The 119,931-nt window shown below is 38.1% G+C and overlaps 5 protein-coding genes, 3 long non-coding RNA genes and 2 pseudogenes across 17 annotated transcripts; 8 read left to right on the forward strand and 2 right to left on the reverse strand.

Moving 5' to 3' along the window:
- The first annotated feature begins 780 nt into the window (after nt 1–780).
- On the forward strand, nt 781–3,408 carry LOC125200311 (putative late blight resistance protein homolog R1B-12). The gene is made up of 2 exons (XM_089063502.1): nt 781–2,135; nt 2,187–3,408. The coding sequence occupies exons 1-2, from the start codon at nt 781–783 to the stop codon at nt 3,406–3,408; spliced, it is 2,577 nt and encodes an 858-aa protein (XP_088919628.1).
- Nucleotides 3,409–5,139: 1,731 nt separating this feature from the next.
- Nucleotides 5,140–9,554, forward strand: LOC125211866 (disease resistance protein RPP13-like). Of its 3 annotated transcripts, none has more exons than XM_048111828.2 (3): nt 5,140–6,395; nt 8,153–8,185; nt 9,125–9,554. In XM_048111828.2, exons 1-3 carry the CDS (start codon nt 5,229–5,231, stop codon nt 9,128–9,130), a joined length of 1,206 nt encoding a protein of 401 aa, XP_047967785.1. In that variant the 5' UTR covers nt 5,140–5,228; the 3' UTR covers nt 9,131–9,554. The 3 variants fall into 3 exon arrangements, 2 of the variants coding, with proteins under 2 accessions (XP_047967785.1, XP_088922070.1); XR_007174576.2 differs by having other exon boundaries at nt 5,141–7,889; XM_089065944.1 differs by having other exon boundaries at nt 5,141–7,889; nt 8,153–9,554.
- Nucleotides 9,555–12,511: 2,957 nt separating this feature from the next.
- LOC125200322 (nuclear pore complex protein NUP85-like) lies at nt 12,512–25,657 on the forward strand (annotated as a pseudogene). The gene is made up of 6 exons (XR_016135607.1): nt 12,512–12,526; nt 14,088–14,215; nt 14,487–14,598; nt 14,670–14,870; nt 15,009–15,140; nt 25,507–25,657. The product of XR_016135607.1 is annotated as a nuclear pore complex protein NUP85-like (transcript).
- A 23,684-nt stretch (nt 25,658–49,341) lies between these two features.
- LOC125217857 (uncharacterized) lies at nt 49,342–52,510 on the forward strand. Of its 3 annotated transcripts, none has more exons than XM_048119425.2 (8): nt 49,342–50,475; nt 50,557–50,664; nt 50,763–51,214; nt 51,292–51,418; nt 51,517–51,721; nt 51,795–51,903; nt 51,995–52,069; nt 52,144–52,510. In XM_048119425.2, the coding sequence occupies exons 1-8, from the start codon at nt 49,473–49,475 to the stop codon at nt 52,237–52,239; spliced, it is 2,175 nt and encodes a 724-aa protein (XP_047975382.1). In that variant the 5' UTR covers nt 49,342–49,472; the 3' UTR covers nt 52,240–52,510. The 3 variants fall into 3 exon arrangements, with proteins under 3 accessions (XP_047975382.1, XP_047975378.1, XP_047975391.1); XM_048119421.2 differs by having other exon boundaries at nt 49,343–50,475; nt 51,514–51,721; XM_048119434.2 differs by having other exon boundaries at nt 49,343–50,475; nt 50,557–50,658; nt 51,514–51,721.
- Nucleotides 52,511–53,810: 1,300 nt separating this feature from the next.
- On the reverse strand, nt 53,811–55,152 carry LOC148932918 (uncharacterized). The gene is made up of 3 exons (XR_016135677.1): nt 54,992–55,152; nt 54,569–54,633; nt 53,811–54,048 (listed from the first exon to the last, which is right to left on the reverse strand). It is a non-coding gene; the product is annotated as an uncharacterized LOC148932918 (long non-coding RNA).
- A 6,076-nt stretch (nt 55,153–61,228) lies between these two features.
- Nucleotides 61,229–64,890, forward strand: LOC125207334 (putative late blight resistance protein homolog R1C-3). 2 transcript variants are annotated; one of them, XR_007173952.2, is made up of 2 exons: nt 61,229–64,009; nt 64,550–64,890. XR_007173952.2 is itself a non-coding variant. In XM_048106633.2 (2 exons), the coding sequence occupies exons 1-2, from the start codon at nt 61,382–61,384 to the stop codon at nt 64,658–64,660; spliced, it is 1,245 nt and encodes a 414-aa protein (XP_047962590.1). In that variant the 5' UTR covers nt 61,229–61,381; the 3' UTR covers nt 64,661–64,890. The 2 variants fall into 2 exon arrangements, 1 of the variants encoding a protein (XP_047962590.1); XM_048106633.2 differs by having other exon boundaries at nt 61,229–62,515.
- Nucleotides 64,891–74,166: 9,276 nt separating this feature from the next.
- On the forward strand, nt 74,167–76,051 carry LOC125203766 (uncharacterized). The gene is made up of 3 exons (XR_007173436.2): nt 74,167–74,249; nt 75,246–75,335; nt 75,765–76,051. It is a non-coding gene; the product is annotated as an uncharacterized LOC125203766 (long non-coding RNA).
- Nucleotides 76,052–76,371: 320 nt separating this feature from the next.
- LOC125201746 (uncharacterized) lies at nt 76,372–78,179 on the reverse strand. Its single transcript, XR_007172964.2, has 2 exons — nt 76,705–78,179; nt 76,372–76,631 (listed from the first exon to the last, which is right to left on the reverse strand). It is a non-coding gene; the product is annotated as an uncharacterized LOC125201746 (long non-coding RNA).
- Nucleotides 78,180–86,671: 8,492 nt separating this feature from the next.
- Nucleotides 86,672–91,892, forward strand: LOC125197511 (putative late blight resistance protein homolog R1A-4). Of its 3 annotated transcripts, none has more exons than XM_089064510.1 (3): nt 86,672–86,815; nt 87,830–90,645; nt 91,558–91,892. In XM_089064510.1, the coding sequence occupies exon 2, from the start codon at nt 87,985–87,987 to the stop codon at nt 90,604–90,606; it is 2,622 nt and encodes an 873-aa protein (XP_088920636.1). In that variant the 5' UTR covers nt 86,672–86,815; nt 87,830–87,984; the 3' UTR covers nt 90,607–90,645; nt 91,558–91,892. The 3 variants fall into 3 exon arrangements, with proteins under 3 accessions (XP_088920636.1, XP_047952238.1, XP_088920635.1); XM_048096281.2 differs by having other exon boundaries at nt 91,573–91,892; XM_089064509.1 differs by having other exon boundaries at nt 87,830–91,892.
- An 828-nt stretch (nt 91,893–92,720) lies between these two features.
- Nucleotides 92,721–95,252, forward strand: LOC125197545 (putative late blight resistance protein homolog R1A-3; annotated as a pseudogene). The gene is made up of 2 exons (XR_007172094.2): nt 92,721–94,415; nt 94,864–95,252. The product of XR_007172094.2 is annotated as a putative late blight resistance protein homolog R1A-3 (transcript).
- The last annotated feature ends 24,679 nt before the right edge of the window (nt 95,253–119,931 follow it).

Here is a 119,931-nt window from a genome sequence, read left to right on the forward strand (position 1 = left end):
AAACATTATCTGTGAAACATTTTGTTCTTTCAATTTAAAATTTTTATTTCCGCAACTGCTTAAATTAGTTTTCTATTAATGCTGATGTCGACTTTAATAATTTATCAGGTATGATAATTTAATATTTAAATTGCACTATTAGACAATTGATCCACCAAATGTCTCATTTGCTATTGTATTAATGTTGGTAATATATCTAATATTTTCACTATCTTTATTTCATTTATATTATATTATAAAATTAGGACTTATTTTACACTCCCTTCGTCCCGCTTTAGCAGTCCCATTGACTTTTCTGCACTCGTTTTGTAAAAATGATAATAAATAGTTAAAGTGGAGAAATAATAAAATAAAAAAGAGAATAATGTAGATAAGACGTTTCTCTATATTATTCTCTTTTTTACTTTAGTATTTCTCCACTTTAACTATTTATTATCATTTTTACAAAACGAGTGCAGAAAAGTCAATGGGACTGCTAAAGCGGGACGGAGGGAGTATTAATCTTTTTTCATCCACTTTTTATTATACTCCTAATTTTTAAAATTTGTCAATCCAATCAAATTTAGCCTGTATTGATTGATGGAGGGAGTTTTATACTTCTTACTGTGTCATTGATAGCCGGCAAAAATTAGTCCTATGTCCAATTTCACCTCCACTTAATGACAAAGAATTCCGGCACAAATTGTTAAAATTTCAAGAAAGTTCAAATATTGAATTCACTTTTACATAAATCCTACCGCCGTTGCCAACTCCTCCATTCCTTCGGTACTCAATCAAGTCATGGCGGCTTACGGTGCTGCGATTTCTCTCAAGAATACCATTCGGTGTCTTCTACAATCATCGCGCATTTCACTAGTTCCTCCCTCTCCACAAGTCATACAACCCACCTACGATGCCATGGTTCGCTTGCAGAAAGTTCTGCTAAAATTGGAGGACACCGGCTACACCAAGATCAGGACGAAGGTGAATTATTTGGATGAGCGAATCAAAGAGGTCGTATGGGAATTCGAAGATTTACTAGAATCTCATGTGTACGAACAGATTCTTCCACGAGTCGAAACTGGGAGAGATCACTTTTCTTTCCCGGTTGATCTGCAGAGTCTTAGAAAGAGCGTTGATTGCTTTGTGGAGAAGGTGGCTGTGATGGAGGCGGAGTTCGATATTGAACTACTCTCTATGCCTGAAGAAGAAGGTGAACCTCTTTCCTCCAGAATTGATTTTGGTGGAATCGACTCAAACATGGTTGGATTATCCGGTGAATTTGAAGAAGTAAGGGCTTATCTTTGTGCAGAAGATGACATGAGTTGGTGGTTGCCGGTTATTGGGATGGCAGGAGTTGGAAAAACAACATTTGCTAAGAAATTATTTGACGATCCATTAGTTAAGAGTCATTTTGAGCTTCGAGCATGGGTCAAAGTGGGAAGAAAATGTGAATTCCATGAAATGGTGCAATGCATTCTAGCTCAAGTGGATCCCAACGCTCACATCCAAATGCTTACCCAAGGAGACGATGGCGACGATGAGAAATTAGTTGGACTCTTGCAAGAGAGTTTGAAGGATAAGAAATGTCTAATTGTGTTGGATGATGTATGGAAATGGGACACACGAGTAATGGATACCTTGCTAGAAGAGAATGTCCGAATCTTGCTAACAAGCAGGCAAAATATTAAAGAATGTCCAACTAAGGGTACACTACGCTTGTTGACTAATAAAGAAAGTAAGAAATTACTTGGCGAGAAGATGTTTGGTAAAGAGGGTTTCCCTCCTCACCTTGATGAACTTGGAGAGAAGATTGCTAAAAAATGTGAAGGTCTTCCACTTATGATAGTTACAGTTGCGGAGCTCCTATCTAAAGAGGAAACAACCACAGAAAATTGGACTGAGGTAGCTGAAAAACAACATAATTCAGTATTCGTGGATGCATATGATCAAATTGCAGAGGTACTTTACCCAAGCTATAACTACTTACCTCAAAATTTGAAGATGTTATTTCTGTATTTGGGAGCTTTCCCTCCATATACTGATATTCGACCACACATCGTCTTTAACATGTTGAGTTCTGAGGGGTTTCTTGAATCTTTTGGTAGTCAAATTTTGGATGATTTTATGAATGGAGAAACTTCTAATTTTCATTTGTACGAATGGGTGGTACACCTTGCTTTCCGGTACTTCCTCGTTCTCTTCAGTGTCACTCTTGATTATTGGTTTTCTAAGAAAATGTTTCGTGTGCATTCTTGCTGGCAGCACTTTTGTAAGAAAGAAGCAACTAGGATTAAGTTTTTGCATGTTTTACAAAGCTACGATGATGTTGTGAAAGATCAACGCCGGTTGTGTGCCCAACACATGTCTTTATTTTCCTTGAAAGAAGTGTGTGAAAAAATAAAAAATGATTGTGCATCCAATGTACGTTCTCTCCTTTGTCTTGGTCAATACCACGAATATGCGATGCCAATACATGCAATGGATTTCAGGTTGCTCAAAGTACTGGAAGCTGGAAGTGTTCGATTTTATCGTTTTCCACTAGAAATTTTCAAACTAATTTGTCTAAAGTACCTTTGCCTAACCTACAACAAAGAGATCCCAGTTTCTATATCCAACCTTTTTCACCTTCAATTCTTGACTATCTATAAACATATGAACATTATAAAACTTGGAGCTTTGTCATGTATGCCGGTGGAAGTATGGGACATGAAAGAACTACAACATATTGAGGTATGGGGAAAAGACCTACCGACCCCTGATTCTGTTGCTGCATTGGATAGACTTTACGCTCTTATTGGTGTGAGTGAAAAGAGTTGCACAAGAGAAATTCTCCAGAGAATCCCTAATTTAAAGAAATTAGGAATTGTGGTACAATTGCAGCCTTATGATGAAGATGATGATAGAAACCTGTTGAGTAACTTGGGTTTTATATCAGAGGAACTTCAGAAATTGGATACACTTCAATTTACAGTGAAGTATCCCGATATTAAGCGTGAGTGTATGGTTCCTCTATCAATGTTCTCATCAAGTTTGACAATGTTGAATTTGAGTGGCTTAGGGTGTCCATGGAAGTACATGAATGACATTGGTACGTTGCTACCAAATCTTAGTAACCTCAAGTTACAAAACTATGCCTTTCGAGGCCCAGAGTGGGATATAGGATCTGCTTGTTTTTTGAAACTTGAGACAGTTATAATTATGGACACCAATTTGGTGCGATTGAGAACTATGCACGGAAGTCTCCCAAGGCTCAAACTCCTAAGCCTACACCATTGCTACAAATTACAACAACTCGATTGGACTCGTGGTCCCTCAATGTTCACCACTACAATTGAATTAGTTGAGTGCAATCCCTTAGCCATCGCTTCTGCCTATCAATTAAGACCTGAATCTGTCTTTAAGATTCATTGGTACTCGTCTTTCTGAATTCCTACCTCGATCGACTCTCAACTTGGTTATCGGGTTAGTCTTCCTACTCCCTTTAATTTGCATAAAACCACATGAATTCACTTCTTTCTTAACTAAATGCTTGTGCTTGTAAGTGGTATGGTTATATTGTATTGCAGATTTGTGTTTTAGTTTGTTGGCTACTTTTTCTTCTTAATTACTAGTCTTTCTATGAATGGGAGTTTGATCTCTAGAATGGGGGAGGTTTAAATCACGTAACATGTTTTGAACATATTTATGGCTCACATGTTATATTAATTAACTCTAATTTTTTAGGAAATGAGAGGGCAAAAGGGGTCATATAGCAAGGTATGCTTCATTTCAATTGTATTAGTATTACCATGTTGTTTCATAAGTATAAGCATATATAGTGATTTGTTGGATTTGTTGAGGTTTATGAAAGCTATGAGTTAATTTGTGTGAAAAATAATAAAGGCAACAGTGATAAAGCTTCATAGAAATTAGGAAACAATGAATATAGGTGAAGGTCTTAAATTTGCTCCAACATGATGCTTCACCTTGGGAAGCTCTCTACAAATGTAAATTTGCTTTTGTGTTTACATTAGTTATATGTAGGAGTTTATTCACTTCTAGTTCACAAACTAGTTGACATATTAGAGATAGAATGATAGACTGATTTATGTCACGTGTTTACGATTAAGTTGTATTGATTAAATGGAACTTATCTTCACGACAAGATGCTTTTGTGGCAGGGATCTGTGGTGATTTTGGATATGCACGAGTGGGAGTACATTACTTAACGAAGAGCACGCTACCTGCTCACATGTGCCGCGCTCGTGAGTACTGTTCTGCAGTTGGGAGTAAGTGTTTGATAAGAAAATGTATCACAAACAAAGATATCGGAGTTTGCTACTTTTGCTTTTGTTGAACTTGTTTGGTCTTTTCTTTTTCAGTTTTTTTGGAATTTATGATGTTCTGTTGATTGCGTATAGTGTGTGCATTTGTTTGTAACTTAATATCTGCATATTACTTATGATGTTTTTATTTAGTTGATGTGTTTAACATAGTACAATAAAGTTGTGGTGGGCTATCATATTTAATGCTATTGTTGGGCAATCCATATTTACAAATGTTGGGCTCACTTGATCAAACCCAAGGTTGGGAGAGATATAGAAAGTCTCTCTCTTTTATATTTGGGGGCTTAGAAATGTAAAACAAAATTAATTGAAAATGTTAGTAAAATATGAGTCTTATTACTGATATCAAAAACACAAGTCATATTACTAATACAATTAAAAAAAAAAGTATTGGAATTGATTATTTCAGCGAACCTCTATTGTCGGAAAAATATTGAAAAATCTCAGAGGAGAAAATTCTAGAAAAATAAAAACATCAAGGGAAAACAAACATCATGAAACCGAAATATTGTCTTGTTTTAATGATTGTCGTTTTTGCCTCATTGACACCTCCGACGATTACGTGAGCCTCAATTTGGAGAAGAATAAATTTTGAAGGTGAATCATGAACAATTAAAATTCAAGTATTTAGATTTAAAAAGAAATTTAAAATAAAAATAAAATTCTAAAGTTAGCCTATAGTATAATAAAACGGACACTGATAGTTGAAAATATCTTCAACAGATTACCATAAAACAAACATTATCCATGAAAAATTATTATTTCCGACAATTGTGACAGTCGACTTTAATAATTGCGCAGGTACTTTCATTATCAATGCTGACCGCTTTCATCAATAATTGAGCAGCTGTGATTACCAATTTCTGTTTAACAAACCAAAATTCCTCCATCTTATACTTGATACTTCAATCAAGCTAAGTCATGGCGGCTTATGGTGCTGCAATTTCTCTCAAGAATACCATTCAGACTATTCTACAATCATCTCGCATTTCACTAGTTCCTCCCTCTCCACAAATCTTACAACCCGCCTACGATGCCATGGCTCGTTTGCAGAAAGCTCTGCTAAAATTGGAGGAGACTAGCTACAGCAAGATCCGGACGAAGGTGAATGATGTCGACGACCGAATCAAAGAGGCCGTGTGGGAATTCGAAGATTTACTCGAATCTCATGTGTATGAACAAATTCTTCCACGAGTCGAAAGTGAGAGAGATCATTTGTCTTTCTCGGTAGATCTGCAGAGTCTCCGACAGAGCGTTGATTGCTTTGTGGAGAAGGTGGCTGTCATGGAGGCGGAGTTCGATATCGAACTATATAATATGCCTGAAGAAGAAGGTGAACCTCTTTCCTTAAGAATTGATTTTGGTGGAATCGATTCAAACATGGTTGGAAATGGAATATCCGAAGAATTTGTAGCTGTCAGGAATGGTCTTTGTGCACAAGATGGCAGTAGTTGGTTGCTACCAGTTATTGGGATGGCAGGAATTGGAAAAACAGCATTTGCTAAGAAATTATTTGATGATCCATTAATTAAGAGTCATTACGAACTTCGAGCATGGGTCAAAGTGGGCAGAAAATGTGAATCCAATGAAATATTGCGATGCATTTTAGCTCAAGTGGATCCCAGCACTAGTGACCAAATGCTTACCCAAGGAGACAACGATGACCATGAGGAACTAGTTCGATTGTTGGAAGAGAGGTTGAAGGATAAGAAATGTCTCATTGTGTTGGATGATGTGTGGAAATGGGATACACAGTTAGTGGATAAATTGCCAAAAGAGAATGTTGGAATCTTGCTTACAAGCCGACAACAAATTAAAGAATGTAGAATTGAGTGCCGACTGTGCTTGTTGAATGATGAAGAAAGTAAGAAATTACTTGGCGAGAGGGTGTTTGGTCCAAAGGGTTTCCCTCCTAACCTTGATAAACTAGGAGAGAAGATTGCAAAAAAATGTGAAGGTCTTCCACTTATGATAGTCACAATTGCGGAGCTCCTATCTAAAGAGGAAACAACCACAGAAAATTGGACTGAGGTAGCTGAAAAACAACATAATTCAGTATTCGTGGATGCATATGATAAGATCGCAGAGGTACTTTCCCCAAGCTATGACTACTTACCTCAAAAATTGAAAATGTTATTTCTTTATTTGGGAGCTTACCCTCCATATACTGATATTCCACCAAGCGTCATCTTAAACCGGTTGATAACTGAGGGGTTTCTTGAATCTTTTGGTAAACAAATTCTGGATGGAGTAACTTTTGATCATCTTTTGCATGAATGGGTGACACACCTTGCTTCCGGGTACCATGTTGTTCTATTCAATCTCACTCTAAATTCTTGGTTTTCAAAGCTAATTTTTCGTGTGCATTCTTGCTGGCAGCACTTTTGTAAGAAAGAAGCAACTAGGATTAAGTTTTTGCATGTTTTACAAAGCAACGATGATGTTGTGAAAGATCAACGTCGGTTGTGTGCCCATCACATCTCTTTATTTTGCTTCAAAGAAGTGTGTGAAAATATAAAAAAAGATTGTGCATCCAATGTACGTTCTCTCCTTTGTCTTGGTCCTAGCCACGCTTATGCGATGCCAATACATGCAATGGATTTCAAGTTGCTCAAGGTACTGGAAGCTGGAATGGTCCGATTTTATCATTTCCCACTTGAAATTTTCAAATTAATTTGTCTAAAGTACCTTTGCATAACCTGCAACAAAGAGATCCCAGTTTCTATATCCAACCTTTTCCACCTTCAAATCTTGATTATCAATCAACATATGAACATTAAGACACGCGGAGCTTTGTCATGTATGCCGGTGGAAGTATGGGACATGCAAGAACTACAACATATTGAGGTATGGGGAAAAGACCTACCGACTCCTAATTCTTCTGTTGCTGCATTGGATAGACTTTCCAGTCTTAAGGGTGTGAGTGTAAAGAGTTGCACAAGAGAAATTCTCAAGAGAATCCCGAACTTAAAGGGATTAGGAATTGTGGTAGAATTGCGGCCTTATGATGAAGATGATGATAGAAACCCATTGAGTAACCTGGGTAATATATCAGAGGTACTCAAGTATTTGAAAATGCTTACATATACTGTGAAGTATCCTGATATTAAGCGTGAGTGTATGGTTCCTCTATCAATGTTCCCGTCAAGTTTGACAGCGTTATATTTGAGTGGCTTAGGGTGTCTATGGGAGCACATGAATGTCATAGGTTCGATGCTACCAAATCTTGTGTATCTCAATTTAGAAAGCTATGCCTTTCGAAGCCCCGAGTGGAATATAGAAGCAGGGAGTTTTTTGAAACTTGAGACCGTTAAAATTGAGGACACTGATTTGGTGCGATTGATAGCTCAACAAGGAAGTCTCCCAAGGCTCAAACTCCTAAGCATACGCCATTGCTACAAATTAAAACAATTCGATTGGACGCGTGATCCCTCAATGGTCACCACTACAATTGAGTTAGTTGAGTGCCATCCCTTAGCCGCCGATTCTGCCATGCAATTAAGACCTGAATCTGTCTTTACAATTCGTTGTTACTCTTCTTTTTGAATTCCTAGCTCGATCGACTCTCAACTTGGTTAACGGGTTAGTCTTCCTTCTCCCTTTAATTTGCACAAAACCACATGAATTCACTTATTTCTTAACTAAAATGCTTGTGCTTGTAAGTGGTTTGGTTATATTGCATTGCAGATTTGTGTTTTAGGTTGTTGGCTGCTTTTTCTTCTTACTAGTTATTCTTGAATGAAAGTTTGATCTCTAAGATGGGGGGTGGTTTAAAGAACGTAACATATTTTGAATATTTATAACGCTCACATGTTATATTTATTTACTAGAGTATCACTTTTCAGGAAATGAGAGGGCAAAAGGGGTCAGATTGCAAGGTATGATTTATTTCAATTGTATTAGTTAGCATTATAAGCATATTGATTTGTTGGGTTTTGTTGAGGTTTATAAAACACAAATAAAATTACTGTAACCGAACACTGCTGTGGGTTAATTTGTGTGAAAAATACTAAAGAAAACCGTGATAAACCTTCATAGAAATTAGGAAACAATTTGATAAATGTGTAGGAAAATATATTTATGTTTTAATACGTTGGTTTGCATGTTGTAGAAAGCTCATTACAAGGGCAATGTACTCCCTGCGTCCACAATTATGTGTCTCACGTTCCTTTTTTCGTCCATCTACAAATAAGCGTCTCATCTGCTTTATACTACTACTTTTGGTAATAGACCCCACATTTCATTAACTCGTCTCACTCACATTTCATTAACTCGTCTCACTCACATTTCATTAACGCGTCTCATCTGCTAGGTCCTACATTGCACAATATTTTTCTACCAACTTTTTATTACTTTCTTATATCACTTAAAATGGTCGGATGGAGCATGAATATCGGTGAAGTTCTTTAATTTGCTCTAACTTGATGCTTCACGTTGGCATGCTCTATACAAATGAACTTGCTGTTGTGTATGCATTAGTTATATGTAGGAGTATATTCACTTCTAATTCACAAAACTGGTTGATATAGAAGAGAAAGTGTGTGATATGATCCTATCTGCTAATTATTTAGTTATATTTTGATTTACCATATCTTTTCCATATTCGTTTAGATATTTGTTTCTTGTTCAATAAGGTAGGATAGTAGTATTAGAGTATTATAAATAGGATAGATTGTTATCATTTTATTCAATCAATTAATGAAATGATTATCGTTTGCTCACTTGTGGTTGATAAGGCTAATTTCATGCATCGGTTATGTAGTGAAAAACACTTTATTTTACTGGGTCTAACGCAATTTTTAAGTCGGAATCGCTAGATCTAGGAAGAGCTGGAGGCAATGGACTAGCGAAGGAAAACAAAGGGAAGTGAGCAGAGTTGAAGAGAAAAGAAATGGTTGGACGAAGGGAGTCAATAGCTGAGGGAAACAAAGACTATTCATACCTCGCTGGACCCACTTCTACGCCTATAAATAAAGGAGCATGCAGCACACGCCAGAGAGAGGATTTTGCTCTCAGCTCACACACTCACACACACACTAGGGAAAAATGGGAATTCTGGGATAGTTAAGGGTTTCTAGGGGTTTCATCTTCGGAAAAAGCTAGTGGTAACACCGTCCTCACGGAGGGCGAAGAAACAATCAGTTTACACTCAGTTTTTTGCATTTTTATTCCGTCGAACTTTATCGTTTTGGAAGTCGATTTGGTTGCTGGCTACTTATCGGTTATCTATGCATTTAGTTTATGTCATGTTGGTGTTTATCTTGTGTTGATTTACGTTGATTCATTATTTTTGAGGTTTAATTTCGGAAGTTGAATGTTATTCTCTGTTTTGGATAATTATGTGCTTGATCTGGGAAAGAGGTTGTGGATCTGTGTTGTTGTTGTTGATCGGTGGTTGTTTGGCGAATCTGTAGCTATGGATATACTTTTGGTTGGAGTTTGTTTCGGATGCTTGGATCCGAAGTGGATTTAGCATCCGAGGTTGGATCTGAACAGGGGAATCAAGTTGTGCATGGATTTCGAACACTTTTGCTCTCTTCTCATTTTACTTCGTCTAGTAGTCGCAGATCTGCTGTAGTTTTAATTGTTCTTCGTTTAATTGCTTTAAATTTCACTCTGCTTCGTTTTCGATCCACTTTCCATCTATGTTTCTACTAAAATTTTATGCAAATTATTGGAGAAGATGATATCGATGTTAGTTAGTACTTTAGTTAGTTGTGTTCCAGCTTTTCATCCGTACTTTACCTTTTCAGCAAATGGTCCACACCGTCAGTTCATTTCCCAAGTCTAGGTAATTTAGGAAATAGTTTCTTAGATCTAGTGATTGTCTCGTTTTCCAGTTATATGCATGATTTCTGTTCTGCCTAGATCTAGTTGTTAGCGTAGCAGATTTCACTCCAAGTTTAGTTTAATTTCCTCAACCCAAAAATGCGTGGCAGCAGCCAACCCAAAAAATAGTCCTGAATCCTTGAGCATGTTTAATTGCGCATTCATCTACGTGGGATCGATCCCTACTTTCCTGTGCTAATTTTAGTATACGTGGTTGAGGGTTTTGAAGCGATATTCTATGTGTCCGACGACCGAGATCTTCCAACGATCCGTGAGTTCCTAGACCCTGTGATCTAGTGGATTCGTTGGACCTAGGGGGCTTGTTATTCCTTTCTAAGCACGCAGTCTAAATACAAAAGCAGTTAGTAGCAGATTCAGCTTCAGTGGTGTATCAAGAAATTTAATTTATCGCTACAGACGAGATCGCATCTTGCGCTCAGCTCTATCACCAGAGATCACCGCCGCCACCCAAGCACCGGATTAATCGACACGCTTAGGTGGCGGCGGTGATAGAGCTGAGCGCGAGATGCGATCTCGTCTACAGTGATGAATAATTAAAATTTCTTGATACACCACAAGTGGGCAAACAATAATCATTTCATTAATTGATTGAATAAAATGATAACAATCTCTCCTATTTATAATATTCTAATACTACTGCCCTAATTTATTGAACAAGAAACAAATATCTAAACAAATATTGAAAAGATATGGTAAATCAAAAGATAACTAAATAATTTGGAGATAGGATCGTATCAGAGTGATAAGCTTATTTGTGTCACGTGTTTTCGATCAAATTCAGTAGATAAAATGGAACTTATCTACATGAAAAGATGCTTTTGTGGCAGGGATTTCCAGTTGTGTGATTGAGAGAAAGTTACTTATCTTAGAGCGCGCTACCTGCTCACATGAGCCGCGCGCGTGGTTACTGTCTGCGTTTGGGAGGAAGGATTTAATAAGAAAATGTATCACAAACAAAAGACACTACAACAAATATACTATATAACGACACAAAATCAAGGACGCAATACTTGCGTTTGGGATTTTTCTAAAATAGTCAAAAACTAAGGACGCTTATAAAAGCGTCTTAAATTAAGCTTAAGTTGGGGACGCATAAGTATTGCGTCTCTAGGTATATCTTTAATCTCTATTAATACTTCCTCCGTCCCTAAAAATTTGTCACCTTTCACTTTCTCCATTTTTGGTAGTGGACCTCATATTCCACTAACTCATTCACACTCACATTTTATGATAAAATTAATATATAAAAGTAGAACTCACATGACACCAACTTCTTCAACCCACTTTCTATTACATTTCTTAAAACCCGTGTCGGGTCAAATTGTGACAAATTATGAGGAACGAAGGGAGTATAATAGTATATCTTTATTGAAACAAAAAAAAGTAAATTTACAAATCTCCGCCTCTCTCTCTTTTACATTCTGATCGCTGCTCCGATTTCCTGCCGCGGAGATCGTCGTCTCCCCTATCGTCGGTCTCATTGGAGTATCTCCGGTCGAAGAAATCCAATTGAATCACCGCAGTTCAATTTCTTCACTCATTGTTTCACCGTTCTCATCAGAGACATTCCAGTCAAAAAAATTCAATCAATTCATTGAGGTTTGATTTCTTCACTCATTGTTTCTCCATGTGGATTGAGTTTAGAGGTCTAGGGATTCACAATTTAGGATATTTATATTACAATCAGAGCTAGAAATTGCAAATCGTAGGAATTGTGCTCTGCTTGTTCTTCCTTTTATTTTTAATTAAGTGCATGTCTGCTAGTTGAAGAGTTGTGCATTTTTAAAATCATGTAGTAATTCTCAATTTTACATCTGCAATTATGACTGGAAAACCAAGCGGAAATACTTGAATTGTCTTCTCTATATGCCTGGATTGATAAACATAGATTAAGAAGCTTATCTGGAATTCAAACTCGATCTGTAATCTATTCGACTGCTGCTTATGCTTGGTTTGATCAATGTTTAAGATTGACTCCTAAATTATCTAGAATTTGAGTATTTTTTTTTATGATATGAGTTTTCTCTCTGATTGTTAGGTTTCATTTTGGACTCAATAAACTGTTGCAGTGGCAGCTTGGTTGTAAGTTAAATAGGCATTATATCATATTAAATGCATGAAACTATTACCACTATACATATATCCAAAGTAGATAATCTTGTGGCAATCATTTGATTTTAGGATTAAGAGTAGTCTTGGATGGTCTAGTATGACACCTGAGTTGAGTTTTCCTATCCAAATTGCACTGAAAAGGTGGTTCAAAACTTCATATATCAGATGCAGATGTTATTTCTGAATTAGTGGTTCAAAACTTCATATAATAGATGCAGATGTTATTTCTGAATTAGTTTAAGATGGTCTGGAATCTTGTCAGTATGTTGTTTAGGTAACTCTGTTTTCAATGCATACAACTCACCACCATTGTATATTACTCTTGTCAGTAAGATGCTTTTCACTTGAAATTTGAATTACGATTGCTCACCTCAGTTAGATTTCAGGTGGAAGGCTGATAAGGCTGAAATCATGCATCGGTATGCGCAAAAAAATGTTATAATTTGTTGGGTCTAACACGTTTCCTAAGCCAGGTGTGTGAAGAAAAGCGCTAGATCAAGGAAGTAAGGGAGGAGACGGTCTAGCGAGAGAAAGGAGTAAAAATGAGCAGAATTTACAAGAAAAGTGGCGTGACAGAGGAGTCTACGGCTGAGGGCGACAAAGTCATTATCTATACCTCGCTGGGCCCACCTAAAACGCCTATATATAGAGAAGAGCATGCAACGCAGAACATATAGTTTTTTTCCACTCTTCTTAGCTCATACATTTTCACACACACTTGGGAATGGTTCTGGGGTAATCGTGATAGGGGGGGTATTTTCTAAGATTTCGTGCTTGGCAACACCGTCCTAGTGAGGGCGACGATACAATTACTTTTAATTTCAGCTGTTTTTGCTAGTTTCCACCGTCGAACTTCACTTTTGGGAGTCGACTTTGATGTTGAATATGTTTAACTGCTTATCGCTCATGGATCTTGTTTATCTGTTTAATTTCAAGTTATTTTGCTTAGATCTCTCTGCTGTTAGCGTAATTCTTAAATTGCTATGTCAATCTCTGTTTATTTCGTTATTGAGGTGTTTGATGTGGAGTTTGGTGATAGATCTGTGGTTGATTGAGTATTCGGAGTTTTAATCTGTAAAATCTGACGTGATGGGGAATTTCTTCTGTTTGGAGTTTGTGTCGGACGCTTGGATACGGAGTGGATTTAGCGTCTGAAGTTGTTTGGCGTGTGAAAGAAACAGTAGTTGATAGAATTGTTTTATTTCTTCTTGGTTTCTATTTCACTTCGTCTAGGTATGCAGATCTGTTAAGTTCTTCGTTATTTATGCATAGATTTGATTTCAAGTTAGTAGCCCCTGTTTTTGATTTGCTTATGTGTTTTCTTAAGAAGTTTTATGCGAATTTGGTTGTAGAAGACGATGTCACTGTCAGTTAGTACGAGAGTTAGTTATTCTGCCACTTTTCAGTCGTACCTTGCTTTTTTTTAGACATGGTCCCCACCGTAGAAATATCTCCTAGGTCTAGCTGTTAGGTTAAGTTTCTTTCTAAGGTTCCCAAGTCAAGTTAATTTTAATTTTCCTCAACCCAAGAAAATGTGTGGCAACAGCCAACACCAAAAATACTCCCAAATCCTTGATTACGAGTCTTACGCATCTTTCTCTGTGGGATCGATCCCTACTTCCCTATACTAGGTTTAGTAAAGTGGTTGAGGGTTTTTTTTTTTGAAGAAGGGGTAGTACTTGTGTGTCCGACGACCGGGATTCCGCATGACCACGAGTTCCTAGACCAAGTGATCTTGAGGACTTGCTGGATCTAGGGAACCTGCTATTTCCTTGTTTGAATATTACAACACACACTACACTTGTACCATACCTGCAGCTTCAAAGGCCACTTGATATCGTGGAGTATTGGGAAGTTGAGAATGATCCAGAGTATTGGGAAATTATGTCGTCTTCTTTAAGCATTGGCTGGCTAGACATTGTTGTGAGTTTATATAAATCGAACAAGTCCCTTCCATGTAAAAGTTGAATACTTTATAGGTGCGTGCTGCTTCTCATGCTAAACATTTGCAGGTAAAAATGTTGCGGTTGCATGGATCTTACCAGTTGGACCAGCTTGGAACTCGAGAGGTAAGTCTGACTAAAATCTCTATTCTGTATAAGAAACTAATCTGGAAATTCAAAGTAATAAGTTTTGCGCAGATGTGTTGATTTATTCACCAACCTTATACACGAATAACATCTGGATCTTTTGCGCAATGCTGAAACAAATTGAAAGTGGACTCGTTGAAGCAGTTGTTGTTCTTATATCACAGATGCCACAATTGTGTCCTCATATATCAGATGAAAAATTAGGAGAATGCTACAACACCAAACCTGAGTTTATGAAAGTAATATATATACTTGAGAATTAGTACCTGAACATCAAATTGTACTATTCTTTATACATCTCATTTGTCAGGCATGGGAGAAGTGGAGAACTCAAATCACTAAACTGGACTGCCATCCTTACTGGCTTCAGTGTGATCATAAACAGACCAGAGATGGACTTAAAAACATGATTCAGATAATGCTGGGAAATGCTAATGTTATCTCCAACGCAACATTTCACTGGATAGAGCTTTACATTTCTCACCTTTTGTACATTAGGCCTTTCACTGTTGTAAGTTTGATGAGCTTAATGTTTCTTATTTGCTCGGTGTAGTTGCCTATCTAGATTGTGGAAAATGAAGTTGAAGTGTAATTTTGATCTCCATTAATCCATTTAACATCCGTATTATAAATAATTGTTCTGTTGCAGGGTGTAGAAAGTATGGATACCCTAGCCCAGAAATGCATGCATTTAAAACCAATTACCAATCGACATAAGTTGATGGGACTCTGACATAAGTTGATGGGACTCGTAATTAGGATTCTTGAAGAAAATACAGAGGTAATGTCTTAATTTTTGGTCCTAGAATAGCCTATATTTTTTTGCCTCATTCAGCCAGCCTTTGAGTGATCATTGATGTTTCAGGTTGTTCTCACCGAATGCTCAAGATCATTTGGCCCCTGGTAAGAGATGCTGTTCTATTCTTCATTTCTTGGTTTGTGCACAGAGCTGTAGTTCAGCTATTTTTATGTGATACTGATACCCCCAAGTCTTCCGAGGCAAGAACTTGGAGTATCGAGGGATGTTGAGGATTTGTAAAATTGCGAGAGAACTTAAGCGAAAGAAGAAGAATTCAATTATTCCAATTATTTCTTATTGCATAATGAATGAAGTAGGACTATTTATAGGACTAAGCGGTCCTACTCAAAAGGAAAGAAAATATCTCAAAAGGAATTAAATAATGTAAGCTAATAAACTAAACTTGGAAACAATAATTAAAGAAAATTTCCATATCTCTTGGGCGGTCCACAATTCCTTGTCCGTCTTCCTTCGATCGCCGCTGGCTGGTGAAGCTGAGGCAGAGCCTCCGCTTCTTGGGCTGATGGTTGTTCTTCGCACTGCTTTGACTCCGTATCAACTCCCCCCTGTTAGCAGCAGCCTTGTCCTCAAGGCGGACGTCAGGAAAATGTTGTTGAACATGATCCCTCGGCTCCCACGTCCCTTCATCGTTTTCATCATTTGTCCAACGTAGTTTCCATTGTTCTTGCGGAGTGTTGTTGACCAGAACAGTGCGACTTTCGGTCGCTGTAACAGGTATCACCACTTTCGATTCCCCATTGCGTCTCGCGGCAACGTCGCACTCGTAGGTGGGGAGGTTCCTGCGACAAACGGCCTAAGGAGGCTCACATGGAACACATTGTGAATCCGAGTGTCAGGCGGCAGGTCGAGCATATACGCGACTTTTCCTATCTTTTTGGCAACGCGGAACGGACCATAGTATCTTTGAGCTAATTTCGCCGACGTTGGACGTGCTATTGAGTGTTGGCGATATGGTTGAAGTTAGAGTAACACCATATCGCCTTCCTGAAACTCCACGTCGCGTCGATGCTTGTTTGCCTGAGAGCTCATTCGTCGCTGCATCTTCAGAAGATTTTCCTTTAGTTCCTGTAAGACAGCTGCTCTTTCCTCCAACGTAGCTATTACATCCGGATGCTTGGCTTGGACCGAAAGGGTGGGAAACAACAAAGGTGGTTCCCGACCGTATAAAGCCTGAAAAGGGGAAACTCGGAGCCCCTCATGTACACTGCAATTAATGGCTAATTCAGCCCAAGGGAGGAGTGTCGCCCACCGATTAGGCCGGTCAAATGTAAAGGAGTGCAGGTATTGCTCCAATGTTCGGTTCATCACTTCAGTTTGCCCGTCCGTCTGCGGGTGATAGGTTGTTGTATGTTGAAGAGTAGTACCACTTAGGTGCATAAAGTCGATCCAGAATTGGCTCATAAAGATCGGATCCCGATCAGTGAGTAGAAACTTCGGGAACCCATGGTGTTTGGCCACAATTTCCGTGAATAACTTGGCTGCACGCATAGCATCAAATCCGGTGGGTAGCGGTCCAAAGTGGGCATATTTTGATAAACGGTCAACCACAACCATAATGACGGTGATCCCTTGGGACTGCGGCAAACCCGTAATGAAGTCTAACGTGCGGCATCCCATACTTGGCTCGGTAAGGGCAGTAGTTGGATCAAGCCACCCGGTTTCTGGGTTGAGTACTTTGTTACTTGACATGCAAGACAGGCACCCACAAAGGCGCGTACATCTCGTCGCATATTTGGCCAGTAAAAAACTGCAACAAGCTTATGAAATGTACGATCAATGCCTTGATGTCCTGCCAGTGGGGAACCGTGAAATTCCTCCAATAATCTAGCACGGAGCGGAGAAATCGGGCTGATGTATATTCTCCGTTTATAGTATAGGAGGCCATCATGTACTGAAATATGGCACGAATCCTGTTTTGACTGCGGAGTGCAGAAGACGGAGGTGATCATCTTCCCTATTTTCCGTCTGAATATCGGCCAAGATGTTCGCAATTGGCTGAGAAACGACGGTGAACAGAGTCGCCAATATTGCTCCTGGTTCCGCCTCCCTCCGTGACAATGCATCTGCGGCTTTATTTGACGCTCCCGTTTTATATTCGATGCAAAATTTGTAACCCATCAATTTCCGAATGTAGAATTGTTGGTCCGGGGTTTGAATGACTTGGAGCAAGAGCTCCTTGAGGGCTGCGTTGATCAGTTTTTATTACAAATTCACGGCCAAGTAAATATTGCCTCCACTTTTGAACTGCCTCCACGATTGCATAGAGTTCCTTGTGGTATGTTGACGCGATGCGAAGCCGGGATCGAGTTTCTTACTAAAGAAGGCTATTGGGTGCCCCTCTTGTAACAAGATTGCTCCGATACCTAAGTCGGAGGCGTCTGTTTCCACGATGAATTCTTTGTTGAAGTTTGGAAGGCGAAGGACCGGTGCAGAAGTCATTGCTTTCTTCAAAGCCTCAAAGCTTGCGGAAGCGGACTCGCCCCAGATGAAACTGTCTTTCTTGAGCAGGTCGGTGAGTGGGGCTGCAATCATTGCATATTGACTTACAAACCGACGGTAGTACCCGGTGAGGCCTAGAAATCCTCGCAATTGTTTAACCGTTGTGGGCACTGGCCAGTCGGTCATGGCTTGGATTTTAGCGTCGTCCGCTTGTAAATTCCCATCGCCGATGATGTGGCCAAGGTACTATGGTCGGTTTGCAGAACGAACATTTTCCCAATTTCACGAAGAACGAATGCGAGGAAAGTATAGTGAGTACTTCATTCAAGTGTTGAACATGCTCGACGATAGTGTTACTATAGACTAATATATCAAAGAACACAATTACGAAATTTTGGAGGAATGGTCGAAAAATTGCATTCATTGCAGCTGGAAAGGTGGATGGAGCATTCGTCAATCCAAATGGCATCATCAAGAACTCGTAGTGTCCTGAGTGCGTGCGGAACGCGGTTTTGAAAATGTCTTCCTCGTGCATTCATATTTGGTGGTACCCCGACCGGAGATCCAGCTTTGAAAAGCATCGCGCTGCACCTAGTTCTTCGAACAGCTCGTCAGCCGTCGGAATTGGAAAATGGCCAGGCTCTTTGGCCGCATTTAATGCCCTATAGTCAATGCAGAAGCGGAAAGTGCCATCCTTTTTGCGAACGAGCAAAACAGGGGATGAGAAAGGGCTGACACTTGGTCGAATTATTCCTTGGTTCGGCATTTCTTGAATCTGTTTTTCGATTTCAGTTTTCTGGAAATATGGATATCGATACGGGCGTACATTGATAGGCTTTGTTGACTGTGGAAGCCTGATCCTATGATCCCATGGGCGAGACAGGGCCAGAGCCTCCGGCAGTCGAAACACCTGTGTGTGCGCGTGCAGCACTTCTTGAATTGAAGGGGGAAGATCCATTGGGAGTTCGGCGATCAAGTTATTGTCGGGGATCGGGTCCTTATACTGCACGAGCTCGAATAATTCAACGTCGTTATCTTCTGCTATTAGCGCCGTCAAGGCGTTGAACGAAATTGGTCGCGGACGTGCATCCGCGGCTGTGAGTCGGACCAACTGATCTCTCCAATAAAATGTGACAGTAAGATTTGCATAATCATGAGTCACTTCACCCAAGGTTTGCAGCCACTGAACGCCGAGGACAATATCTGGGCCGTGGATGGCTAAAACATATAGATCGATCTCGAAGTTATGGCCTTGGAGTACTATTGGTGTCTTCGGGCAGAAGGCCGTGTAGGTGAGGGAATCACCGTTTCCGACATAAACACGGAACGGGTTGACCATTGTTAAAGGTAAGCATAGCTTCTCCACAATAGATGGGTGAATAAAGTTATGAGTACTCCCTCCGTCAAGTAAGACCTGGAACGGAGTGTCACCGATAAGCCCCACTATCCGAAGCGAGCGCGGGTTCTGCGTGCCGGACAAGGAGTGTATGCTAGATACGTCCGTGGTGATGACCGTAGGTTCCATTGTAGTAGCCTCGATCAAGTCTGGTGGCAGCGGTAGCATTGGAATCTCCGGGCAGGCTATACCGTCGTCATCACCCATAAAGGCAAGGAATGTGCGGCTGCACCCTGGGATCCACTTTTCCTCACAGAAATAAAACAGACCCCATCGCTGGCGATCCGCTTTCTCAGCTGGTGATACGCAAACAACTGGTATTGTATGCGGCGATGGAAAAGTAGTCGCCCGATTGACTGGTGTTGCGGCTGGAATGACCGGCTTATTACCTGACATTGTGTAGTTGTTTTCCCATTGTCTTCTAGATTGGTGTGAAACTGACGGAGCAGCTGCTTGGTGACACGCCTCCAGTTCCCGAGCTAGAGCGAAGACTGCCGAGAGAGTAGTTGGGCGGCGAATATTCAACTCGCGCTGAACCGGTTGCTTGAGCCCCGCGATGAATAGCGAGATCAAAGTCGACTCCGCCGTTCCAGAAATCTTCTCTAAGTTGCCTTCAAACGCAGCTTGATAGTCTTGCACAGAGGTTGTTTGCTTGAGGTTTGAAAGGACACCCACATAATCCACATAGTAATCCGGGTCGAAACGATGGCGGATCGCTTGAAGGAAGTCCTCCCACGATGAGTCGCAATTGTTCGCACGGTAATAGCGAAACCAAGCTGAAGCCGGAGGGTCCATGAGCATTCTGTTGGCTAACAATCAAATAAAACTATGGATTGAGAAAGGAATTCACGAAGAAAAATGTAGAACTTTTATTGAAATCAGATTCTTGATGAACAAACACAATCCCTAAATTTTGGGGTTCTCAGCTCGATTCTAAAACTCTCTCTCTCTTTCTGTAAAACAACTAACACCTTTTAAACCAGCTGACTAGTCCAAGTGAATGGACGGTTGGGATTACATCATCTAATTACTCTACATCATACGGCTATTATTAATTCAGCCAAAAGTTGAATTAATATTTCCTGTTTGCTGAATCAGTAGGCACACTTCAACAATCCTCCACCTTGCCTGCTTGATTCACCTCATGTATTCCTTCTGCATAAGCCCACAAGTCTGCAGCAGAGGTCGAACTTCTCCTTAGGCAATGCCTTCGTTAGCATATCTGCAGGGTTCACTGCAGTATCAACTTTGAACACAATTACCTTCCCTTTCTCCACCTCTTCTCTCACAAAATGAAGCCGCACATCGATGTGCTTGCTTCTCTCATGAAATACCTGGTGTTTAGCTAGATGAATGGCGCTGTTATTATCACATCCAATGGGTACAGCCTCCTGCATAACACCAAAATCAGCCACCATACCTCTCTACCAAAAACTTTCCTTAACCGCAGCTGTTAGAGCCATATACTCGCCTCGGTTGTGGACAAAGCTACCACATCTTGCAGACTCGATTTCCAACTGACTGCTGCTCCATACATTGTGAATACGTATCCAGATTGTGACCTTCTACTATCCACATTTCCAGCATAGTCACTATCACAAAAACCCATCAATGCTTCCCCACTGCATTCCTTGCCTCCATCAAACAATATGCCATAATCTCCACTTCCCTTTAGGTACCTGAGAATCCATTTCAATGCTGCCCAGTGTTCCTTGCCAAAGTCTGTCATGAATCGGCTTGTTGCACTCATGGCCTGAGCCACATCTGGCCTTGTACTAATCATTGAGTACATTATGCTCCCCACAATGTTTGCATAAGGTATTGACTGCATTTCCATCCTTTCTGCCTCAGTGCTAGGCCTTTGTGTTACAGAAAGTTTAAAGTGTTGGGCTAGAGGGGTTGATGTCACCTTTGAGTCCTGCATCTTAAACCTCTTAATAACTCTGGAGATGTAATCAGTTTGGTTCAACCATATCTGCTTCCTTTCTCTATTCCTGACTATATTCATCCCCAATATTCTTGTTGCTCTTCCCAAATCCTTCATGTCAAAAACTGATCTCAAATCATCCTTGACTATCTGTACTTCCCTCTTGCAAGCTACTGCCAACAAAATATCATCGACATATAGCAGTAAGTAGGCAACAGTAGCTCCATTTCTCCTCTTTATATACACACATTCATCATATTTCGACCTTTTGAACCCACTGCTCAATATGTGATCATCAAATTTCTTATGCCATTGCCTGCTTGCTTGCTTGAGTCCATACAAACTCTTTTTCAGTAAACACACTTTGCCTTCCTGCCCAACCTTGACAAAACCTTCGGGCTGTTGCATATATATCGTTTCCTCCAAGTCTCCATGTAAGAAAGCGGTTTTTACATCTAGTTGATCCAGCTCCCAATCCATTCTAGCAACCACTGCTAACAGTATTCTTATTGAAGTATGTTTGACCACTGGGGAAAAAACTTCATTGAAATCCACTCCCTGTTCTTGAGTGAACCCCCTTGCCACCAACCTAGCTTTATATCTTATTTTCTCTCCATCTGCAGATTCTATCTTTCTCTTGAACAACCATTTACAACTGATCACTTTTCTGCCTTCAACTTTGTCAACCAAAATCCAAGTTCCATTCTTGATGAGGGACTCAATCTCATCAATCATGGCCTTCATCCAGTAATCTCTTTCACTACACTCCATTGCTGCTTTATATGAACTAGGCTCAGTGTAGAAAATTTGCTCAGCCACACACAGAGCAAAATACAACATTTCTGAATCCATGTACCTGGCTGGGGTCTGACATCTTTCCTTCTGACTCTATCCCGAGCCAGCTTGTAATCTCTGAGATCATTGTGGTTGTTAGTATCACCTCCAGGGGTATCACTACTCTCAGCTCCACCTTGAACTTCATCATTACTGATCAAGTCATCATCAGTTTCAGCACCATCCCCACTCTGGATTTCTGGTCCCAGCTCCACCTCAACTTCTGGACCAGAGTTGCCACCAGCATTGAAGCTTGTATCCAGCTCCTTTTCAGATTTCTTAAAAGGCATCTCATTCTCAATGAACACAACATCTCGGGTTAACATCACCTTTTGTCTCCCTTGCTCTATACACCAGAGCCTATACCCTTTAACACCTGATTGATAGCCTAACATCACACATCTCACAGCTCTAGCATCAAGCTTGCTTTGCTTCAAATGAGCAAAAGCTTTACATCCAAAGGTTCTTAAATGAGAATAATCCCCATATCTGCCATACCACCTGTAGTTTGGAGTATCCCCATTTATGCTAGAAGATGGACACATATTGATCAACTTCACAGCAGTTGCAGCAGCTTCTGCCCAGAATTTTTTCTCCATTCCAGAGGCCAACAACATGCACCTAACTCTTTCAAGTATAGTTCTATTTGCTTGCTACCCCATTTTGCTGTGGGTTGAGGGAAACTGTCCTATGCCTTTTTATGCCTCTCTCCGCACAAAAATTTTCAAATTCCTTGGACAAGAACTCAAGTCCATTGTCTGTTGTTCTCAGACACTTTAACACACATCCCTTCTCCATTTCAGTCAACTTACACCATTCTCTAAATTTAGCAAATGCTTCAGACTTTTCCCTCAAAACATACAACCAAATCTTTCTAGAAAAATCATCTATAATAGTCATGTAGTATCTCCCACCCCCAACAGAGTTCACTGGGGCAGGACCCCATAAGTCACTATGTGCGTAATCTAAAGGGGCTGTGGATGTGTGTTTACCTCGTGGATAAGGCAATTTCTTTGATTTTGCCAATATGCACTCTTCACATGGCTCAAGACTTCCATCCTCTGACTTTGGAATTACTTCCTTTCTGATTAATTCTTTCACACTGCCATCTGCTGGGTGTGCCAGCCTCATATGCCATACTCTGAGGGAATTATCTCTGACATTATGTAGTTCACCTTTGCTTCTTAGAACCGAAGCACGTAGGTAGTACAAACTGCCCTTCCTCTCTGCTGTCAACATCACATTCGCACCCCTTCTCACCTTCATACTTCCCCCAGATGATTCGAACGAGCACCCTTTCTGTTCTAGCAGACCCAGTGATATAAGGTTCCTCTTCACTTCAGGAATAAGCCTCACATCATTAAGGACTTTTACTACCCATCAGATAAACGCAGCCTCACACTTCCAATTCCTTGAATATTGCAGACCTTGTTGTTTCCAAGAACCACGGACCCTGCTGACTCGGTTAAGGATTCAAACCATTCCACATTCGGACACATGTGGAAGCTACATCCCGAGTCTAGAATCCAGGAAACTGACTCGATTACTTCCATCACATTCAAAGCTTCAGCAACCTCATTTTCTTGCACACAATCTGAGTTGTTCTTTCCCTGTGCAGCACCTTCAGCTTGCTTCCTTTTCCAAGCGAAGCAGTCCCGTTTCAAATGACCGGGCTTCTTGCACCAATGGCACGATCGAGTCTCCTTCTGATCGGTTGTTGAATTCTTTGAATAATCAGCCTTCTTGAAATTCTTCTTTCCTTTGAATTTCTTGATATTCAAGCTCTCGGGCGCTTGATCTTGGACCTTAATCACACCCTTCTGCAACTCTTTCGCCCTAAGAGCTGACTGCACCTCCAGCAGTGTGATTGTGCCCTCTCTGCCATAGATAATCGCATCCTTCAGATGATCATAAGATCTTGGTAAAGCATTCAAAAGAAGTATGGCTTTATCTTCGTCCTCCATTGTGACGTCGATGTTTTCGAGATCATCGACCACCTTATTGAAGTCCTCAAGTTGTTCAATGATCCCCTTTTCTTCCAAGAACCTGTACGAATCTGCTTCATCCACAGCCTATTTGCAAGCGATTTGGCCATATACAGACCTTCAAGTTTTTCAAGAATCCCCGCTGCCGTTGTTTCCTTCGCTACCTCTCTGAGTACCTTATCTCCAAGGCATAGAACAACAACGCTGTGCACTTTAGCCATAACGTCGGCCTTCTTTGCTGCAGCCTTCTCATCAAGAGCTTCTTTCTGAGTTTCATCCTTCTTCCCAGTAGTTAGCGCGTCCGCCAACCCCTGTTGAATCAGCATCGCACGAATCTTCATGCGCCAAAGTCCGAAATCGTTCTTACCTGTGAATTTCTCCGCCTCTAACCTGGCCGCCATAGATCTGCCCTGAATCAGCTCCTCGATTGCTCCCAACGATTGACAAATTGATTCCCACGCGACGGCGCCACTTGTTGGCTAACAATCAAATAAAACTATGGATTGAGAAAGGAATTCACGAAGAAAAATGTAGAACTTTTATTGAAATCAGATTCTTGATGAACAAACACAATCCCTAAATTTTGGGGTTCTCAGCTCGATTCTAAAACTCTCTCTCTCTTTCTGTAAAACAACTAACACCTTTTAAACCAGCTGACTAGTCCAAGTCAATGGACGGTTGGGATTACATCATCTAATTACTCTACATCATACGGCTATTATTAATTCAGCCAAAAGTTGAATTAATATTTCCTGTTTGCTGAATCAGTAGGCACACTTCAACACATTCTAACCAAAAAAAGGCGTTTTGTAGTGGTGTCTCGTTGTAATCGAAATATGTCTCGACATGGTCGATCCAATCCTCCGTATTAGCACCATTGAAGCGTGGAGGATCGAGGCGAATTCTCGGGCCGGCATCTGGTGGCTTGTCCTGACGGTTCCGGTTGCGGAAATTGTTGTTGCCGTTGTTATGATTGTTGTTATTGTTGTTGTTGTTGTTGTTGTTGTTCCCGGCAGTCCCGGTGAAGTCACGGACAGCCGCACGGAGGTTCACCTGATCAGCTCGTGTGTCGGCGAGGACCTTGTTAGTTGTACCCAGCTCCGATGTCAAGTGCGTGATGGCTTCAAAGAGCTCGTCCAGACGGCTGGCGATGCCGTCCCCTGAGGACGTTGATGGTTCCATGATCGCAGGTATGGCGGTGGTGGTCAGGGTACAATGATAGAGAGTTCGGGATGAAAGCACCAATTGATACCCCCAAGTCTTCCAAGGCAAGAACTTGGAGTATCGAGGGATGATGAGGATTTGTAAAATTGCGAGAGAACTTAAGCGAAAGAAGAAGAATTCAATTATTCCAATTCTTTCTTATTGCATAATGAATGAAGTAGGACTATTTATAGGACTAAGCGGTCCTACTCAAAAGGAAAGAAAATATCTCAAAAGGAATTAAATAATGTAAGCTAATAAACTAAACTTGGAAACAATAATTAAAGAAAATTTCCATATCTCTTGGGCGGTCCACAATTCCTTTTCCGTCTTCCTTCGATCGCCGCTGGCTGGTGAAGCTGAGGCAGAGCCTCCGCTTCTTGGGCTGATGGTTGTTCTTCGCACTGCTTTGACTCCGTATCTGATACAGTTGTAAAATTGTGCAAATAATTGTTGGTGCTCTTTGATAACTGTTCACAATTGACAAAGCAGTAGTGTTTTTCCATTAAAACATGCTGGTGGTTTATCTCTATCTTTGAACAGGATGATAACCCATGCTGCAGAGCTGCTGACAGCTGGAAGTGCTCAAGCAGAAATGCTTTTGCATGAGGAGCAGTCTAAGATTGGAGGAATCTGCATAGAAGAGCTTCATCGACTGATTTATGCTCAAGTTCTATCATCTCATGCCTTGACATGGAATGTAAGTAGTGAACCAGCAGTTGTTTTTTGGCATTGCTCTTGATGCCTCCTATCCTTTTGACATTGAGGACCTCACATATTTGATATAGGTTCAGTTTTTTACTTGTAAAATTCTTCCACTACTCCCTATTTCTGATATAATTTTTATTCTGGTCCTTTAGATCGCTCCTATATATTTGACTTCACGCATGAAGCAAGGTTTGGGTTTATTGGAGAATTTACTGTACAAGCAGCCCGTACAGCATGATCAAGTGTTATCGGAGGTGCTTAAGGACTGCAACATTCTATTGCCTGTTTCTGTCAAAATCCCTGAATTCACATTAACATTCACCATCGATTACTGGAGTTCTTAGACAGTGTACCTTTTCTCTTTATGCAGAGCATAGAGATCTGTCGTCTCAATGGAATAGATTATGTTAGTCGCCATATGATGAAGGTATGTTTCAAGCAATGATTACCCATCTTACCACAAGGATCTCATCCCTTACTGATGAAACTATTTTTTATGTGCTTCTCATTTTGAATACATGCCTGTGAAGTTTACTTATACCAATATGTCGTCTATGAAAACAGATAGCTGGAGTTCATTACTGGAAGCATGGAGAGAAAGGTTCCGCTGTGCACTGGCTGCAGCAAGCTCAGGATGAAGTTCGTTTAAACCGAATTGCGAAGCATTTATTTGATTTTGTTGGAAAATCAGTTTCTGATGAAAGTTTCAAGGTAATGTTACTCAGAAATTGTATTTTACCTCAGGAAATTTAACAATGATTAGTTTTGGCAGGTACCAAAAGCTTAATGATTTCTGATTTCTAATATTGGCATGTTTTTGTATTGTCTGTTTGTAGAGACAATATTTATAAACTTGATTTGTGGATATAACGTCTCTGATCTCATTGAAAGTATGCTGATTATTTACATATCCCACTGCAGTGAATTCTATACCTGCTCAACTAAGAGCAGAAGCTATAGTGGTGCTTAAAGATATTCTTGTGCATGGCAAGCTGAATACAACTTGCATTCAGTAAATTTTCACATTAGTTTTTGGTGAGATAGAGGTGGATAAAAAATTCCCCGAGGAAAGTTGTTATTACCATGTAATAATGATCCCACATAGCTGCATAAACTGTTAATTATGGAGCCTAATCTCCAACCATATTTAGGATTTGTTTCCTAGAAGTATATTTCCTTGTGATAGATTTATTCCATAGAAGATATTTCCTTATGGAATATGTTTCCTAGTTGACTAGAATTAGGGCTCTCTATTTTGCTTATAAATAGAGGTGTCCCCTCATTGTAAAATCATCCTGAAATTATATAGTGAAATCCCTGGCTTGGCATCGCCCCCAGACGTAGATACACTTTGTATCAAACTGGGTAAACAATTCGTTGTGTTCATTCTCCTTTTATATTCGTGATTGCTTGTGTTTATTTCCCAACAACTGGTATCTAGAGCCTAGGGTTTAAGAGGAATAAATCACGATGGGATCGACGGGAAGATTGCTGTAGAGAAGTTCGACGGATCTAATTTCGGATTTTGGAAGATGCAGATTGAGGATTACCTGTACGGTAAAGATCTGTGGAAACCTTTAAAAGCCAAACCCGAAAAGATGGAACCGGAGGAGTGGGAGCTGCTGGATAGAAAAGCGATGAGCGCGATTAGGCTATCGTTGTCCAAGGAGGTGGCTTATCACACGACTGCAGCAAAGTCGACGAAGGAGATGATGAAGATCTTGGAGGATATGTATCAGAAACCATCAACGGCAAACAAGGTACATCTGATTAGACGATTGTTTAATTTTAGAATGCAAGAGGGAAAGGAGGTGCAACAACATCTCAACGAGTTCAACATGATTACTTCGCAACTGAACTCTGTTGATATTAAATTCGCTGATGAAATTCGTGCCCTAATTTTGCTATCGTCCCTGCCTGAGAGTTGGGCTGGCACAGTGACAGCAGTTACTGCTGCAGAGACAAACCTGACAGTTGACAGAGTAAGAGATCTGATGATTGGTGAGGAAGTTCGCCGGAAAGAATCGGGATCTTCTACTTCTGGTTCAGTATTGAGTACAGAACAGAGAGGCAGATCGAAGGGAAGGAAAAATTGTGGAAGATCAAAATCCACAGGAAGGAGCCAATCCAAGAAGGATTTGGATCGAGTTAAATGCTGGAATTGTGATGAGTTTGGGCACTTTAGAAATCAGTGTGAGGCACCGAAGAAATATAAGAATAAGGATCAGAAAGAGAAGAATACAACAAACGCTACCATGTCAGATGACGATGGCGAGGCGTTGGTCCTAAGTGTGAGTAGTCCGATGGAATCGTGGGTATTGGATTCTGGAGCTTCGTTCCATTCATGCAGCAATGTGGAGGTAATGGAAAACTATGTTCCTGGCGATTTAGGGAAAGTATATCTGGCTGATGACGAGCCCTTAGATATCGCGGGAAAGGGAAACGTGAAGGTAGTGACATCCAATGGATCCGTAATAAAACTGAATGGATTCAGACACATTCCTGGATTACAGAGAAACTTGATTTCGATTGAGAAGCTTGATGCAAAAGGGTACACGGTAACATTTGGCTGCAGCAATTGGAAGATTACCAAGGGAGCTATGATAGTAGCTCGAGGTAAGAAGGAGGGTACGTTGTATACCACAACTAACTCCAAAGAATTCATTGATCTTGCAAGTGAAGCAAATAATGCAGATTTGTGGCATTGTCGTCTTGGCCACATGAGCGAGAAAGGGATGAAGATAATGTGCTCAAAAGGTTTACTGCCGGGCCTGAAAACAGTTGAAGTTGGCCTATGCGAGGATTGCGTGTTTGGGAAACAGAAAAGGGTAAGTTTCTCAAGAGGAGGCAGAAAATTGAAGACGCAGAAGTTGGAGTTGGTACATAGCGATCTATGGGGACCAGCACCTGTGAAGTCCCTAGGAGGCTCTGAATATTATATATATGACATTCATCGACTACTCCACTCGAAAGGTATGGGTTTATTTTCTGAAGAGTAAATCTGATGCGTTTGATACTTTCAGGAAGTGGAAAGCCCTTGTTGAAACTGAAACCGGGCTGAAGGTGAAGTGTCTAAGATCCGATAATGGAGGAGAATATGAACTTGCAGAGTTCAAGGAGTTTTGCGCAGAGAATAGAATTCGCATGGAGAAGACTGTGAAAGGAACTCCACAGCAGAATGGAATCGCGAAGCGCATGAACAGAACATTGAATGAGCGAGCAAGATGCATGAGGTTGAAAAGTGGATTGCCAAAGAATTTTTGGGCAGATGCAGTCAACACAGCTGCGTTCCTAATCAACAGAGGTCCATCAGTTCCATTGGAGTTTCGGATACCCGAGGAGGTTTGGACAGGAAAAGAGGTGAATCTATCTTACCTACGTATCTTTGGTTGTGTTGCTTATGCTCATGTTAGTTCTGTTGAGAGAAGTAAGTTGGATGCAAAATCTATTAAGTGTACGTTCATTGGTTATGGAGGCGATGAGTTCGGTTATAGACTCTGGGATGAGCAGAACCATAAGGTTATTCGCAGTAGAGATGTCGTTTTCAATGAACAGGTATTATACAAGGATAGATTGGAGGCATCGAGTTCCAGCAGTTCTCATCCCCAAGTAGTCGAGCTAGACATCTCAAACTCGAGTAGGAGCAAGGAGAGTCAGAATGCTGAAGAGTTGCTTGAAGAAGAACCAAGCACTCCACCACCGATTATTCCGCTGCCTAAACAGACTAGAGAGCGACGTGCACCTGATAGGTACTCGCCCTCTAATTTCTATTTGTTACTTACTGATGGTGGTGAACCTGAGGGTTATGAAGAGGCAGGAGAAGGCCCTGATAAACGAAGGTGGAAAATTGCCATGGATGATGAGTTTGCCTCTCTTCTCCTGAATGGCACATGGGAGCTTGTGGAACTTCCAAAAGGGAAAAAGGCATTGCATTGCAAGTGGGTCTATCGAATCAAAGGTGAAGCTGATGGTAGCAAGCGCTACAAGGCTAGGCTGGTTGTCAAGGGATTTGAGCAACGATACGGTATTGATTATACAGATGTCTTCACTCCTGTTGTGAAACTGACTACTATTCCTTTAGTGTTGAGTATGGTAGTTGCAGAAAATCTATTGTTACATCAGATGGATGTAAAGACGGCATTCCTTCATGGTGATTTGGAGGATGAGTTGTACATGACACAGCCCGAGGGATTCGTAGTAAAAGGAAAGGAAAATCTTGTGTGCAAGTTGAAGAAGAGCTTGTATGGCTTAAAGCAAGCTCCCAAGCAGTGGTACAAGAAGTTTGATGGATTCATGATGGAGATTGGCTAGATGTTACGCTGACCATTGTTGTTACTACAAGAGGTTTGACAAGAGCTATCTTATCCTGTTATTATATGTTGATGATATGTTGATCGCAGGAGGTGATCCAAAGGAGATGGATAAGTTGAAAAGGCAATTGTCTGAACGATTCTCCATGAAAGATCTTGGAGAGGCTAATCAAATTTTGGGCATGAGAATCGAACGTGACAAGGCGGCAGGAAAATTGTATCTTTCGCAAGCTGCTTACATTGGTAAGGTTTTGGAAAGATTCAACATGGATAATTCGAAGACAGTAAGTGTGCCTTTGGGCAGTCACTTCAAGCTGTCGAAGAATGAGTCGCCGAGTACAAAAGAAGAACGTGCTGAAATGAAGAAAGTTCCTTATGCTTCAGCAATTGGCAAGTGTGCCTTTGGGCAGTCACTTCAAGCTGTCGAAGAAGGAGTCGCCGAGTACAAAAGAAGAACGTGCTGAAATGAAGAAACTTCCTTATGCTTCAGCAATTGGCAGTATTATGTATGCAATGGTGTGTACGAGGCCTGATATTGCACAAGTAGTGGGAGTAGTGAGTCGGTTCATGGGTGATCCGGGCAAGCAACATTGGAAAGCGGTTAAATGGATCCTTAGATACTTGAGAGGTACTACAGAAAGAGTCTTATGTTTCAATGGCAAGAAAGTCGAGCTGGCAGGTTATGTGGATACAGACTTGGCGTCCAATGATCTTGATGGGAGAAGAAGCACAACCGGGTATGTATTTACTTATGGTGGTACTGCTATTTCATGGACTTCTAAGTTGCAGAAGACCGTTGCTTTGTCTACTACGGAGGCTGAATATGTAGCCGCAACGGAGGCAAGCAAGGAGATGGTGTGGTTGCAGAGTTTCTTAGATGAACTTGGGAAGGAGAACAAGAGTAGCAGACTCTACAGTGATAGTCAGAGTGCTATTTTCTTGGCAAAGAATCCAGCGTTTCATTCTAGGACAAAGCATATGGAGTTGAAGTATCATTACATTCGACACCTAGTGGAGATGAAAATCTTGCAACTTGAGAAGATACTTGGAAGTGAGAATCCAGCAGACATGTTTACTAAGGTGGTGACCTTAGAGAAATTGAAGCTATGCATAGCTTCAATTGGCCTTGAAACTTGAAGAGAAGGTTAGGCGATGCTAAGCGGATGCAGGGATGAGATCACGAGGATATGGTGGCGTAGGAGTTGTTAGTCTCCAAGTGGGAGATTGTTAATTATGGAGCCTAATCTCCTACCATATTTAGGATTTGTTTCCTAGAAGTATATTTCCTTGTGATAGATTTATTCCATAGAAGATATTTCCTTATGGAATATGTTTCCTAGTTGACTAGAATTAGGGCTCTCTATTTTGCTTATAAATAGAGGTGTCCCCTCATTGTAAAATCATCCTGAAATTATATAGTGAAATCCCTGGCTTGGCATCGCCCCCAGACGTAGATACACTTTGTATCGAACTGGGTAAACAATTCGTTGTGTTCATTCTCCTTTTATATTCGTGATTGCTTATGTTTATTTCCCAACATAAACATCTATTGGAATCAATCAAGCTTCTAATCGATTGCTTTGTACATTTTCATTAGCTATTTAACTGTATTCGTGCAAATGTTGTGTATTGTTTCAGGCTAAATTGCCTATGTCAGAGATAGTTACCACAATCAATGAGTAACGCCACCTCTCAGAGTTTACAAAGGTATGCAAAGTCCAGAAATGTATATTTTATACATCTCGTCACTTAGATCTTGTAAACATGGCACAACCCTTCTCCCCATGCAGCTCTCAAAAACCAGTGGAAGCTCTCTTGGGTACGGATTTTCTAAGACTATGAGCAAACCTAAACTCCAGGCAGATGCTCCAAATGAAAACCAACTGGCCAAAGGATCACTGGCGATATGAAAAATTAGGTACGTTAAATAGGAAGAAAGAGTAGAAAGAAGAGGTTTTTGTTCTCCCATAGAATACAAAGAAAGAGGTCTAGTTTCTAATATTGGCATGTTTTTATGTTGCCATTATAGTTGGGATGCTGGACACTTGTTTTCTTCCACAGCATGTTTCACAACTTGAGGTCCTTTGGACTATCTTCATATTTTACAGGCTAGAATTTTGGCTGTAAATGCATCCTATTTTCTAAAAGCTGGAGGCCATTTTGTAATATCAATCAAGGTTCGTATAATTGATTCCTTTTAGTACCTTTTAGGTTACAGTTTATAATCACTTAAGCTCTCCATGGTTACCTGTGTTCATCACTTACATTTAACTGCATAGATTCGACAGTCCCTGTTGAGGTTTAGGGTTTAGGCTGTCTTTGCCCAAGAAATAAAGAAATTACAGGCTGAACAAGTTACTCTTGACCCATTTGAACGGGATCATGCTTGTGTGGTCCTAGTTTCTAATTTCTAATTTTGTGGTATCCTAGTTTCAGTAGGCTATTCAACACCTATCAAACTTGTTATGTGAGAGTGTACATGGTTTGCTTAAATTTGGTCCTTATGATCTTTGGTCAGTTTTGGTAAGAAATGAGTAAAATTCGGTTGGAGTAAATTTGATATTTTCGCAATCCAATTTTACCGGTACTCTTCTACTCTTATTGATTTTCAAGCTAAGTTTGGTTTTCAGTTTAAGCTTTTAAATATTAAAACGTCAAAAATATAATCTGAACAGTATAATTTTATCTTATTTGTCCCAAATGTATTTGGAGACGCTATTTTAAAGCGTCCCAAATGTATTTATATGCGCTATTTTAAAAGTGCCCCCAATAAATTGGAGACGCTATTTAAAAGCGTCCCAAATGTATTTGGAGACGCTATTTTAAAAGCGTCCCAAATAAATTGGAGACGCAATTTTAGTAGCATCCCTAATGAATTAACTTCCTTGATTATATTTGGCACACTCCCACTAAGGACATTTTTTAAAGCGTCGGTAAATTATTTAGAAACACAAAAAAACGTCCTTAATTGAATTAAAAAGTTTCCTTAGAATTTTTTTTTTTTAAAGTGAGATATCTGAATTTTAAGTTTTATTTGAACTTAAAACTCTGTAGCTTAGTTTAACAATTATTGTATTTCCATTTCTAGTTAATTGCTACTTTTGCTTTTATGGTATTTATGATGTTCGGTATGGTGTGTGCATTTATGGGCATGCAAATGATTTGTTGTTAGAGCAACTCCAAGGGGAGAAGGTAAATGAAAAGGGTATATCATATTTATACCTTATCAAAAAATGCAATATACCTTTCTAAATATCAATCAACTCCAAGGATAAAAGTTATATAGAAAGGTATATCATTTAAAAAAAAATAGTAAAAAAGCATTAAAAAAACCTAAAGTGTAATACCTTCTCAAATACCTTCCCCTTTGGAGAATGATTTTTTATGAAAAGAAGGTAAATATGGTGCTTATATGATTATACCTCTCCATTGATGAAGAGGTAAAGATACCTCTTCAAAATGGGAAAAAGTATAATACCTTCTCAAATTTCTTTGTTAAATTGTAGATGTAATTGGTTGTTTTTGTTGTTTGTAACTTAATTTCTGCTTGTTTTAGTTTATTGTTATTTCATCATCATGTTTGAACTTGTTGTACAAGGTGTGTGTATCAATTATTAATTTGTTTATGTGTTTAACATTGGAGTATAATAAAGTTGTGGGTTATCATGCATATTTAATATTAATGGGCAATTTATTTTTAAAACTGTTGGGCTCACTTTAAACCAAGGTTGGGAGAGATATAAAAAGCCTCTCACACATACATTAAGCTAGACTAGAGATCTGTTATGATATTGAAGAAATTCCCCTTGGTTGGTATGTATGTATGCGTATCTACTATAGTGAGATTCGAGCCAAGGGGTGTAATAATTTATAAATTGCCTAGCGCTAAAAATTGGCTGAATCATTTATTCGATTAAGGGTGTTTATTTGAATTTCTAAATACTACTCCCTTCGTCTCATGTTACTTGCACTTTTTACTTTGACCGTGTAAATTTGAACATGAGTAATTAGTGTAATTAAATTTGAATTTTAAGTGAAATAGGACAACACTTAATAGAAAACACACTAACTAACTCTTATATCTTAATTAGATACCATAATTTTATATTAGAATAAAATTAGTGCAAATAGTTTGAGACGGTCCGAAACTGAAAAATTCAAGTGACATGGGACGGAGAGAGTATAACAAAAAGTGTCCACATTCTTTATGTCTCTGCTAAAATTAAAGGATACAGATGAAAATATTCCACAAAAATAGTAGGTAAACGATTATGGATATAGTGTGCAATTGTATCCTCAATTTAAAGACATTTTTCTTTATGTTCTAAATTTTGGCCATTTTCAAAATTTTCTAACACTTAATATTTACTCCTTAAATTCCGTCTGCTTATTAGATGGATTTGTTGTGGGCTCTCATTAAATATTTGACAAAATTTGGTAGAGAAAAAGTTATGGACTCTCATTAAATATTGTTGGAAGTGATTAGACTTAGTTACATAATTTAATGAGCCCAATTGCAGCCTAAGGTAGGGAGAAATATACAAAGGCCATGTTTAGTTGTTAGGATCTTGTCTGGGAAAGTAAATAGATTCCTTAAATTTTAAATTCATGTATTTGTTTCAGTTTTAAATTAAATTGGGAAAATAATAAGAATTCGAGAATAAGGAAAGTTAGTACACTTTTCCAGGATTCTGAATCCTAGTTTTTTCTTAGTTATTCTTTTTCCCAGTTTTAGGATTCTTATATATATAATGCAATATAGTATATTATTATTATTATTATTATTATTATTATTATTATTTAGAATGTTTTAAAAATAATTTAAAAATATAAATCATACTACTTAATTTCAGAAAATAAATAACTATGATTAAAATTATCATAATTATAACTTATTTTATAATAATTCATAATAATAATAATAATTAATAATTTATTAAATAATTAAAATTTAATTATATAATATAAATCGTATGATAAATAATTATTATTATTTTTATAAATTAATAATTAATCAATAAAGTTATAGTGTAATTTTCATTTATTAAATATTATAATTATAACACAATTATTATTATTATTATTATTATTATTATTATAATAAATGAGTATAATATTTCAAACTATAATTATATGTATTATTTTATATTATGATCGATAATCCATATTTAAACTACCCATTGTAATAATAAATATAATAAATTAATTATTATTATTTGTAAATAATAGTTCATTAAAAAAAATTTTATATTATTATTCTTTTTTATAAATAAAAATAATAAGTATATTTTTAGTTTGGTGTTTAAATTAAATATAAATTTAAAATCTTGATATCTTTCAAACATAGGAAAGTAAAGTTACTAGGAATTATATTCCTGGGATTCATTTTCCCAGGAATCATTTTTCTTGCCAACTTTACTTTCTCGTCAACCAAACGTGGCCAAAGTGTATTTTCTCTCTCTTTCAGTTTTTTTCCTCCACCACGGCAACCACCCCTGCCGCCACCGTCATGCCATCCGACGCCCTTTTTTAATGTTTAGGGGATTTTCCATTTCAATCTCCAAACTTTGAGCTCCAATCAACGTTATCACATATATTAAGGTAGAGCTCTCACCCCATTTTATCATTTAGCTTGAAACTGAAAAAAATCCTATCTTGATATGTATGTATTAATGTATGTATTGACTATGGTGAGTCTTGAGGCTATAAGTGTAATTATTTAATCGCTTCCAATAATTAATAGGAATGGTAGTAGCTTGAAGACTGGAAAGTTAGGTGTTCTTCTTTAGATGCTTGAATTTAGCTCATATTGGTGAAATTGGATACATTTAAAAATGATTTGAACAGGAAACTGAAATGAATTTGAATCCTAGGTGAAGAACTTAGAAGGGTCGAAGACTTGACCGATTTTGATTTTGATTTTAATTATATTGTTTGGCTATGAAATCGAGTTCTAGAACATGGATAAAGTATGGATCGAATTAATTGGATTTTTACGAACATAAGTGTAAGAGTTGAGTTCGATTAGTTAGGCCGGATTCTCGAAAAGTATGGTTGATGTAAGAAAGGTTATTTTGTAACAGAATCATAATGTGTTTCGATATGTATCTTTTATATGTAATGGTGTTGCATTATGTCGATGAATCTTGATCGTATAAGGTAAAGAAGTTTTGAAGGTAGCAACAAAGAATGGATAAAAGGGGCCGAGAATGAAAAGAATGTCAATTTGAGATGTTAAAATAAAAAGCTCTTATTCTAGTAGTATTTTCTCATCTTATTTTCTCATTACTGGGTGAATGTGCAGGCTGACTTTACTAAGTGGAGGCACAAAACAACCATTTTCAGTTGAATAATTGCAGCCCGCAATTTTATACACTTGATTTGCAACACCTTTAGAATCCAGCGTTGCCAACTCCTCACGTTTCACCACCACTACCTAACCCCAGTCTTACACCTTATATCACCTATTCTGCTTTCATAATTCATATTTCAACTCAGTTATGGCAGCATATGGTGCAGCCACTTCTCTTAAGAGTACAATTCAATGTATTCTACAATCGTCTCGCATTTCTTTGCTTCCCTTTTTACAATTGACTTTGTAAACTTTGATTTGTTTTTATAATATTATATAGTAATACTTTGTCTGTTTTAGGCTGTTGAGTGATCTTTTTGTTACTAGTTAGTCTATAAATGAGATTTTGATATGTAACATGAGGTAGCTTCACATGTTTGGTGGTATATAAGCTTATGTGTGATAAATGTTTATATAATTATGTACGATTCATTAAATATTCATGTGCGCGCATATCCTATATTCTATTTATGTTATGTTGAATCAGTTGATGGTTTCACACTTTCACTAGATTGTAAATATATATGAAAGAGATCCCTTAGTGAAAGTTCATCAATATGTTGATTGTTGAATTTCTTGAGCTAGGATGAACATTTTCTTTTCTTGTGCCAAGTAGCTGTTTTTTCTGATCCAACCACCATGAACTATTGCAGTTGTGGCTATAGGAAGACGTTTGCAGCGATGTTATTCAAAAGTTGTGCAACTGAAGTTTTCTACAGTTTCCGAAGTTAAGACTTAGCAGAACAAAGATGCAGATTTTTGCCTTTATGACACTGATTTGGTGCACTGGAGTCCTCAACTTGGAACTCTCCCAAGCCTTGGCCTTCTAAGTCTACGGCATTGCTACAAATTAAAGGAGCTCAATTGGTCACCTGCAATGGTCACATTGTGTACAATTGAATTAGTTGAGTGCAATCCGCTAGCTGTTGCTTCTTCCAGGCAATTAAGACCAGAATCTCTCTTTGTAATTCGTTGCTACTCTTCTTTTTAAGATGGGAAATTCAAGTCATACTCTCAATTGGTGAACAGGTTAGTCTTCCTACTTCTTCCAATTTGTACAAACCATCTCAATTCATTTTTTTCTTAAGTAAAATGGGTGTGATTAAGATTTAAGCTGTAGGTGTTTCTCTTATACTTTGGAGAATATCTTTAGTCTTATTGTAGAATGTGTTTTTATGTGTCTGACTACTCTTTTGCTTAGTAATTAGTCTATTAATCAGAATTTTGCAGGTTTTGTTGAGTATTTCTAAGACTTGGAATCGAACACAAGGCCAAAGATCTAAGTCATATGATTATATGTGATAGTTGCACTTGTTTGAAGATTGTGAAACCTTAATCCTATACTCATTTATCGTTTCCAAGGTAAAAATGAAAGAACATGTTACGGTGTTCGATGCAAGGAAACTTGTCCCGCCTCGATTATATTAGGCAATAGATATGGGGTTTATAAACCAAATAATATCTCATGATATGATAGTTTTGGGATTAATTCTCATGTTTGGTCTGTTGAGAGCATAGAGTATTTGCAAGGATGCATACAAAAAAACATGCTTATGCTTATAGTCGCTTGGATTGCAAATTCCTTATTTCTCCAATTTATAAGATGAAATTATTTATTTTATATGGTTTTCCTTTTGTTACTCCCTCCGAATCCGACTTTGTAAAATAGAAACTTTTGAAACGGCATGGGTTTAATTCATAATTAGTAAAGAGAGAGACTAAAAATGATTGAAGAATTGCTAGTGGAGAATGGATCAAATAAAAATGGAAATAATTTCTATCTTTGAAGGACGTAGAGAGTATTATTTATTTATTATTTATTTATTTAGTTAATTGCAGATAATAAAGAAATTGAACAAAAAGTCCTAATGATGATATTTTGCTCACCCTACCTACATGTAACGAATCATGCTTATGAGCAAGGGACTGCCAAAATTCTAATTCCTTAAATATTTATTTATTTGATGTTTTAACAAACAGCTAGAAAAGTGATAAATAAATGAACACAAAAAAAAAACTCTTTGTATTTATAGTATATATGCATAGGGACGTGTTAAAATGACATATGCATATGTGTAATACATAATTTTAAGCATAAGAAAATATAATCTAAATTTTATTTAAAAACAAGATATGAAAATATACACATGAAATACTGGGTCATAGTTAATACTCCTGCAATATCACATCGTCACAACTCATATCCATAAGGAAACAAGCAAAATGGACATATTGAATTATGGACATATGGGTCACATCTAGATTTGTCAAATGGGCTGGCCCGGCCCAGAAAGGTCCACTGCCTATATTTTGGCCCAGTTCGGCCCATGCCCGTGTCTGAGCCGGGTTGAGCCAGGCCTTAATTAATTTTGCTAAGTCCGGCCCAATCCATACCCACATGGCAAGTGGATTTCTAACGTGATATTACACCGTCAAGGCCAAACTTTTTTTTATTTGTTAGCAAATAAAACAAAGTTAAGCATAACAATATAACCGATGTTGGAATCTATGCCGGTCAATAGACTTTGACCAATTATAATTTCAACAGGATATTTAATTTTGTGAAATTAAATGATATAGCGTCGATCTACGTTCGGAGTAGATGAACGTGGTATATTCATTTTCTCAAATTTGATTCCCGGTGAGTGAGAAATAATGGATTAAAGTTGTGCAAAATTGCAAATTTAATGAGCTATGAGAGAAGCTTAGGGATTAATTAAGAGAGTTAATTATCTCACATTGGAAGTTACAACCTTATTAAACTAGTATTTAATAAGAAGGATTATTACATGGAATAATTATAGTGGACTAAGATGGGCTGTAGAGCCCACACGCGCGCACACGCGCGCGCCGCCGCGAGCCCGTGCCCTTGGATCTTGGCAATTGGTCTTTGGGTGGTCTTTGGGCTGTTCTTTGGGCCTAGTTGTGGGCTTGGCCCAAGGCTAGTGGGTCTAGTTTTTTTAGACCACCACCGTTTCCACGTCAGCAAGCCAAGCGGGATGACACCTCATCAATATGACACGTGAAAGTCCACGTCATGATCGAATCTAGAAGCTTCTAGAATCAGACTCTCAGCTCTGTAACGCCTTGTAACCGACGACCGTTACAGTCTGGCATTGATGACAGCCATCAAGACCCCACAGTGGACTGAGCCTATAAATAGGCTAGTCATTCTAGCATTCTATAGACTGAAAACTAGAATCTGCATCATACACTCTCTTCTTTCTCTGCATTGTTTTTCTGTCGAAACCCTCTCCTCCATCCAGTTCGCCGGAGCTCTGTTGATAGCGGTGCTGCTTCACCAGAGACGCAGTCGTTTTATCTTTGGGGACGAAACGCCAATCCGAAGAGCACTACAGGGGCGTATCTCGTCTTGCAAAAAAAGGCCTCCTCGACTCGGCTATTTCTTTTTCCTACAATTTATAGTTTCGATCTCCTTGTAATTCAGTTTCAGTTATTTCTTTTGTATTCCTTCTTTTGGGTTGTATTACGCCCGACTTATATCTTGTAAATCCAGAAACCAACAATCGCAAGACGAGATAGCTTGCCTTTGAAGGAATTTGGACATAACTGAACCTAAAATTTTCGAAACTTAACACCTTTGCTTGTAGATGTCGACCGAATCAAACATTGCCGCTTCCACCACTCCGGCCACCATCGCCGCCATCATTTCCTCCACCATGGCATCCACCACGATGATGCCAACTCCCGGGCTCTATCCATCTTTTTCAACAACCCCTTGGGTGTATACTAATACCTAGGGGCTCACTGGTGGATCCACCTCTAGTGGGTCAGTTTGTTCCACTTTTAGTGGTTCCTTCGGATCCTTTAATGGATCGAGTGTTGGGGCCTTCGGGTCTCACATGAGTGTTGGGGCCTTCGGGTCCAGCACGGGTATTGGCTCCTTCGGGACCAGTACGAACATGACGGGCTCTATGCCTAACATTACCATGGCGGGCTCTATGCCCAACATGATTGGTGGGGGTTCTATGCCCAACCAAGTTGTTGGCTCCTTCGAGGGCAACGTGAATGGTTCCTTCAATGGACCAAGTGCGGCACCATTGGCACCTAGATTGATGCCACCCGCCGAGAAGCCACCTAAATTTGGAGGAGTTGACTTCAAGAGGTGGTACCAAAAGATGTTGTTCTACTTGACAACATTGGGCATCGCCAACTTCCTCACGGAGAACAAGCCGCCCACGCCAAGTGATCAAGAGACAAGCGTTGAGGTCATGGCGGACTATGAAGCATGACGCAAAGGAGATTATCTTTGTAAAAATTTCATTCTAAGTGCATTAGATGATAGCTTGTACAATGTATACTCCCTTGTAATCACATCCAAAGAAATGTGGGAAAGCCTAGAAAATAAGTATAGTACCGACAATGCTGCCGGTACGGAACATGTTGTAGTATCCAAATTCATGGACTACAAAATGGTCGACTCTAGACCAGTCATGGAACAAATTCAAGAGTTCCAAATGATCATCCACGGACTCGTGGCTGAAGGGATGAATTTGCCCGACAAATTTGTGCGGTGCATACTCATTGAGAAACTTCCTTCTAGCTGGAAGGACTTCAAGCACTATCTCAAGCACAAGCGAAAGAAGATGTGTCTTGAAGACTTGATCGTGAAGCTGCGCATTGAAGCGGATGTGCGCAAGATCGACCAAAAGGCTAAAGGCTTTAGCCCACTTGATGCCAAAGCCAACTTGTTGGAGCGGGGCCGACCCTCCAACAAACGCCCTCGCCCAAATAAGAAGGACAAGGGGAGGGAAAGCAGCCTACGAAGAAGTTTGAAGGTGAATGCTACAAGTGTGGCAAAATTGGCCACTTTGCCAAAGACTGCCGCAGCAAGAAGAAGAAGCCGGTAGCCCATGTCGTTGAGAAAGAGTTCAAGGACTGGAATGAAGATGACCTCGTTGCCGTGGTCACTAAAGAAGTCAACATTGTTGACAACAAGGGCGACTGGTACATCGACACCGGCGCTACTGCTCATGTCTGCTAAGATAGGAGCAAGTTTGCCTCCTACACTGCTGTTGAAGGGAGGAAGATCAACATGGGAATCAAGCATCGTCCGAGGTCCTCGGCATTGGCAACGTGATTCTCATGATGACGTTTGGCGTCACTAACACTTTGAAGGATGTGCTGCATGTTCCGGACATCCGCAAGAACCTAGTGTCAGGATCAATACTAGTTAATAAGGGGTTTAAACTTGTATTCGAGTCTGATATGTTTGTTTTGTACAAGTTTGGGAAGTCCCTCGGAAAAGGTTATGCAACCGACGGACTTTTCAAGCTTAGTGTGGCTACGCACCTTGTTCCAAAGCCTTTGGCTAACAATAATAATAAAGCATCTACTTCCTCTTATTTGATTGAGTCTTCAAATTTGTGGCATTGTAGATTGGGACATGTAAATTCAAAAGCCGTTAAAAAATTAGTAAACTTAGATTTACTAAAGGCAATTGAAGTGGATAGCCAATACAAATGTGAAATATGTCTTGAGGCTAAAATGACTAAGTTACCGTTTCACTCAGTTGAACGCAAAACAAAACCCCTTGAATTAATTCACATGGATGTATGTGATTTAAAGATGGTGCAAACTAGAGGTGGTAAAAAGTACTATATCACTTTTATAGATGATTGCACAAAATATTGCTACATTTATCTTTTAAGAAGTAAACATGAAGCAATTGAAGCGTTCAAAAATTATAAGAACGAAGTTGAGAATCAACTTGGTTGTAAAATCAAAGCGATTCGAAGTGATATAGGCGAGTATGTAGCCCCGTTTGAGGAGTTATGCAACGCAAGTGGTATAATTCATCAAACAAAAGCTCCATACTCACCACAATCTAATGGTGTAGCAGAACGCAAATATCGAACTCTAAAAGAGACGATGAATGCGTTGCTACTAAGTTCAGGATTACCACATAACATGTGGGGGGAGGCTATTTTGACAGCCAACTATATCCTAAACAAAATTCCACTCAAAGGAAAAGACGTCACTCCTTATGAGTTGTGGAAAGGTAGGAAACCATCCTACAAATACCTCAAAGTGTGGGGGTGTTTGGCAAAGGTGATGGTTCCCCCGCCCAAAGAAGTTACAATTGGCCCTAAATCAGTCGATTGTATCTTCATTGGATATGCACTTAACAGTAGTGCATATAGATTTGTTGTTCACAAGTTTGAAATATCGACAATCACAGTAGGAACAACAATCGAGTCAAGGAATGCAATATTTCTCGAAAATACATTTCCTTGCAAGGACAAAGAAGAAGTCTCAATCAATTCTGAGACAAGAATTGAAGATAAGGCCACTAGTTCTAAGACAGTGGATGAAGCCACTAGTTCTAAATCCGTGGATGAAGAGCCTAAATCGCGCAAGCGAGTGAGGCCTTATCCAAGTGATGCAGTACTAAGACGTGGTAGTAGAGTCAGAACACCAAAAACGTTTGGCCCTGACTATATTGCTTTTATGTTGGATGAAGAGCCAACGTCAATAAAAGTAGCCTTCGATGGCCCAGACGGGCTACATTGGAGAGAAGCTGTTCAAAGCGAAATTGATTCAATTTTGCTAAACCACACTTGGGTGTTGGTTGATTGCCCGAAGGTGCGAAACCTTTAGGGTGCAAATGGGTGCTTAAAAGAAAATTTAAGGCCGATGGAACAGTGGATAAGTATAAAGCCCGACTAGTTGTAAAGGGTTTTAAACAAAAGGAAGGACATGACTTCTTCGATACCTATTCACCTGTAATAAGGATTACATCTATCCGAGTGCTTCTCGCGATTGCTGCGTTGCACAATCTTGAGATTCATCAAATGGATGTTAAGACTGCATTTCTACTTGGTGAACTAGATGATGAAATCTATATGGAACAACCCGAAGGGTTTGTAGTACCTGGACAAGAGAAGAAGGTATGCAAACTGGTTAAGTCCCTCTATGGATTAAAACAAGCGCCGTTGCAATGGCACTTGAAGTTTGATAATGTGATGTTATCAAATGGGTTTAAAATCAACGAGTGTGACAAATGTGTCTACATTAAGAGCACTGATAACGGGTACGTTATAGTGTGTCTTTACGTTGATAACATGTTAATCATGGGTAGTAACACTCAAGTGATTAACAAGACAAAGGCCATGTTAAAGAGAAACTTTGACATGAAAGACATGGGTCTAGCCGATGTAATTCTTGGAATGAAAATTCTAAGAACATCCGATGGAATCATCTTAACCCAATCTCATTATGTTGGGAAGATATTGAAGAAATTCAATGCCTACGATGGCGCGCCGGTTAAGACTCCAATTGAACTCGATGTTCACTTGAGCAAAAACAAGGGCGAACCCGTTGCACAAGAAGAATATGCACGGGTCATTGGGTGCATTATGTACTTAACTAATTGCACTCGGCCGGACATTGCTTGTGCCGTGAACAAATTTAGTCGTTACACAAGTAATCCAAGCAAAGAGCATTGGAGAGCTCTTGTAAGGGTTTTGAGATATCTAAAACATACTCAAAATCATGGGCTACATTTTTCGAGATACCCCCGGTACTTGAAGGGTACTGTGATGCGAATTGGATATCCGACAATAAGGACTCACTTTCAACAAGTGGATACGTCTTTACTATTGGAGGTGGTGCTGTCTCGTGGAAATCCACGAAACAGACATGTATAGCCCGTTCAACCATGGAATTAGAATTCATAGCTTTAGATAAAGCCGGGGAATAAGCCGAGTGGCTTAAGAACTTCCTTGAGGATATTCCAGATTAGTCTAGGCCAGTGCCTCCAGTGTTGATTCGCTGTGATAGCCAAGCCGCTATCGGGAGGGCAAATAATGGCTTCTACAACGGTAAGTCTCGACATATTCGTCGAAGACATAATACCGTGAGACATTTGATCACAACAGGGGTGATTACAATAGACTATGTGAAGTCAGTAGATAATCTAGCGGATCCGCTAACCAAAGGGTTAAACCGTGATCAAATGAATTAGTTGCTAGAGGGAATGAGTTTGAAATCCACAAACTAAAGAATTGTCATAGTGGTAACCCAACCATGATGACTGGAGATCCCAAGAACTTGGTTCAATGGGAAAACTAAGCTATGAGAGTTTGTATGAAACACTCATCTACATCTATTCCCTAAGGAGCAGTAGAGTGTTGAAAACTTTTCTTGTGGTGAGGATAAGTCTATGACTATTAATGATTCCTAAGGATCTCAAGGAGATTGAGTTCTCAAAGAGACCGAGTAGGGCAAGATACTCGAATAGGAATCACCTATGTAAGTGTGAAGTGTGGCCACTTCAAATTACACACTTATGAATCCAAAGTGGTGTCCAAGGCCGCAAAGGACACAAAACGTAAGAACGGATGAGGTTTAGGTGTTTAAGTGTTAATACCATTGTCTCGGTGCACGGCGTGGGGGACTAGTTCAAAGCATCGCGCTACTAGGCCGCCTGTGTATCCGATGGCGTTGACTATGGAATGTTCAAAGATAAAAGCTATCTATCCTTATGCTTATATACCTCTCGAGGGTTGAGCTTGTGTCTGCATGCATTTGCATTTGGCTATTTCCACTCATGTGGGGGATTGTTGGAATCTATGCCCGGTCAATGGACTTTGACCAATTATAATTTCAACGAGACATTTAATTTTGTGAAATTAAATGATATAGTGTCGATCTACGTTCGGAGTAGATGGACGTGGTATATTCATTTTCTCAAATCCGATTCCCGGTGAGTGAGAAATAATGAATTAAAGTTGTGCAAAATTGCACACTTAATGAGCTATGAGAAAAGCTTAGGGAATAATTAAGAGAGTTAATTATCCCACATTGGAAGTTACAACCTTATTAAACTAGTATTTAATAAGAATGATTATTACATGGAATAATTATAGTGGACTAAGATGGGTTGTAGAGCCCACACGCGCGCGCCGCCGCCGCCGCCCGCCCCGCCGCGAGCCCGTGCCCGTGCCCTTGTCCTTGGATCTTGGCAATTGGTCTTTGGGTGGTCTTTGGGCCTAGTTGTGGGCTTGGCCTAAGGCTAGTCGGTCTAGTTCTTTTTAGACCACGTTCCACGTCAGCAAGCCATGTGGGATGACACCTCGTCAGTATGACACGTGAAAGTCCACGTCATGATCGAATCTAGAAGCTTCTAAAATCAGACTCTCAGCTCTGTAACGCCTTGTAACCGACGACCGTTACGGTCTGGCATTGATGACAGCCATCAAGGCTGCGTTGACCCCACAGTGGACTGAGCCTATAAATAGGCTAGTCATTCTAGCATTCTATAGACTGAAAACTAGAATCTGCATCATACACTCTCTTCTTTCTCTGCATTGTTTTTCTGTCGAAACCCTCTCCTCCATCCAGTTTGCCGGAGCTCTGTTGATAGCGGTGCTGCTTCACCAGAAACGCAGCCGTTTTATCTTTGGGGACGAAACGCCAATCCGAAGAGCACTACCGGGGCGTATCTCGTCTTGCGAAAAGAGGCCTCCTCAACTCGGCTATTTCTTTTTCTACAATTTATAGTTTCGATCTCCTTGTAAATCAGTTTCAGTTATTTCTTTTGTATTCCTTCTTTTGGGTTGTATTACGCCCGGCTTATATCTTGTAAATCCAGAAACCAACAACCGAATGGATAATTATGTAAATGTATCGATCAATATTATAAGCTCATTTCCTTTCTGAGTTTTCTATTTTTCCCCAAGTAGTGAAATACTCCTTTTGTTCATAAAATATTGTCCATTTTTATTATTTCAGTTTGTGAGTGAAATATTGTCCACTTTATTTTTTCCACTTTTGATTAATAGAGCACACTTTTAGGAGGGAGTAATTTATAAGTGTGGAACCCACATTTCACTAAAATTTTCTACTCATTTTTCTTTATATTTTTTAAACCCGTTGCACGTCAAATGTGGACAATATTTCACTGATAAAAGACTCCCAAACATTATTTTCTCTCTAATTTACCGTTTCTCCACTTTAACTATTTATTATCACTTTTATAAAACGAGTGTAGAAAAGTGACTGAGTCTCCTAAAGTGGGACGGAGGGAGTATGCTATAACAGATTGGCTATTTTATCCTTTTGTTGATATTTTATCTATTATTTATTGAAGTCTATGAGCTTTAATCTCATCTATTCAATTTTAAAAGGGATATTGACATCAAATATCATGAAACTTTCAGAAAGTTAGGTTTTTCCCACGAACTTTAAAATTGGCAAATAATATCACGAACTTTATCCCGGGTTTGTTTTTTCTCATGAATGAAAAAATTCATGTTATTTTAATAGATTGAAGAACAATTTTGGAGGCGTGCTTCAAGAAAAACTATCTTCAAAAATTGAAAAACTTGAAGTTCTCAAAATTGTTGTCGAGAAATTACGAAAAAAAATAAGTATCATAATATTATTTGTAGGAATTTTTTCAATCGTGGAAAAAAATAAACTCGTGGTAAAGTTCGTAATATTATTTGCTAATTATAAAGTTCGTAGAAAAAATCCAACTTTTTTAAATTTTCATGATATTATATGCTAATATCCCATTTAAAAACTAATAATATAAGATTAGTCTTAGTTGTGCAATTGGATGCTACATACATTTTAACACCTGTAATGAATATACTCATTACCGAAATCTTGTTCACCAAAAAATCAGTAAGATAATGGGATATTATATACTCATTCTGTTATTTTTGCTATGGTATATGATATTAAACTTTCGATATGATATGTACATTCCTACCTGGCTACCCCTAGCAACAACTAATAAAATAATACTCCCTCCCTTTGGAAAATAGGAACTGCTCAATATTTTCTTATTAATCCATTCCTGAAAAGTATAAATTTTGTAATTTTGGGATAGTTAAATATTATCACCATCTCATTTAAGAGGTTCATCTTTTCCTTTTAGTTTGTTACAGATATCTACTTTCTATATTTGGAAATAAATCTTTCTCTCATTTCTCCTTATTAAAATGTTCAAATACCTTTTCTACTTAGTCCACCCTAACAACTTCCTTAAAATCTCGTGTCACTCAAGAATGTGGACATGTTGGGTGGGACGGAAGGAGAAATACATTACAATTACACATCATTTTATTTATAACTTATATCATTTCACTATACTACTAATAATAATATAGAGTCTACTCTCCATTAATATTATTTACACTATCATTTATATCTTTATCTTACTTTATTAATTATATTAAAACCTATGTTAAATAAAAATGTTTGTGCTTTTCAAGAAGGGACGGATGAAATAGAATATAGTTCATATATATCGCCATAAAGTGTGTCCAGCCATTAGTAATTGAAGAAATATTCTCTCTCCTATTTTTATATTCTGTGCAATTGTAATTTACTTGACGCACCACGTGTCAATGTTCTTAGACGGCTAAATTCATAGTGGAATATTATTTGGGTTTCTTAAAAATGTGAGACCTGGCTCTAATAATAGAAACACCAATTTGGGGGAGTAAATTCAATTTTGGTAGGGAGACTGAGATTAGATTTAAACTATGTGGTATGGGAAGCTTGACTATGATGTTGTCAATAATATTCATCTAGATTTTTGTTAGAGAAACAAATAAAGTCGTACCGACAGCATCACAATCGCATTCATAATTCATAAAAATCATTTAAAATTGTACCGATTAAACAAAGCGCTATGACTATAATTTGGAACCAAAAATTACAATAAACATATCATACAAAATTTCTTTTGAAATTTCAACAAAATGTTTGGCACCACTTATTGGGAAGGGTTATTAGAAAAATCACGACAATAATTATCTTTTTATCAATGGATTGAGTGATATCCATTTTAATTTCAATATTAATGATGTATTAAATATATTCAAAGCACCATCTAATTCATTGAAATGTATTCTTGGAAAATGTGGAGAGGACCACCAATCAGCTACATGTATAAATGCAGCAATCACAATTGCTCCAAATTCCAAAAGAATAATAGTCAGATATAATAGCAGTAAAAAACTAAGCAAACTAACACAGAACACTTAGACCTTAACTTTTTCATACGGTTTTTTCTTCTTAAGATAGAGCTTATGTAAAGTAGATGAAAGGTTTTGGACTAAAGCTCCACTTCTTGATAAGCTACCATTTGTTGCAAATGAAACAAAAATAATTATAACAAATATGTCACATTAGTGTAAAGAGATATTGAACCCACTATATAAGTCATATACGCTAATTTTCAAATCACTAAAGTGTTTTAGGATCGAACCCAATAGTATCAAAGCGGGTTGTTAACCATGGAAAATTTAAATTAACTAACTGTAGTATATATGGGCTAAAACTTAAATATTACTGAACCATTGGTATATCTTAGCATTAAAATTTGGGTCAAGTTCGATAAAGGGTTGGTCTAATCCAAATAGGAAAAAAAAGACCAACTCTTACAAGGTTTCATCTTGAGGGATCTGAGGGAAGGGTATAAACCGAGAAGTGAAATCATATGGGCTATTCTTTCAATCATTAATTGAGTTTGATGAACCCCATGAATTTCTAACAATATCGATAATTATATAAATGCGTCGAGCAATATGACAAGCTCATTTTTGTGTTTTCTATGGTTCTTTCCTGGATCATAGGAAGAAAATCGAACCAAATACAAAGAAGTAATGTTGTTAGAAATCATATTCCCATAATTTGTTTTCCTACAAATCATTTTATCTTGTCAAATAAACATGGCCTAAGCTCATTTTTGGATTTGTTTTAGAAAGAAAATCAAACTGAATAGGTTTCTAGATAACTTAAACATGCATGGCGCGTGGGCTAAGTCAATCTTTCTAGTCAATGAAGAATTAGTCGAGGGGCGTAGCCAGGATTTAACGTGAGGAGGGGCAAAAATATATTTATAAACAAATTATATAGTAAGGAGAAGGGAAATTTAAATGAGAATTTAAAATAAATTTTTAAACTTTGAAAGAAAATGTCATTGATATAAACTTTTGATAAACTTTTGAGGAGGGGCTACAAGCCTACAGCCATCCTTTTTGACTAGTCCTTATCATTTTCTCTTAGCCGAAAAATCCATTACTATCATCTTTTAACACCATTGACATAATTCGTAACATCGTTGCAAATTGAAACCAACTTTATCCTTAGCTTAAAAGATGACATCCTCAACGGCTGAGAAACTCTGCCGTCGATTCTCACTTGCCGAAATCAACTTAGCAACCAAAGATTTCAGTCGTGAGCATGTGATCGGAAAGGGTGGTTTTGGTGAAGTTTACAGGGGCTTCATTGATAATGGGTCATCTGTTGTGGCCATAAAGCGGTGTGCAGGATCAGATTCGAGTCAAGGGCAGACAGAGTTTGCTGCGGAGATTGAAACACTAAGTAAATTCCGACACCGTAATCTAGTATCTCTTATTGGGTACTGCGATGAGGATGGAGAGATGATTCTTGTCTATGACTACATGTTGAATGGAACGCTGGCAGATCGCCTCCACAAGAATAGCGAGGGCGGCTCAACTCTCTCATGGATTGAACGACTTAAGATATGTATTGGAGCTGGACGAGGTTTGGACTATCTTCACTCTGGATGCTCCATCATACACCGTGATGTCAAGCCTACTAACATCCTTTTAGATGAAAATTTCGTTGCTAAGGTTTCAGATTTTGGGTTAGCCAAAAATTTAGGGAATGATATCTTACAGAGCCATGTCTTCACAAATGTTAAGGGCTCATTTGGGTATTTCGATCCAAGTTATTATAACTCTGGCAGACTTACAAGGGCAAGTGACACATATTCTTTCGGAGTAGTGTTGTTGGAGGTGTTGACTGGGAGACCAGCAGTTGGCAAGAGGCTTGCGGAAAATGAGCTATGTATGAGCATGTGGGCTCAAGAAAAGATTCAGAGTGGGAAAGCTGACCAGATTGTAGCTTCAAATTTGAAGGGAGTTATCACACAAGATTGCCTCAAGACATTTATTGAGGTTGTGAGAAGATGTTTGCATCCTGAACCTAAGAAACGACTCACGATGACTAGAGTTGTGGCACAGCTTGAGCTAGCCCTTGAAAAACAGGAGATGAAAGGGACGACGACACCAAAATTACCATTTTGGCCTCATTGGAACAGAGGTCCAAAAACTACAATTTTGGCATCCGATAAAAGTGAGTTTTTTATATTTACAAGTATTTATAATGTTAAACTTTTGATGATTGGTGTTCATTATGTTGACTATCATGGCACAGGATCAGCACAAAAGGATGAGAATGAAGTTGAAGTTGATGTCCCTGCCTTTGCATCAGCTGAAACGAAGGATATTAGTAATGATGTTAGTGTTAAAGCATCTGGTGAAAGTAAATTCTTTCTTTTCTATATAACTTACATATATTGAATGTTTAACTTAACTTGTGATGGTTGATCATGAAATTCTTTCCGTTGGCTATGGACACAGGATCAACAGTTGACGTTGATAAGCAGTCAAATGCTGTCCCTAGCTTAACAGTGCATCATACTATCAATATGCTGCCACTTTATGTCCCTTGCATTCCGCTAGCTGAAATAAGTTACATTAGTGAAGACTTTCAAGCACCTGAAATAAAGCACACGATTGATGATGTTATTCCTGGGAGTTCGAGTGCTAGTGCAGACAGAGGAGTAAATGTAGTCCATAGAGTACTCAAAAGTGGAAACGAAAAAAAATTTCAAAGGCTCGAGTACATGCAAGAGCGTGAACTTTTTGCACATGTTCCAAATCTTCGGCCCATGCCTGATGATTTTATTCCCAGGAGTATGAGTTCTAGTTCAGAGAGAGAAGCAAATCTATTCCATAGAGTACTCAAAAGTGGACAAGAAGCATCAATTAAACGGCTTGACGACATGCCAGAGCATGAATTTATAGCACAGGTTTAGCAATAGCTATATAACATCCATTCTGAATGGCTCGACTAATATAATGTACTGTTTAACACATGGTTTTGCAGGTCTCAAAAGTGTCTAGTCTGCAACATGAAAATGTGGTTAACCCAATTGGTTATTGTTTGAATGGTGGCCGGCAGTTGTTGGTGTATGGGTTTTCCGCACGAAGGTCCCTACATGATATTCTTCGCGGTTGGTTAATTTTTTTTTGAATTATTATCTGGTGAAACAGTATTCAAAACAACAAGTTTGAAGACGAAACCTATCCTGCATGCATGTTTATGTAGTAGGAGAAGGAGATATGGATGGCTTATCTTGGCCCCAAAGAATCAAGATTGCTGCTGGGATTGCAAGGGGATTATGCTACATTCATGAAAATCATTTGATTCATCATGACTTAAGATCCAGCAATGTGTTTCTGTTTGATGATGAAACTGCGAAGATAACTTGGGCTGAGCGTCAATCTAATGTCAAGAGTTGTTATGATGCTCCAGAGTAGGTTTATTTCTGTAGTTTTATTTAATGATGAGTTTGAATTTGTAGTAATTGCTGCTATTTTGAATTGTAGATGGTTTCAGTTCACTGAAAAAAGTAATGTTTATAGCTTTGGAGTGATTCTCCTTGAGCTCTTGACAATTGATCCCAAAAGGAATCCGATGAGACACATTCATACATGGGTATGCAGCAACTCGTCTATCAACGTGTCTTTGTTTCATGTTTATATGTTTGATAACTTTGAAAGTAATATGATACCATGCATTACCACAGCTCGATTCAGGCAAGGTACACGAGATTGTGGATGCTAGAATAAAAGGAGGCTGCCCTCAAAAGGAAGTTGAAAGGGTAGATAACTAGTTTGGCTGATACATAAGTCTCTTGCATTTGATTTCATGATGATGATGATTTATTTGCAACAGATGAAACTAGTAGCTCAATTGTGCCTTCAAGATAAACATGATCGTCCGAACATGAGCATCGTTGTAAAAGCTCTCAAGGCCCTTCCCAAAACCTAATCACAATACTCTCAGTTGAAAGTAGTTGAGGTATGCATGGAAGGAAGGGAGACGAAGAGAGATGGAAGCCGAGATGAAAGACATAACTTCATACATGCTGTGTAAATTTGCATGTATATTTCATTTCATTGGATTTTATTTGCAATCTTTTCAAAGTTGTTTGTTGTTTGTCGTTTCTTGCGTAGGTTGAAATGTTAGTATTTTGGTGTTTGTTACAAAGGCTGATGAAAATAAAATGCATTTAATGCAATATAAATAGTTTTTTATGCAATTTATGTAAATCTATTTATGTCATCCACTAATTTTGTTGCTTACTAAATGTTATGTTGGATATACGTGTCACATGTGGTTGAAAGGATATTGATATTTTAATTTTTGTTATTTTTTAAGTACACTCCTATTTCATTATCAATGGAGTACATTTTTTCCTTCATTTGTATTAAAAGTTAGATTTGGAAAAAAACTAAATTAGTTTTGAGAAAAAATAGAGAAGTACTAATGGAAACAGATTGCAATATAAAAGCTGAAAGTTTTGTTAAATTTGATTTGCCCAATCTTAACCCATTCGGTCTGCTAAAATATGAAGGAGAAAGTTCACTGAAGCCATTTACAAAGAGAAGAGAAATCAAAACATGAAGAGAAAGAAAAAGGGGACGGATGTGGAGTAACGAAGATTATTACATGGATTTTCTTTTTTATTATTGTTTAGTTTATTTAAATCAAAATTACAATTTCCACATAAACATTAATTTGCCACATAAGTTTTGATTTTTAAATTTGGGTAGAAACTAGAAATCTCTAAAGTTTACGTATTTGTATTAAAAAAAATAAAGTTCGAGGAAATATCAGAAAATTATGAATGTTCGTGTATTTAAAGGCAAATAACCCTTTAAGAAATAATTAAAATATGCAATTATGTTTCCTTTTTCTTACTTTATTCCTATCTTACTTTATTCATTGTTCCTATTTTAAAACATCCAATAATCTTTTCTTTCTCTTTGAAATTCTTTAAAATAAGTCTGATAACGTTATGTGACGTCGCGCTGAGATAATCTTTCATAGGACGGAATGAGTAATAACAAATCCATCCATATATTTGTTTATGATTAGGTGTCTCATTTATTTCCGACACATGTTTTATGAAATGTGTGCCTAGGTGTTCATTGTGATGTTGTCTAGGTGTTCTTAATTAGACAGGCTAAGGAACTAGTCAAACGGTAGATTAAGTCATTATGTAGCGTAACTTAGTTGATAAAACAAATCTTCAGCACCAGTAGATCGAAAGAGTCATTCAATAAAAATGGAAATGGGCATATGATTGACCCAAATATATTGTTTGTGGATTGTTTCCAATATCGTAAGCAAAATAATCATAATAATTGTAACAGCCCGCCCTCCTAGGGTACAATAAATGCGGCGGCTGCTACCAAACGGACTCTAAAGAAGTAAACATAGGCTAGGGTTTCATTTAAGGGGTTTTGACCAAAGCATTTAAAGGAAACATAATGAAGCAACAACTTAACCTAGAAGCTTAAATGAGAAAGAGAAAGAGGTATCTTAGATAACGATCAAAATCTCAAGAGTACGACATAATATTCAAGATAAAAATCACAAGAAAAGGGCTAAGGCCTCAAATCGAAGGCAAGATGCAAATATCCCAAAAACAAATCCTAAAGTGTATCAAAATTCAGCGGAAAGCGACCAAGAGAAAGAATAGCTATGTATGAAGACACAACTACGCTAAGTTCATAACAACCATCTTAATTAATTATCATGCTCAACACCCGCCACCGCTCATCATCGTTCAACCTGCACATAAGGAAAACACATGCAGGGCTGAGTATTTTGAAATACTCAGTGAGCTCATTGCCAAAACATTTTATAAGTTATGCCACCCTTACCAAGTGAACTCGAGTTTTAAGCAGTTATAACATAGATATCACGAGTATCACAAAATATATTTTTCCATAGACTGGCCAGTCAAAATAACTCCCCATTTTTCCTCAACAAAATCAACAATCACAATCATTCCATGGTGCGACGAAAGTGTGGCCACACTTTACGCCCACGAGACCGGCCGACTAGCAAGGACGGCTCCCGATCCCATCGTGTACACAGCCTGGTAGGGTTTGCGGCCCATACTCAGACCCGAATTCGTATAATCACATTCATAGCCCTATAGCCCAATGGAGCGAACTCACAAACTAGGCATCAGGCACACAATATCACAATAAAGCAAACATAGGCATGACATAACAGTTAAACCACCCTTATAACACCAATCAATACTTTTGACAAAATAAAAGAGAGTTTTAAGAGTAAAGCCCACCTCGACTGCTTAGATTTCAAGTAGTTTCGCTTTTCCGTTATCCGGCTTCGCAACCAAAGTTTTACCTTTTAATCACATAGGCACATATCACAAATTAGGTTCAACACTACTTTTACTCATGCATGTCTCGATATTTTTTCCCTTTCCCAATGATTTATCTTATCATTACTAATAAATAAAATCATGTTTATTATACAAGAATATTTAGCCATCAAACACACCCTACACAAACACAACACACACACACGTCGCACACACACACACACGCCACACACACATACACGCCACACACATGCGACATATTCCCACATCCCTTTTATCCCACTTTCACTCAACCAAGATGCATGAGGGTTCAAGAAGACCGATTAATCGGTTAGAAAGAAGAGGAATCGAGTAGAATCAAGAAGATGGGTATAAAAATACCTTAAGAGAGAAAACGAACGGTAGAAATTAAGTATTAGACTCTTTTCTTCAAAATTCTTGGATCAAACTTCAATTCTTCGCAAGGGATGGAGGATTATTGGAGTAAAGTAGAAGAAAATTGAGAGAGAGTAAGGAAAAGGGGGAGGGGGCGTGTAGTATGGGAGAGGGGCGAAAATATGGGGGCTAGGGTTAGGGGTTTTGGCTCTTATTTATAGAGTCCAATAAGATATTTAGAGTATTTGGTAAGATTTCATTCTCCACAATTAAATAATCTGGAGTAGGGAAGAAGAAATACCAAAATAAGCTCTAGGGTTCCAAGGCATGTAGGTTTCGAAAATTTGGCTTTTTAATTAGCCAAGATTTTGTTTTGGTATATTTTACGGAGTCGAATAAAATATCACGGAGCAAAATAAAAATATGGATTCTCCCATCTTGGAGTTAAAAGAGGCGTCCCCTATGCCTTTTAAATAAGACATGGATTTTTAATATTGACTAGAGTATGATAAGGCAAGATCTCTTGAGGTATGGAAAGATTTGGTAGAATATTTTAAATTCTAAGTGTGGAAGGAAATCAAATAAGGGATTAACTAAAATAACAATAATACTCCCTTCCTTATATTGGTGATTTTCGAAAATCACTAGGCACAAAGGGGTGTCGATTTTTTTCCTCTTTAAAAATAAGGAAAATAATTGGGTCTTGGATTTAATTTGGATAAACATCTCAAGAATTAAATTAAATCCGGCAAAATAGAATTCCTCCTCTAAAAATTCAAGGGGGTTCGAAAAACTCAAGAATTGGGTGGATAGTATTTATGGAAATTTTCTCTAATATTCTCACTCACCCTTAAACAATTAATTCATCTCATAAATTAATAAATCACATGCCACATCATAAAATCAATAAGTTCGACTTTTCAAACTTTCAACGCAAGCCCTAGACTCAACTCGGCCATAGCATCACGTGAAATAAATGTATTCACGACTCCACGTCATCAATAATAAATTTTAGGGCTCTAAAATTAGGGTTCTAAATTTCGAGATGTTACAATAATAGTTTCCTATAAAGATTCGCCATGACACCTTTTGCTTCTCTATTCAATTTTCCTATAAAGATTCGCCATGAAGGGGTGTCAAAGTGTATAGGGTGAGCATTCGAATTTCAGATCGGGTTTTCGCCTAATCAAACCGATCTTAATATCAGAATTTTGAGAATATAAATTGAACCAATCCAAAATATCCAAATATGAAAAATCCGAAACTTCTATAAATAACTACGTCCGAAATCAAACCAAAAACTCAGAAATATCTGAAAAAATATTATTTGAATAACATACGTAAATATGAATTGGCAGTCCCTTCTTCAAATAATATTCCAAGATTAGAATAGCATACGTAAATCAAAATTTGATATTATTTGAATTACGTACATAAATCTTAATTTGATATTAAATAAGCTTAGAATAAATATTATTTTAATAACATACGTAAATCTGAATTTTATAAAAAAAAATCTCATCCGGTCTGAAAATGCAAAAAAAAAAAAAAATCAAATTTGATATTTCAATTTGAACAAGGGACTGCCGAAATTCTAATTCCTTAATATTTATTTATTATAACAAATGCTAGGAAAGTGATAAATTAATTAATAGTACAAAAAAACTCTCTTTATTTATAATATATGCATGGTTGCAAGCAAAAGATAATGTAAACAAAATTGTAGTTTTAAAACAAGATATGAAAATATACATAGACTCATAGTTAATACTGTGCAATATCACATCATCACAACTCATATCTAAAAGGAATATATGGCCATATGGGTCATGTCACCTATTTATATATCACAACCATTTTGTTATATCACTAACCATTCCACCAAACTATTAATTGATCGAGTTTCAACATAGAAATTTGCACCTCAATGTATCCAAACTCCTATGCGAAAATAAAGTTCAAATATCCAATAAAACAAACTTTAATATTACATCCATCTAAAATATATTTCTTCTTCGCAAAATAAAGTTCAAATATATACTCATAACAAATGCCTGCTTGTTTCAACAAATAAAGCATAAAACACTTTTTATCCCTGGAATATTCCTTTATCCCAATGTGATTCCTATTTTTATATTAATTTTATAAGAATATGAGAATATAATGAGTTAGTGGAACATTTAATCTATTTACCAAAAATAATAAAAATAAAATGAGAATCATGAGATAATTAATAATTGACGTTCCAAACTGACAGTTTGAAACATTAAAGGGCGGAGAGTGAGTACTATTTTACTTAGGTGGCTTAAACTACTTTTCTATAGGAGTGCAATGCTATTTGTTGACTTCAATAACTAAGGAGAGGTATGATTCCATTTTATTCTATCATTCTATGTTTTACTTTTGGCTTACTCTCTCTTTTGTTTTATATCTATGCACACGTAGACACCATATTCCTCTTCATCATTTATGGAACACATCTCCAAATTAGTATATATCCATGCAGACCCAAAGCCATACAAATTCTTCTTCTTCTTTTACTAACTTGTTATGTAATTTTAATAGTTTGTACAAGGAAGGGCACAAATAAAATACAAAAGGGTTTTTGGCTTTTTAAACCAAAACCTTTCCCCGAATTCCGGTTTTTCTCATAAACTATGAGATTTGTTTTTAAAACCACGAACTTTCATTTCGTTAAGATTTTCCCCTGGCGGGTCAACGACGAAACCCGGGTTGTCTACATGTCAATTTTAATCCTATTTGTCACTAAATTGATTACTTAGATACTATTTGGCACAATAATACATACACTCACAATTATTACAAAACAAATGACAACTTTTAAATAAACAAAACACAACTTTAACATTTTGAATTATGCTATCCGGGTCGGAAATGTGCTATTCGGGTCGGGTTGGGAAAATCCTAACGAAATGAAAGTTCATGGTTTTAAAAACAAATCTCATAGTTCATGGGAAAAACCGGAATTCGGGGAAAGGTTTTGGTTTAAAAAGCCAAAAACACAATACAAAATTAGATCAATAACCCTTGAAGAATTATAATGTTAATTCATCAAGGGTCATGATAGAAAATATGGATGAGGAATTAAATGTATACAAAGGACCATTATATTTATTGCATGCATTCAAGGAAATATTCAGAGGACCGCACTTGCATAATGCAGCAACAACCACAATTGCTCCAAAAGGATTTAAAAGGCAGAAATACTAGCAGGAAAGAATTAAAGATTAATAACACAGAACTTTGTAACAAGTCATGCTTATGAACAAGGGACTACAAAAAATTTTATTCCTTAAATATTTATTTATTTTAACAAATAACTATGACAGTGATAAATAAATTAGTACTCCCTCCGTTCGCGAATAGGAGTCCCGTTTTTCCATTTTAGTCCGTCCGCGAATAAGAGTCCCGGTTCACTTTTACCATAAATGGTAATAGGGTTCCACCTTCCACTAACTCATTTCACTCACATTTCATTTAAAACTAATATATACAAGTGGGACACCTATTCCCCTAACTTTTTTCCACCCACTTTTCTTAACATTTCTTAAAACCCGTGCCGCCCATGAATGGGACTCCTAATAACGGACGGAGGGAGTAGAACATAACCTCTATTTATATTTATAATATATATAGTACTCCCTCCGTTCCCTCATAGTTGAGGCGGAACTTTTCGGCACGGAGTTTAAGAAATGAATGTTGAGTGTGTTAAATGAATAGATAAAAAAGTTAGAAAGAGAAAAAGGTAAAGAGAATAAAGTAAAAAGTGAATAAAGTAGAGAGAATAAAGTAAGAGAGAGTAAAGTAAGAAAGAGGAAAAATTTACTATATATGGAAATGACTCAACTATGAGGGAACTTCTCGAAATAGAAAAATGACTCAACTATGAAGGAACAGAGGGAGTACATAATTTCAAGCAAAAGATAATATAATCAAAATTGTCATTTTATAAAACAAGATATGGAAATATGAACATTAAGTACTGGGTCATAGTTAATATTCTGGAATATCACATCGTCACAACTCATATCTAAATGGAAACAAGCAAAATGGACATATGGATCACATCACCTATTTATATATCGCAACTATCCCACCAAACTAGTAATTGATCAAGTTTGAACATAGAAATTGCACCTCAATGTATCCAAAAATAAGTAACTTGTTCATTTGCAAAAGTAAAGTTCACATATTCAAATTATCCAACTTTTGATTTACATCCATCTACAAATACATTTCTCCTTTGAAAAATATAGTCCAAATATATGTCAAATACCTGCTTGTTTAAATGGACATGTCACCAACATGTATCTTCAACAAATAAAGCATAAAACAAACATTTATATGTGGAATCCTGGAATATTCCTATATGTAAAGAATGCATGTTTTACTTTTATAGTATTAGTTTTATAAGAATACACGAGTGTAATTATTTAGTAAAATGTGAGATCTACTTATCAAAAATAATAAAAGTGAAATGATACAACAATTAATGATGTACATTTCAAAATTACAATATGGATACGCAATGGCAAACGGAGAAAGTACTACTTAGCTTAGCTGGCCTAAATTACTTTTCTGTAGCCATGCAATGCTATTTGTTAACTTCAATAACTAAGTAGGTATGGTTCCATCTTATTCTGTGGGTTATTTTTGGTTCACCTTCTCTCTGTTTTTTAAATCTATGCACATGTTAAATCATCCTATTTCTTCATTCATGGAACTCATCTCCAAATTAGTATATATCCATGCAAATTCTTCTTCTTCTACTAATTTGTTATGTAACTTTAGTAGCTTCTAGTCTTGTACCAAGAAGGGAAAAAATAATATACAGAATCAGATCAATAATAATTAAAAGAATTATATTGTTATTTCTTCAAGGGTCATGATAGAAAATATGGATAAGGAATTAAATGTATACAAAGGACCATTTTATTTATTGAATGCATTCTTGGAAAATGTGGAGAGGACCTCAATCAGCAACCATGCATAAATGCAGCAACCACAATTGCTCCAAAAGACTAAAAAAAAGCTTAAATAATACCAGGAAGAAATTAAGACAGAACACTGGGATTACCTTAACTTTTTCATACAGTTCTTTCTCTCAAAGATAGAGCCTGTGTGAAGTAGGACGAAGGTTTTTGAACTAAGCTCCCATTCTTGATAGGCTTCCATATCTTGAAAAATGAAACAAAAACAAAATCAATCATTGGTGTGTAAAGAAAGAACTGAAATTACATTATAAGTTCCCTTCTTAAAATCAAATTGGTTTTTGGGCGCAGTTTATTTTGATAATTATATTTTCGTTTTCTAAGAAACTAGGGTTTCTTGATTACTTCTCCGTTCAATCTTATTTCTCTATACGCTTTGCATCAATTGCTTCAACTGCTTCTCAACCTAAAGAGCAAGCCAGCAGACATCCTCATAAGAGAAATAATGTTGCATTTGAACCACCTCAGCGATTTCAGCACGTAATGACTCAACTAGGAGGGAACAGAGGGAGTATTTCTTTAGTCAAAACCAAAAATGAGATTTGTTTTAGAGTACAATTGGAGCTAATTGTCTATTCTATTTTAGATTTTCGTGTACCATTGAAGATGGTCTTAATCTTAAAAGGAGAATCATTTGATAATTGATCATAGCCACCTTTCTTCAACCTAATTCAATCCTAGAATGATAATCATATGACAATTAGTCACAACCATAATCTCCTATTTACTACTACCTCCGTCCCCCAAAGCTTGACATAGTTTACCATTTCGGTCCGTCCCCAAAAACTTGACCCCATATTCCACTAACTCATTCCTACTCACATTTATTATAAAACTAATACTTTAAAAGTAGGACTCACATCCCACCAACTTTTTCAACACACTTTCCATTACATTCCTTAAAATCCGTGGCGGGTCAAACCGTGTCAAGCTTTGGGGGACGGAGGTAATATAAGACTATGAGTCGGTTGTAAATGTCTCACTAACTTAACAACTAACACTGAGCAAAATTAGTTAAATTTTCTACATACACTTTGCCGACAACAACAATCCTTTTGACTTTGACATATCATTTTCGCTTAACCAAAAAAGTCCTTCAACACCATCGACAAAATTCATAACGCGTAGCCCTACCAATCGTTTTAATGGTCCACCCCTAAATAAATGTGATGATTAGTACAATTTATAAACAATATCGCATCAGATTAATCGATACATGTGCACTGCTCTCTTTTTGATACGCAAAAAAAAAAACAACCATTTTCATTTTCAACAATTGCATTCCACAAATTTTAAACACTTGATTCATTACACCACCGTTCAAATTCCGGCGCTTCCCCACCACTATCCACTGTTCCTTGATATTTCATATTTCAGCTGAGTGATGGCGGCTTATGCTGCAGCGGCTTCTATTAAGGCAACAATTCTGCGTATTCTGCGATCATCTCGCATTTCGTTCATTCCTTCCACTTCACTAATCCTAAAACAAGCGTACGATGAGATGGATACATTGCAGAGGCTTCTGCTAAAGTTAAACTACACCTGGTACAGCCATATTCGGACGGAGGTGAATGCTTTGGATGAACGAATCAAAGAGATTGTGTGGGGGTTCGAAGATATACTTGAATCCCACGTTGTAGACCAGATACTTCCACAACTCGAAAGCTCTGGAGCTTTCTTTGTAGATCTGCAGGATCTGCAACATAATGTTGCTATCTTCGTCAAGATAGTGAAGATGATGGAGGGTGCATACTTAACGGAAGTGGAGAATATGCCCGAAATTGAGGGCGAGCCTCTTTCTTCAAGAATTGATTATAGTGGAATCAACTCAAACATGGTTGGGTTATCAGAAGAATTTGAGCAAATCAGGGATTATCTTCTTACAGGAAGTGAAGGGAACTGCTTTGTGATTACTGGGATGCCGGGAGTTGGTAAGACCATGCTTGCTAAGAAAATATTTGACGATCCATTAATTCGTGGACATTTTGAGCTTCGAGCATGGGTCAAAGTAGGCAGACAATGTGCATCCACTGAAACATTGTGTTGCATTCTAGCTCAAGTGGATCCCAACCGTTACAAAAGCATGCTTACCCAAGGACAAGATGATGATGAAAAGAAATTAGTTGAACTCTTGAGAGAAACATTCAAGGAGAAGAAATGTCTAATTGTGTTGGATGATATGTGGGGCATACGCATGGGTCATACCTTCCCAAATGTCCAAATCTTGATTACTAGTAGAATAGTAATGTCTGATTATAAAATGCTTATACTACGGTTGTTGGATGAAGAAGAAAGTAAAGAATTGCTCGCTCAGAAAGTATATGGTGAAGAGGGATTCCCTCCTCAACTTAACAAGCTGGGAGAGAAGATTGCCGACAAATGTGAAGGTCTTCCTCTTCTGATAGTCAAGGTTGCAGAGTTCCTATCAAAAGCCGACAAGACCCCAAAGTACTGGACTGACGTAGTCGAAAAACAACATCATGAAGTCTTTGAGGATGCATTTAATCAAATAGCGAAGGTACTTTCGCCAACCTATGACTACTTACCTCAACATTTGAAAATGTTGTTTCTTTATTTGGGAGCCTACCGTCCATATAATGGTATCTTAATGTATGAACTAATTGGTCAATTGTCTGCTGAAGGATTTCTTGACCCGAATAGAGAACAAACTTATGAAACATTCCAACATCTCTTGCACAATCTCTTCTCTCAGCTTTCTATGTATAACCTTCTTCTTCTTCGGCCCGATGGGCTTTCCTCTTTGTGTCAATTTCATGGGATTCGCATGCATTGTTGTTGGCATCACTTCTGTAAGGAAGAAGCTAGTAAGATCAAGTTTTTTCATGTTTTACAAACTTGTAACGTTGATGATATAGATGGCCACCGACGGTTGAGTACCCATTGCAACACTTTATTTGGCTTCAAAGAAGTGTATGGTTCAATAAAAAGTGATTTTGCATCCACTCTACGTTCTCTCCTTTGTTTTGGTCCCGATCATCAATATCCAATCCCAATTGATGCCATGGGTTTCAAGTTGATCAGGGTACTAGATGCTCAAAGTGTCCGATTATACCATTTCCCAGTTGAAATTCTAAAACTAATTTGTCTGCATTATGTTACCCTATCTTGCAACGAGGAGCTCCCTGCTTCCATCTCCAACCTTTTTCTTCTCCAATTCTTGACTCTCAGTCGACATATGATGATTAAAAAACGTGGAGTTCATTCATATATGCCTATGGAAATCTGGGGCATGCAAGAGTTACAACATATTGAGGTCTCTGGAAGTGATCTACCAACTCCAAATTTTGATGCTACTTTAAACAAACTCACCAATCTTTTTGGTGTGAGTGCAAAGAGTTGCACCAAAGAAATTCTCAAAAGAATTCCTTATTTATTTAAATTAGGAATTCAGGCTGAGTTGAAGCCCTATGACGATGATGCTGATAGCAACCCGTTTAGTGGCTTGGGTTATATCTCCGAAGAACTCCAAAATCTGAAGCTGCTGAGGTGTCATTTAGTAAATCCTGATCTGAAGTATGAGTGTATGCTTTCTCTTTCAATGTTCCCGTCACGACTGGAACAGTTGGAGCTGAGTGGCTAAGGTTGTCCTTGGCAGCACATGAATGACATTGGTTCGCAACTGCCAAATCTTCTCTATCTCGTATTACAACACTATGCTTTTCGAGGCCCAAATTGGGATATAGATTCTGGTTGTTTTTTGAAACTTAGGACTCTTACAATTGAAGGCACTGATCTGGTGAGATGGAGACCTCAACCTGGAAGCTTCCCAGAGCTTAAATTCATAAGCATACGCTTCTGCTACAAATTACGACAACTTGATTGGATATGTACTGACCACTCCTTAGAAACAACCATTGAATTGATCGATTGCCATCCTTTAGCTTTCGCTTCTACCAATTTGACTAGATCGGAATCTGGTCATGTGAAAGTTAATCAAGGATTCTCTTTTTTGGATGAGAAGTCAATGCTAGACCTTCCACTTGGCTCACAGGTTAGCCCTTCTACTTTATTGAATTCGCACAACCCGAATCAATTCATTTCTTTCTTTACTAATTTCGAATATATCGCATGAAGCTATCCTAAATCATCCCTTGATATTAAGACTTGATGTGTTTTGTTACATTATACTTGTAGCTTGTGTGTTTAGTGTTGTTGGCTGATCCTTTCCCTACTAGCTATGACAGAGGTGTTTTGTCGGGTTGTTATGACTCCAACACTCAAACACAATACCAAAAACATCAATCATAGGCTTATATGCGATGGCTATTGAGATCAAACATGTATAATACTTTGAATGTCGGTATAATACGCTCACATCCTATATTCATTTGTCGATTTTCAGGCAACTGAGAGAGCAAAAGGGGTTTGACTTCACGTTATCCCTTAATTTCATTTGTTGTTGCCTGAATTTAAGGAACCTGAGTGTTGAATTATGTTTGTTAGTTGGATTTTGTGTGAAAATATTACTTGCTTTTAATTCCTAATTCAAGGATTTTAGCCTTTGTGTGTTATGCATGATTATGTATACTAGGTTATTGAAACGGACCACGATGAAACCGACTCGAGCGCCATGGCTCTCGACGGATCCACTGCACCACAGCCAGTCAGCACACGCAAGAGGCGCAGGATAACAAGGCCTTAAAGATATCTTGAATAGATTAAGGCAGCCAGTCATGTTTTTCATTATTTCCATATTTATTTCCCGAGTCTTTTAATAAATGTAATGAGACGAGCATTGTTATAAGCTCCTTTCTGGGTTTTCTTTGTCGGTTCTTTCCCAGATTGCAAAAGAGAGTCGAACCGCATAGGGTTATTAGATCTGTCTAATAATATGTAATTGCGTTTGATTACATTACATAATAAGATAAATCATTAGCAAAATCTCTATCCCTCTTTTCTCTATTTTTCTCCGCTTACTTCCCCATGATTCGATAACCTAAAGGTTAGTTTGGTTTCCTATTTCTGTAGAAAAATAATCATTATAAGCTTCAAACACAGTTATAAAATCTACACAAATCTTAATTTATCATATCAAGTCACGGCTTAGCGTCACAAATCAATTCAAAATATTAAGAATTAAATCCATTTATGCTCCTCTTCTCTATTTGTCGATAACTATAACAACAACTACATAGCAACGAAGGCATTAATTATCACAAGGAGAGCACGCACAAGAATAGGTTCCACAAAAACATACCTCAAATATTGACAATTCTTGAAAAATGCCCATTGAAGAAACTCGATGCAGATTGCTTAATTAAAGAGGAAAGGAAATGGAATCACGATGAATGGGCTTTTCTGTGTCTAAGTCTTGCTGCCAAATTGGGCTTTACATCTTGGGCTAATGTTATGCCCCATTGCTTGAGTGAATCACAGGGTATAGTTGGCATGCCATAGGACAGCAGTACTGCACACATGTTTGATCGTTCATCTTCCGGATAACCGAAGCAATGATCCATATGATATGTTGATAGTTGATATGAGCCATATACGGGTAATATGTGACAAATGCCTTATGATAGGCTATACGAAAGATATATAACATCCGATAGTATCTCACCCAAATGTATACATGACAGAGGCCCTCATCGGGTTACTTATATTGTCCGTGTACCCGTGTCTATCACTAAGCATAATTTGGGGGCTGATATGTGATACGAATGTGATATGAATGTGGTATCTGATTGAGAATTGATGTTTCGTGCCTTAGATATCTGAATAGTTTTCCTAAAGCATCTTGTTGATTAATGAAAGGAATTGATAGTTGTATGATATATGTTACTTCGTGCCATATGGTTTTGATTAGATGGTAAACGGTTGCATTTGAAAGTATCATCATGACTAATATATTGTGTTCGTTGTATAGTTAATCAAGATACTTATTTTAACACAAATAATACCCACAAGTGTACGGGGCTAGTGTAGCAATTAGCAAGCAAGAGTATCGTATCCCACAGAGACAAGATTGTATCAACTCAAGTACCACGAACAAATTTCGATTACTATCTAGACAATCCAAACAGAAAATGTTTTGTTCTAGCACTACTATAAGCATATAACAATGAAAAAGAAATTAAAAGTGACAAGAAGAAATAAACACAAGTGAAAAGATACCACAAAGAAGAGAGTAGAGTTTTGGATCCAACTACAATGGAATTGTATTGTGATTGATTCAACAACTTCGATCACCCATTTTATGTCTCTAGGATTACTAGGAAAGTCGCTAGTCTAGGTTGAGCCCCCTCGCGAGTGTACTCACCCCGTTGATTAACCCTTAATATTGAAGTCTCCTTCTAATATGTTTAGATTAACTCCATAGAACAAAAGACCCAAGTCCTCACTAAGATTCCCCTCTCTCGAGTGTAGATTATCAAAGTGATGCTCACTCTCTTAACAAACCAAGATAGGTATCTCTCGATTACAACTATAAAGGTGGACAAACTCAATTGGTAGCTAAGCAATTGAATTGAAAAGACACAAGAATGAACAAAGAAACCACAAGAGCTAAGCAATCTAAAGAAGTCCTTGAATTAATCACAAACATCCATTGTAGTCTTCACCAAAACTCCACAATAAAATTAGTTACTCATGTTCTTCATGAAAACCAAAACAATGGATTCAATCAAATACATCAAAGAAAGCAAATAAATACTCCTGTGGAATGATTCTATGGATTAGATGAAGGGGTTGGCAGCGGAAGCGCACACATAAATCAATTACAAATAATTCAGATCTATTTAGCGGATTATTTAGACAAATTCTGTTCACGTAATTATCTCACGTATCATGCTCATAACTCAAATAATAACATGCTTTAAATTAATTGAAACCTAAAATATGCTTTTCTAAGGTTCAACCATTATACCTTGATGATTCTTCAAAGAATCGAAGATAGCTAGCGCCTTCTCCACGTGAAGAACTTTAGTACAAAACCACGGATCTTCTGACTGGTTCCCGGACTGTGAACTGATATCAGGGTGGGCTGATCTCACCAGTGCACTAGGACTTAAATAGAGAAGACAGAAATCCTTTCCCACGGAGGAGAAGAATTCGACCACTCCTAGGAATAGGGGGGGCCGAAAATTTTGAATAAAAGTTAAGTTATTTTCTGTCTCCTTTATTCTCCTATTTATAATAAGTCACATATTGGGCCCAGTAAGGGATCTATGGAAGGCTTTGGATATGGGCTCCTCCAATTAGCTTTTTACTAATTAAAGTAAACCCAATTTAATATAAGCTTAAAATTGGAATATTACGAGCAGCCACTACAAAAGTAATACTGCACTCCCCATCCAAATCCGAAATTATAAGTACTTCGGGTTTCCATTACTTTATATTTATTTCCCGCGCTAAAGATAGAAATTGTCTGCTATGGACTTAATTAATTAATATCTTATTTATTCCCCCAGCAAGAAAATCTTATTTATTATTCATAGAGTAATTAAACTCCAACTAGCTAGGTTCCGAATAATAAAACCTTATTTCAAGCTTCTCTTGAGGATGTTATCAAACGAGACTCACCTCGCGCACGATTCAACATAATAGCAATCCTAGCACCGCTAGATATTAATCACCACTACCCAATATACCAAGCTTATTGGGTTGCGAAAAACCCGCACCATTTGGTAAGTCAAAGTAGTGCATAATCAATACCGTATGCTCAATGCTAACGTACATTGATTGAGAAATAATTTACGAGACCTCGTCTTTCAGTAGATAGCATAAAGACTCTCTCGATGTTAGATCCATTCAGTGCTATACCACACCAACGTCATCTTATTTCAGTAAGGCTTAGAAATAATCGGACTGACATTGCAACCTTTCACGATAGGTAGTCTAAGCCTATCTAGGTTGTGAAATTATTCTTTATCTTTGTTTAGAACTGACCGTGTTACCTTAAAGTGAACGACGCCCACAACCGGTCTACTAAAACAAAGACTTAGACTTTGTTAAGTTACTTATACATTTAAATATGCAATAAATATCCATTAAATGTAAAACATAACAACATTATGACAAAAATAATCTGTTTATTCATTTGGAAAATAAAATAAGAGTTTTAACTGTATTCAATCACTCGAAAGGTGATTTCTAGTATACAAACTCTAACATTAGAGACTCCAATCTCTCGATTCGTAGTCTTCAATCTTCAAATCTCTCTTCAAAGTGTTCTTGGGGAAGTGTGGAATGTCTTGGACGCGGTCGAATGTTCAATTATGAAACCTAGGCGTTCTTCCTTTTAATCCCCCCTCAAAAATCGCGTTTTTGGCATAAAAATACGCCAAAATAGCGTACCCGGCCGGGTGGAATTATAAAGAGTAAAATTCACCCGGCCGGGTGGTCATTTTGGACCACTTTCAGACTTATTCCGCACAGAACACCGTACCCGTCCGGGTGGTTAATTCACCCGGCCGCGTGGAATTTTTTGGGACGTGCAGTCTTCTTATAACGGCCATAACTTCTTCTACCGAACTCCGATTGAGGCGTGCGAGATACCAACGCGAAGCTCTTTCGAAGACGAAGAGATTCATATGCATTAAGGGATGATTGGACTTCAAAATCTCCAGTTAATATTGTCTCAAACCAAGGCTGCTGCACATCCACATATTTTGTACCTTTTTCTACACATTCTTAACAAAATGGTCAAATACCATAATAATAGAGAAGTAATCATAATCATATCCAGTAATAGATGAAATGTGATCAAAACCTTGCAAGATTACTCTCTAAAATCAAGCAAAATCCAAGTACGTCAGAAGGTCTGTTCAACAGTACGAGATTGAGTTCCGACGTCTTTCACGATATGCACCAGAGATAAATTATTCAGATGCTGATATGTGTCGGAAGTTTAGAAGAGGTCTGAGGAGTATTATCCAAGCTGGACTAGTTGGATTGGAGACATCAGATTTGACAAAGTTATCACATGCTGCCAGGACTCTTGAACAACTTAAAGTTACTGAGAAAGTTGAAGAAGACTCTATGAATCAGGAGAAACGACCTGCAGAATCATCTCACTCGGCTTCTCGATTCTCGGGGAAGAGATTCAGAGACTTTAGAGGTAACAGGGGTTCAGCGCCTAGTCGATTCCAAGGCCAAAGACCAAGCCAAATGTCAGAGTTTAGGCCAAGGCAACAGGCAACTTCAATAGCTAGTATTGGAGGATCAGACAAAGTACTGATGTGCCAACATTGTGGAAGACCTCACCATGGTGAATGTCGCAGACTGCTAGGGACGTGTTTCTTATGTGGATCTAAGGATCATTACTAAAGAAATTGTCCAAGGGGGCAGAATGTTCCAGAAGCTTCTGAGACTAGATCGGCTCCAGGGGTGCAACAAGGTCGTGGAATCGGAAGGGGTTTTGGAACAACACTAGGACATAGGGCAACATCTTAGCCCATACAGAGGCCAGCACAGAGAGCTCCTTCACGTTCTTATGCTATGAGGACTCGCGAGGACACCGATGCTCCTGATGTTATACTTGGTACCTTTACATTATTTGATGTGCTTGTTATTGCTTTGATTGATCCCGATTCTACTCATTCATATATTTGTGATAGACTTATAGAAGAACATAGCTTACCCTTAGAAAAGACTAAATATGATATCTTAAGGTCAAATCCCCCGAGTATGAGTGTGGTAGTGAATCAAGTTTATAGAAATTGTCCTCTAAATGTCCAAGGATGTCTCTTTTTAGCCAACTTGATGCAGTTACCATTTCGTGAATTTGATATTATTCTGGGAATGGATTGGTTGTATGTTCATCGTGCTCTAGTTGATTGCTGTAAGAAGAGAATAACATTGTATACACTAGATGACCGTGAGGTGATAGTGGTTGGTAAGAGATCAGACTACCTTGATAATGTGATTTCTGTTACTACAGCTCCTAAGCTTGTGGGAAGGGGTTGTGAGGCAAATTTAACCTATATTCTAGATACACGAAAAGAGGATCCGAAGTTAGCTGATATACCTATAGTGTCAGAATATCCTGATGTGTTTCCTGAAGAGTTACCAGGTCTGCCACCATAACGTGAAGTTGAGTTTTCTATAGAAGTTACACCAAGCACCACACCAATATCAATGACTCCTTACAGAATAGCTCCGACAGAATTGAAAGAGTTGAAGGCCCAACTTCAAGAATTACTTGATCGAGGGTTTGTACGGCCGAGCGTATCACCTTGGGGAGCACCAGTGTTGTTTGTGAAAAAGAAAGATGGATCCATAAGATTATGTATCGATTATCGACAGTTGAACAAGGTAACTGTTAAAAAAAATATCCTTTGCCTAGAATTAATGATTTATTTGATCAACTGAAGGGAACAAGCATATTTTCAAAGATTGATCTACGATCAGGTTATTATCAGTTGAAGGTGAAAGATGATGATGTATTTAAAACAGCTTTCAGGACTCGTTATGGCCATTATGAATTCAAGGTTATGCCTTTTGGGTTGACGAATGCCCCAGCTGCTTTTATGGATTTGATGAGTCGGGTTTTCAACTATACCTTGATCAGTTTGTAATTGTGTTTATTGATGACATACTTGTGTATTCTAAAACTAGGGATGATCATGAACGGCATTTGAGAACAGTCTTGCAAGTATTGAGAGATAAACAGTTGTATGCAAAGCTCAGCAAGTGTGAGTTTTGGCTGACAGAAGTTGCTTTTCTGCGTCATATTATATCAGCCGAGGGAATTCGAGTGGACCCGAAGAAGATTGAAGCAGTTGTGGAATGGAAGTCTCCGTAAAATGTTTCTAAGGTTCGTAGTTTTCTGGGTCTAGCGGGCTATTATAGCAGATTTGTGAAGGGTTTTTCTATTATAGCGAAGCCGATAACTACTTTACTTCAGAAGAATGTGTCATTTAACTGGAGCCATGAATGTCAGGTAAGTTTTGATAAACTAAAGGCGATTTTGACAGAGGCGTATGTACTAATTCAACCTGAATCGAAAAAGGAGTACACTGTATTTAGTGATGCATCGCATAGCGGTTTAGGTTGTGTATTGATGCAAGAAGGTAAGGTAGTTGCTTATGCTTCCAGGTAATTGAAAACACATGAGAGAAATTATCCCACACATGATCTAGAGTTGGCAGCCGTTGTATTTGCATTGAAGATTTGGAGACACTACTTATACGGTGAAAGATGTTATATCTATACAGATCACAAGAGTCTTAAGTATCTACTTACACAAAAAGAACTCAATTTGAGGCAGAGAAGATGGGTAGAGTTACTTAAAGATTATGATTGTGTGATTGATTATCATCCAGGTAAGGCCAATGTTATGGCAGATGCACTTAGCAGGAAATCAATTGCAGCTTTGAGTGCGATGAATGCACGGCTAGAAATATCAAGTGATGGAAATCTTGTGGCAGAACTTAGAGTGAGATCGACACTAATTGAGTGAGTTAAAGATTCTCAAAAGAATAATGATGAAGTGAATATTAAGTTTGATCGGCTCTCTCAAGGGAAGACACATGGATTCGATCAAAGACATGATGGATACTTATATTTCAAAGGAAGATTGTATGTGCCAGATGACAAAGAGTTGAAGAATTATATACTCCAAGAAGCGCACAATAGTTTATATTCTATGCATCCTGGAGGTAATAAAATGTATCGTGACTTGAGGGATTTCTATTGGTGGCATGGTATGAAGAGAGATATTACAGAATATGTGGCAAGGTGCTTAACATGTCAACAAGTCAAAGCTGAACATCAAGTTCCGTCAGGTTTATTGCAGCTAATCACTATACCCGAATGGAAATGGGATCGAATCACGATGGATTTCGTTGTAGGATTGCCCTTATCACCTCGGAAGAAAGATTCAGTTTTGGTGATTGTTGATCAGTTGACCAAATCAGCTCATTTTCTTGCGGTAAGAACTGATTATTCGTTAGAGAAGTTGGCTGAACTTTATATTAGTGAAATTGAGAGATTACATGGAGTACCTAGCTCGATAATATCTGACAGAGATCCACGATTTACTTCAAGATTCTGGAATAAATTTCAAGAAGCTTTGGGTTCTCGACTACACCTTCGTACAACTTTTCACCTGCAAACAGATGGTCAATCGGAACGAGAAATACAGATTTTAGAAGACATGTTGAGAGGTTGCGTCATCAACTTTGAAGGTAGTTGGGAAAAGTACTTGTCATTGGTGGAATTTGCATATAACAACAGTTTCCAATCTAGTATTCAGATGGCTCTGTACGAAGCATTGTATGGCCGTAAATGTCGAACACCATTGTGTTGGACAGAGCTGAGCGAGAACAAGATAGTGGGCCCTGAAATTATACAAGAGACAAAAGAAAAGGTCAGATTGATACGAAATCGACTGAAAGAAGCATAACATAGGCAGAAATCTTATGCAGATTTGAAGAGGAAAGACATTGAATTTAGTGTTGGTGACAAAGTGTTTTTGAAAGTATCTCCTTTAAAGAAAGTACTGTGATTTGGCAAGAAAGGAAAGCTAAGTCCGAGATTTATTGGCCCTTATGAAATTTTAGAACATGTGGGTCCAGTAGCATACCGACTTGCATTACCACCTGATCTAGAAAAGATACATAATGTGTTCCATGTTTCAATGTTGAGGAGATACAGATCAGATCATTCTCATGTTATCCGGGCTGAATCGATTGAAGTACAACCAGATTTGACATACGAGGAAGAACCGGTACAGATTTTAGCGAGAGAAATCAAAGAGCTCAGAAATAAAAGAATAGCACTTGTCAAAGTATTGTGGCGAAGCCATAAAATAGAAGAAGCTACATGGGAGCCGGAAGATACGATGAGACAGCAATACCCCTACCTTTTTTAGTCAGGTATCAATTTCGGGGATGAAATTTCCTAAGTGGGGGAGAGTTGTAATATCCCAATCTTTTAGAAGTTAGAGTTAGAAATTATATTTTTAATTAGTGGCTTTATATATATGTATATGCTTTTATTAGTTTTATGTTAGAAATATAGGAAATAGAAATAGGAAAAATTAGAATTAAGAAAAAGAATGAGATAAGGATGAAAATTAGAAAATAAAAAAAGAAGAAAGAAAATTAATAGAGGGATATTGATGAGTAGGAAACGTGTCTTATGGGGGTAATTAGGAAAAAAAGAGAAGAAAAGAGAAAAAGGAAAAGGAAAATAGAAAAGGTTTTGAGATGGGTTTTGAAAATCAGATTTCATGCTTCTACGTAAACTTCTCCCCTATCTGCAAAAATTCCGACAGCTTCTCTACTCTATCTGATCAGCTACCGTGATAGCTCCGATCACTCCACCGTGAAGCATGTAGTACCCACCATCAATCCAAGCTCTCAATTCTTCATAGTTTTTCTCAATTTTGGAGCTTAGGTTGCAAACTCATCTCCACTTAACTTCTCAAATTAGTTGAAATTAGAGGTTAGACTCCTCCATAACCTCCTTAATCATGTTTCTAAGTATAGTAGTGGTGTTAATTGGATGTGATTCTTGCTGTTGGAGTTGAAATTAGGGTTCTTGAATTTGGGGAGTTTGTTGCCTTGATGCTTTTGTGTAAATTTGCTATGGAATTATGCAATTGGAAGTATGTTATGATAATATATGCATGAAAGTGATAGAAAATATGATGTTGGAAATTATTTGTGACCCTAAGCTCTTAATGTTGTTTTTAAAGTTACCTTCTTGATGGTTTGATATTGAAAAAGGTTGGGACTGAGTTTATTGTGAAGTTTGGTGTTGGTTGTTGATGCTTAAACAAGCTGAAAATTCTTAAAAAAGATATGGTGAAAAAGGTTTAGTTGTTGGTTGATATCAAAAGACTTTTGGTTATGAGTTTAGCTTCAAGATGTTAAAATTTTTGAGTTTAATTTTGAAATAAAGTTGTTGTCCCATATTTTCAAAACTTAAGGTTTGTTTTATGGAGGAAAATGAAAGTGTGAGGCTTATTTTTTGGGACAGCTGGGTATAGCTTTCATTTTCCGAAGCTATTGAACAGTATTATCGAATTTCTTAGCTTCTTTTTAGTATGAATGAAGTTAGAAATGTTTTAACATGTATATATATTTTATTTGGCTTAGTTTGTGATGAAGGAAAGAATATGGAAAGTGAAATAGATAGATGTGATGATTTGGTTTTTCTAGTGTTTATTTATAAATTGTATATGTGATTGTTTGACAAATTAGGTGAACCGAGTGCAAGAACAAGCGATAGGGGCACATCCATGGTTGACTAAGCAAGTTATACTGTTTTTGTAACGTGTACAGGTAGTGTACGCGGGTTCTAGAGTTTAATCTCTTTAACTTCGAGACATATTGCTACATTTTTATATGTTTTATCAGCTTGTGCAATAGAGATTAAATATGGTTGTGCGAATGGTATAACTCAATGACATAAGTGAGATATGGAAAGGTAAGATGTGGGAATTATGTTTTAAAATTGTGAATTGGTGTGATATATGATATGAAAAGTGATTTAAGTAGTTATATGTGTTGAATAATGTGAAAGTTGATATGAAATAGTTGTGTTATGCCCCATTGCTTGAGTGAATCACAGGGTATAGTTGGCATGTCATAGTAAAACAGTACTGCACACATGTTTGATCGTTCGTCTTCGGATAACCAAAGCGATGATCCATATGATATGTTGATAGTTGATATGAGCCCTATACGGGTAATATGTGACAAATGCCTTAGGATAAGCTATACGAAAGATATACAACATCTGATAGTATCTCACCCAGATGTATACATGATAGAGGCCCTCATCGGGTTACTTATAGTGTCCGTGTACCCGTGTCCATCGCTAAGCATAATTTGGGGGCTGATATGTGATACGAATGTGATATGAATGTGATATCTGATTGAGAATTGATGTTTCGTGCCTTGGATATCTGAATAGTTTTCCTAAAGCATATTGTTGATTAATGAAAGGAATTGATAGCTGTATGAAATATGTTACTTCGTGCCATATGGTTTTAATTGATAGATGGTAAATGGTTGCATTTGAAAGTATCATCATGACTAATATATTGTGTTCATTGTATAGTTAATCAAGATAGTTTGGGAGATATTATATAAAGTTTTAGTAAACTATAATAGAATTTGAAATGAAAATTGAATAGATATATCGTAGCATTCCAAGTTATAATTTGATATTCTGTGTAAGTGATATCGATTGAAGTCTTTCGAGATTGACTTCTGGAATGCGTTTACACTACGAGCTTGTTGAAGCTCACCCCCCCTTTCTTCTCCCTCCTGCAGAGTTTAGAAGCGAGTGATCTCGCTCTTGGGCAGTTGCACGTGTCAAGTCACTACCCTCCTTTTTGCCGGCACAGTTGAAGTTCTCACGTGGTATGCTTAGGCTAACTTTTGATTGTAGATAGTTGGTTTGGAGATGTAAGGTTATGTAACCTTCTTTTGCTAATGGGATTGTAAATAATTGTCGAGGCATGTTATAGTTACTTTGTAATGTATAGTAGTAACTGGTTATGCTAACAGGTTTAGTTACCTATATAATAGTGTTGTATGCTGCGTGTTTGCAAAAAAAAAAAAAAAGTTATGCAGGTTAAATAGACAGGTATTAGTTTATCGATCGTACCGAGATGTGACACCACTTATTTGGTTAAAACTAACCGAGTAAGGGGTGTTACACTACTTCCAATATGCCTTACCAATCTGTCTATACCTCTCTCGATTACCATCTTTAAGACACAGGCTTAATTATATGTCATAGGTTTTAATCATGTTTTGAATAACTTATATTCATTTATCATTTTTCAGGGAAATGAGAGGGCAAAAGGTATCAGATGGCGTGGTATCCTTCGTTTCAATTGTATTAGTATTATGATCATGTTGTTTCTTGAATCTAAGCATAGTGATATGTTGGATTTTGTTGAGGCTAGCAGTGAGTTAATTTGTGTAAAAAATACTAAAGTCAACAGTGATAAAGCTTAACAGAAAGTAGGAGACAGTGAGATAAATGAGTAGGAAAATATATTTGATTTATGTGTTAATATGTTGGTTTGCATGTTGTATAAAGCTAACTACAAGAACAATGTATGCGGGCGTGCCACCTATTGCAACTACTAAAAATGTTACAATAGGTGTTTTACTTATTGTGAAATTTTTAAGTGTCTTAATGAGTATTGCATAATACTTGTAATACCCGCACCCTTAATTCTTTTCTTTATTTTTGTTATTGTCGAACTAAAGATGTAAGTTCTCTTTCCACGAAGGGTTATTGGAACTCGAGCCTTTGTTATGAGATTTAATTCTTTTTAGTTGCAAGTAAAAGCTAAAGTAATCAAATGAACTAAACAATTGGACTTTGCATTGTAAAATATCACGAATTTTCGAATAGAAATTTCGAAAACAATTAACGAGCAGCTAACGTTCAAATGCTTCAATACATAGAACAAGCTTAACTAATGAACAACAAAAATATATATATATATATATATATATGTTACATGGAGCAAGTCCTCAAATAAAGGAGACAAGAAAAGGAAAGGATAAAATGTGCATTAATCGAATAGAATCGGTCTCTCCTCCCGGGCCGATAGTCGCGGCCCGTTTTCCGGTCAGCCGCGGGCCGAGGTATCAACTGTTCCAGACAGCCAGCAGCTTGGCAACCAAGCTTGTCTCGACCTGCAAGGTGGAAGTCAGTTCTTGTCTACTAAGGAACAAAAGAAAACAAAGAAAAAAAAAAGGGGACTCTTACCTTAGGGATGGAGACAACCTTCTTTAGTTATAGATGACCCAAAGAATCACCATAAGAGGAAAGTCAGCCCTGCAACACCCTTGGCACAACAGCCACCTGCTCACTGCACAATCAAACGATTCAAATTGCTAGCTAAGTACTAGGTACCCATATGATGCCAAATTGCAGCCAAGAAGGAGGGGCAATGGGATCATTAAAGTGGGATTTTCTGCAGCATAACAACAAGAATTACAACAGCCCCAATTAAGGCTACACGAGTACACATCTCTGCCTATATAAGCCACACCACATACCACAACACTACTCTTTCCTCATATTTCGAATTTCTCTAGCATTAGAGTGGTAAGTTGAGAGTGAGAAGGAGCAAGAAAGGCTATTGTGAGCTTAAGGTTTAGGAATCTCCTTCCAACAACAGCAAGGAGGGCAGCCAACAAGCAAAAAGGAAATCACCAAACTAAGGTAAACACCTCAACACCCCAACACCTTATCTTGCATCATGTTTAGAACAATCACAACATAGTTCAAGAACTTAGTAGCACAAGTGTTAACTACACTAAATCCAGAATCATAACAAGTAGTGTAAGGAAAACCATAGTCTGCCTCATAAGGCCAAAATCAGTAGCTATTATGCGGGACTCCACCGGGACAAACAATTTCAAGAACTTAAAATCTCACAAGCTGCTGCCTAAGCCTTTTCGCTATTAATATGCCAAAAGATGAAAGAAATCTAGGACAAGAACATATGTTTATCAAATGCAAATGCCCCAGCAACGAACACAAATAAGATTTTCCCTTTCCAGCCATCAAAACATCACCAAATAAGCTCGGAATCGAACGAGTAAATAAGGAGAAATAGATTGGAATAAAAGAATTAGAACTTAGCTTAGGCCGAAGGGCTGTTCGGCAACGACGGAGCTCCGGAAAGTCGACTACGGAGGAGGCGCTGCCGGAGCAGCAGCGTGAAAGAGCGATGGCATTGACGCCGTCGAAGGGACGTCGAGAGTGGGCCAGAGTCGCTGCTCACCGGAGAACTCGACGGAAAGAACGAAGCGGCGTGACAGCCACGTGCACCCCTGCACGGCGGCTCCGCCTTGAGGACCAGCTGACCGATCGACGCAGCGGGACGAGGCCGCTAGACCGCGAGCTTCGAGGCGACGCCTCAGCCCCACCGGTGAATTCGCTCCGCCGTGACTCCATCACGAAAGAGAAGATATCAGTGCGGTGACCGAGAGTTGAGATGGAGGAGACGAAGCCGGCGAATCGCCGAGAAAAGAAGAGGGAAGAAGCCGTTGCTGTGTTTTCTAAATTAGGGATTTAAGAATGTGAAATTAGGGAAATTTGGAAAAGTTGTGTGAAACGGAGAGAGAGGACGGGACCGGTGATGCTCCGGCGATGCAGAGAAGCGGCGATTTCGCCGGAGAAAAGAGAGGCGTGAGGGAGAAGCGCCGTTTTTTTTTCTCTTCCGAAGTTAAGGATTTTGATTTGGGGGAATTTTGTTTTGAGAAATGAATATAGAAGAAGAAGACCGATGGATATGAGAAACTTGTTGGGCCTGCCTCTTCTAAACTTGTTGGGCCTCTCTATTAAAAAGAAATATGGACTTAGGAAATGTTAGAAATGGGCTGCCTTGTTTTTAAAAGTTAATTATGGAGTTGGGCCACCAACTAAAATAAAAGCATAGGCTAAGAATTTAATTAAATCATGGGCCCTTATATGTTATGGATTAGGTAATAGTCCGCTAATTATTTCCACGAAGCTAAGTTAAATTTTCCGGACCTTAATTTAAGAGCACGAATAAATACTTTTTGTTTCAGAATTTTATGCGCTAAACGATGAATAGACCTCGAGTCTATTTTAGTGCTTGAATAAAATATATAGGAGGTAACGCTCTTTCGTTAAACGAATAATTGGTAGACCTCCACACCAAGCTAAATCGCAAAATTTATTTAGTGCTCAAGGACTTCTTATGAATTAGGGAAAAAAAGAAATAAAATGATCACGCACTTAGGATGCATTCATGTTTAAGCTTAATGGATATCTCAAAATCTAATTAAGTATCATTCTATTTCCTAAAGGGACGTCTTCGAACGTCATCTAAGACCAAGTTAAGGAAATTTCGGAAGGAGCTTTAGCTTTTGAGGTGGGCATTCTTTTAAAACGTGATTTCAGTATGAAAATGTGATTCTTTGCTCAAGTATGTTGTCATGCCATGTTTGTTTTATGATTACCTATCTGCTTGGCTATGCCAATTTAAGTTAAATCGAATTCGGGTCCCAGTAGGGCCGCAAACCCTACTCGGACTAGTGTACACATAAGGGGACCATGAGCTAACAAAGGAGTTGGTCGGTCCAGTGACCGTCGTGGAATGTGGCCACATTCCCGGTTCACATCAGTTTCAGATATGGTATATCTATGTTATGTGATTGCGCAATCAAATCTTTACTAAAGGAAAAGTATTTTAGTGACTCGGGTCTTTTAAGTAAAACCCCGTGATCACTCAACCGTGGCATTGACAATTAAAGATAGAACTGTTTTTGGCAATGTGCCCACTGAGTATATCAAATACTCAGCCCTGCATGTTATTTTCAAATGTGCAGGTTGAACGTGGACGAGCAGGCGAAGGTGTTGGGACAAGAATTTTAAATAAGTAGTTAGGTAGCCCAAAGTAGCATGGACTCTTCCGCTGCAATCTAGAGTTATGTGCTAGAAAGCTATGAACTTAGTCTTGATACTCTGAACACGTTTTGACCATGTACCCATATGCCTTTGATACTATTGATTTAAGTGATTTCATCCTATTTATTGTTGTCCCTTGATTACTGAGAATTGTTTAGTCGCGAAATAGCTACGCTCACTAGCACTAGGGAGTTGTGGTCGTGACAATACTGGAGTTTATTGTGAAATTATGAAATGTCTTAACGTGTGATTGACCTATTGTTCCACTTTATATGTCCTAATATATAGGTATCTAAAGGGTGTTATAGCTATTATGACCTTGGAATTTGGAAATGACATAGGAAAATGACATAATAAGTGGACGCATGGGAGACTTCGAAAGTTATAAGGTTATGACATAATTTAAGCTAGAGCTCTTACCCCAGCTTGAAATTGAAGAAATCCCCCTTTATATGTATGTATACCATGAGAAATGTTATGCTGCATGCTTAATTTAGGCGCCTTGTGAGCGGTTGTATTCCACGTTGGAATATAGCCTGATTTTTAGGTGTTTTTATTTGAGGATATTATGTAATCTCCAACCTATTTAATATAGTATCTCTTTATTCGGAGTATATTATAGGCATAGTTTTATTTTCCTTTTTTAATCTTTCCCTTTGTACATTTCTATCTTTTTTCTTAGATTTCAAAACTTGAAGTATCGTCTATTTTGTTTGTTTTGTTTCAGAACTTGAAGTATCATCTTCTCTCCAAAATAAAAGAATTAAGTACTAGCAAAATTTAACTATGTTTGTTTCTTTTATTCATTTCGGAGAGAAGATGAAAATAGATGATGATGATGATGATGAACCTCAGACTTAGGTCATGTTTTGTTTTGTTATTTATACACCATGCCGGTCAACCATTTTCCATTAGCTTATGTAATGTAGTTGAGTAATACTATAATTCTTTCTTACACCAAGTTCTGTGATGCTACCTTGAAGCCTTGTACTAGCATCACTGTCTTCTGCTTTGGTTATATCTGCGGTGTAAGCATGGAGGGTCAAATCACTATTTTTCTTAAGAAAGTAAATAAATCAACTCACATTGAATAGAAAAAATCAGACTCGCATTGAATAGTTGAAGAGAAATATAGAATAAAGAGGTATACCATGAAATATTTAAATAGACTGGAAATTACATAATATCCTCAAACAGAAACACCTAAAAATCAAGCTATATTCCATCGTGGACTACAGCCGCTTATAAGGCGCCTAAATTAGGCGTGCAGCATAACATTTCTCTGTATACCATATGCGTATCAACTATGCTGAGATATGAGGCAAGGGATTTATATTTAATCATCTATAAATTGCCTTCAATAATTAATGAAAATTTTATGATACTATTTGATTACACAAACAATTTGTCTATTTTTCGATCGTAGACGAATGGACTCTAATGAAGGTCGTATGTAACGCCCTAAAAATTCTAAACTTTAAATCATGGGAAAGTTATAATGGTGTTGACTATTGATTATCATTATTTTAAGCATCAAAAACTTCTTTCGTCTATATAAATAATCTCAATTTCTATATTGGTCTATCTATAAAAATGAGTCACATATTTTTTAAAATTTTACCATTATTTCTTCTCTATATCAGCTTTAGTATATACTCTCTTTGTTCAACTCAAGATGTCCAATTTCCCTTTTTAATTTGTCCCACTTATGAAGTCTACCTTCTATATTTGAAAATAAATTCCTTTCTCCTCTATCCTCATTAAAATATTCTAACTACTTTTTTCTATCAACTTAGCGCACCTAACAACTCCTCCTAAAATCACGTATCACTCAAGAATAAGGACATCTTGAGTGGGACGGCGGGAGTACATATTAATACTTGATCCATTCAAGAATGTGATTATTTTTGTGAATGGAGAAAATATTAACTACTCTACATCCACAACCAATAGTTTCACTTTTTCAGTTCCCTCTGTCTGTGAAATGTTGTCAACTTTTGACATTTCAGTACGTTTACAAAATGTTGTCCACTTTATTTTTTTTTCCATTTTTGATAAATATAGTTCATTTTCCACTAACTCATACACTAACATTATGTTATAAAACTGCTCCTTCCATCCCAACTAAATTGGTACAGAAATTTTGGGTACGGAGATTAAGAAATTGTGTAATAGATTAAATGAAAGTATATAAAATAGGAAAGAGAAAAAAGTAGGAGAGATAAAGAGAGAGTAAATTAGATGATGAAATAAAGTTAGAGTGATTGAATGTTTTGTATTTTGTCAAAAAGAAAAATGACTCAACTTTGTTGTGTTGTCCCAATAAGGAATATGACTCAACTTAGTTGGAACAAATGCTGTAATATATAAATATGAAACTCACATTCCACTAACTTTTTCCACTCACTTTTCTTCATACTTCTTAAAATTTGTTGCAAGTGAAATGTGGCCAATATTTCGCGGACAGAAGGAGTACGACTACTAGATCCGTCCCTTGAAAATGGACTACCAATTTTGGTCCGTCTCCTCAAATTAGAAACTTCATAAATTTTTCATTTCAAGAAGTGAACCCTACAATCCAATAACAATACTTCCACTACTTTTTCTCTTCTGCTTTCTTATTTTACATATTTTATTTCTCTCTTACTTTATATTTTCTATAAGTTATTAATTGTGTATTAAAATTTATATCGTTTCAAATAGGACTGGCTAAATATACCGAAAAAACGGTATATCAATCGTATCTTATTGAAAAATATCTAAAAATATCGAATTTTTGGTATACCGAAACTTTCGATACGATACAATACCATATCGAAAGTTTTCGGTATTATAACGATAGGAATTTTCTTATACCGCGATTGTAACATCCCCATACACCGCTCACCTCGGGAGCACAAAGATTTCTTTGTACCAGGATCTGAAGAAATCCTTTTGGTGGAACGGCATGAAGAGGAATGTCGCAGCTTTTGTGGAGCGCTGCTTAGCCTGCCAACAGGTGAAAGCCTTACACCAACGGCCGTACGGGATGCTACAACCGCTTGAGATACCCGAGTGGAAATGGGAGCACATCGCCATGGACTTCATGACGGCATTGCCGAGAACCCTAAAAGAGAACACCGCGATCTGGGTGATCATAGATCGACTCACCAAAAGTGCGCACTTCATACCTATCCCCGTAAACCATGGATCAGATAGGCTAGCTCGAATCTACATATCGTACGGTTACATGGAGTCCCAATGACGATTACATCTGATCGTGACCCGAAGTTCACCTCGAAATTTTGGATTAGTCTTCAGCGCGAGCTTGGAACACGCTTAAATTTTAGCACGGCTTTTCACCCACAGTCCGACGGACAATCCGAAAGAACGATACAAACTCTCGAGGATATGCTAAGAGTCGTGGTGCTCGACCGAGGCGGAAGTTGGGAGACCGCACTCCCTCTGATCGAGTCGCTTAAAACAACAGCTTCCAAGCAACGATCGGCATGGCGCCGTATGAAGCACTTTACGAAGAAAGTGTAGATCTCCGCTCTTCTGGGATGAAGTTGGCGAACGAAGGGCACTTGGACTCGATGCAGTCGAAGAGATGGTCGAAATAGTACGACAGATCCGCACAAGGATGAAGGAAGCCTAGGACAGACAAAAATCATACGCCGACGTCCGACGGACGGACTTACAGTTCCATGTTGGCGATAAAGTTTTCCTCAAGGTATCCCCGTCGAAAGGGATAACGCGTTTTGGGGTTAAAGAGAAACTGAAACCTTGTTGTATCGGACCGTATGAAATTCTTGAAGGAGTAGGACCCGTAGCTTATCGTTTAGCGCTGCCGCCCAGCCTTGGGAATGTGCACAACGTCTTTCATGTGTCGCAGTTACGAAAATACGTGTTCGATCCGAAGCATGTGATTCGCTACGAGTAAGTTGCCGTAAACCCGGATCTGAGCTACGAGGAGCAACCCTAGATGATCTTGGATCGAAAGGTTCAAACCTCGAGAAATAAGTCTACTGCCTTCGTGAAAATATAATGGAGAAACCACAGGCCCGAGGAAGCCACGTGGGAGCGTGAGGATAAGGTGATGGAACTATACCCGGAACTCTTTCCATAAAGGTACCAAATTTCGGGACGAAATTTCTTTTAACTGTGGTAGGATGTAACATCCCGAATTTCAGAACCCTAATTTTAGAGCCCTAGAATTTATTATTAATGACGTGGGAGATGTGAATTATTTGATAAATGAATTTCATGCATGAGTTTCTTTGACCGGGAAGTTTGAAAAGTCAAAATTGTTGACTATGTGGCGTGGCATGTGATTTACTAAATTATGAGGTGAATTATTTGTTTAAGGGTGAGTGAGAATATTAGGGAAAATTTCCATAAATACTAGCCACCTAATTCTTGAGATTTTCGAACCCTTGACCTTTTGGAGAAGGAATTCTATTTTTCCGGATTTAATTTAATTCTTGGGATATTTATCCAAATTAAATCCAAAACTCAACTATTCCTTATTTTGATGAGGGAAAATCGAGCCTTATTAATATTAGGGTGATTTTCGAAAATCACCTAGCTTTGGGAAGGAGGAATTTATTTTATTTTAATTGATCCCTTATTTGATCTCCTTCCATACCTAGAATTAAAATATTCTACCAAATCTTTCCATACCTCGAGAAATCTTGCCATAATACTAAAAATCCATGCCTTATTTAAGAGGCATAGAACACGCCTAATTCAATCCCTAGTTAGGAGAATTCTTATTTTTATTTTGCTCCGTAATATTTTATTCTACTCCGTAAAATATACCAAAACAAAATCTTGGCTAATTGGGAGCCATATATTTCGAAAATTACATGCCTTGATACCCTAGTCTATTTTTGTTAATTCTTCTTCCCTACTTCACAATATTTATTTATTTAATTGTGGAGAATAAGATCTTACCAAATATTCTATTTTATTTACCTAAAGATCTTATTGAACTCTATAAATAAGAGAAACCCCTAACCCTAGCCCCATAATTTTCGTCCCCTCCCTTCTCCACTCTCTCCAAATTTTTCTTCTTCTATTCTCCAATAGTTTGTCATCTTTTGAAGAAGAATTGAAGTTTGATCCAAGAATTTTGAAGAACCAAGTCTAATACTTAATTTCTACCGTTCGTTTTTCTCATAAGGTATTTTTATATTCATCTTCGTTTCTACTCGATTCCTCTTCTTTCTAACCGATTAATCGGTATTCTTGAGCCCTCATGCATCTTATTGAGTGAAAGTGGGATAAAAGGGATATGGAAAATATGTATACATGTGTGTGGCGTGTGTGTGTGTGCATGTCGTGTGTGTGTGTGTTGTGTTTGTGTGGTGTGTGTTTGATGGCTAAATACTCTTGTGTGACATATGTTGATGTTAGATCTAGAGTTGAGATACGAATGGAACGTATGCGATGAACATGATCTTGATTGATTAATGATGCTAAAATAGATCAGTGGGAAAAGGGAAAAACGTTGAGACATGCATGAGTTAGGAGTTTGTATTGAATCTGATTTGTGATATGTGCCTATATGATTAAAAAGGTAAAAGCTCAGTTGCGAAGCCGGATAACAAAGGAAAGAACATACTTGAAACCTAAGCAGTCGAGGTGGGCTTTACTCTTAAACTCTTTTATGTGCAAATTTATGAATGTGGAGAAATAAGGGTGGTTTAACTGTTATGCCATACCTCTGTTTTGTTGTGATATTGTGCGCCTGATGCCCATTTTGCGAGTTCGCTCCATTGGGCTATAGGGCTATGGATATGATTAAATGAATTCGGGTCTGAGTATGGGCCGCAAACCCTACCAGGCTATGTACACGAGGGGATCGGGAGCCGTCTTGCTAGTCGGCCGGTCTCGTGGGCGAAAAGTGTGGCCACACTTTCGTCGCACCATGGAAATGATGTGATTGCGGAAATTGATGAGAAAAGTGGGGAATTGTTTGACTGGCCAGTCTATGGAAAATATATTTTGTGATACTCGTGATATTCTCTTATAACTGCTTAAAACTCGAGTTCACTTGGTAAGGGTGGCATAGCTTATAAAATGTTTTGGCAACAAGCTCACTGAGTATTTCAAAATACTCAGCCCTGCATATGTTTTCCTTATGTGCATATTGAACGATGACGAGCGGTGGCGGGTGTTGAGCATGTTAACTAATTAAGATGGATGTTTTTGAACTTCAAGCATAGTTGTGTCTTCATACATAGCTGCACTTTCTCTTGGTTGTTTTCCGCTGAGTTTTTGATACACTTTAGTATTATTTGGATATTTTGCACTTTTTCTCTTTCGATTTAGAATCTTGAGACATCTTGTGATATCATTGGGATTTATTGAACCCTTCAGTTTTGATCATACTTTATAGTAGTTATTCTCCATTTATTTCTCTTGATTAAACCTTTGACTTGCGACTCTGATAACTCGTTTAATACTTAGGTCAAGCCTCTTTAAATGAAACCCTAGCCTATGTTTACTTCTTTTAAGTCCGTTTTGGTAGCAGTCGCCGCATTTATTGTACCCTAGGAAGGCGGGCTGTTACAGCGATATACCGTTTTATATCGAATATACGATATATATCGGTATATCGAAATATATCGAAAATCAATACGTATCGAATTATCGATACATATCGTTTATACCGTTTATACCGATGATGATGAAGATGATGATGATGATACTAATAATAATAATAATAATAATAATAATAATATTAATATTAATAATAATAATAATAATAATAATAGTAATATAATTTATTTTTTTAAGATTAAAAGTTTAAGTCATAAATATATCCATATAACTTAATTATATATATTTTGAATATGAAGATGTAGACAATGTTTATTTTATTATGTTAAAATTATATTAATTTTGGTTTTATTTTTCAGTTTTGAAATTATATTTTTTGGTATATAGGTATTCGAAATGGTTTAAAAATTCGGTATATCGTACGAAATATCGATATACCGTTCAGAACGGTATACCGAAGTTCGGTACGATATACCGTAATTTTGAAATAGTAACGGTATAGTTTTTCTCCATATCGAAATTAAGGTATACCGAATTAAACTTCCGAAATAATAACGATATGAAATTCTTTCATATCGATATTTTCGGTATGATAACGAAGCAAAATTTTTGATACGGTATATCTTATCGACCTAGTCCTAATTTCAAAGTACTTTGTATTTATTTTTCCAAGAAAGTAGTATTTGACAAGAAATTGGTAGATAAAAAGTGCGTATTGCAAGTGATTGGACTTTTAATATTGGGCCCAAGGTGGGAAAAGACCAGTCTCTTTAATCCACCATCGTCTTTATGTCGGACGCCGCGACCGACGCCCTCTTCTATTTTTCAGCGGATTTCAATATCAATCTTCAAACTTTGAGCTCCAATCAACTTTATCACATTGATTAAGGTAGAGCTCTTACCCCAATTTATCATTTAGCTCGAAACTGACAAAATCCCCTCTTTGTATGTATGTATATATGTATATGTATTGACTATGGTGAGTTTTGAGGCTATGAGTGTAATTATTATAATTTGCTTCCATAATTGATAGGAATGGTAGCTAGAACCTGGAGTATACTAGAATTTTTTGAAGGCTGGAAAGTTAGGTGTTCTTGTTTAGATGCTTGAATTTAGCTCACATTGGTGTGTTTGTAATTGAATACATTTAGATGTGATTTGAACAAGAACTTAGAAAGGGTCGAAGACTTGAGCTGATTTTGATTTCAATTGTATTGATTGGCTATGAAGTTGAGGTCTAGAACATGGATAAAGTATCAAACGAATTAATTGGAAGTGTAAAAGTCGAGTTTGATTAGTTTATCCGCATCTTAGAAGTATGTGAACAGATATTTCACAGCTTTATTTAATTTTTTGTTTACTGATTTATGGTGTTCGCAAATCTTGGTAATTGGGATGAATTTGTTAGATTATACCAGAAAACCTAAATTTTGCTAGAACTAAGTTTGAAGGGGGCTTGGTTTATGTATGAAAGGTTATTTTGTAACAAAATCATGATGTGTTTCGATATGTTTTTTATATATGTAAGTTTTGCATTGTGTCGATTGACCTTGATTGTATAAGGTAAAGAAGTTTTGAAGGGTAGCAACAGCCAACAAAGAATAGAAAAAGGGGTCGAGAATGAAAAGAATGTCAATTTGTATGATGCTTTGCTACTAAAGCTAATAGGTGATAAGAAGTTAAATGGGATTCATAAGTCTTATAGAGCTAATGGAAACAAAATATAAATCACTTATTCTGTTGGTTGCCGGATCAAGCAAGGGGTGTTACATTGTAATTTTAGATATTTCTTTCATATTTTAATAAGAGTAAGTCTAGTTTGTATTTTCTAAAGGAAATTAAGGAATATCCAATATATTGTTTTAATGGAGTATGATTATATCATGACTGAGTGGATGTGCAGGCTGACTTTATTAAGAGGAGGCACAAAATAACCATTTTCAGTTGAGCAATTGCAGCCCACGATTTTAAACTCTTGATTTGCAACACCTTCATAAATCGGCATTTCCAACTCCTCACGTTTCACCACCACCTACCACCTTTCCTACTCTAGCAGTAATGGCGGCTTACGGTGCTGCGATTTCTCTCAAGGATACCATTCAAACTATTCTTCATTCCTCTCGCATTTCACTAGTTCCTCCATCTCCACAAATCTTACAGCCCGCCTACGATGCCATGGTTCGCTTGCAGAAAGTTCTGCTAAAATTGGAGGAGACCGGCTACAGCAAGATCAGGACGAAGGTGAATGCTTTGGACGACCGAATCAAAGAGGCCGTGTGGGAATTCGAAGATTTACTCGAATCTCATGTGTATCAACAGATTCTTCCACAACTCGAAGGTGAGAGAGATCACTTGTCTTTCTATGTAGATCTGCAGAGTCTCCGACAGAGTGTTGATTGCTTCATCGAGAGGTTCCCAGCGATGCAGGCGGAGTACGATATTGAACTGCTGAATATGCCTGAAGAAGAAGGGGAACCTGTTCCCTCAAGAATTGATTTTCATGGAATCGACTCAAACATGGTTGGATTATCCAAAGAATTTGAAGAGTTAAGGGATTATCTTCTTCATGAAAATAATGAAGAGAACTACTTTGAAATTTCAGGGATGGCAGGAGTTGGAAAGACAGCATTCGCTAAGAAATTATTTGACGATCCATCACTTAAGAGTCATTTCGAGCTTCGAGTATGGGTTAAAGTGGGCAGAAAATGTGAATATAATGAAATATTGCGATGCATTCTAGCTCAAGTGGATCGCGAACAAAGCCTTACCCAAGGAGACGAAGAAAATGATAAGAAATTAGTTGGACTCTTGGAAGAGAGGTTGAAGGATAAGAAATGTTTCATTGTGTTGGATGATGTATGGAAATGGGACGCGCGAGTTATGGATAACTTGCCACAAGATAATGTCCGAATCTTGTTAACAAGCAGGCAATATATAGAAGAATGCCAAAAGAGGGTTACACTACACTTGTTGAATGATGAAGAAAGTAAGAAATTACTTGGCGAGAAGGTGTTTGATGAAGAGGGTTTCCCTCCTCACCTTGATGAATTAGGAGAGAAGATTGCTAAAAAATGTGAAGGTCTTCCACTTATGATAGTCACAGTTGCAAAGCTCCTGTCCAAAGAAGAAACAACCATAGAAAATTGGACTGGGGTAGCTGAAAAACAACATAATTCAGTATTCGTGGATGCATATGATCAAATATCAGAGGTACTTTTCCCAAGCTATGACTACTTACCTCAACATTTGAAGATGTTATTTCTGTATTTGGGAGCTTACCCTCCATATACTGATATTCAACTACGCATCATTTTGAACCAGTTGAAAATTGAGGGGTTTCTTGAGCCTTTTGGTAAACAAATTATGGATGATTTTATGGACATAGAAAATTTTGATGATGTTTTGATCGATTTCATGGTAGACCTTGCTACCCTGTACAATCTTGTTCTATTCGATAGCATATTAGCTTCTTGGTTTTCAAAGCAAATTTTTCGTGTGCATTCTTGCTGGCAGCACTTTTGTAAGAAAGAAGCAACTAGGATTATGTTTTTGCATGTTTTACAAAGCTACGATGATGTTGTGAAAGATCAACGTCGGTTGTGTGCCCATTCCATCTCTTTATTTTCCATCAAAGATTTGTGTGAAAAAATAAAAAAAGATTGTGCTTCCAATGTACGTTCTCTCCTTTGTCTTGGTCCTTACCACAAATATGCGATGCCAATACATGCAATGGATTTCAAGTTGCTCAAGGTACTGGAAGGTGGAAGTGTCCGATTTTATCATTTCCCACTTGAAATTTTCAAACAAATTTGTCTAAAGTACCTTTCCCTAACCTACAACAAAGAGATCCCAGATTCTATATCCAACCTTTTTCACCTTCAATTCTTGATTATCAATCAACATATGAACATTAAGAAACGTGGAGCTTTGTCATGTATGCCGGTGGAAGTATGGGACATGCAAGAACTACAACATATTGAGGTATGGGGAAAAGACTTACCAACCCCAGATTCTTTTGCTGCTGCATTGGATAGACTTTACACTCTTATTGGTGTGAGTGAAAAGAGTTGCACAAGAGAAATTCTCAAGAGAATCCCTAATTTGAAGAAATTAGGAATTTGGGTAGAATTGCAGCCTTATGATGAAGATGATGATAGAAACCCATTGAGTAACATGGGTTTTATATCAGAGGAACTCAAGTATTTGAAAACACTTGCATATACCGTGATGTATCCGGATATTATGCGTGAGTTTATGGTTCCTCTTTCAATGTTCCCATCAAGCTTGACAAGGTTGGAGTTGAGTGGCTTAGGGTGGCCATGGAAGTATATGAATGACATTGGTTCGTTGCTACCAAATCTTACTGATATCAGTTTATGTGACTATGCCTTTCGAAGTCCCGAATGGATTATAAAAGAAGGGATTTTTTTGAAACTTGAGACAGCTATAATTGAGGACACTGATTTGGTGCGATGGAGAGCTCAGCAACGAAGTCTCCCAAGGCTCAAACTCCTAAGCATACGCCATTGCTACAAATTACAACAACTCTATTGGAAGCGTGATCTCTCAATGGTCACCACTACAATTGAGTTAATTGAGTGCAATCCCTTAGCTGTCGCTTCTGCCAAGCAATTAAGACCTGGATATTTCTTTAAAATTCGTTCTCACTCTACTTTTTGATACAAGAAGTCCTATCTCAACTCTTTACTTGGTTAACAGGTTAGTCTCCTACACCCTTTAATTTGCACAAAACCACATGAATGCACTTCTTTTTCTTAACTAAAACCGCAAATTGCCATAAAATCATGAACTTTCAACATAGTTTGTTTTTCCCGTTAACTTTAAATATTGCATGAAAAGCCATGAACTTTACCGGGTTGTGTAAATTTTACCATCCGACCTGGCCCAATAGATTTCCGACACCATTACTTATTATACGTGGCGCGCCGGAGGCGTGACTTGGCAAAATTCCATTAATTCTGATTTGTTTCATAAATACAAGTATATATTGTCATTTGTTGAGGTTAATGAAACCCCAATACTCGAATTTTTTGTAACCGAAACTGCTATGAGTTAATTTGTGTGAAAAATACTAAAGACAACGGTGATAAAGCTTCATAGAAATTAGGAAACAATGAGATATATGAGTAGGAAAATATATTTGATTATATTTTAATATGTTGGTTTGCATGTTGTATAAAGCTCACTAATGTACTCCCTGTGTGCACAATTAAGTGTCTCACGTTTCCTTTTTCTCCGTCTACTATTGAGTGTGTCATTTGCTTTTTACTACTTTTGGTAATGGACTCCACATTCCATTAACTCGTCTCACACATTTTTCTACCAAGTTTTTATAAAAACCTGAGCCAAGTCAACTTTATATTACTTAATCGTTGACGGACGGAGCATGAATATTGGTGAAGGTCTTAAATTTGCTCTAACATGATGCTTCACCTTGGGAAGCTCTCTAATGTAAATTTGCTTTTGTGTTTACATTAGTTATATGTAGGAGTTTATTCACTTCTAGTTCACAAACTAGTCGACATATTAAAGAAAGAGTGATAGGCTGATTTATGTCACGTGTTTTCGATCATGTTGTATGGATAAAATGGAACTTATCTGCATGAAAAGATGCTTTTGTGGCAGGCATATTTGGTGATTTTGGATAGGCACAAGTGAGAGCGCATGGCGTAGTGAAGATTGGTCATCTATAGGATTTTCACTGTGACTGAGTGAAAGTTACTTATCGAAGAGCGCGCTACCTGCTCACATGTGCCACGAGCGTGGTTACTGTTCTGCGGTTGGGAGGAAGTATTTAATAAGAAAATGTATCACAAACACAGATATCTGAAATTTTTAGTTTTTTCACTCCTTAGTCTTATTTCCACTTAAAAACTCTCTAGCTTAGTTTAACAACTATTCTATTTCCATTTCTAATTAATTGCTTCTTTTGCTTTTATGGTATTTATGATGTTCTGTTGATTCTAGATGCTGTGTGCATTTATGGGTATGCAAATGATTTGTTGTTAGTGAACAAAGAATTAGATCTTTAGCATTTACTCTTCTTAGTTCAAGTAAGGTTCATTTATTTCTTGTGAAATTGTAGGTTTAGTTGGTTGTTTTTGTTGTTCTTAACTTAGTTTCGGCATATTTTAGTTCGTTCGTATTTCATCGCTATGTTTGAACTTGTTGATTCATTTAAGGTCGAAAGGAGGACCGATGGCTATGCCAAACTAACCGTAGATGTCAAAGTTAGAGTAGGACATCATACTAAGTGTTTATTGCATTTGATTGCTTGATGATTTGCATTCATTCCAGATTATTAACGATCATGTTCTTCAAGTTTTCTAGCTTGAGGAATGAAGAGCCTATGACCTCTGCTTCATTCTACTTATCAGGAGGTTGATCAACTTGAAAAAGAATTTTTTTAGACTGAGGTAAGATTCTTCTAAGCTCTGCCCTGTTATACTTATTTAGGGTTGTTGGTACTGATCAAATGTGTGTGCTAATCAATTCTGCCTATTTGTTGGCTTATTTGTATTGGAATTTACTTCCTTATCTGCATGTCTGTTATGCTATACTTTTTTGCTTTTTCCTCATAATATAATACTCCCTCCGTCTTCCATAATTTGTCACCATTTGACCCGGCACGGATTTTAAGAAATGTAATAGAAAGTAGGTTGAAAAAGTTGGTGGCATGTGGGTCCACTACAAAAAATAGTAAAAGTGATATTGAACCACACGTCATCTTAAAATTTGAAGATGTTATTTCTGTATTTCGGAGCTTACCCTCTGTATACTGATATTGAACCACACGTCATCTTAAATCGGTTGAGTACTGAGGGGTTTGTTGAATCTTTTGGTAGACAATTTTTGGATGATTTTATGGATGGAGACGCTTCTAATTTTCATTTGCACGAATGGGTGGCAGTCCTCGCTACCGGTACAACCTCATTCTATTCAATTTCACTCTCGATTCTTGGTTTTCAAAGAAAATGTTTCGTGTGCATTCTTGCTGGCAGCACTTTTGTAAGAAAGAGGGAACTAGGATTAAGTTTTTGCATGTTTTACAAAGCAACGATGATGTTGTGAAAGATCAACGTCGGTTGTGTGCCCATTGCGTCTCTTTATTTTCCTTCAAAGAAGTGTATGAAAAGATAAAAAATGATTGTGCATCGAATGTACGTTCTCTCCTTTGTGTTGGTCCTCGCCACAAATATGCGATGCCAATACATGCAATGGATTTCAAGTTGCTCAAGGTATTGGATACTGGAAGTGTCCGATTTTATCATTTTCCAGAAATTTTCAAGCTAATTTGTCTAAACTACCTTTCACTAACTTGCAATAAAGAGATCCCAGTATCTATATTCGACCTTTTTCACCTTCAGTTCTTGATTATCTATCAATATATGAATATTAAAAAACGTGGAGTTTTGTCATGTATGCCAGTGGAAGTATGGGGCATGCAAGAACTACTACATATTGAGATATAGGGAAAAGAGCTACCTACCCCTGATTCTTCTACTGCTGCATTGGATAGACTTGACACTCTTAATGGTGTGAGTGAAAAGAGTTGCACAAGAGAAAAACTCAAGAGAATCCCAAATTTAAAGAGATAAGGAATTGTGGTAGAATTGCAGCCTTATGATGAAGATGATGATAGAAACCCATAGAGTAACTTGGGTTATATATCAGAGGAACTCCAAAGTTTGAACACACTTGCATATACTGTGATGTATCCAGATATTAAGCGTGAGTTTATGGTTCCTCTATCGATGTTCCCATCAAGTTTGACAACTTTGAATTTGAGTGGCTTAGGGTGTCCATGGGAGAACATGAATGTCATAGGTTCGATGCTACCAAATCTCATGTTCCTCACGTTAAAAGGCTATGCCTTTCGAAGCGCCGAGTGGAATATAGAAGCACTTGATACAGTTATAATTAAGGACACCGATTTGGTGCGATTGATAGCTCAACATGGAAGTCTACCAAGGCTCAAACTCCTAAGCATACGCCATTGCTACAAATTACAACAATTCAATTGGTCGCGTGATCCCTCAATGGTCACCATTGCAATTGAGTTAGTTGAGTGCAACCCCTTAGCCGTCGTTTCTGCCAAGCAATTAAAGCCTGAATCTGTCTTTAAAATTCGTTCTCACTCTTCTTTTTTATACAAGAAGTCCTAGCTCAACTCTCAACTTGGTTAAGAGGTTAGTCTTCATACTCCCTTTAATTTGCACAAAACCACATGAATTCACTTCTTTCTTAACTAAAATGCTTGTGCTTGTAATTGTTTTTATGTTATATTGTATTGCAGATATGTGTTTAGGTTGTTGGCTGCTTTTTCTTCTACGAATGGGAGTTTGATCTCTATAATGGGGGAGGTTTAAATCACGTAGCATGTTTTGAAAATATATATCGCTCACATGTTATATTAATTAACTCTAATTTATCAGGAAGTGAGAGGGCAAAAGGGGTCAGATAGCAAGGTATGCTTCATTTCAGTTGTATTAGTATTACCATGTTGTTTCATAAATATAAGCATATATAGTGATTTTTTGGATTTGTTGAGGTTTTATGGAAAATACTAAAGACAACAGAGATATGTTTGATTATGTTTTCATATGTTGGTTTGCATGTTGTATAAAGCTCACTGATATACTCATGTTTTCTTTTTTGTCCGTCCATAATTAACTGTCTCATTAGCTTTTTACTACTCATGGTAATGGACTCCACATTCCATTTACTCGTCTCACTCACATTCCATTTACTCATCTCATTTTATTAGTTATATGTAGGAGTTTATTCACTTCTAATTCACAAGCTAGTCTACATATTAGAGATAGAGTGATAAGCTGATTTGTGTCACGTATTTTTTTTATCATGTTGTATGGATAAAATGGAACTTATCTGCATGTAAAGATGCTTTTGTGGCAGGCATATTTGGTGACTTTGGATAGGCACGAGTGGGAGCGCATGGAGTTGTGAAGATTAGCCAATCTGTGGTATTTCCAGTTGTGACTAAGAGAAAGTTACTTATCTTAGAACGTGCTACCTGCTCACATGTGCCGTGCGTGTGGTTACTGTTCTGCGGTTGAGAGGAAGTATTTAATAAGAAAATGTATCACAAACAAAGATATCTGAATTTTTAGTTTTAGTTAAACTTAAAACTCCGTAGCTTAGTTTAACAACTCTTGTATTTCCATTTCTAGTTAACTGCTACTTTTGCTTTTATGGTAATTATGATGATCTGTTGATTCTGTATGGTGTGTGCATTTATGTGTATGCAAATGATTTGTTGTTAGTGAACAAAGAATTCTGTAGCATTTACTCTTCTTAGTTCAAGTATGGTTCATTAATTTCTTGTGAAATTGTACGTCTAGTTGGTTGTTTTTGTTGTTCTTAACTTAGTTTCTGCATATTTTAGTTTGTTCGTATTTTATCGCCATGTTTGAACTTGTTATTTCATTTAAGGTCGAAAGGAGGACTGATGACCATGTCAAAGTTAGAGTAGGATAACATACTAAGTGTTTATCGCATTTGATTGCTTGATGATTGCGTTCATTCCAGATTATTAACGTTCATGTTCTTAGACTTCATTGCTACCTTTCTTCAAGTTTTCTAGCTTGAGGAAAGAAGAGCCTATGACCTCTGCTTCACTTGAAAAAGAAGTTTTAAAGACTGAGGTAAGATTCTTCTAAGCTCTGCCTTGTTATACTTATTTAGGATTGTTGGTTGTTGGTACTGATAAAATGTCTGTACTAATCAATTCTTCTTATTTGTTGGCTTATTTGTATTGAAATTTATTTCCTTATCTGCATGTTTGTTATGCTATACTTTTTTGCTTTTTCCTCATAATATAATACTCCCTCCGTCTTCCATAATTTGTCACCATTTGACCCGGCACGGATTTTAAGAAATGTAATAGAAAGTAGGTTGAAAAAGTTGGTGGCATGTGGGTCCACTACAAAAAATAGTAAAAGTGAAAGGTGACAAATTTTTAGGGACGGACGAAAAAGGAAATAGGTGACAAATTTTCAGGGATGGAGGGAGTAGTATAAAGCTCAAGAAATTTAAGTGGAATGTTATATGACGAGACTTGATTTATGCTATTTACTTTGTTCAGCATGTGCTATAATCTAGAGTCTTTTGCCTCATCTCAATGAACATTAACAAATAAAGATAAAATGTGATCTACTGACAATACCCATTGATGGAAATTGATCCTCAACGTCTGAAATTCAAGTCCAGAGCAGCAGCTACATGATTATATGGTGATTTGTATGTTTTAAGCTTTTGAGCGTTCAATTCACTATATAAGCTCTATGTTCAGATACCGTAGTATTTACCGTAGGCAATTGATGAATAGATATTTCCAAAAAATTAAGTAAATACTCCCTCCGTTCCATAGTAGTGGAGGCATTTCTTTTCGGCATGGAGATTAAGAAAAATTGTGTTAGGTGAGTTAAGTAAATGAAGAATAAAGTAAGAAATGAAAAAGGTAGAGAGATGTAGAGAGAATAAAGTAAGAGAAAGTAAAGTAGGTGGAAAGAAATGTGTTGACTTTTACCAAAAAAGGAAATGACTCTACTACTATGGAACATACCAAAATGGCAAAATGACTCTACTACTATGGAACGGAGGGAGTAGTAAATAGACGTTTTAACTTTTATTCTTTTTATTCCTAGGCAATTAATGGAATATTAATTAGCCAAATCTCAATATTTATTGATTTACGTACGTGTCGTGTGTATTTAAATGGGTCAAATAATACCCAATCACATTAATTAATAAATACAAAATAGTAAAAAAGTATTTTGAAATTATTTAAGTTATAACCAATCAGCCACAATTACACAAAATTAAACTGAGATTGGAAATGATAAAAAGTTAAAGTTTGTTTTTACAATGATTGAAGTGATCTTCCTTATTCCGCAGTAAGATTTACGTAATAATTCCATAAGGGGAGTGTTATATTGCTAACTCAATACTTAATTGTTAACTATAACTAAATAATAATCATTAAATATTTAAATTAAGATCCAAGATCATCAATTCTGAAATGTCAATATTCAATTTACAACAAATTAGTTATAACCAACTTTTGAAAAATATTCCATAACTTTAAAATGCATATAAATTTTTTGATTTAAATTATTTTTTCGCACAACATATATCAAATTAAAGATAATTTCATAAGGATTCTAACGAGATCTCACTTGCATATGTTACGATGTCAAAATTTGAAAAAATTTCAAAATTTTTTAATTTTTTCGTACAGCAACAAATGTCAGCATAGTATATAAAATATATCAATATAATACATGTAGAGGGTCAATATAAGCAATGTGTTAACATTCTCAAAGCATTGTGTTAGACATTCTCAAAAACACTATATTGATATTTTCATCCAAAACCCTAATTTGGTAGTTTTTTTTTTTTTTTTTTTTATTTAATTAAGAAAAGTGAAAATTACACGTGGCAAATTTTATACCATAAGATTTCTAAAATCTTATGGTCTTAAATTAATTGTAGTTAGCAACTAAATGATGAGTTAGCAATTGGTCACTCTCCTTTTCTTTCCATATAATGCGTAGATTCTGGTACTTTGCTGTCAAGATATATTTCATTTATAAATACTTATAAAGTGAAGCAAGCATATCCCATCCAATTAATAATGCTGTCTACCTCAATATATTCGATATCATCCTCTTCCTTTTCGACTTTGGCATATATATTTAGGTATAATTCTTCGACATATAGTGTATCTCCTGGAAGGAGAGTGACTAATTAACAATCTTAAATTAAGACTAAATCTTAGTCATTAGATTAGAAGATTTAGTGGTTGAAATAATGCCATATGAATTATATTTTTAATTAAGAAAATTAATAAATAAAATTAGAGGGTATTAATGTCAATTCTCTCTCATTAAAATCATCTTAAAACTTTAAATTTACGTAACTCTCTCGATTTAAATTATTTTTCGCAAAAAATATATCAAATTAAAGATAATTTTATAAGATTTCCAACGAGATCTCAATTGCATATGTTCCGACGACGTTCGGATCATGAAATATGATATTTTTATTTTAGTTTTCGTAAATGTTGATAACCAGATTTTTATTAACAAATACATCAAAAAATCTCAATAAATCCATGTAAAAATCTCAATAAATATGTGTTGATATTTTCTTGTACTAGTGTTGATATTCTTATGTCATATTGTTGATATTTGTAATACACTATGCTGATATAAAAAAACATTCACGAAAATTATCATATGATAACATAATGACGATATTACCCTTTTGTTGATATTTGGTCTACTATTTATTGAGATTCGTAAGATTTAATCTCATCCACTCATTTTAAAATCTAAGAGTGGAGATTTGGTCTTAATTTTGGATTAGGGTGCTATAAGTATTAGAATATGACCCTCTCCTTGAAAGTACAAAAATAGAGCTCTAGACATCTTATATATATTCGATATCATCCTCTTCCTTTTCAACTTTGGCATATATATTTAGGTATAAATCTTCGACATATGTTTGGTTGGCGGGAAAGTAAAGTTGGCAAGGAAAATGATTCATGGAAAAATGAATCTCGGGAATATGATTTCTAGTAACTTTACTTTCCTGTGTTTGGAAAATATCAAGATTTTAAATTTATATTTAATTTAAACACCAAACTAAAAAATATACTTATTATTTTTTATTTATAAAAAATAATATTATAAATTTTTTAATAAATTATTAATTATAAATAATAATTATTATATTTATTATTACGATGGATAGTTTATATATTATTATAATATATAATAATATAATTATAATTATAGTTACGTGGAGTATTATACTCATTTATTATAATAATAAATATAACAATTATTATATTATAATTATAATATTTATGGATATTATAATTGAATGAATTTTATGAATTAAAATTGCACCATGACTTTATTCATTAATTATTAATTTATAAAATACAATAATTATTATTTATTATAAAATTTATATTATATAATTATATTTTAATTAATTAATAAATTATTAATTACAATTATGAATTATATAAAATATAGTTATAATTATGATAATTTTAATTATAGTTATTTATTATAGTGAAATTAAGTATGATTTTTATAATTTTAAATTATTTTTAAAACATTGTAATTAATAATAATAATGATGATGATGATGATGATGATGATGATGATGATAATAATAAAATTATACTATATTGTGTGGGGGTTCGAAGATGTACTCGAATCCCATGTCGTAGACCAGATACTTCCACAACTCGAAAGCTCGAGTGGTGACTTGTCTTTCTCTGTAGATCTCCGGAGTTTGCCAGGCTATTGATAGGACGTGAGGTCCTACCGGCGGTGAAGATTGAAGAAGGCGGTAACTTTGCCCTAGTTGGAGTGCTAGGGTTTAACGGAAAATAAAGGTTGAGACAATAAGATAAATTTTATTACTTATTTCTCAAGACTCGATCTATGGGAATTCTATAATATATAGAATTCCCCCTGCTTGATTCGGACTTACGATTCGGGAAAGAATCAAGAAGAAAACCCGAAAAGATTTGACTCTATCTAGCTAAACAAATAGAACGTAATTTAAGGAAAAACAATAATATCTTCTAGAAACAATATAATAGCAAATAACTCCTCTAATTATCTTGACACAAAATCCTTGTACTTGCTGGGTCGAGGTGCGTTGCGCTTCGGGCGTTCATCCCTCGGTTGGACTGGCTTCTTCGTGGATTTGGTTTTATTGCTGGGCTTGTTGGTGTGGCCTTCGGGCTGTTCGACGTTTGGTGTTGGACCCTCTGGTGCTGGGTTCCTATCAACTCCCCCATCGACGGAAGCCACCTTGTCCTCAAGGTGAAGATCGGGGAAGTGTTCCTTGAGAAGAGCAGCAGATTCCCAGGTAGGCACAGCACCTCCATCTGATGACCAACCAACTGACCATTGCTCCTGCGGCACACCATCTACCAGCACAATGCGGGATCCAGAGGCACTGATCGGTGTGTCAAAGGGGTCGCTACGGCGGAAGGTGGCCGGGAGGTCTAACGTAGCCGAAATAAACGGCACAAACTTCTTCAATAAAGAAACATGGAAAACATTGTGGATCATGCTATCTGCTGGTAAACGAAGGCGATACGCCACCTTCCCCACACGTTCAATGATCTCATATGGACCAAAATACCGTCGAGCAAGCTTATTTGAAAGTGGTTTGCTGACAGAGAGCTGTCGATATGGCTGGAGTTTCAACAAAACACGATCTCCTACATTAAACTCGATGTCTCGACGATGGCGGTTTGCAAATTCCGCCATAGCTTCTTGAGATCGGGCAATTTTCTTTTTCAAAGCCTGCAGCGTCTCTTGCCGTTCTGTCAGCAATTCTTCCACCGCTGTGTTGTGTGATGGTCGTGGATAAGTTGCAAATATGTTTGGTGGTTCTCGTCCATACAGCGCTTGAAAAGGAGACATGCCTATGCTCGCGTTGACGCTGCAATTGAGTGCCAATTCTGCCCAAGGGAGCAAGGCGAACCATCTCGCGGGGCGATCGAAGGTGAATGCCCGCAAGTACTGCTCCAAAGCTCTATTCGTAACCTCAGATTGGCCGTCGGTTTGAGGGTGATAGGCTGTCGTGAACTGCAGCTTCGTTCCACTTAGTTTCAAGAGCTCATCCCAGAAATTGCTCATGAAGATGGAGTCCCGGTCAGACAGCAACTTTGCAGGAAAGCCGTGCAACTTAACCACCGTATCTACGAACAAGCGGGCTACCCGGGGGGCATCAAAGCCTGGTTTTAATGCGCCGAAGTGGGCATATTTTGACAGACGATCGACGACCACCATGACAGCTGTGTATCCCTGCGACGAAGGTAGTCCCACAATAAAGTCCATGGATGCTGCTTCCCATACCATACCCGGAATCGGCAAAGGCTGAATGAGGCCATTGGGTTTATCGCGCACATATTTAGTTGCCTGGCAGGTAAAGCAAGCTGCTACGTACTCACGCACGTCACGACGAAGTCCCGGCCAGTAGAAAACAGCAGCCACCCGAGCTAGTGTTCTGCGCTCGCCGGGGTGACCAGCGGTGGGCGAGTCGTGACATTCCTCTAAGATAGCAGTCCGTGTAAGAGAATCACGGCTAAGATACAGCCGTCTCTTGAAATAGAGCAAGCCATCTTCGACCGAAATGTGCGGCGGGGCGTCACTTGAGATAACTGCCCGATGCAGAGCAAGCAGATCCGGAAGTTGCTCATTCTCTCTTCGAATTGCCTCGAGAATTGCTGGAACCGGTCGGGCATATAAAGTGAATAACTTTGCTGTGGAATCCGAGGTATCATCATCCCTCCGAGACAAGGCGTCCGCCACTTTATTCGAAGCCCCTGATTTGTACTCTATTGAAAACTTAAACCCCATGAGTTTGCGGACATAAAATTGTTGATCCGGTGTCTGCACTACCTGCGATAGGAGGTCCTTTAGACTCCGCTGATCGCTGCGAATTATAAACTCCCGGCCCAACAAATATTGCCGCCATTTCTGCACCGCTTCAACTATAGCGTAAAGTTCCTTATGGTATGTTGACGCGACGCGACGGCGAGGCCCCAACTTTTTGCTGAAGTATGCGACGGGATGCCCCTGCTGCATCAGGACTGCCCCAATTCCAAAGTCGGATGCGTCAGTCTCAATTACGAAGGGCAGTGAAAAATCGGGAAGACGGAGGACCGGGGTGGAGCTCATCGCTTCCTTGAGGGCCTTGAAACTTGCACCTGCCGCCTCACTCCAAATAAAGGAGTCCTTCTTGAGCAGTTCCGTCAGTGGAGCTGCAATAACTGAATAGTTTTGAACGAACCTTCGATAATATCCTGTTAGACCGAGAAATCCCCGAAGGCGTTTGACATTAGACGGTTGCGGCCAAACCAGCATGGCCTCGATTTTTGAGGGATCGACCCGCAATTCTCCTGCAGAGAGGATGTGGCCTAGGTAATCAATCGTTGATACTCCAAATGCACATTTAGACTTCTTAATAAAGAAAGAATTGGCTTTGAGAATCGCTAGAACTTCACTGAGATGTTTATGGTGCTCCTCTGCAGAGTTGCTGTAGACCAATATATCATCAAAAAATACAATAACAAATTGACGGAGGAACGGCTTGAAGATCCCGTTCATGGCAGCTTGAAAAGTGGAGGGTGCTTTCGTCAAGCCGAACGGCATCACTAAGAACTCAAAATGGCCATCGTGGGTGCGGAAGGCCGTCTTATGGATGTCGTTCACATGCATCCGAATTTGGTGATAACCCGAACGAAGGTCCAGTTTCGAGTAAATCACCGTGGCGTGCAACTCATCGAACAACTCGTCTGCAGTAGGAATCGGAAAGTGATCCGGCGTGGTCGCTGCGTTCAGGGCGCGGTAATCAACGCAGAACCGAAATGTCCCGTCCTTTTTCCGGACCAAGAGTACAGGCGAGCTAAAAGGGCTAGTGCTATGTTGTATAACTCCTTGAGAGAGCATCTCCTTTACCTGGCGCTCAATTTCCGCTTTCTGGAAATGCGGGTATCGGTATGGCCGAACGTTGATTGGTTTGGTCGACTGGGGAATGTGTATCCGGTGATCCCAGCAGCGCTTAGGTGGTAACCCAGATGGCATCTCAAACACCCCAGCAAACTGGTCCAGAATTGACGCCAGCGCGGGATCGATGTTGGCATGTGCAGAGGAATCCCCTGGCTGCTCTGGGCCCAGCGGAATAACTTCGAATAATTCAGACTCGCTGCCTCTGCTGATAAGCGAGAATAAGCTGTTGTAGGAGATTTGCTTGGGCGGCTTGTCTTCGCCTTTCAAAATAATCGGCGATTGCTTCCATAAAAATTCCATGGTCAGATCACGGAAGTCCAAAGTAACTTTGCCAAGGTTCTGTAACCATTGCACACCCAAGATAACGTCGGGCCCCTCAACCTGCAGCAAAAATAGGTCGATGTCGAACAGATTACCCTGCAGAGAAATAGGAGTGCTGAGGCTCACATAATCACATCGCAACGAAGCACCGTTGCCAACAAAAACCCGAAAGGGAGATATCATATGCAATGAAAGACTTAGCTGTTCAGCGACGGCGGGTTTGATGAAATTATGAGTGCTGCCGCCGTCAATCAACACGGACACCGGAGCCTCATAGATCGTACCAGTAATCCGAATTGAGCGTGGTTGTAGCTTGGGTCCAATGACCAGAATGCTGGATATATCACCCGAGATCACCATATTTTCAGCCTCTTCGTCACCTCGAGGCTCCTCCTCTTCATGCTCGGGTTCGCTCTCCTCGTCCTCGCCCATAAAGGCATAAAATTTCTTACTACAAACGTGGGATCGAGTGTACTTCTCTGGGCACCACCAACACAGATTTCATCTCGTGCGGTCAGCCCGTTCCGCCGCTGAGATGCGAATCACCGGGTAATCGTTGGGGGGTTGTCCCTCGCGCTGTTGCTTGTGGTGTGGATTCACCAAGCGAAGGGAATCATGTTGTTTCGGTGTGGATCCCTGTGGTTTCTGGTATTGCTTGTCGTCACGAGGCTGCCATGCTGGGCGCGATCCGGATGATTGGCCCGTGTGAGAGGCGGTCTGACAAGCAGCAAGTTGTTGTGCCAGAGATATGGCATCACTGAGGGAAGCTGGGCGGCGAATTAATAATTCGTGCTTGAGGGGTGCGGATAAGCCAGCAACAAATAACGATGTTAATGTGTCGTCGCCCACGTGAGTCACCTTCCTTAAAATGGGTTCGAATTCGGCTAGATATGACTCCAATGATCCCGTCTGGTGTAGGTTAGCCAAACGACCCACATAATCCTCATATAAATCGGGGTCGAAGCGTCGCTTAATGTCGATTAAGAACTCGTCCCAATCTCGATCCTTGTCGTTGGCTTCCCACCATTCGAACCATTCCTCGGCTGCCTCATCCAAAAGGAACTCCATCAGATACAAACGGTCGGCCAACGATGTGAAGGTGTGGTTATAATACTTCTGAATTTTCTTGATCCATAGAACCACCCCCTCACCATTGAATCGGGGAGGGTCCATCTTCAATTTAGGCCATGAATCCTGATTAAACCCCACTGGTTTGACGGTGTGTGACGGTGGCAAATTCCAGCCACGAGAGGGTGTTGCAGACTGATTTGGAACCACAGAATCGGGTGGCTTTTTTCCCAAGTTTTCGACGGCCGTTAACAGCCGCGTCATGTGGTCGTCCATGCTTTTATTCCACTGTGTTTGTTGTCTCTCAAAGGCTTCCTGAGCGAAGCGATTCGACTGGATCTTCTTTTCGTCCCCGGCGATACGAACTTTGATGTCGAACATGGTTTGGCCCAGTTCTTCCAGAGAGTAAGCGAGGGGCGGATTTCCATTGGTGTTGACGTCGTCGGATGCCATGAGAGGCAGAACGATGGTGGTGATGATAGGAGGCGGGGGAAGAGAGGGTCAATGAAGCACCAGTTGATAGGACGTGAGGTCCTACCGGCGGTGAAGATTGAAGAAGGCGGTAACTTTGCCCTAGTTGGAGTGCTAGGGTTTAACGGAAAATAAAGGTTGAGACAATAAGATAAATTTTATTACTTATTTCTCAAGACTCGATCTATGGGAATTCTATAATATATAGAATTCCCCCTGCTTGATTCGGACTTACGATTCGGGAAAGAATCAAGAAGAAAACCCGAAAAGATTTGACTCTATCTAGCTAAACAAATAGAACGTAATTTAAGGAAAAACAATAATATCTTCTAGAAACAAAATAATAGCAAATAACTCCTCTAATTATCTTGACACAAAATCCTTGTACTTGCTGGGTCGAGGTGCGTTGCGCTTCGGGCGTTCATCCCTCGGTTGGACTGGCTTCTTCGTGGATTTGGTTTTATTGCTGGGCTTGTTGGTGTGGCCTTCGGGCTGTTCGACGTTTGGTGTTGGACCCTCTGGTGCTGGGTTCCTATCAGCTATATTGATTCCTTCATCAAGGAACTGACGGAGATGGAGAAGGAGTACTTAACTGAACTAGTGAATATGCCAGAAGAAGAAGAAGGTGAACCTCTTTCCTCACGAATTGATTTTGGTGGAATTGACTCAAACATGGTTGGATTATCTAAAGAATTTGAGCAAGTCAGGGATTATCTTCTTGTAGAAAAAGAAGAGAACTGCTTAGCAATTACTGGGATGGCAGGAGTTGGTAAGACCATGTTTGCTAAGAAAATATTCGACGATGCTTTGATTCTGAGACATGTAGAGCTACGAGCATGGGTCAAAATGTTGGAACCGGCAGCGGAAGCGGGCGCATAAATTAATCACATAAAAAATTAGATCTATTTAGCAGATTATTTAGACAAAAGCTATTCGCGTAATTATCACATGTATCATGCTCATAACTTGAATCAATCATGCTTTAAGAATATTGAAACCTAAAACATGCTTTTCTACGGAGCAGAAAAAATACCTAATTAATTCTCCAAAGAATTGAAGATGGCTAGCTTCTTCTCCACGTGATGCTTTGAGTACTAAACCACAAAACTTCTCTCTGGTTCCCGAACTGTACTCTAATATCAGTGTGGGCTGATCTTACTAGAATACTAGGACTTAAATAAAGAAGACAGAAGAAATCCTTTTTGGAATAGGAGAGAATTTCGAAAATCACTACAGCTGGGGAGCTCTATATTTTTCGAAAATTATGAAGAAAATATATGTTTTCTGTCTCTTTTATTCTCCTATTTATATTAAGTTCCTTTTGGGCCCAGACAGGATCTATGGAAGGTTTTGGATATGGGCTCATCCAATTTACTTTTTACTAATTAAATTGAACCCACAATTTAATATAAGTTATAATTGGAATATTACGAGCAGCCACTACAGAAGTAATATTGAACTCTCCCCATCCAAATCCGAAATTACAAGTAATCCGGGTTTCCGTTTAACTTTCATTTCCCGTGCTTAAGATTAAAATGTCCATTAATTAATTAATGTCTGCTATTGACTTAATTAATTAACTTCTTATTAATTCCAAGAGTGGACTCAGCATGAAACACTTATTTATTATTCATAGAGTAATCAAACTCCAACTAGCTAGGTTCCGAATAATAAAACCTCGTTTCGCGCTCCTCTTGAGGACATTATCAAGCGAGACTCAGCTCGCGCACGATTCAATATAATAGCAATCCTAGCACCGCTAGATATTGATCACCACTACCCAATATATCAGGATCATTGGGTTACGAAAAACCCGCACCATTTGATAAGTCAAAGTAATGCATAATCAATACCGTATGCTCAATGCTAACCTACATTGATTAAGAAATAAATATTTATCAAGACCTCGCCTTTCAGTAGATAGCCTAAGGCAAGTCTTGTCGTTAGATCCGTTCAGTGCTATACCACACCAATGTCATCTTATTTCAGTAAGGCTTAGAAATATGCGGACTGACATTGCAACCTTTCTCGATGGATAGTCAAATTCCATCTAGGTTGTGAAATTCATCTTTTTCTTTGTTTAGAACTGACCGTATTACCTTAAAGTGGACGACGCCCACAACCGGTCTACTAAAACAAAGACTTAGACTTTGTTAAGTTAACTTATACATTTAAACATGCATTAACATCCATTAAATGTAAAACATAACAACATTATGACAAAAAATAATCTGTTTTATTTATTGGAAAATAAAATAAGAGTTTTACAGTATTCAATCACTCGAAACGTGATTTCTAGTATACAAACTCTAACACAAAATGGGAAAAAAATGCGACTCAAGTGAAACATTACATTGTATTCTAGCTCAAGTGGATCCCAACCATTACAAAAGTATGCTTACCCAAGGACAAGAAGTTGATGAGGAGATATTAGTTGGACACTTGGGAGAAATATTCAAGGAGAAGAGATGTCTGATTGTGTTGGATGATATTTGGGGCAAAAAATTAGGTCATGTCTTCCCAAATGTCCAAATCTTGATTACAAGCAGACTTGCAAAGTTTGAATATAAAATGCATATACTACGGTTGTTGAATGAAGAAGAAAGTGAGGAATTGCTTGCTCAGAAAGTGTTTGGTGAAGAGAGATTCCCGCCTCAAATTAACGAGCTGGGAAAGAAGATTGCCAGAAAATGTGAAGGTCTTCCTCTTCTGATAGTCAAGGTTGCATAGCTTCTATCAAAAGCCGAAAAGACACCAAAGTACTGGACTGAGGTAGTCGAAAAACAACATCATGAAGTCTTTGAGGATGCATTTAATCAAATAACAGAGGTACTTTTCCCAAGACTTACCTCAACATTTCAAAATGTTGTTTCTTTATTTGGGAGCTTACCCGCCATATAGGAAAATCCACCTATGCAGACTCATCTATCAGTTGACTGCTGAAGGATTTCTTGATGCGATTAGAGAACAAACACTCCAAACTTTTGAAGATATTATGATCCATTGCCTGTCTAAACTTTCTGATGTATATTATCTTCTCCTATATCCACCAGTTCAGGGTTGTCATTCTTTGAATCATTGCAATGGGTTTCTTCACGTGCATTGTATCTGGCATCACTTCTGTAAGGAAGAAGCTAGAAAGATCAAGTTTCTGCATGTTTTACAAACTTGCGGTGGTGATGATATCAATGGCCAGCGTCGGTTGTGTGGCCATTGCAACTCTTTATTTGGCTTCAAAGAAGTGCATGATTCAATAATATTGCTTGTGCATCCACTATCCGTTCTCTCCTTTGTTTTGGTCCTTATCATCAATATCCAATGTCAATAGATGCCATGGGATTCAAGTAGCTCAGGGTACTAGAAGCTGATAGGGTCATGTTATACCATTTCCCACTTGAAATTCTAAAACTAATTTGTCTACATTATCTTACTCTAACTTGCAATGAGGATCTCCCTCCTCCATCTCCAATCTTTTTAATCTCAAATTCTTGAATCTCGGACGACATATGCTCATTAACAAACGCGGAGTTCATTCATATATGCCTGTGGAAATATGGGACATGCAAGAGTTACAAAACATTCAGGTCTCCAGAAGTGATCTACAAACTCCTAATTCTGATGCTACTTTGAACAAACTCTCCAATCTCTTTGGTGTGAGGCAAAGAGTTGCACTAAAGAAATTCTCAAAAGAATTCCTAATTTAAAGCATTTAGAAATTGAGGCTGAGTTGAAGCCCTATGACAATGATGCTGATAGCAACCCATTTAGTGGCTTGGGTTATATCTCAGAAGAACTCCAAAATCTGAAGCTACTAAGATGTCATATAGTAAGTCCTGATCTGAAGTATGAGTGTATGCTTTCTCTTTCAATGTTCCCGTCACGTCTGGAACAAGTGGAGCTGAGTGGCTTAAGTTGTCCTTGGCAGCACATGAATGACATTGGTTCGCAGCTGCCAAATCTTCAGTATCTCGGATTACTACACTATGCTTTCCGAGGCCCAAACTGGGATATAGATTCTGGCTGTTTTTTAAAACTTAGGACTCTTTTGAAGACACTGATCTGGTGCGATTGAGACCTCAACATGGAAGCTTCCCAGAGCTTCAGTTCATAAGCATACGCAACTGCTACAAATTACGACAACTGGATTGGACGTGTGCCCACCCCTTGGATACAACCATTGAATTAATTGATTGTCATCCTTTACATTTCGCTCCTGACAATTTAATTAGTTCGGTATCTGGTCTCATCGACGTTTTTCACGTGTCATCATTTTGAGATGCTTTCGCTAGACTCTCCACTTGGCTCACAGGTTAGCCCTTCGCCAATTCGCTTCTTTCTTTACTAACTTCCAATATTTCAAATTAAATGAAGTTCTCCTAAATCCTCTCTTGTTCACAATGACTCATTATTTAAGATTTGATGAGTTTTGTTATATTATATTTATAGCCAGTGTGCTTTGGTATTGTTGGTTGATCCTTTCCTTACTAGCCTATGGCAGTTTGGGGTTTCTATGACTACAACACCCAAACACAAGACCAAGAATATTAAATTATCAATCATAAGCTTATATGTGATGGCTATTGATATCAAGTAACATGTAGTATAGTACGTTGAATATCAGTATACGCTCACATCCTATATTCGTTTGTCGATTTTAAGGCAAATGAGAGAGCAGAAGGGGTCAGACGTTTGCGCCGTCCTGTGATCATTTCAATGGTTGTATTATTACCATGTTCTCACCTGAGTTTAAGTAACCTAAGTGTTGAATTATGTTTGTTGTTAGTTGGATTTTGTGTGAAAATATTACTTGCTTTTAGTTCCTAATGCAAGGATTTTGGCCTTTGTGTGTTATGCATGATTATGTGTACTAGGTTATGGACACGGACAACGACGAAACCGACTCGAGCCCTGCAGTTCCCGATGGATTTGCCGCAAACAGCTTGTTATCACGGTCCAAGGTATGAGATCAAAGTCTAGAAAGATGCCTACTAGATTAAGGCACTTAGTCATGTTATTGAACTATTTCCTTATTTATTTCCTTTGTTATGAGTTATTTAATAAATGGTATGAGTCGAGCATTGTTATAAGCTCCTTTCTGGGTTTTCTTTGTCGGTTCTTTCTCAGATCGCAAAAGAGAGTCGAACCGCATAGGGTTATTAGATTTGTCCAATAATATGTAATTGTGTTTGATTACATAACGTAATAAGATAAATCATTAGCAAAATCTCTATCCCTCTTTTCTACTATATTTTTATCCCCATTCTTCCCCATGATTCGATAACTATAAAGGTTTTGGTTTCCTAGTTCTGTAAAAAAATCATTATAAGCTTCAAACACAGTTATAAAATCTACACAAATCTTAACTTATCATATCAAGTCACGGCTTAGCGTCACAAATCAAATATGTCACAAGATTTAAGAGTTAAATCCATTTATGCTTCTCTTCTCTTTTTTGTCAATAACTATAACAACAACTACATAGCAACGAAGAGCACGCACAAGAATAGGTTTCCACAAAAACATACCTCGAAATATTGACAATTCTGGAAATGCCCATTGAAGAAAATCGAAGAAGATTACTTAATTAAAAACGAAAGGAAAGAGAATCATATCACGATGAATGGGCTTTTCTTGCTGCCGGATTGGGCTTGACATCTTGGGCTAATGTACATGGACTTGGGCTTGATGTTGGTGTGGGGCAGTCAGTCCTTGTAAAATCAGTTGGGCTGGTTGTAGAGAAGCCCGTTTCAACTCCCCCGCGGTTAGCAAGCACGTTGACCATTGTGGATTATAATTTGAACATTATTCTCAATATTTTTGGTTTGAAAACGGTATTGAAGCATGGCAATATTTTGATGTACGTTTGATACGGTATACTATAGTGTTCGATTTTTGAGATAAAATGATACCATGATATAATCTAGAATTGAGTTGTGAAATTATTTTAGTAATAAAAGGTTAGATATGACTAATTATCTCATGATTTTCCATCTAGACTAAGAATAGTATTGAACATGAACTAAACACATAGTACATATTTAATCTCGGGATACAACCTTGTATACCACACTCACAGTTAGGCTTGTCAAATTGGATACCCGCGGATATCCGATCCCGAAATTCCCAAAATCAAATACCCGATACCCGACCCGAATTTGATTTCGGGTACCCGGATACCCGACTCGGGTATCCAGTCCCAATTGTGATTTTGATTTTAATTTTTTTTTTGACAATTAACTACAAACTTTTAGAATTTATTTAATATTGTTTAATTCAAATTTAATACAAAGTTGAAGTACTACTATTCAAGTAAAAATAACTACAAACTTTTAGAAATACAAAATTCTTATAGTAGCTCGAAATTAAGAGAAAATAACTAGTATAAACTTTTAGGAATACAAAATTCTTATAGTAGTTCGAATTTAAAAGAAAATAACTACAAACTTTGAAAAATACAAAATTCATAAGCTATACATATTAGCATCTTTCATCCATCCACAATAAGTCAATAACCATCAAAATTCATAAGTACAAACATTCATCCTTTATAAATATCGCAATTCAATAATTCAATTCATAAGAATCAAGATCTAACAATAATATCATCTAAAATTTCAAAATTATAAATATCACAAGTCAATAAAATTAAAAAATTAAATAACATATCTTATATGCTAACTATTAAGTATTAATTAAATTGTAGTTAAGAAATTAAATTATATTTAATTATAATAAAAATATAATTTATTAATTTTAGAAAATAAATCGGATAGTTCGGGTATACCTGATCGGATATCGGATAATCCAATACCCGATAATCCAAAATTCTCACTACCCGATCCTGATCCGATACCCGAAAAATCGGGTTTCGGGTATCTTATTATCCGACTTTTTCGGGTTTGGATATCGGGTATCCAACACCCGATATCCATTTTAACAGGCCTACTCACAGTGTATCACTGTATCTCATGGAAAGTACAGAAATAGAACACTAGACATCTTATATATGTGAGAACTACAAAAAATAAAAGTAATACTATGTATATGTGATAACTAATTGGCCCATAATTTAGGCCCAAGTATAAAAGCCCAATACGCACAAACCGGCCCAGCTGCCCCATCGGGTTTGACCCGCCCTCCAAACCCAGTCTTTTCATTTTGCTAGTTCCTCAAATCTCATAAGAATAATTCTATTGTAATAATGGCAAACATATCCAAATTTCTTGCTTTTTTCAGACTTTTCATAATTTGACCAAGAATTAAGCTATTTATTACTCCCTCCGTCCCGGCTAAGATGACACATTGCTTAGCCGGCACGGGGTTTTAGGAGTTATTGGTTAAAGTGTTTAATTGGAGAGAGAGAAGGTGGGTGTAAGTATTAAAGTAGAGAGATAAAGAAAGATGAATATTTTAATAGGAGTGAGAAAAAGTGGTTGAGTGTATTAATTGGAGAGAGAAAATTACCAAAAAAGGAAATGTGTCATCTTAGTTGGAACAAACTAAAAAGGAAAATGTGTCATCTTAAGCGGGACGGAGGGAGTACCTGACAATGTGCCTTTATTGAAATACTACTACTATCGATTTGATCTATTGATCACTACCCTCAAAATATGGGCACCCATTTAATCGATATACTAATTGAAAAAAGTAGTATTTCAGCGGAGTATATTTAGAGCTGCCCAAGGTTTACCGAACCGGCGGTTAAAACCGAAACCGTAACCGGCGGTTACGGTTCCGAACCGAAACCGCGAAAAATATGCCGAACCAAAACCGTGAATTTTAGAACCGTGGTTCAGTTCAGGTTCCAAATTTTTCGAACCGAAACCGCGACCGAACCGCCGGTTCCGGACGGTTCTGAACCGGCGGTTTCACGGTTCCGAACCGCCAACGCAATGATAAATTTAAACATAGTTAATCCTTATATTAAAACTATACTCCATTAAATAAAACATTGCTGAATGATCCGGTTTATGAGTTTTATCATTTTTAGATTTGGTAATATCCGTAGAAACAATAATGTGGGACAAAATTTTGTAGCAAAAATAACTTTATAATACTATTTGGTAAAATTGGATGGTAAAAACATAAGATAAAAGATAATAAAATAAAAATAACTAAATTACAAGATGGAGTCTATGTTGTATGGTTTATGGTAATAACTTTATAATACTATTTTCGATTTATTAATTAACACATTTTTTTACGTATGGAATCTATGGAGTATGGATAATTATTAATAAATATTTATCCAACATTTTAAAATAAACTTAGAAGAATTGATTACTTTAAATAAAGTATAATACATTAACATTGGTTAATGTTGTAGTCTTCAAAATTGATTAGTTGAGTCTTCAAAATTGATTGGTTGACGGTGGGCGATGGCTGCACTATTCAAAATTGATTGCATAAAACACCATTTCTTTTATTTTTATTTATTTATTTATTTATTCTTAAATGTTGATTTTAAATTCAAATTGGATCTCATTTCTCTCTATTTTTATCTATATTAAATACTCCTCTCTATCCTTACTTACACTCACCTCATTTTAGTGTTAACAACTCAATTTAAACTATCCATTTCCTTGTTCCAATTTGTTTTATAATTTCAAACTATATGGCAAAAAAAAATTAACGGAAAAAACCGTGAAACCGCGAAACCGAACCTAAACCGCTACGAACCGTCCAAAAACCGGCGATTCCGAACCGAAACCGAAACCGCCGGTTTTCGAACCGAAACCGAAACCGTGAAACAGCCTCACGGTTCGGTTCCGGTTCCATATTTCCCAAAACCGGAACCGGCGGTTCCGAACCGAAACCACCGGTTCATGAACTGTGGGCAGGTCTAAGTATATTGCGTGCATATGTATTCTGGCATTGTTAGTCGATTCATGTCATCCCATTTTATTATATTTCCCCAATCCCAATTAAGATGAAACATGTTTATTTTTAGTTTGATCCGACCAAAATGATACAGTTATATTTTTGGTAATTTTTTCTTTCTAATTAATACACTCAACCACTTTTTTATCTCTCTAATTAAATATTCAACTCTTTCTCACTTCATTTAATATTTACGCTCATTTTTTCTCTCTCCAATTAATCATATTAATCAATAACTCCTAAAATCTGTGTAGATTAAGAAATATGTCATTTTAGCGGGGACGGAAAGAGTAGTAGTTTCATGCTAATAAAATAAGAGTGTGATAAATTATTTTCATTTTAATCCATCATTTAAAATTAAAAATTTATTTTAAAAAATATTTTTTCCTATAAAAACATGAGACTCATTCTCCAATAATTAGGGACCTGGATAATAACAAAGAAAGTTTGAAAGTTTGTACGTTAAAAAAAGTTTGTATTTTTTAAAGGACCTGGATAATAACAAAGAATTCCAAACAGTTACAATTCCACAAAATTTATTATTCAATTGACTTATTGAGCGGTGTATTGTATATGAGCGGGCATCGTGCATGGTATCGTTAATCGATGCACTTGATACCAATTTCCCTTTAACAAACAATTTCGTATTACTGTCCGCGAATAAGATTCCCATTTTTCCATTTTAGTCCGTCCGCCAATAGGAGCCTTGGTTCATTTTTACCATAAATGGTAATAGGCCATACCTTCCATTAACTCATTTCACTCACATTTTATTTAAAACTAATATATACATGTGTGACCCCTATTCCACTAACTTATTTCCATCCACTTTTATAATATTTTTTAAAACACGTATCGTTCATAAATGGGACTCCTAATGGCGGACGGAGGGAGTATCCCTTAGCTGCGGATTTCGCCAGGCAATTAAGACCTGAATCAATCTTTAAAATTCGTTGCCATTCGTGTTTTTGATTAGTGATATTCTGTTAAGTTGATTCGTAAGCTTCAATGTAAATTAGCTCAATCTATTTAATTCAATTTATATTTTTATAATATTATTTGGTTTAATTATTTAATGCTAAGAAATTGTTATGAGGTACTCCCTCCGTCCCAAGGAAAATGACCCATTTCTTGGGCGGCACGGGATTTTATGCAATTTTATTTTGTGTGTTGAGAGGAGAGAGTAAAGTAAGAAAGAAAGAATAAAGTAGAGATAAAGGTATTTCCATTTTAAGTAATGGATCATCTTAGTTGGGACAAATTAAAAAAGAAAGTGAGTCATCTTCAATGGGACGGAGGAAGTACTACTTACTAGCCGTTATAGGATTTTGAGTTCTATAATTTTCTTTTTTTTGATAAGTTAATCAAATGCATTTCAAGAAAAGAATGTACAGAAACACAACTTGGACATACCCAAGTGGATGAGGGGTCCCGTACAAGCCATGGGAGCCCCACTACGAAACAAGCAGGCAGGGCCCGCGATCCAATCAACTAAGCAACTATCATAGTACTATCTATGTGCAATGGGCCTCATTAAAACCTTTCGGGGCCAAAGACCCGAACGGGAAAAAAGACACCGATAAGGAAAAAGAGTACCCCGAGATAGCACTATGTGGATCCATAAGGTTCGGCCTAGACGGCAGATACTTCCAACTCCTCAGCTTATGTGTGAGTAACGTCAGGCACATGGAGCAAGACTTGATCATGAGGAAACTTAGCATACAAAATGCTATACACTGTTGTCTTGATTTGATATAAGACACGCGCTATATCAAACGTTTTCCCCTCCATGATAACAGAGTTCCGCGCGATCCAAATATAGTAGATAGTAGACATGAGGGCGATACTTCCCGCCAGTTGGGGTATCCGGGAGGGCCTTCCGTCTCGCACCAGCCACTTAATCGCTCTTTTTATGGTTGTTGGCCTTCTTCTAAGCCCGATCCAGTCCCGAACCTTGTCCCATACACTCCAGGTTTCTCGGCACCTAAAGAAAAGGTGGTCCGCACTCTCATCATCCCTAGCACAAAGGCTGCAGGTGGCATCGATGTCTTCCCATGTAATCCGATCCCGGGTAGAGAGTCTTCCGCGCAAGGCCAACCACGCAATGAATGAGTATTTCGGCGTTATACTCTTATGCCATATATATTTTGCCCAAAACCGTCGGTCTTCCCTTGGCCGAAACCAGTCATAGGCGGCCTTAGTGTCCGCCCTTGCGTTCCATTGGGTTAAAAGTTGTTGCGTCTCTTCCCGCGAGCTTCTGGCAATCATCTCGTCTCTAATGGAAAAGATATGCTTGATAAGGGTAGAATGTTCCTTAACATGCGGTTGCCACTCCCAAAAGTCCACGTCCTTTATGATCTCGGTATGAATCCATTTGATCCACAAGCTATCCGTCTTTGCGTGCACTTTCCAAAGGATTTTTGCATGCAGCGTTGTGTTCCACATTCCAAGGTCTCGGATACCCAAGCCACCCTCATGTGTGGGTAGACAGATGACGCTCCATGCCACTTTCGCTTGTTTGGAGCCCCACAAGAAGTTGCGCTCAATAGCTACCAACCGAGACGCGACATTGTCCGGCATCGGGAAGGCCTGGAGCCAATATGCCTCGATCCCCTGCAAGCAAGATTTAATTAGCTCCAGTCTGCCCGCATAAGACAAAGACTTCCCGTTCCATTTTTTAACTGTCGACGTCATTTTGTCTATAAGGTCAGAATAGTCTGCCGTCTTAAGCAACTTTGACGCCAAGGGAATTCCCAAATATTTGACTGGAAGTTTTGCACTTGAGTAGCCAAAAATGTTTGTGATGTGTGCCTTAGTATCATCGGTCATTGTCCCTGCAAAAAACAGGTTAGATTTTGGCTTGATTGACCTCAAGGCCTGAGCACGCCGAGAACTCCTCTATTGCATCAGCGAGCACCTGCATCGAGTAAATGTCCCCTCGTCCAAACCGCATAATATCGTCTGCAAAAGCAAGGTAAGTAATGCCATGACTTGCACATCCCGGGTGGAAGTTAAAGCCTCCACCATGCGTGCGCAAGTCAAGGAGACGGGAGAAATATTCAATGCAAAGAATAAAGAGAGATGGGGACATGGGGTCACCTTGTCGTAGTCCCCGTTTACCTGGAAAGAACCCATGCGCGCTGGCATTGAGCATGATCGAGTAAGTTGGAGACGTAACACACTCCATCACTCGCTCGACGAATATGGGATGGAAGTTTAGCCCTAGTAGCACATGCTCCAAAAATTCCCAGTTAACGGTATCATACGCCTTCCGTAGGTCAATCTTCACCGTGCATCGCGGGACCGTTCTAGCTCTTTCATATCGTCTCATCAGTTCCGTGGCTAGGTGGATATTATCCATGATGTTGCGTCCCGGGACAAATGCAGATTGGGCCTGACTGACAAGCTTAGGCAACAAAGTTTCCATTCTCCTCGAAAGGATTTTGGTTATTATTTTGTAGAAAACATTGCAGCAGGCAATAGGGCGAAAGTCACTAACCTTTGGGTTACCGTTTTCGGAATGAGTACAATGGTTGTTGCGTTGAAGCTCTTAAGCAGGTGACCCGACTCGAAGAACTCCGAAACTGCCTCAATAATGTCCGGCCCCAAGTCGACCCAGTTCCTCTTGAAGAACGCTGAAGAGTATCCGTCCGGCCCCGGAGCTTTATCATCTTTGATTGCAAAAAGGGCTCCCTTGATCTCTTCATCAGTAATGGGCATAATGAGCCTATTCGCTTCCTCTCCATCAAGAGTGTAGCCATTGTCTAACACATCAGGCAAGATAGGGGCGGCTTGCTTAGGGACCCCGAAGAGGCCTCTGTAAAAGTGCACGAAGCTATCCGCAATGTCCACTTGATCTTCAATTAGAGACTCATCTGGCCGACACAAAAAGGATATCGTGTTCCTTGTGTTATTCGTGCGCACCATGGCATGGAAGAAAGCCGTGTTACGGTTACTTAAGAGTCTATGCTTCAGGCCAGCCTTTTGGCTAAAGAAGTTTTTCTCCGCAGTGACTAAAAATTCAGCCTTCTTTTTGCAAACTTTGATCTGGTCCTGGAGCACCCGATTAGAGGTATCCACATCTGCTTGCAATTGAAGATCCTCGAGCTCTCTTGTTGCTTCTTTTGCTCTGCCTGTGATGTTGCTGAATTCTCGGAAGTTAAAGGTCTTGAGGACTTGCTTAAAAGCCTTACACCTCTAAAAAAGGCTATACTGTTTCAAGCCCACCACGTGTATCCTCCAATTCTCCCTCAATGTCTTCACAAAGTCCGTGTGATCCATCCAGAAGTTGAAGAATTTGAAGGGCTTAGGTGTGGCTTGAAAGTCGGCGAACAGTTTAGTTACAGCAGGGGAGTGGTCCGTCTGGAAACCAGAAGGCATCAAGCCATTCCTGGTTCACCATTACACGGTCAATTTTGCTAAAAATATGGCCATTCGTCCATGTGAAGGAGCAGCCAGTGGAGGCCACGTCTTGTAGTCCAAGTATGGCACATGCTTGAACTGGCCCATCCATCTCACGGTTGTCTGGCTTCCTTATGTCCCGTCTCTCATCTACGTGCATTACCGCATTGAACTGGCCCATCCATCTCACGGTTGTCTGGCTTCCTTATGAGTGGGTCCTGGCTTGACGAGGGCACATCTATCTTGTAGGCATTATTCTGGTTTTTCATCGTTCGCTTCCATACACCATGAGTGACCACCGCAGTGTCGTGAGTTGCCCTGCTATTCGCCGAGCGCCTAACCGTAGTGTCACGACCCCGACTAGGGTCCCTCGCATTTGGCCGCTGCCTGGAGAGTTCTCGTTTCCTATTCTCTTCCCTGATTTTTGCTCTTTCCGCTGGGCCAGGGCAGCCGAAGGTGGCATGGCCAAACACATGACATGTGTGGCAGATTTTAGGCAGGTTCTCGAAGGCAATCCTCTGTTGCAGAGAGGATCCATTAGGCAGAAAGAGTTCGATGGTGTCTCGCAGGTCCTTCTGCATATCAAGTATGATCTGGACTTGGACTCTGGGGCCATCTAGTGATCGTCTCCGGATAGTGGTCTGGTCAACTGCAACCGAAGTTCCAATGGAGGATGTTATTTTCTCCACTACAGACCTCGTCCATAGAGTGAGTGGTAGGTATACGGATCCATACTGGAATTTGGAGTTTGACATTGTCTTCCAAGTTAAAGTTTGCTGGAGTTGGCTCCAGAATGAGCGGCACTCCAAAGACAGTGTACGGTCCTTTGTTGCGCACCTTCTCTAAATCAGCATAGGACCTAAATCCGAACAATATCCAGCCCTTGCTATGGTATGCCACATTCGTGGGGACACCCCATCGTTGCACCAAGTTATAAACTGTGGGCTTTCCTGGAAACCTCCCTGCAAATTTCCCACACAAAGAAGGACCCCACCCTACCCTAATGGGTAGAATATCGTCCGGTGTTAGTGAAATTGACGAAGTTTCAGTAGTGATACCTTCGGCTGGTACTAAAGTGCGCGCTGCAAGGCTTGAATCTGGCTGCGTAGACTGATATTCCACCCTCCATGCACAACTACTTTTGAGTTGGAGTTGCTCATCAACCTCCGTAATCAATTCATCCTCAGTTTTGGGATGTGTAACTCCATTCTCAGTGGATTGAAGGGAGATCTTGAACAACTCAATGAGCGCTTGAAGATTGTACTCTGCACCCCCAACTTTGCAGAGATGGTTAAAGTGTGTATGCCTCCCAATTGGGTTTGCGGAGTTCAAAATAACTTGCTAGAAACTACACCAAAATCCTTTGTCCAATCTATGTGTGCACAAAGTTGAAGGAATTCTAGTGACAAGTTAAAGCAGAGAGCAGCAAGGACCAATAATAAAACAAGAGAAAATAAAAACGAAAAGCAGAGAAGAACTAGGCTTTTAAGAAGCGCAGCCCTAGTGAAACCGGCCTCCCTTGATCTGGTGAATCCTCTGAAGGGAGCGTTTAACCAAAGGGCGCAGCCTTACCTTAGTATTTCACCGTAATCGCAGCTGAATGGCAGTCGCCGGTTCGCAAGACCGCGCGTGGTGGTGGCGGAGTGAGGGTTTGTCAGATCGAGTGTGCCCCGGGTTATCTTCTACGTCAGTGTAATCCCGTCGGTGTGGCCGCTGCCGGATGACCCGCGTCGGGTTCGGATGCGAGCAGGGACGGGCACGGGCAGAACCTCCCCTCTCCTGTCGGCCGAGAGGAGGGGAGGGGGGCATTTCTTGATAGACGAAACCAAGAGAACAGCGCGTAGGCAGACTCGAGGAAAGAAAAGGTATGAACAGCGGCGGCGAAACCCTAGAACAGGGCGGCGCCGTCAAGCTAAAGAAACCCTAACCCTAACGGAGCAAGGAGGCGTGAGGGAGACTAGCGGTATTGACAACTAGCGAGAAATAACTCAACCCAAAACTAAAGCATGGGTAAACAATATTTATAGTCGCACAGGCCCACCCCCGAAGGGGCCCCTTACTCCAGAAACCCTAGTCGGCAGCGTTCTATGGTGGGCCCGTACCACCGCGTGTCCGTGTCGTAGGATTTTTTGGGAGCCATGTTTCGACTCTTGCACCCGAAGGCACGAAGAACACGAGCCCGGAGGCCCGAGAGAGACACCGACGGCCCGGAGGCCCAAGGAATTGGACGCGAGCCCGAAGGCCCACGAGAGACACCGAGAGCCCGGAGGCC

The sequence above is a fragment of the Salvia hispanica genome, chromosome 2 (assembly GCF_029641045.1).
Source record: "Salvia hispanica isolate PSC_SH4W2 chromosome 2, Shi_PSC_v1, whole genome shotgun sequence".
Taxonomy (NCBI): domain Eukaryota; kingdom Viridiplantae; phylum Streptophyta; class Magnoliopsida; order Lamiales; family Lamiaceae; genus Salvia; species Salvia hispanica.

Coding starts and splice junctions, on each gene's coding strand:
- LOC125200311 (XM_089063502.1), top strand. CDS start 781: ATGGCGGCTTACGGTGCTGCGATTTCTCTCAAGAATACCATTCGGTGT. Junction 2,136..2,186: donor GAAACTTCTAATTTTCATTT/GTACGAATGGGT, acceptor CGTTCTCTTCAG/TGTCACTCTTGATTATTGGT.
- LOC125197511 (XM_089064509.1), top strand. CDS start 87,985: ATGGCGGCTTACGGTGCTGCGATTTCTCTCAAGGATACCATTCAAACT.
- LOC125211866 (XM_089065944.1), top strand. CDS start 5,229: ATGGCGGCTTATGGTGCTGCAATTTCTCTCAAGAATACCATTCAGACT.
- LOC125207334 (XM_048106633.2), top strand. CDS start 61,382: ATGGCGGCTTATGCTGCAGCGGCTTCTATTAAGGCAACAATTCTGCGT. Junction 62,516..64,549: donor CATTTAATCAAATAGCGAAG/GTACTTTCGCCA, acceptor TATGTATACTAG/GTTATTGAAACGGACCACGA.
- LOC125217857 (XM_048119421.2), top strand. CDS start 49,473: ATGACATCCTCAACGGCTGAGAAACTCTGCCGTCGATTCTCACTTGCC. Junction 50,476..50,556: donor AATTTTGGCATCCGATAAAA/GTGAGTTTTTTA, acceptor ATCATGGCACAG/GATCAGCACAAAAGGATGAG. Junction 51,904..51,994: donor TGAGACACATTCATACATGG/GTATGCAGCAAC, acceptor GCATTACCACAG/CTCGATTCAGGCAAGGTACA.